Here is a 103,601-nt window from a genome sequence, read left to right as displayed (position 1 = left end):
TTGAGAAAAACTCACCTGAAATCTTGGCTAGAATTTGCCAAAAGGAATGTGTGAGAATCTGAAGTCAGCTGGAAGGTGGTTCTATGGTCTGATGAAACCAAAATTGAGCTTTTGGGCCATCAGACTAGATGCTATTTTTGGCATAAGCTAAACATGCTTCATGGGAGGGGTGGTGTGTTTTCACACCATCCCTCCCATGAAGTATGGAGGTGTCGGCATCATACTGTGAAGATGCTTCACTGCAGCAGGTTCTGGAAGGCTTGCGAAGGTAGTGGGTAAAATGTGTGCAGTGAAATACAGGGAAATCCTGGAGGAAAACCTGATGCAGTCTGCAAGAGAACTGCGAATTGGAAGAAGATTTGTTTTCCAGCAAGACAATGAACACAAGCATAAACCCAATGCTACACAGGAGGAATGGCTTAAAAACAACTAAGTTAATATTCTGGAGTGACCAAGTCAGAGTCTAGATATCAATTAAACTGAGAATTTGTGGCTGAACTTGAAAAGGGCTGTTCACTCATGATTCCCATGCAATCTGCCAGAGCTTGTGCAGTTTTGTAAAGAAGAATGGGGAAAAATTGCAGTGTCCAGATATGCAAAGCTGATAGAGACCTATCAAGGCTGTATTTGCTGCCAAAGGTGCATCTACTAAATACTGACTTGAAGAGGGTGAATACTTATGCAATCAATTATTTGGTTTTATATTTGTAGTTTAGATCACTTTGTAGAGACCTGTTTTCACTTTGACACAAAAGAGTCATTTTCTGTTGATCAGTGTTTAAAAAAAAACAAATTAAATTCACTGTGGCAGCTATACTCCATTAGGAGTTTGAAGAGATTTGGCATTGTCAACAAATACATTCAAAAACTTCTATAGAGGTACCGTGGAGAGCATTCTGACAGGCTGCATCACTGTCTGGTATGGAGGTGGGGGGGGGGGGGGCGGGGTGCTACTGCACAGGACCAAAAGAGGCTGCGGAGGGTTGTAAATCTAGTCAGCTCCATCTTGGGTACCAGCCTACAAAGTACCCAGGACATCTTCAGGGAGCGGTGTCTCAGAAAGGCAGCGTCCATTATTAAGGACCTCCAGCACCCAGGGCATGCCCTTTTCTCACTGTTACCATCAGGTAGGAGATACAGAAGCCTGAAGGCACACACTCAGTGATTCAGAAACAGCTTCTTCCCCTCTGCCATCTGATTCCTAACTGGACATTGAACCCTTGGACACTACCTCACTTTTTAAAAAAATACAGTATTTCTGACTTTTACATTTTTTTAATCTATTCAATATATGTATACTGTAATTGATTTACTTATTTTTTTCTCTTCTATATTATGTATTGCATTGAACTGCTGCTGCTAAGTTAACAAACTTCACGTCACATACCGGTGATAATAAACCCGATTCTGATTCTGATGTTGTAAAACTATAAAACATGAAAACTTCCACACAGGTGAATACTTGGTACCCAGACCTAGATATCTGTGTATATCATCACCAGAGTACATACAGTATATATTATAGCTACAAATGCATACTTGTAGCAATGAATACAAATCCCAGAGTGACTGATTCACCTCCTGACAACTTGCCGTGCACAAGTTGGGAGTATGATGGGATACACTTTACTTGCCACCATGAATTCAGCTCTAATAATATACTGGAAGTTTAATACTAGCAAAGATGAAAGACCTTGTTTGATTGGCAACCCCAAGCACTACTCTAAACATCCACCCTACACGGTGCAACCACAGTGAGCACCATTAACAAAATGCATTGCAGTTAACTACTTGCCGTCTCAGGCAGCATCTCCCAATCCCACAACAAGGACAGGGGAGTCGATGCATGGAACAATTAACACTGGCTGGTTTCCTTCCAAGGTTGCATACCATGCTGACTTAGGAACAGGTCAGCATTCTTTTCTGCTGCTTTATCGAAATCCTGGACAGTGCTTAACTGCACTGTGGCAGCCTTCAACAGAGATACTGCAGCGGTTCAAAGCAACAGATTGCTGTCATCCTCTCAATGGTAAGACACTTTGACCAAGTCAAGAATGCCTGAATTTCAAATAATGTGGCCAGGACCCTGTTAAGTATGTTTGTGACAACTATATATGTAACTAATATTTTAGGACATCAGGAAGTATGAGCAGGAGTAGATTCTTGGCCCCTTAGGCCTGCCCCTACCGTTCAATGGGATCATGGCTGATCAGCTTTAGGCCTCAAATCCACTCCTGTGGCAATTTCCTATAACCCAAACTGAGCCGAGAAGTTTGCAAATCTGACAATATTTTGAACACCATTATTTACCAGACATAAAAAATAACTAAGGCAGACTATGCTTATACCAAAGTTGGAAAGGTAATTTTGCTAGATTTCCACATTAGGTCATATCACTATTCAAGATCCATTTATACAGGAGATTTAGATTGTGATGCGCATTTTCCCCCAAGTTTCAAGCTCCCGTGAGATAATGCAGTAAACTATAAGCTAACAATTTTAATGATAACTTTATTTATAAACATGATATTTGCAATACAAAACATAATTATCAAAGGATGATGCAACATTGCCTTCTAATTAATACATTAAAAGTAACCAAAAATGTATACAGTTTCTATTTTTACAAATTCTTTAACATACTGAAAATGCTACAGTTTTGGCCGGAAAGCAACCAAAACACATATTCATACAAGATTATGAATTTTAGTAATGGAATCTTACTCTCCATTTCACATTAAAATATTTTTTGATAGTAGAGGATTTCTTCAATTGGGAGCCATGTCCAGAATTTACAGTTAACCACCAGGAATAAAAACTTTTCATTTCACACACTCTGTAAGACTATGGACAACAGCAATTCAATATCAAGTTTTCTACTTCCCATTCAAAAAACAAAACAAGGTCTAAGCAAAATTAACTATGGACACAATATAATCCTAAAAAGGATAAACAAATTAAAGCTACAAATTTGGACTAACAACTTAAAGCTCTAAGTTTGGACTGTTCTTCAACAAGTTTGTTTATGGAAAATATCATAGTTGAGGTGATTTTGAAAAATCTCATATCCTTTGTTAAACAGAGGGATGATGGTGATATCATGTAGGTATTGACTTGGATGAGCTCTCCGTGCAATGCTGTTTTTTTAAAATCTATGTATAATTAGCATTAAATACTTTGCATTGTTTTTTAATTCTTGATTATTACCTTCAAGTCAGATGATCAATGAAACTATTAGTATGCACTGTTCAAAAGAATATTTAGGGAATATTAAAAAATAGGACTTGTGAAGGTAATAACCCATGTAGAAATATTAAAACTGAACATCGCAAAATTAGACTAATACCTTGGAAAAGAATATCCCACACAATGGATGTTGATAATATTAATCTCTGTTGTACTCCATTTCCTTAACATCTAGAAAATCAGGGCACTGTTGGTTATTTATATTAATGTGGCAAAGAATTGAAATCTTTAAATGAATTTGCCTAACACTAAATGAATCTCAAAAAAATGATAGTAAAAACCTCAATAACCAGATTCATTGTACTTTAGAAACTCATGCGGAGCCCAACAATACACCGTAGGAACTTATAGTACAGCAATGTGATAGGGCTTTTGTGTTTGCAAATATGATTCTCAAAGATTAGGAAAGGCTAAATAGAAATAAGGCACTTCCATATAAAAAGGGATGTAGGCACTCACATTCCTTTTACAGTAAAACTCCAATAACCAAGCATTCCACGGTTCAGAAATCCCTATGTTTCAGCATCTGGCTCCCTCATTTTTCCAGAATTTGATCCAACAGCCTGGAGTGCAAGTGGGGACTGTGGTCCAAGCCAGGTTGGGAACACCAGGCACTATTACCTGTTTTCTTTAGACTCACAGGGTTCACAGAGAGACTTACTATGCTATTGTGTAACATGTAATAAAAGTGCATTGGGAAAGTAATGGGTGAAATATCCAATTGCCTGAAAAATCCAGAAGTCTGACACCAAAGGCCCAATGGTGCTAGATTATTGGAGTTTTACTCTAGTTCTTAAAACTCAAGTTGTTGCTCTAATTGTGGGAACTAATTAGAGCTAGGCCAAACATTTAACATTGATTATAATTGCTGATGACAGAGCCACAGCATAAGGCTGTACTGCAAAAGATAAAGTATGTTGCATTAACAAGCCTTTAATTTATAACTACAATGCAGCTATTCCACCTCCTATATGCTAATTTGATTCCAATCAAAGTGAACTTAAAACACCCTCCAGGAATTCCAATTCATTGTAAGCACTTGCTCCAGGAAAAAAAATCAAATCAGCCTGTTTATATTGATCGTATATTAAGCATCACAAGCAAAGACAAGGGAAAGACCATCAATTTGAAGATGATTTAGACTCACTCCTTTCCAACCGAGAAGCCAATAAATCATTAACATTTGGGTATAAAAAACAATTTTACACACTTTAGCACAAATCCGATAACAATATTAAAAACAATTATTTTCAATAAGGATGGCTCCTTTACAGAATGCTGCAAGAGTTGGAAATCTGAAACAAAAGCTAAAAGCTATGGAAATACTGGTCATGCAGCATCTGCAGGAAGAGAACCAGTATCAATAGACTGGATTGTGTTCAATCTGGTTTAGAACTTGCACTTGCTCTGAGGACTGCAAGGACATTTCTACGGTCAGGTGGGTCCAGTTAAGCTGAAGGCTTTGTTGCTATTGCCAGCCTGCAGAATAGACCAGTCCACGAGGGCACTCGTTGACACCCTTGAAGGACTTTTGACAGCTTACTGCACCCAAAAGTCTTTTCACTGATTATCAGTGATAGTTAAAAATAATCAAAGTAGATTTACTTCTTAATTTTCTTTCTTACATGTATTTTAAATGAAATTAAATTAAATCAATAACATTAAGAATAATTAAAATTAAAAAAATACAAACTAACTGTTTCCATCCATATCAGAGATTCAATTCAAATAAGTGAATCAATGCCAAATTCATTAACTGAATCTCACTTTGTTCCCAACTTCTCTTGTGTGCAACATGCAGGTAGAGAAGTCAGGAACTTAGTTAAGTATAAAAAATTATTTTACTGGCAGTTTTTTCCCCTAGAACTGCCAGTAAAAAGGTATTGCACCCCATTTTTTGAGGCAATGATCTGACCTCTATGTAAAATCATTACTTTTTCTTTCCCATCTACTGGATAGTTTCACTATTTTCTGTTTTTATTCTGGTGTCTTTGGCATGCCACATTTTGTTGTTCTCCAAGTCTCATGGCCTTTCCCTCTCCTCACTGATTACAAGCACATGAGGAAAAGTGGGAAATTATTTAGATTTTCACACTCCCATGGTGTTTGTCTGTTCAGGATCTAGAACCACTGAAATGAGAAGTCCTTCTACACAGTGTCACTGGGAAATGCATTGGAAAATCCAAAGTAGTATTTCAAAAGGAAATTGACAATGCATTTGAAGGAAAACATTTGGTAAGGATTCTCTTTGAAATAGTTAATATAGGCACAATTATTGTTTCCTTCAGTGGTGGCAAATTCCACAACTCTAGAATATTATATATTCCTCACTTCCTCATTTATGGGAACATAAATTAACATTCAAAATTCTCCATGTAAAATAAGGCAACAGTAAATTAAGTTATGTTTGTAATGTAATTACAGTTCAAATCACACTAGCAAAAACAGATCATTTTTAAGCATGGTACATGTAAGCTTTTACATTGGTTTCACTGGTGTGACAAATAAGGTTGTTTATAAAAACAGGTATTTTCTTTTAAAGATGAGCTCAGAAGTTTAGAAATTGTGTGTTTCGTCAAGGAGCACCCAGCAGCTTCAAGCCCTGTGCCACTTTGCCTTGGATACTTGACAGTTACATCACTACTGTTTTTGCACAAGCTTGAATGAAAACAACTCAATGAAATCTGGACCTTAGGAGCACTCTAAACCAAGCAAAAAATATTTAAACACATTTCAGTTCATTCTTAGCAGTGCTTCTGTGTTCTATAAGGAAGATGGGGGGGGGGGTGGATATGGACATGATGTAGGTAGGAAGGATTAATGTTCTTAAGTTTTTGATTTGCTTTTTAACTGGCTCGGCACAACATTGTGGGCCTGTGCTGTACTGTTCTGTTCTACATTTTGCTTCCCATTTATTGCCTTGTTCGGAAATCAGAAAGAGTAGTTTCTTTTCTTCAATACTTATGTTTCTGAATTTGGATCTCATTGGAATATACCAACAATGTTAAAATTCCAATCTTAGCATATAATCCAATTAGTGTTCAGAAATCAGAACACTATATATCATTAAAAATATCTCCATTAATGCCCCTACTCAGTAGAACATTCAGCAAAAATATTTGTCCTAATGGAAGCTTCCCAATGTATCAACAAAATTATACTGGCAGGTTAAAGACTTTGTAAATTTAAATACACACAACCACAAAGATATCTGTCTATAAGCTGAAAGGAACACAAACATCAACTGACTATAAAATTAATTTTTATGGTTAGTCATCAAAAACTGCCAATTCATTTACAACATACACTGATAATTAAAAATTATACACTAATACCAGATACAATAACACCAAACTTCATGAACATATATATTAACTATGGTTACAGTTGGAAGTAATTCAACTTGAAGCAACACAATTTATGCTATTTAATAATATTAGCATTTTTAAAATAAAAACTTTAAAAAACCTGTATTTCCTCAGCATTTACATTTAAGGTGAGATGCAAGTTGTATAAACTCCCAAAAAAGAGTTCTATGCATTCAATACCTAGAAAGGATGTGTCCGCTTGCATACTTTAAAGATCTTCAACTTGCAGAGTTTCCAAATACATTTGGCGCCAATTCCAGGTTAGCTGATGAAATCTCTGAAGGGGTTTGCTCTTCAGGTGTAAAGTTTGAGGAGTGAAAGGCAACATCGTGGCCTAGCTCCATCAGTCCACTCAATTCCAGGTTATGGATTTCCACATCAAATGCTGGTGAAATGCTCTGTGACACATTTTTCTCACAGAAAATATTATCCTAAATTAAGAAGATAAGTTAGAATCTAACATAAGTCCAAGGCAAATTTTACACCTATCCCGCAAATAAAATCATTACAAGCCCAAGCAATGCCAAGTCATTTAAATATTATCAATTTCATTTCATTTTTAATTTGTCATTGTACTCTTTTTTTTCCTTTTTTAAAATTTTATTTTTATTTGGATAAGGAATTCACAAGTATCACGTACTTCTTCCACAAGTATAACCTTTTCCATTTTTTTATATGTATAAAACTATAATTATTCATACATTCTTAAGTACACATTGAGATGATGTAAAAAGAAATTAGACACTTAAATAGATAATTATGTACAGTGGAAATTCTAATCTATTAGGCTAAGTAATGGTATTAGTTGTTAAGAAAAATTGTAATAATAGTGGATTAATAATAGTTTTCATATATCTCTTCTGGACCATTTCTTCTGGTCCAAAATGTTGTATGTAAGCCTATGTAACAACCATTGAAGGTGTTTATATCTTAACTTGTTCATGCTTGCTCCTGCCCCCAAACATAATTATCCAATCCCTATGTACTTATTTACTTACTTTTATCATTTTTTATCCCTTTCCCAAATCTTTTCCTTTACTTGTATTAATTCTCTATTTCCCAAAAAAAACAAAAACAGTAACCATTTGGACCAAGGGTGCTTACGTTAGCAATATTACTGTGTTGATGAGAAGAGCAGTATAAATCATTAGGAGAGTCATCTAAAGTCTGCTCGCATTGGGGTTATATATTCAGTCCATTTATTCCAGATTTGATAGAATTTTTCTTTTTGAATTCTCAGGGAGTAAGTCAACTTTTCCATTTTAAATATTTCCAAGATAATTTCGTGCCAATCTTCTAATGTAGGTGGTATTGGATTTAGCCACTTTCTAGTGATTGATTTCTTACTTGCCGCTAAAAGGGCCTGCAGCAACTTTATATCTTCCTTCCGTTCAAGAAACAATACATGCCCCAAATGGAACATCTCAAAGTTCAGAGGTATCTGGGTCTTAAGTACCTTAACTAAAGTTCTATGAATACCTTCCCAATATAAACTTAATTTAGGGCAATCCCAGAAAATAGGGAAATGATTTGCCTCCTTGGAGCCGCACCTTCTCCAACACGTCAAGTTTGCATCTTTATATTTTTCCTGATATGGGTTCTTGAAGTACCTTATAATATTTTTCCAACAATGTTCTCTCCAAGTCAAAGAATTATTCGAAGACTACTGAAAGCTGCATATTTTCCCCAAGCCTCCTCTGAAAGTACCAATCCCGCTTCTTTCTCCCACTTCTCTTTGTCATTGTACTCTTAAATATTATAGGGAATACAATCTCCAAATTTGTAAATACAAAACAAATCTAAGTGCTATCAGTTATTTTTGCAGTTGCAGAACAAGCTTGTAGATTTTTAAAGTGGATAATTTAAAACTGCTATCGCAAACATGAGGAAATCTGCAGATGCTGGAGTTTCAAGCAACACACATAAAAGTTGCTGGTGAACACAGCAGGCCAGGCAGCATCTCTAGGAAGAGGTACGTTTCGGGCCGAGACCCTTTGTCAGGACTAACTGAAAGAAGAGCTAGTAAGAGATTTGAAGGAGGGGAGGAGATCCAAAATGATAGGAGAAGACAGGAGGGGGCGGGATGGAGCCAAGAGCTAGACAGTTGATTTGCAAAACAGACATGAGAGGATCCTGGGACAGGAGGCCTAGGGAGAAAGAAAAGGGGGAGGGGGGAAGCCCAGAGGATGGGCAAGGGGTATAGTGAGAGGGACAGAGGGAGAAAAAGGAGAGAGAGAAAAAGAATGTGTGTATATAAATAAATAAATAACAGATGGGTTACAAGGAGGAGGTGGGGCATTAGCGGAAGTTTGAGCAGTCAAATGTTCATGCCATCAGGTTGGAGGCTACCCAGACGGAATATAAGGTGTTGTTCCTCCAACCTGAGTGTGGCTTCATCTTTACAGTAGAGGAGGCCGTGGATAGATATATCAGAATGGGAATGGGATGTGGAATTAAAATGTGAGGCCACCGGAAGATCCTGCTTTCTCTGGCGGACAGAGCGTAGGTGTTCAGCGAAACAATCTCCCAGTCTGCATCGGGTCTCGCCAATATATAGAAGGCTGCATCGGGAGCACCGGACGCAATTTATCACCCCAGCCGACTCACAGGTGAAGTGTCGCCTCACCTGGAAGGACTGTCTGGGGCCCTGAATGGTGGTAAGGGAGGAAGTGTAAGGACATGTGTAGCACTTGTTCTGCTTCCAAGGATAAGTGCCAGGAGGGAGATCAGTGGGGAGGGATGGGGGAGACGAATGGACAATGGATTCGCATAGGAAGCAATCCCTGTGGAAAGCGGTGGGGGGGGGGGAGGAGGGAAAGATGTGCTTAGTGGTGGGATCCCGTTGGAAGTGGTGGAAGTTATGGAGAATTATATTTTGGACCAGGAGGCTGGTGGGGTGGTAGGTGAGGACAAGGGGAACCCTTTTCCTAGTGGGGTGGCAGGAAGAGAATTCCACGTCCCATTCCCATTATGATATGTCTATCCATGGCCTCCTATACCTCCCCCCTTTCTTTCTCTCTAGGCCTGCTGTCCCACGATCCTCTCATATCGCTTTTGCCAATCACCTGTCCTGCTCTTGGCTCCATCCCTCCCCCTCCTGTCTTCTCCTATCATTTTGGATCTCCCGCTCCCCCTCCCACTTTCAAATCTCTTACTAGCTCGTCCTTCAGTTAGTCCTGACGAAGGGTCTCGGCCCGTAACATCGACTGTACCTCTTCCTAGAGATGCTGCCTGGCCTGCTGCGTTCATCAGCAACTTTTATGTCTGTTGCTTAATATTGATATGATGTTTTTCTCCAGTCATGTTAAAAGCTGCTCACTTGTTTAGATCAAATTAAGTTTTGATATTTCAACTAAAGGTTTTAAATTGTGGGCAAAATTGTTACTTCATGGATTTCACACAAGTACATCTGAACATCTTTTCACTGCTTTTTAATTTTCTATGATTTAGTTCCAAATTGGTGAAGTAAATCTGAAATCAAAAAATGTTGGAAACACTCAGTAGTTTAGTCAGAATTAATAAGGAATCAAAAACAGGCTTATCAATATTTGAGGTTACAAACCATTCATCCAAACTTTTAGAAAGATTTGATTAATCCTTGAAGTAAGTGCATAACAAGGGAACACACTTGTGGAAGGGGAGGGGAAAGCCTAGGGCAGGCAGTAGGGGAGAAGGATCTGTGACTTAATATTGACCTACCAAAACACTCATTTCTCTTTCCATAAATCCTTCAGCTGAGGGTTTCCAGAACCTTTTCCTTTCAGATTTTAAAAACGCGAACATGAGGAATTCTGCAGATGCTGGAAATTCAAGCAACACACATCAAAGTTGCTGGTGAACGCAGCAGGCCAGGCAGCATCTCTAGGAAGAGGTACAGTTGACGTTTCGGGCAGAGACCCTTCATCAGGCTCTCATTGACTGTACCTCCTCCTATAGATGCTTCCCGGCCTGCTCCTTTCAGATATCTGCTTTTCTGAAAGTTTGTGAATATGCAAATAAAAAACATTTTTCATTCTTTGTCTGTCATCTAAAGAATGGGTTTCTACAAATTGTGTCATTTACTTCATTTGCTGTTTATTTGTGAGGGATAGGAAAATGTACAGATGATTTTTAATCTTGGTACGCTGTAGTATGACAGAATGCCTCAGAGTCTGTGATCTGATAAACCTGTACAACCAGATGGTTCACAAACGTTCCATTTCTGCAATTGAATTCCCAGCATTGAGTATTGATGAAATATTGTATTAAAACCAGGCATAACAATATTAAAGCTGTAAGACTTTAAATCACAAATTAAAATTTCCGACAGACCTTTTACAAGGGGTATTCATTCTAAAAGTGGTGGAAACACTAAACAAATCTGGAGAACTGAAGCAGTGCCCAAATGTAAAAACTAGCAATAAAATTAGCACAAGATCAAGAAAGGGTGGTTTGAGCCATTAAAATACCCAGCAAAAAAATTGGATTTAAGGCATGTTTTTGAGTCCTAGATCAGCTTTGAGGTTACCTATACTGAATGTAGTTCAGTAAATGGGTAAGGATTTTACCGTGAAAATATCAATTTCTTCTGCCAAACAAATTATGCAAATATGAAATCAAACTTACTGTGATGTCTATGGTCTTTTGCATTGCATTTGTCTTGAACCAAGGAAAGACCTCAGCAAGTTCCTTTTTTTGCTTTTCAGTGAATTTGGGTTGGTTTCTCTGCATCAGTTTCAGCTTCTCTCTATCCTCCTTCAGAACTGTTTCAATGTCCCTGAAATGGAACAACGATAGTCATACTGGTTACACTGCATTTTGGGATAAACGAGTAATAAATGATTAAAAACAAGCACCATCAGCATAACTGTACTCAATTTATGTATCATAACAGTCTCTTAAGTTAACCATTACATATGGCTGGTATCAATAAATGAAAAAAAAAATCACTGAACAGTAACACTTCAATGTATGATGATTAATGTTCAGTTTATACACTCAGTGCCACTTTATTAGGTACAGGACTGGAAGCCAATATGGTCTTCTGCTGCTGTAGCCCATCCATTTCAAGATCTGATGTGTTGTGCATTCACAGATGCTCTTCTGCATACCACTATTGTAATGCATGATTATTTGCGTTTCTGTCGCCCCCTGTCAGCTTGAACCAGTCTGGCCATTCTCCTCTGACCTCTCTCACTAACAAGGCACTTTTGCCCACAGAACTGCAACTCACTGTGTGCGTGCGTGTGTGTGTGTGTGTGTGTGTGCGCGCGCGCGCGCTTTCACACCATTCTCTATAAACTCCAGAGACTGTTATGTGTGAAAATCCCAGCAGTTTCTGAGATACTCAAACGACCCTGTCTCCACCAACAATCACTCCATGGTCAAAGACATTTAGATCACATTTCTTCCCCCTTCTGATTTTTGGTCTGAACAACAAATGAACTTCTTGACCATGTCTGCATGCTTTTACGCATTGAGTTGCTGCCACTTGATTGGCTGATTAGGTATTTGCACATGCTGACCTGGTGTATATGGTTTACCTGTTAAAGTGGCCATTGAGAGTATATTTGCCATTTTAACATTTGTGCAACCTATATTTAACACAACAAGTCAATCCTTCACATAAAATAAAATAAGAAACAATTGCAGATGAACCTATTAACTATTCAAAATCTGAAAGCACACAAAAACACTCCAATATGATACTTTGGGGTAGCAATTCCCCATTAGTTTCCTAAATGTTTGAAGCATTTAGTGATAGAAATAATCTTATATGAAATTTCCACTTATCATATTCTCGTGGTTGGACGGTACCATATGAATAACTTTAACCCTTGCAATGGAAATTCTACCAGGAGTGAAAGAAGTATGTGCAGGAAATTATTACTGTTCCAGAAACCTGAATACGATGCTTACAATTATGTTTCACCATCAATTACAGATATCTAATACTTCTAGAATATGAAGACTATAATCATTTGTAGTTGTAATTGGATAAAGAATTTAAAACGTAAGCTAAAAGTCAAGATAATGCAGATGCTGGAATTCTGAAAAGAACAGTGGAGACAATGATAAGGTCAGGAGGCATTTGTGTGGAGAGCTAAGATTTCCCAATTAAATGCGAATGCTGTTTCTCTCTTCACAGATGCTGCCGGACCTCATGAGAATTTCCAACCATTTCTGTTTATGCACAGAATTCAGTGCAGATTCATATTGCTGTAGTACCTGGTATATGTGTGAAGCTGTTTAAAGAAAATCTTGTGTTCTGTAATGGAGCAAAATAAGTCCCAACATGCTTCACAAACAAAACAAAATATAAATAAAGCTGCAGTGAAGGAATATTTAGTCAAGGGTCTAGAAGCTTGATTAGAGGAGATGCAGTATGTTTCAAGTATATCTTTAAAATCAAAAGAGAAGTTTCAGAAGAACAATCCAGGGCACAAGGTCTTGGCAGATGAAAACATGGCCACCAGCAAGCAGGGTGCTGCAACTATGTTCAAAGCCAAGAACAGATTTAGGAAAGGACAGAGGAGCAGAGGGATTTGAAAACATGCATGAAAGCTAAAGTGGTGATGTTATTTAACTGAAGCCACATCAGGTCTTTAAGCACAGGGTGGTGAAATATTGAAAGTGGCTGCAAACTAGAAGATGGCACAGAGTTCTTGGTGGGGTGGGAGTGTGTTCTGTTCACAGGGAGTCAAGAGACGAGTAAAACTGAAAATATATTTTGATAAGCACATGGATAGGAAAGATTTAGAGTGACATGGATCAAATGTGAACATACAGGACCAGCTTAGATGGGCACCTTGGTTTTGCTTGACAAGTTGGGCCAAAGAGCCTGCTTTCATACTGTATTACTCTATGAGTCTAGGAAGGCTGCCAAGTTGACATAGGAAAAGTTCATTTGGAGGGAACCACAACATGGATGAGAGTTTCAGCAGCTGATGAACTGTGGTTGGAGCTGGATCAGGTGATATCAACCAGCTGGAAACAGGTGGTCTTACAAGGATCAAATTCCCAATCAAATTTACCCATTATCAAGAAACATTTCCATCTCACATACTAAGGATTGTGACATCAACTCTTAACTATTCATTTGGCAGAAATCAGAAAGTGCTCTGGTTTCCTCCCAATTGGTGGGTTAATTGGTCATTGTAAACTGTCCCATGATTAGGCTAGGATTAAATTGGGGAATTGCTGGGCGGCATGGCTCGAAGGGATAGAAAGGCTGACATTATCTCAATAAATAAAAAAAATCAGAAATGCTGTTGCAGTATGTGTAAGTCACCACAAAATAGATAGTAGAAGATAATTCCCTTGTTTCTAGGTTCAGAGGTCTATAAATTATTTAAGTGTTATTTTGCCTCTGTCTTATTTGATAATCACAGATTAGATTACAACCTTGCAATTAGATTATTACCTTGCAGATAAAATTGGACATCTTTTATTCTTCAAACAAAATTGCACACATGGATCAATTAAATTATTTAATCACTGCCAGGAATAGAAACACTGTAAGCATCCCCAGTGGATTAGTATTGCTGATGCAAACCTTGAACCTTAAGATCTTTAGTTGATGTCATGCAGGACAAGGACTGAAGCACCACAAATATGACCAGGACCTGGAGTACCATGAAATAATATTTTTTAAATGTTCAAGAATACTGTTAGGGAGTATTCTAGAGTTATGTGAATATAGCAGATATTAATTGAAGCATGAACCAGTTTTCAGTTATTATTGTAAATTGCAAACAGTAAATTAAGTTAAAAGTACTGGCTGGCCCACACATCAAGAGATATGGTTTGCAAAATGGTGACCATGAGACATAAGCATCAGCCATACATTAAGACAATTGGTTTGTGTTAATTGGCTTGCATCAATCCATCTGGAGGTTTAAGTAACTTGCACCATTGTGACTTGAATTAAACTAAGTTTGCAGACCATACTGATATTATCATGTCAATTAGTTTGTCCCAGCAAAAGTATTTCAACCTTCAGAGGTGTCTCCCACTGTAGATATGCAATTCAAAAGAAGCATGGTTTCAACCCAATACTTTGGGTTGACAATGTTATTGTAACTATTGAAATTGTATTTAATCATTTACTATTACCATAAGGGTATAAACCCAATGTTCTTTTGGGTTTGTCAGCCTCTACAAAGAAAGTCTCCAGAAGAATGCCTGCATATTTTGATGAATGAAGATTTCAATATCACCAGATTCTGTGTCTCTCTGGTGATTTTGATCACAGTCACTCCGTGTTAAGGAATTGGAGCTGGAACTGGATGAATTCCAGATCATTCAGGAGGCTGAAGGCACGATAGACAAGACAGAGAGAGAGGTAGGTACACCCGAAGTGCAGGGCACAGGAAACAGGGTGACAGTCAGGAAGGGGGAAGGGTTAAACAGCCAGTACAGAGTATCCCTGTGGCAAACCTCCTCAAAAACAGGTACACTGCTTTGGATACTGTTTGGGGACATGATCTAGCAGAGGAAAGTCACAGCGGTCAGGTCTTTGGCACTCAGTCTGGGTCTGTGACTCAGAAGGGATGGAGGGAGAAGAAGCGAACTGTGGTATTAGGGAATTCATTAGTTAGGGGAACAGAAAAGATGTTCTGTGGAAGAGAACAAGATTCCCAGATGGTGTGTTGCCTCCTGGGTGCCAGGATCCAGGACATCTTGGATAGAATCCTCAGTATTCTTAAATGGGAGAGTGAGCAGCTAGAGGTCATGGTCTATATATGTATAGATGACATATATAGGAAGAGTGTTGAGGTTCTGCAAAGTGACTTCAGGGAGTTAGGTGCTAAGTTAAAGGGTAGGATATTCAAGGTTGTGACCTAGGGATTGCAACCCCCTGCCCCCGCCCCCAATGCCATATGCTGGTGAGGCCAGAAATAGGAAGATCATACAGCTTAACATGTGGCTAAGGAGTTGGTATAGGAGGGAGGGCGTCAGAATTTTGGATCATTCCAGGGAAGGTGGAACCTGTACAGAAGGGATGGTTTGCACCTGAATTGGAATGGGAACAGTATCTTAGCAGGAAGACTTGCTAGTGCTGCACAGAGGGGTTTAAACTAGAGTTGCAGGGGGATGGGAACCAGAGTGCCAGAACAGATAGTGCAGGGGTTGTGGAGACAGATGCTGTTAAGTCCACAGACAAAAGCCAGGAATCAAAAGGTTGCACATGGTGAGCTGTGTATATTTCAATGCAAGAAGTATGGTAAAAAGGGCAGATGAGCTCAGGGCATGGATCAATACCTGGAATTATGATATTGTAACCATTACTGAGACTTGGTTGCAGGAAGGGCAGGATTGACAACTCAATATCATGGGGCTTCTTTGATTAAAGGAGGAGGGGTGGCGTTACTAGTCAGGGAAAATATGATGGCAGTGCTCAAACAGGACAGGCTGGAGGACTTGTGCAGTGGGACTTAGAGGAAAAATTTTGTAGAGAGACCGCAGACTGTTGCAAGAAACATAAGGTTGTTATAGAATGTGATTTTAACTTTTCACATATTGTCTGGGACTCCCATATTGTAAAAGGACTAGGTGGGATAGAGTTTGTCAAATATTTTCAGAAAAGTTTCCTTAATCAGTGCATAGAAGTCCCAAATGAGACAATGTGTGATACTTGATCTGCTACAAGGGAATCAAACAGGGCAGGTGACAGAAATTTGTGTAGAGGAACACTTTGCATCTAGTGATCATAATGCCATTAGTTTCAAAGTAAATATGGAAAAAGATGGGTCTGGCCTGCTAGTTGAGATTCTAAATTGGAGTAGGGCTGGATTTGATGGTATCAGAAAGGGTCTGGCTAGTGTAGATTGGGACAGGCTGTTTTCTGGCAAGGTGTACTTGGTAAGTGGGAGGCCTTCAAAAGTGAAATTTTGAGAGTACAACGTTTGTAAATGCCTGTCAGAATAAATGGTAAAGTTAACAGGTTTAGTGAATCTTGGTCTTCAGGAGATATTGAGGCCCAGCTTAAGAAAAAAAAAATGGAGGTGCATAGCAGTTATAAGCAGGTAGGAACAAATGAGGTATTTATGGAGTATAAGAAAGAGAACACCTAAGAAAGAAATCAACAGGGCTAAAAGGAGGCATTAAGTTGCTCTACCAGACAAGGTGAAGGAGAATCCCAAGGGATTTTACAGATATATTAAGACAGGGGTCCCCAACCTTTTTTGCACTGTGGACCGGTTTAATATTGACAATATTCTTGCGGACCGGCCGACCCGGGGGGCGGGGGGGGGGGAGTGTGTAGGGTTGCCAACGGACAAGAGTAGCAGTCAAATACGTTGTGTTTACCCAAAGACTACAATGACCATGAAGCCTTGCGCTGGCACCATTGCACATGCGTGTATCTGCCGATTTTTTTCTGCAAATCGTTTTTGGCGATTATGTTCGGGGGGGCGGGTGGTTTTAATCACGACTGGAATATAGGTGATAAGTGGCTAATACACTCAATTTCATTTCTAAAAGGGTTTATCTTAACGAATTAAATATTAAACACACAGCGCATATTTTCCTCGCATGAATATAGTGATAAGTCAATTATCAGGGGAGGACAGGGGAGCTTGAAGTAAGTGTTGAACAAACTTCCAGTAGAAGTGGCAGAAGCAGGTTCGATATTATCATTTAAAGAAAAATTGGATAGGTACCTGGACAGGAAAGGAATGGAGGGTTGTGGGCTGAGTGCAGGTCGGTGGGACTAGGTGAGAGTAGCGTTCGGCACGGACTAGAAGGGCCGAGGTGGCCTGTTTCCGTGCTGTAATTGTTATATGGTTATATAGATCACTTATAAGTCAATAGCATCATAATATTTTAAGTAACGTTTGGATATTAAACACACAGCACATATTTTCCCCATATGAACATATAAAATCATTGCAACACACCAATATCGCTGAAACAGTGGGAGCCCTGGGCTTGTTTCCCTGCAACAAGACGGTCCTATCGAGGGGTGATGGGAGACAGCGATACTCGAAGGGGGTTCCTCATGTCCAGTCTATTCCGCAATTTAATTTTCATTGCATTCATTGCAGAAAACTCTGCTTCACAGAGGTATGATGTTGGAAATAGAAGCAACGCTTTCAGTGCTTTCATGGCTAACTCAGGATATTTAGCCTTGACTTTGATCCAGAATGCCGGCAGAGATGTTATGTCAAACATACTTTTCAGCCCGCCGTCATTTGCAAGTTTAAGGAGTTGATCTCTTTCCCCCGCTGACACGTATGACGCGTGGGTAATGAGCTCGCGTGCGTTCAAGCTCAACAGTGCGTGACAGGAAATGAGGAAAAGTGCAGCTGACTCATATCGCCAAATCATATAGTTTCCTCACGGCCCGGTAGCACATGCTTTGCAGCCCGGCACCGGTCCGCAGCCCAGTGGTTGGGGACCGCTGTATTAAGAGCAAAAGGATCGCAAGGACAGGATGGTAGATCAGAATGTTAATCTATGTGTGGAGTGAAAAGAGATGGGGAGCTCTTAAATGGCTTTTTTCATCTGTATTTACTCGGGTCACAGACACAGAGTCTATAAAAGTGAGGCAAAACAGCAATAAGGTCATGAACCATATGAAAATGACAGAGGAGGAGGTGTTTGCTGTCTTCAGGCAAACTAGGGTGGATCAATCCCCAGGATGATCCCTTGGACCCTGTGGGAGGCAAGTGCAGAAATTGCAGGGGCCCTAGCAGTGATAATTATCATTAGTGACAGGATTAATACTGAAGGTTTGGAGGATAACTAATATTGTTCCACTGTTTAAGAAAGGCTCTAAAAATAAACCAGGAAATTACAGACCAGTGAAACTGACATCAGTAGTGGCAAAGTTATTGGAAGGTATTCTAAGGGACATTTTATAGAGTTTTTCGAGGAAGTTACCAGGAAATTAGAAGAATGTAAAGCAGTTGATGTTGTCTACATGGAATTCAGCAAGGCACTTGACAAGGTCTTGTGTGGGATGTTGGTCAAGAAGGTTCAGTCACTCGGCATTCAAGACGAGGTTGTAAATTGGACTAGACATTGACATTGTGGGAGAAGCCAGAGAGGGGTAGTATATGGTTGTCTCTCTGTCCAGAGGCCTGTGAATAGTGGAGTGTTGCAGGGATCACTGCTGAGTTTATTGTTGTTTTGTCATCCATATCAATGATATGGCTAAGAATGTGATTAAATGTACCTGCAAATTTGCAGATGACACCAGGACTGGAGGTATAGTGGACAGTGAGGAAGACTACCAGAGCTTGTAGCAGGATCTGGACCAGCTGAAAAAATTGGCAGATAGAATTTAAGGCAGACAAGTGCAAGGTGTTACACTTTGGTAGGACCAACCAGGCAGGATAGAACAAGGGGATCTGGGAATACAAGTCCATAATTCACTGAAAGTGGTGTCATAGGTAAATAGGGTTGTAAAGAAAGCTTTAGGCACATTGGTCTTCATAAATCAATGTATTGAGTAGAGGAGGTTGGATGTTTTGCTGAAGTTATATAAGACATTGGTGAAGCCTAATTAGGAGTATTATGTACATATTCAGTCACCTATTACAGGAAAGATGAAATAAGTTTGAAAGGAGTATAGAGAAAATTTATAAGGATGTTCCCGGGACCTCAGGACCTGAATTGTAAGGAGAGATTGAGTATATTAGGACTTTATTCCTTTGAACCCTAACAGTGATGAGGAACTCGTTGCTACCACCAGTCTTCCCTATTTTTCCATGGTTTCTGGATGGATTGCCAGGATCATGAAAAAATAGTAGATTAATACCATTCATAAGCCCGTAAGAAAGCACAAACCACTGCTTATACAGGTCAAAGTTGACCTGGGACTCTGGATGGCTGGTGTTTACAGGATTCCCTGTGAAGGCAGAGCAGTGTATATCGGTGAGACAGACAGCATGATGGATACCCGCATCCAGGAGCACAGGTGCATCCGTTTAGGTTACCTGGAGAAATCAGCAATAGCAGAACATTACATTTGCAATGGCCATAGGATTGACTTCACTAGCACAAATCTACTGGGTCACACCAATGGCTTATGGAACTATCTGATGAAGGAAGCCATTGAAATAAAACTGGAGGAAAATAATTTTAACAAAGACAAAGGTCTCACTCTAAATAAGATTTGGAATTCAACTGTAAACCAGGTGGGACAGTGGAAACCTGATTGGAAGAGGATTTACCAATCAGAAGAGACAAGACAACGGAGGTATATATACCACCAGACTAGAAATGCCTAGGCATCATCCCTGATATAAAGATAGCAAGAGCTTGTCACCAAAATATCAGTTAAAATCAATACCTGTACCTGTCTGGAAGCCCAAGAAGAGTTTATTTGACCAACATTTGCCCATGACTAGAGAAATGATTTACACTGCCAGTGCAGGGGGCGAATCAATGAGGACAAAGAGAAGTGAGCCTCAGGTTCTTGAGGGAGTACAAATTCCTGTAGATCTCTGGGTGTGTCCAAACAATGAGGGAACATTCTGGAGCTAGACACACTAAGTAGGGCAGGTGCTATCATAAATTCAGGAAAAGGAGAAATAACATGGACAAGACAGGGAGAGTGAGCATGTATGATCCATAGAGAGACAGCAGCCCCAAGCAGGGACAGGGGATGGTAAGATGATCGGGAATTATGTCAGGAAGTTCCAAGGATAGGGACCAATACAATCAAAAACTGTTAAAAGTAGTGCATCTGCCTGCAGAGGCAGCAGCAATTAAGACTCACCAGAAAGGGCAGCATTAGGAGCAGAAAGGGAAAGAGGGTACAAATCACAGGGCAAAGAGAGAAAAGGAACATGAGTCAACAGAAATTACAAGCGTGGAAGAAGATGCTACTGGAGCCAATTTAATAAGACCATCGAGATGTGAAGGACAATTGTAACCAGGTTAACACACTGAGGGACAAAATAGGCCAGCCTGCGCTTTTAACTTCAATTTATTGCTTGCAATTTACAGTAAGAACTGAAGACAGTTGTTGCTTGAATGAATACCTGCTATATTCACATAACTCCAGAATACTCCCTACTGTACCCTCCTCTTGGCCCCACCCCAATTCCTAACCTATCATAAACATACGTGCATCTACATCTATACTATCATTGCTAATTGCTGCATGTAATACCCTTCCTCACTTTTTCTTCCTAGTGAAGTCCAGCTAGTTCAGATCCAAATCAAGGAAAGCATCTGGTCTGGATGGAGTACCTAACCAAATACTGAAGACCTGTGCTGACCAACTGGCTGGTGCATTTATGGAAATCTACAATCTCTCACTCTGGCAGTGTGTGGTACCCACCTGCTTTAAGCAGGCTTCAATTGTACCAGTGCCCAAGAAGAGTGTGGTAACCCGTCAAAGTGACTATCACCTAGTGGCACTTATATCCACAGTGATGAAACATTTTGAGAGCCTGGAGTTGAAGCTTATCAACTCCTGTCTGAGTGGTGACTTGGATCCCCTCCAATTTGCCTACCAAAGCAAGAGGTCTACAGCAGTTGCCATTTCATTGACTCTTCACACAACTCTGGAACATCTGGACACAAAGATGCATTCATCAGGATGCTCTTTATCAACTACAGCTCAGCATTTAACACCATCATCCCCTCAAAACCAATCAGTAAACTCCAAGACCTGGGCCTCAATACCCTATTGTGCAATTGGATCCTGGATTTCCTCATTTGTAGACCCCAGACAGTTCAGATTGGCAATAACATCTCCTCCACAATCTCCATGAGCACAGGAGCACCGCAGGGATGTGTACTTAGCACCATGATCACCTTACACCTACTGTATGACCGGGTGGCTAAGTACAGCTCCAAAACCTTATACCCAGTTTGCTGATGACACCACTGTTGTGGGCTGTATCAAAGGTGGTAATGAATCAGCACACAGGAGGGAGACTGAAAATTTGGCCGAGTGGTGTAATAACAACAACCTCTCAATCTCAATAAGACCAAGGAACTAATTGCAGACTTCAGGAGAGGGAAGCCACAGGTCCATGAACCGGTAAGCGTCAGACAATTAGGTGGGGAGGTTCAGTACTTTAAATTTCTGGATGTCACTATCTCAGAGGACTTGTTCTGGACCCATCATATAAATATAATTGCGAAGAAAGCACGACGGCATCTTTGCTTCCTGAGGACACTGCGGAGATTCAGCATGTCATCAAAATCCATGGCAAATTCTATAGATGTGCATTAGAAGTGTGCTGAGTGGCTGTATTAGAGCCTGGTGGTAGAAGTGTGCTGAGTGGCTGTATTAGAGCCTGGTATTAGAAGTGTGCTGAGTGGCTGTATTAGAGCCTGGTATTAGAAGTGTGCTGCGTGGCTGTATTAGAGCCTGGCATTAGAAGTGTGCTGAGTGGCTGTATTAGAGCCTGGTACAGGAAGTGTGCTGAGTGGCTGTATTAGAGCCTGGTATTAGAAGTGTGCTGAGTGGCTGTATTAGAGCCTGGCATTAGAAGTGTGCTGAGTGGCTGTATTAGAGCCTGGTATTAGAAGTGTGCTGAGTGGCTGTATTAGAGCCTGGCATTAGAAGTGTGCTGAGTGGCTGTATTAGAGCCTGGTATTAGAAGTGTGCTGAGTGGCTATATTAGAGCCTGGCATTGGAAGTGTGCTGAGTGGCTGTATTAGAGCCTGGTATAGGAAGTGTGCTGAGTGGCTGTATTAGAGCCTGGCATTAGAAGTGTGCTGCGTGGCTGTATTAGAGCCTGGCATTAGAAGTGTGCTGAGTGGCTGTATTAGAGCCTGGTATTAGAAGTGTGCTGAGTGGCTGTATTAGAGCCGGGTATTAGAAGTGTGCTGAGTGGCTGTATTAGAGCCTGGCATTAGAAGTGTGCTGAGTGGCTGTATTAGAGCCTGGCATTGCAAGTGTGCTGAGTGGCTGTATTAGAGCCTGGTATTAGAAGTGTGCTGAGTGGCTGTATTAGAGCCTGGCATTGGAAGTGTGCTGAGTGGCTGTATCAGAGCCTGGTATAGGAAGTGTGCTGAGTGGCTGTATTAGAGCCTGGCATTGGAAGTGTGCTGAGTGGCTGTATTAGAGCCTGGTATAGGAAGTGTGCTGAGTGGCTGTATTAGAGCCTGGTATAGGAAGTGTGCTGAGTGGCTGTATTAGAGCCTGGCATTGGAAGTGTGCTGAGTGTCTGTATTAGAGCCTGGTATTAGAAGTGTGCTGAGTGGCTGTATTAGAGCCCGGCATTAGAAGTGTGCTGAGTGGCTGTATTAGAGCCTGGTATTAGAAGTGTGCTGAGTGGCTGTATTAGAGCCTGGTATTAGAAGTGTGCTGAGTGGCTGTATTAGAGCCTGGCATTAGAAGTGTGCTGAGTGGCTGTATTAGAGCCTGGTATGAGAAGTGTGCTGAGTGGCTGTATTAGAGCCTGGTATTAGAAGTGTGCTGAGTGGCTGTATTAGAGCCTGGTATTAGAAGTGTGCTGAGTGGCTGTATTAGAGCCTGGTATTAGAAGTGTGCTGAGTGGCTGTATTAGAGCCTGGCATTAGAAGTGTGCTGAGTGGCTGTATTAGAGCCTGGCATTAGAAGTGTGCTGAGTGGCTGTATTAGAGCCTGGCATTAGAAGTGTGCTGAGTGGCTGTATTAGAGCCTGGTATAGGAAGTGTGCTGAGTGGCTGTATTAGAGCCTGGCATTAGAAGTGTGCTGAGTGGCTGTATTAGAGCCTGGTATAGGAAGTGTGCTGAGTGGCTGTATTAGAGCCTGGGATTAGAAGTGTGCTGAGTGGCTGTATTAGAGCCTGGCATTAGAAGTGTGCTGAGTGGCTGTATTAGAGCCTGGCATTAGAAGTGTGCTGAGTGGCTGTATTAGAGCCTGGTATTAGAAGTCTGCTGAGTGGCTGTATTAGAGCCTGGCATTAGAAGTGTGCTGAGTGGCTGTATTAGAGCCTGGCATTAGAAGTGTGCTGAGTGGCTGTATTAGAGCCTGGTATAGGAAGTGTGCTGAGTGGCTGTATTAGAGCCTGGCATTAGAAGTGTGCTGAGTGGCTGTATTAGAGCCTGGCATTAGAAGTGTGCTGAGTGGCTGTATTAGAGCCTGGTATAGGAAGTGTGCTGAGTGGCTGTATTAGAGCCTGGCATTAGAAGTGTGCTGAGTGGCTGTATTAGAGCCTGGTATTAGAAGTGTGCTGAGTGGCCGTATTAGAGCCTGGTATTAGAAGTGTGCTGAGTGGCTGTATTAGAGCCTGGCATTAGAAGTGTGCTGAGTGGCTGTATTAGAGCCTGGTATTAGAAGTGTGCTGAGTGGCCGTATTAGAGCCTGGTATTAGAAGTGTGCTGAGTGGCTGTATTAGAGCCTGGCATTAGAAGTGTGCTGAGTGGCTGTATTAGAGCCTGGTATTAGAAGTGTGCTGAGTGGCTGTATTAGAGCCTGGCATTAGAAGTGTGCTGAGTGGCTGTATTAGAGCCTGGTATTAGAAGTGTGCTGAGTGGCTGTATTAGAGCCTGGCATTGGAAGTGTGCTGAGTGGCTGTATTAGAGCCTGGTATAGGAAGTGTGCTGAGTGGCTGTATTAGAGCCTGGCATGGGAAGTGTGCTGAGTGGCTGTATTGGAGCCTGGTATAGGAAGTGTGCTGAGTGGCTGTATTAGAGCCTGGCATTGGAAGTGTGCTGAGTGGCTGTATTGGAGCCTGGTATTAGAAGTGTGCTGAGTGGCTGTATTAGAGCCTGGTATTAGAAGTGTGCTGAGTGGCTGTATTGGAGCCTGGTATTAGAAGTGTGCTGAGTGGCTGTATTAGAGCCTGGCATTAGAAGTGTGCTGAGTGGCTGTATTAGAGCCTGGTATTAGAAGTGTGCTGAGTGGCTGTATTAGAGCCTGGTATTAGAAGTGTGCTGAGTGGCTGTATTAGAGCCTGGCATTAGAAGTGTGCTGAGTGGCTGTATTAGAGCCTGGTATAGGAAGTGTGCTGAGTGGCTGTATTAGAGCCTGGCATTGGAAGTGTGCTGAGTGGCTGTATTAGAGCCTGGTATAGGAAGTGTGCTGAGTGGCTGTATTAGAGCCTGGCATTGGAAGTGTGCTGAGTGGCTGTATTAGAGCCTGGTATAGGAAGTGTGCTGAGTGGCTGTATTAGAGCCTGGTATAGGAAGTGTGCTGAGTGGCTGTATTAGAGCCTGGTATTAGAAGTGTGCTGAGTGGCTGTATTAGAGCCTGGCATTAGAAGTGTGCTGAGTGGCTGTATTAGAGCCTGGTATAGGAAGTGTGCTGAGTGGCTGTATTAGAGCCTGGTATAGGAAGTGTGCTGAGTGGCTGTATTAGAGCCTGGTATTAGAAGTGTGCTGAGTGGCTGTATTAGAGCCTGGCATTAGAAGTGTGCTGAGTGGCTGTATTAGAGCCTGGCATTAGAAGTGTGCTGAGTGGCTGTATTAGAGCCTGGCATTAGAAGTGTGCTGAGTGGCTGTATTAGAGCCTGGTATTAGAAGTGTGCTGAGTGGCTGTATTAGGGCCTGGTATTAGAAGTGTGCTGAGTGGCTGTATTAGAGCCTGGCATTAGAAGTGTGCTGAGTGGTTGTATTAGAGCCTGGCATTAGAAGTGTGCTGAGTGGCTGTATTAGAGCCTGCATTAAAAGTGTGCTGAGTGGCTGTATTAGAGCCTGGTATTGGAAGTGTGCTGAGTGGCTGTATTAGAGCCTGGCATTAGAAGTGTGCTGAGTGGCTGTATTAGAGCCTGGTATTAGAAGTGTGCTGAGTGGCTGTATTAGAGCCTGGTATTGGAAGAGTGCTGAGTGGCTGTATTAGAACCTGGTATTGGAAGTGTGCTGAGTGGCTGTATTAGAGCCTGGTATTGGAAGAGTGCTGAGTGGCTGTATTAGAGCCTGGCATTAGAAGTGTGCTGAGTGGCTGTATTAGAGCCTGGTATTAGAAGTGTGCTGAGTGGCTGTATTAGAGCCTGGTATTAGAAGTGTGCTGAGTGGCTGTATTAGAGCCTGGTATTAGAAGTGTGCTGAGTGGCTGTATTAGAGCCTGGCATTAGAAGTGTGCTGAGTGGTTGTATTAGAGCCTGGCATTAGAAGTGTGCTGAGTGGCTGTATTAGAGCCTGCATTAAAAGTGTGCTGAGTGGCTGTATTAGAGCCTGGTATTGGAAGTGTGCTGAGTGGCTGTATTAGAGCCTGGCATTAGAAGTGTGCTGAGTGGCTGTATTAGAGCCTGGTATTAGAAGTGTGCTGAGTGGCTGTATTAGAGCCTGGCATTAGAAGTGTGCTGAGTGGCTGTATTAGAACCTGGTATTGGAAGTGTGCTGAGTGGCTGTATTAGAGCCTGGTATTGGAAGTGTGCTGAGTGGCTGTATTAGAGCCTGGCATTAGAAGTGTGCTGAGTGGCTGTATTAGAGCCTGGCATTAGAAGTGTGCTGAGTGGCTGTATTAGAGCCTGGCATTAGAAGTGTGCTGAGTGGCTGTATTAGAGCCTGGTATTAGAAGTGTGCTGAGTGGCTGTATTAGAGCCTGGTATAGGAAGTGTGCTGAGTGGCTGTATTAGAGCCTGGTATTAGAAGTGTGCTGAGTGGCTGTATTAGAGCCTGGTATTAGAAGTGTGCTGAGTGGCTGTATTAGAGCCTGGTATTAGAAGTGTGCTGAGTGGCTGTATTAGAGCCTGGTATTAGAAGTGTGCTGAGTGGCTGTATTAGAGCCTGGTATTAGAAGTGTGCTGAGTGGCTGTATTAGAGCCTGGCATTAGAAGTAAGTGTGCTGAGTGGCTGTATTAGAGCCTGGTATAGGAAGTGTGCTGAGTGGCTGTATTAGAGCCTGGTATAGGAAGTGTGCTGAGTGGCTGTATTAGAGCCTGGTATTGGAAGTGTGCTGAGTGGCTGTATTAGAGCCTGGTATTGGAAGTGTGCTGAGTGGCTGTATTAGAGCCTGGTATAGGAAGTGTGCTGAGTGGCTGTATTAGAGCCTGGTATAGGAAGTGTGCTGAGTGGCTGTATTAGAGCCTGGTATTAGAAGTGTGCTGAGTGGCTGTATTAGAGCCTGGTATTAGAAGTGTGCTGAGTGGCTGTATTAGAGCCTGGTATTCGAAGTGTGCTGAGTGGCTGTATTAGAGCCTGGTATAGGAAGTGTGCTGAGTGGCTGTATTAGAGCCTGGTATTAGAAGTGTGCTGAGTGGCTGTATTAGAGCCTGGCATTAGAAGTGTGCTGAGTGGCTGTATTAGAGCCTGGTATTAGAAGTGTGCTGAGTGGCTGTATTAGAGCCTGGATTAGAAGTGTGCTGAGTGGCTGTATTAGAGCCTGATTAGAAGTGTGCTGAGTGGCTGTATTAGAGCCTGGCATTAGAAGTGTGCTGAGTGGCTGTATTAGAGCCTGGCATTAGAAGTGTGCTGAGTGGCTGTATTAGAGCCTGGCATTAGAAGTGTGCTGAGTGGCTGTATTAGAGCCTGGTATTAGAAGTGTGCTGAGTGGCTGTATTAGAGCCTGGCATTAGAAGTGTGCTGAGTGGCTGTATTAGAGCCTGGCATTAGAAGTGTGCTGAGTGGCTGTATTAGAGCCTGCATTAAAGTGTGCTGAGTGGCTGTATTAGAGCCTGGCATTAGAAGTGTGCTGAGTGGCTGTATTAGAGCCTGGCATTAGAAGTGTGCTGAGTGGCTGTATTAGAGCTGGTATTAGAGCCTTTGAAGTGTGCTGAGTGGCTGTATTAGAGCCTGGTATTGGAAGTGTGCTGAGTGGCTGTATTAGAGCCTGGCATTAGAAGTGTGCTGAGTGGCTGTATTAGAGTCCTGGAGAAGTGTGCTGAGTGGCTGTATTAGAAGTGTGCTGAGTGGCTGTATTAGAGCCTGGATTAGAAGTGTGCTGAGTGGCTGTATTAGAGCCTGGTATTGGAAGAGTGCTGAGTGGCTGTATTAGAACCTGGTATTGGAAGTGTGCTGAGTGGCTGTATTAGAGCCTGGTATTGGAAGAGTGCTGAGTGGCTGTATTAGAGCCTGGCATTAGAAGTGTGCTGAGTGGCTGTATTAGAGCCTGGTATTAGAAGTGTGCTGAGTGGCTGTATTAGAGCCTGGTATTAGAAGTGTGCTGAGTGGCTGTATTAGAGCCTGGTATTAGAAGTGTGCTGAGTGGCTGTATTAGAGCCTGGTATTAGAAGTGTGCTGAGTGGCTGTATTAGAGCCTGGCATTAGAAGTGTGCTGAGTGGTTGTATTAGAGCCTGGCATTAGAAGTGTGCTGAGTGGCTGTATTAGAGCCTGGTAAAGTGTGCTGAGTGGCTGTATTAGAGCCTGGTATTGGAAGTGTGCGAGTGGCTGTATTAGAGCCTGGCATTAGAAGTGTGCTGAGTGGCTGTATTGGAGCCTGGTATTAGAAGTGTGCTGAGTGGCTGTATTAGAGCCTGGTATTAGAAGTGTGCTGAGTGGCTGTATTAGAGCCTGGTATTAGAAGTGTGCTGAGTGGCTGTATTAGAGCCTGGATTAGAAGTGTGCTGAGTGGCTGTATTAGAGCCTGGTATTAGAAGTGTGCTGAGTGGCTGTATTAGAGCCTGGCATTAGAAGTGTGCTGAGTGGCTGTATTAGAGCCTGGCATTAGAAGTGTGCTGAGTGGCTGTATTAGAGCCTGGCATTAGAAGTGTGCTGAGTGGCTGTATTAGAGCCTGGTATAGGAAGTGTGCTGAGTGGCTGTATTAGAGCCTGGCATTAGAAGTGTGCTGAGTGGCTGTATTAGAGCCTGGTATAGGAAGTGTGCTGAGTGGCTGTATTAGAGCCTGGGATTAGAAGTGTGCTGAGTGGCTGTATTAGAGCCTGGCATTAGAAGTGTGCTGAGTGGCTGTATTAGAGCCTGGCATTAGAAGTGTGCTGAGTGGCTGTATTAGAGCCTGGTATATAGAAGTCTGCTGAGTGGCTGTATTAGAGCCTGGCATTAGAAGTGTGCTGAGTGGCTGTATTAGAGCCTGGCATTAGAAGTGTGCTGAGTCGGCTGTATTAGTGGCTGGCTGTATTAGAGCCTGGATAGTGGCTGTATTAGAGCCTGGCATTAGAAGTGTGCTGAGTGGCTGTATTAGAGCCTGGTATAGGAAGTGTGCTGAGTGGCTGTATTAGAGCCTGGCATTAGAAGTGTGCTGAGTGGCTGTATTAGAGCCTGGCATTAGAAGTGTGCTGAGTGGCTGTATTAGAGCCTGGCATTGGAAGTGTGCTGAGTGGCTGTATTAGAGCCTGGTATTAGAAGTGTGCTGAGTGGCTGTATTAGAGCCTGGTATTAGAAGTGTGCTGAGTGGCTGTATTAGAGCCTGGTATTAGAAGTGTGCTGAGTGGCTGTATTAGAGCCTGGCATTAGAAGTGTGCTGAGTGGCTGTATTAGAGACTGGTATTAGAAGTGTGCTGAGTGGCCGTATTAGAGCCTGGTATTAGAAGTGTGCTGAGTGGCTGTATTAGAGCCTGGCATTAGAAGTGTGCTGAGTGGCTGTATTAGAGCCTGGTATTAGAAGTGTGCTGAGTGGCTGTATTAGAGCCTGGCATTAGAAGTGTGCTGAGTGGCTGTATTAGAGCCTGGTATTAGAAGTGTGCTGAGTGGCTGTATTAGAGCCTGGCATTGGAAGTGTGCTGAGTGGCTGTATTAGAGCCTGGTATAGGAAGTGTGCTGAGTGGCTGTATTAGAGCCTGGCATGGGAAGTGTGCTGAGTGGCTGTATTGGAGCCTGGTATAGGAAGTGTGCTGAGTGGCTGTATTAGAGCCTGGCATTGGAAGTGTGCTGAGTGGCTGTATTAGAGCCTGGTATTAGAAGTGTGCTGAGTGGCTGTATTAGAGCCTGGTATTAGAAGTGTGCTGAGTGGCTGTATTGGAGCCTGGTATTAGAAGTGTGCTGAGTGGCTGTATTAGAGCCTGGCATTAGAAGTGTGCTGAGTGGCTGTATTAGAGCCTGGTATTAGAAGTGTGCTGAGTGGCTGTATTAGAGCCTGGTATTAGAAGTGTGCTGAGTGGCTGTATTAGAGCCTGGCATTAGAAGTGTGCTGAGTGGCTGTATTAGAGCCTGGTATAGGAAGTGTGCTGAGTGGCTGTATTAGAGCCTGGCATTGGAAGTGTGCTGAGTGGCTGTATTAGAGCCTGGTATAGGAAGTGTGCTGAGTGGCTGTATTAGAGCCTGGCATTGGAAGTGTGCTGAGTGGCTGTATTAGAGCCTGGTATAGGAAGTGTGCTGAGTGGCTGTATTAGAGCCTGGTATAGGAAGTGTGCTGAGTGGCTGTATTAGAGCCTGGTATTAGAAGTGTGCTGAGTGGCTGTATTAGAGCCTGGCATTAGAAGTGTGCTGAGTGGCTGTATTAGAGCCTGGTATAGGAAGTGTGCTGAGTGGCTGTATTAGAGCCTGGTATAGGAAGTGTGCTGAGTGGCTGTATTAGAGGCTGGTATTAGAAGTGTGCTGAGTGGCTGTATTAGAGCCTGGCATTAGAAGTGTGCTGAGTGGCTGTATTAGAGCCTGGCATTAGAAGTGTGCTGAGTGGCTGTATTAGAGCCTGGCATTAGAAGTGTGCTGAGTGGCTGTATTAGAGCCTGGTATTAGAAGTGTGCTGAGTGGCTGTATTAGAGCCTGGTATTAGAAGTGTGCTGAGTGGCTGTATTAGAGCCTGGCATTAGAAGTGTGCTGAGTGGTTGTATTAGAGCCTGGCATTAGAAGTGTGCTGAGTGGCTGTATTAGAGCCTGCATTAAAAGTGTGCTGAGTGGCTGTATTAGAGCCTGGTATTGGAAGTGTGCTGAGTGGCTGTATTAGAGCCTGGCATTAGAAGTGTGCTGAGTGGCTGTATTAGAGCCTGGTATTAGAAGTGTGCTGAGTGGCTGTATTAGAGCCTGGTATTGGAAGAGTGCTGAGTGGCTGTATTAGAACCTGGTATTGGAAGTGTGCTGAGTGGCTGTATTAGAGCCTGGTATTGGAAGAGTGCTGAGTGGCTGTATTAGAGCCTGGCATTAGAAGTGTGCTGAGTGGCTGTATTAGAGCCTGGTATTAGAAGTGTGCTGAGTGGCTGTATTAGAGCCTGGTATTAGAAGTGTGCTGAGTGGCTGTATTAGAGCCTGGTATTAGAAGTGTGCTGAGTGGCTGTATTAGAGCCTGGCATTAGAAGTGTGCTGAGTGGTTGTATTAGAGCCTGGCATTAGAAGTGTGCTGAGTGGCTGTATTAGAGCCTGCATTAAAAGTGTGCTGAGTGGCTGTATTAGAGCCTGGTATTGGAAGTGTGCTGAGTGGCTGTATTAGAGCCTGGCATTAGAAGTGTGCTGAGTGGCTGTATTAGAGCCTGGTATTAGAAGTGTGCTGAGTGGCTGTATTAGAGCCTGGCATTAGAAGTGTGCTGAGTGGCTGTATTAGAACCTGGTATTGGAAGTGTGCTGAGTGGCTGTATTAGAGCCTGGTATTGGAAGAGTGCTGAGTGGCTGTATTAGAGCCTGGCATTAGAAGTGTGCTGAGTGGTTGTATTAGAGCCTGGCATTAGAAGTTTGCTGAGTGGCTGTATTAGAGCCTGGCATTAGAAGTGTGCTGAGTGGCTGTATTAGAGCCTGGTATTAGAAGTGTGCTGAGTGGCTGTATTAGAGCCTGGTATAGGAAGTGTGCTGAGTGGCTGTATTAGAGCCTGGTATTAGAAGTGTGCTGAGTGGCTGTATTAGAGCCTGGTATTAGAAGTGTGCTGAGTGGCTGTATTAGAGCCTGGTATTAGAAGTGTGCTGAGTGGCTGTATTAGAGCCTGGTATTAGAAGTGTGCTGAGTGGCTGTATTAGAGCCTGGTATTAGAAGTGTGCTGAGTGGCTGTATTAGAGCCTGGCATTAGAAGTGTGCTGAGTGGCTGTATTAGAGCCTGGTATAGGAAGTGTGCTGAGTGGCTGTATTAGAGCCTGGCATTGGAAGTGTGCTGAGTGGCTGTATTAGAGCCTGGTATAGGAAGTGTGCTGAGTGGCTGTATTAGAGCCTGGCATTGGAAGTGTGCTGAGTGGCTGTATTAGAGCCTGGTATAGGAAGTGTGCTGAGTGGCTGTATTAGAGCCTGGTATAGGAAGTGTGCTGAGTGGCTGTATTAGAGCCTGGTATAGGAAGTGTGCTGAGTGGCTGTATTAGAGCCTGGTATTAGAAGTGTGCTGAGTGGCTGTATTAGAGCCTGGCATTAGAAGTGTGCTGAGTGGCTGTATTAGAGCCTGGTATAGGAAGTGTGCTGAGTGGCTGTATTAGAGCCTGGTATAGGAAGTGTGCTGAGTGGCTGTATTAGAGCCTGGTATTAGAAGTGTGCTGAGTGGCTGTATTAGAGCCTGGCATTAGAAGTGTGCTGAGTGGCTGTATTAGAGCCTGGTATTAGAAGTGTGCTGAGTGGCTGTATTAGAGCCTGGCATTAGAAGTGTGCTGAGTGGCTGTATTAGAGCCTGGTATTAGAAGTGTGCTGAGTGGCTGTATTAGAGCCTGGCATTAGAAGTGTGCTGAGTGGTTGTATTAGAGCCTGGCATTAGAAGTGTGCTGAGTGGCTGTATTAGAGCCTGCATTAAAAGTGTGCTGAGTGGCTGTATTAGAGCCTGGTATTGGAAGTGTGCTGAGTGGCTGTATTAGAGCCTGGCATTAGAAGTGTGCTGAGTGGCTGTATTAGAGCCTGGTATTGGAAGTGTGCTGAGTGGTTGTATTAGAGCCTGGCATTAGAAGTGTGCTGAGTGGCTGTATTAGAGCCTGGCATTAGAAGTGTGCTGAGTGGCTGTATTAGAGCCTGGTATTAGAAGTGTGCTGAGTGGCTGTATTAGAGCCTGGTATTGGAAGAGTGCTGAGTGGCTGTATTAGAACCTGGTATTGGAAGTGTGCTGAGTGGCTGTATTAGAGCCTGGTATTGGAAGAGTGCTGAGTGGCTGTATTAGAGCCTGGCATTAGAAGTGTGCTGAGTGGCTGTATTAGAGCCTGGTATTAGAAGTGTGCTGAGTGGCTGTATTAGAGCCTGGTATTAGAAGTGTGCTGAGTGGCTGTATTAGAGCCTGGTATTAGAAGTGTGCTGAGTGGCTGTATTAGAGCCTGGCATTAGAAGTGTGCTGAGTGGTTGTATTAGAGCCTGGCATTAGAAGTGTGCTGAGTGGCTGTATTAGAGCCTGCATTAAAAGTGTGCTGAGTGGCTGTATTAGAGCCTGGTATTGGAAGTGTGCGAGTGGCTGTATTAGAGCCTGGCATTAGAAGTGTGCTGAGTGGCTGTATTGGAGCCTGGTATTAGAAGTGTGCTGAGTGGCTGTATTAGAGCCTGGTATTAGAAGTGTGCTGAGTGGCTGTATTAGAGCCTGGTATTAGAAGTGTGCTGAGTGGCTGTATTAGAGCCTGGCATTAGAAGTGTGCTGAGTGGCTGTATTAGAGCCTGGTATTAGAAGTGTGCTGAGTGGCTGTATTAGAACCTGGTATTGGAAGTGTGCTGAGTGGCTGTATTAGAGCCTGGTATTGGAAGAGTGCTGAGTGGCTGTATTAGAGCCTGGCATTAGAAGTGTGCTGAGTGGCTGTATTAGAGCCTGGCATTAGAAGTGTGCTGAGTGGCTGTATTAGAGCCTGGCATTAGAAGTGTGCTGAGTGGCTGTATTAGAACCTGGTATTGGAAGTGTGCTGAGTGGCTGTATTAGAGCCTGGTATTGGAAGAGTGCTGAGTGGCTGTATTAGAGCCTGGCATTAGAAGTGTGCTGAGTGGTTGTATTAGAGCCTGGTATTAGAAGTGTGCTGAGTGGCTGTATTAGAGCCTGGTATTGGAAGTGTGCTGAGTGGCTGTATTAGAGCCTGGCATTAGAAGTGTGCTGAGTGGCTGTATTAGAGCCTGGTATTAGAAGTGTGCTGAGTGGCTGTATTAGAGCCTGGTATTGGAAGAGTGCTGAGTGGCTGTATTAGAGCCTGGTATTAGAAGTGTGCTGAGTGGCTGTATTAGAGCCTGCATTAAAAGTGTGCTGAGTGGCTGTATTAGAGCCTGGTATTGGAAGTGTGCTGAGTGGCTGTATTAGAGCCTGGCATTAGAAGTGTGCTGAGTGGCTGTATTAGAGCCTGGTATTAGAAGTGTGCTGAGTGGCTGTATTAGAACCTGGTATTGGAAGTGTGCTGAGTGGCTGTATTAGAGCCTGGCATAGGAAAAGCAATGCCCCTGAGCAGAAAGTGCTACAAAAGGTAGTGGATTGGCCCTGTATATCACAGGTAAAACCCTCCCAGCTACTAAGCACATCTACACAAAACGTCGCCATAGAAAAGCAGCATCCTTCATCAAAGATCCTCACCACCCAGACCATGCTCTTTTCTCACATCTGCCATCAGGTAGAAAGTACAAGAGCCTCAGGCCTCGCATCGCCAGGTTCAAGAACAGTTACTGCTCCTCAACCATCACGATCTTGAACAAAAGGGAATAACTACACTCATTTAAGGAATCTTTTATCTGTTATTTATTGATATTTATCTGTAACCGCATTTGCACAGTTCGTTGTCTATTGTGTACAGTTATCATTCTATAGATTTGCCAAGTATGCCCACAGAAAAAGAATCTCAGGGTTGTATGTGGTAATATGTACGTACTCTGATAATACGTTTTACTTTGAAACTTTTAAAATAATCAAAATATTAACTAGCTATAAAGAGGAGGGATCTATTCATAATGCAGTCTTCAATCTCAGCAATTTTATGCTTAAAAATTACCCGCAAAGGCAACTTTGTAGCTAAAACAAGCAGCATTTCCGTTCAAGTGATACTCAGTATGATGGATTAATAACTGCTAAATTTATGTCGTCGATTAACAGTCGAATTTCAGATTATCACAACAGCAAATTTCAGCACTAAACATTACTGAGGCAACCCCAAAGTTTAAAATGTAGGATGCAGAAAACATGGATTAAATCAATGACAGATTTTAGGAATCAAGTGAAAACAACAGGAGCTCACAAGCACAGCTGCTGGCTGCATCAGGCACAGTGCAAACAGAATGGAGAGCTTCTGAAAACCCACGCAACAACATTTCCACTTGAACTTTTGGCACTTACCTTACTGGTAGTTGATAGGTCATCATTGTTCTCTCATCTGTATTTGCATTTTCTAGCCAGATTGGGTTTTGGTGCATATATTTATTACTCTGGCCTATCTTCTCATTCTCAGAGTCACTGCTTCCAAAATATTTGCTAGAGCTTAAGTAGCTACTCCCTAATAACAATAATAATAAAAAATAAAGAACATGTAATTAGCCCAAGTAACAATAAAGGATCAGAAAACAAAATCAATATAGACTACATTTTTATTCATTCACGGGATTTGGGATTTGTTGGAAAGACTAGAATTTTATGCACATACTAATTGACCGTAAGAAGGCAGCAGTTGTCCTTGTGGTGAAGGTGCTTTCACACTGTTGATGTGGTTGGAGATGTATTCTATTAATACGGTTTACTCCTTCCAGAGGAATAGATAATCTTACCTAAAGGGAAGTTTATTCCTGTTCATCACCCAATACCAAGTTATAGAACTTCCTTACACGTTCCAAAGTAAAAGAAGTTCACCAGTGACCTCGCCCAAGCTCCAAACAAAGAAACCCATAGCTCCTATTGATTTTTTGATGAAGGAGAGTTAGTTCTCATTATACTACTGGCTTGGTCAAAAAAATAGACTTTGTAGTAGATGGGGGTGAGGCTCTGACTTTCCAAATATAATCTTCTGTAAATATGCCTCTGTTAAATTAACTTCCATCATTTTACTGTGAATGTAGTTACATCCAAAAACAATTACAGTAGGTTCCAGTTAATTGGGAGACATTGAGAGCAATAAATATTGACCCAATTAAGTGGCTGCCCCAATTAGCTGAAGTTTCATGGAAATAGCTAAAAAGGGGAAACCACTGTTTAAACGAGTAATAATTTATGTGTTTAAGAATACAGAACAAATAAGAACATCATCTATACTACTGCAATACTATAAAACTGTAAACACGAGGAAAACTGCAGATGCTGGAATTTCAAGCAACACACAAAAGTTGCTGGTGAACGCAGCAGGCCAGGCAGCATCTCTAGGAAGAGGTACAGTCGACATTTCAGGCTGAGACCCTTCGTCAGGACTAACTGAAGGAAGAGCTAGTAAGAGATTTGAAAGTGGGAGGGGGAGGGGGAGATCTGAAATGATAGAGACAGGAGAGGGAGGGATGGAGCCAAGAGTTGGACAGTTGATTGACAAAAGGGATATGAGAGGATCATGGGACAGGAGGCCGAGGAAGAAAGAAATGGGGGAGGGGGGAAAACCCAAAGGATGGATAAGGGGTATAGTGAGGGGGACAGAGGGAGAAAAAGGAGAGAGAGAGAAAAAGAATGTGTGTATATAAATAAGTACTGGATGGGGTACGAGGGGGAGGTGGGGCTTTAGCGGAAGTTTGAGAAGTCAATGTTCATGACATCAGGTTGGAGGCTACCCAGACGGAATTATAAGGTGTTGTTCCTCCAACCTGAGTGTGACTTCATCTTTACAGTAGAGGAGGCCGTGGATAGACATACCAGAATGGGAATGGGACGTGGAATTCAAATACGTGGCCACTGGGAGATCCTGCTTTCTCTGGCGGACAGAGCGTAGGTGTTCAGCGAAACAATCTCCCAGTCTGCGTCTGGTCACGCCAATATATAGAAAGCCACATCGGGAGCACTGGACGCAGTATATCACCCCAGCCGACTCACAGGTGAAGTGTCGCCTCACCTGGAAGGACTGTCTGGGGCCCTGAATGGTAGCGAGGGAAGAAGTGTAAGGGCATGTGTAGCACTCATTCCACTTACAAGGATAAGTGCCAGGAGGGAGATCGGTGGGGAAGGATAGGGGGACGAATGGACAAGGGAATCGCGTAGGGAGCGATCCCTGTGGAAAGCAGAGAGATGTGGGGAGGGAAAGGTGTGCTTAGTGGTGGGATTCCATTGGAGGTGGTGGAAGTTACGGAGAATTATATGTTGGACCCGGAGGCTGGTGGGGTGCTAGGTGAGGACCAGGGGAACCTTATTCCTAGTGGGGTAGTGGGATGATCGAGTGAGAGCAGATGTACATGAAATGGGGGAGATGCGTTTGAGAGCAGAGTTGATGGTGGAGAAAGGGAAGCCCCTTTCTTTAATAAAGGATATCTTCTTCGTCCTGGAATGAAAAGCCTCATCCTGAGAGCAGATGTGGCAGAGACAGAGGAATTGCGAGAAGGTCCTCCAACCTGATGGCATGAACATTGACTTCTCTAACTTCTGTTAATGCCCCACCTCCCCCTCGTACCCCATCCGTTATTTATTTAAATACACACATTCTTTTTTCTCTCTCTCCTTTTTCTCCCTCTGTCCCCCTCACTATACCCCTTGCCCATCCTCTGGGCTTCCCCCCTCCCCCTTTTCTTTCTCCCTAGGCCTCCTGTCCCATGATCCTCTCATATCCCTTTTGCCAATCACCTGTCCAGCTCTTGGCTCCATCCCTCCCCCTCCTGTCTTCTCCTATCATTTTGGATCTCCCCCTCCCCCTCCCACCTTCAAATCTCTTACTAGCTCTTCTTTCAGTTAGTCCTGACGAAGGGTCTCGGCCCGAAACGTCTTCCTAGAGGTGCTGCCTGGCCTGCTGCATTCACCAGCAACTTTTATGTGTGTTACTATAAAACTGTATTAGTTCCTGATCAGTACTGGCAGAGGAATTGATTATAAATGAACAAAATCAGCGCAGACACCCAGTATAGATAATAGACTGTCTTCATGTGATGCTACTGATGATTGCATCCTCCAAATCTTCATTTTCATTGGAATATTCAAGATAATTTCAATACCTTTAAATTCTTTGAAGTTCCTACATTGTTGAAATAGTGAAATGATTTGATTTTCACTTCTGGCTGTTTTTGGCATCTCCAAGCCTAAATGCTTGAAACCACAGTGAACAAAACAGTTCTGAATGGTCTTACCATTTTTCACAAACTATCAGTGTTAAAAATCACTACTTTTTGAACACAAGCAAGCTTAACTGATGTCATTTTAAATCTGTTCACCCTAAGCATGGTGTAGTGTCTAACAGCCACACAAGTGCATGTTTGATGCTAGGTGCAAAATGTTCGGCAATAGTCCTCTGACCCAATTAAGCAGCACAGTGTCCCAAATAAATGAAGGGAATCCGGACAATTTCCTCGATTAGTTTATTTTCTTTAAGGGTTCTCCCAAATAAGGAGCTGTCCCGATTAACTGATGGTCTAATAAACAGGAATCCACAGTATTTAACTGCTTGAATACTATCAGACTCTGATTCTATTTGGATATTAGATGCATCAACAACTGCAAAACAAGTTTAAAATGCCAATTTCCACACAACGAACAAAAGCGTCACTTTTTATTCTCTTGCTTATGTGTCCTCAAATTAACCCAACATTGAACTTCTATCTTTGCTTCTATTAATTTGATTTGCAGGGTGACAATTAGACCTTAAGACAATTAGTCCATAAGGAGCAGAATTAGGCCATTAGGCCCGAAAAGTCTTCTCTCCATTCCATCATAGCCCATTTATTAGTCCTCTCAACCTCATGCTTCTGACTTCTCTCTGTAATCTTTGATGTCCTTACTAACGAAGAACCTCTTCTTTAAATATACCAAATGATTTGGTCTCTACAGTCATCTGGCAATGAATTCCAGAAGTTCACTACCCTCTGGCTAAAGAAATTTCTCCTCAGCTCTGTACTTAACAGATGTCCTTCTAATCTAAGGCTATGCCCTCTGGTCTTAAGACTTCCCCGCTATAGGAAACATCCTCTCCACATCCACTCTATCTAGGCCTTTCAAAATTCAGTAGGTTTCAATGAGATCCTTCCTCATTCTGCTAAACTCCTGAGAGCACAAGCTCACAGCCATCAAACACTCCTCAAATGTTAACCCGTTCATTCCTGGGATAATTCTTGTGAACCTCCTCTGGACCCTCTTCAATGCCAGTCTATCCTTTCTTAGATAAGGGACTCAAAACTGCTCACAATACTCCAAGTGTAGTCTGACCAATGCCTCATAAAAATTGGTGGGGATAGTGCGCCACAGAAGGACTTGCTTCTAGTTAGTGGCCATTCCCTAACCATTGGTAAAGCAAAATTGTACAACTGTGTGAACTATTATTTCCATGAAGTTACCTGTATCAGTTCCCGACATTCCACACCCATTGGATGGAGATCTGGAAGAGCCCGAGGCTGATGACCCCACACTCCCTGAGCCTGCAGATCTGGTGTCTGACTGTAGTAACAGGTCCAGAATGTCCGTAGAAGTGGAGTGAGCATCACTGTTCTGGACTTCAGCAGGGGATTCAGCCTTTAGAATAAAGAAACATAAGGGTTTAGACCACAGAAAGATAATGTATTATTAATTACAATTTCAAACTGTTGCATGAACAGTGAATTGTAAAAATGCAGCAAACACTTTGGATTTGGAATACAACAGTGAGCAATGATTAACGGGAAAACTTGGGTACAGTCAGGATAATGTGGGTCATTATAGACAGTCCAGGAGATAATATGATGGACGTCAAGTTAATGGTAAATGTGTTAAATTACTGCTTGGCAACTTTGTACAGTAAGGAAACAAAAGTACAAAGGGCACAAAAAAAAGGTATATACTACTGCATTTATATACAGTATAAGCATTTGTTAGTCTCGTGAGACCATGGACGCCACCAACGTTGTCCAAGGGAAGGGCACTAGGGCTGATACAGCTTGGCACCGGTGTCATCGCAGAGCAATGTGTGGTTAAGTGCCTTGCTCAAGGACAACACGCTGCCTCAGCTGAGGCTCGAACTAGCAACCTTCAGATCACTAGACCAATGCCTTAACCACTTGGCCACACGCCAACACCTACTGCAGCAACTGCATTTAATACAATTATAAAATGGTGGAGGTGCCTGCATCTCTAAATCTGCTTTAGACTGTAAAAGAAACAGGTGATGAGAATAGACGTAATACTGAATTACCCAACTTTAGCTTACTCTTTCTGTTGTTATTTTGATTCAGTTTTTCCACTTCTAACCATATGGTCTATTCTGCTAGCCATGTTCTACTATCTCGATAACAAAACATTTCACACACAAAGACAATGTACTTGTGACTGTCCACTTTAACCCATTTGGTCTCACCCTATCAAACATATTCCCTTGTTCTACACATAATGTTGCTGCCTTCTTTCTTACTGGCAACAATTCCCATTTCTGATGGTGGGCTCCAGAGTGGAAATGCTAATTGTTTCTCTTTTCACAGATGCTGTTTCACCTGCTGTGTGTTTTCAGCATTTCGAGTTTTATATAAAGAACTGCGAAGAGTCAGTTTTAAGCTTTCAACATACTGAATTGTTTTTAAGTTTCCATTCTAGAGGTACAAGATTCCAATCGTCAAGACAGCAAGAAAGAAAAGTTACTTATGAACTGTCAGATGCAGTTAAATTACTTAAATCTATTAGCATAGAAAGGTGCTTAAGTGGCTTGATTAACAGAAACTGAACAACAAGTTGGCATAACTTAGTTCACATACAGACACATTTTTGGTGAACTTCAGGCATGGCAGACAGTAGTTGTCTATTGAGACTTGAACGGTTATTGATTAGGTTCTGCACAAGAGAATATAAAACACATACAAATTGGATTTGGGTCTGTAATACGAGATGAAAGTAGGACATAGCTGTGTGGGTACAGCCTTGAGGACAAAAAACCAAGGTGGAAATTCCAGTGTAGTGTTGCACAAACAGGGGCACTGTCTTTTGGATAACATTTAAACTCGGTAGATAAAAATGTCAAATGATGATATTCTGATGATCACTGAGGTGAAAAAGTAATTCCACTTTTCCCTTCATAAATATTGCATAATTTGCTGAGCATTTCTAGCACTTCCTGTTTATAATTCAGATTCCCCGCATCTGCAGTTTTATTTGATGGTCAATATTCCCTTCCTTCCCCAGCATTACATTTCCCTTCAACAAACTGCAGAATCCTAGAAAACACTTTTGCTAACCCTACATACACAACAAAAATAAGTAAATGAACACAAAAATTAATTCCCCTGTTGTGTAAAAAAGTGCACTCCAATTTGGGTTTCATAAACTACTGAAGCTACAAGGATAAATCAACTAAATTATTTATATTGCAAATCTTTTTAAAACATGATAAATTTTACAACTTTGTCACATTTATTAATTTTCAGATGAAATGTCTTTTCTAATTCCTAATTTTCTCCGGATTAGACTAATTTATTGTCTTGCGCACCAGGGTGCAATAAATTTCCTTGTTCACATGAAGCTCAGTGTGACAGCAGTATACATGCTCAAGAGTTAACAGGGAAGATCCTGTGACCTACAGACCATGAGTCTTATGCCAGTGGTGGGCAAACTATTGGGTCTGATTCTTAGGGACAGCATCTACAAGCAACTGGAGAAGCATAGTTCTATTTTCTCCATGGGTAGTTGCCTTGGTATGGTGGAGAGGCTTGTGAGTTCCCGAGATCCCAAGAACGATGCCGCCTAGAGATCAGGGTCACCCATGGCAGTAAGGTCAAGGGGGAGGCTCCAGACAAACAGTGAACCAACCAAGAACTCAACGGTGGAGCTGCCAGAAGATGAAGACACATCATAATGGCAGTGAAGGTGGAGGAAGCCTGCAGCAGTGAAGGGTTTTGGATGCGCTGACACTGATCTGTCAAGGACTGTGTGGTGGCTGCCCATGTATCAGGCTCCCGCACGTTAAACAAAGTCACGCACAGATATTCTCTAATAAGGGTATAACCCCTTGGGAGAACATCATTCTTGATTCAAGCAATTGCACTATTGGGGATAGTCAGCATGGATTTGTGAGGGGCTGCTGTGCCTCACAAGCTTAGCTGACTTTATCGAGGAGGTCATAAAACAAATTGATGAAGGTTTGTCGTTCAGTCACTGAGTTGAGTCTGACTCTTCGTGACATCATGGACCATAGGGTTTTTATGGCAAGATACAGAAGTAGATTGCTAGGCCTTTCTTCCGCACAGATACTGCTGCTGCCCAGGTTGGGACCTGGCTGGGTTTGACCTCAGGAACATCTGCCTTGAAGTCCATTGCTGATGCCACTACACCAGCAGCCAACTGAATGATGCGGATTTTAGTTTGACAAGGTTTCTCATGGTAGGCTTATCCAGAAAATCATGAGGCATTGTGGAATAGGTTTATATTGCTCAGCACAACACTGAAGTGCCCGTACTGTGCTATGTTCTTAATAAACACAGCAATGAGCACAAAACAACAGAACACTGCGATATATAATAGAATATAAAAATATGAGGTGGTGTAAAAGGAAATGTTTAAGTGACAATAATGGAATAGCTGAGAAGGGTAAAATTAAGTCCAAGAAATGGCAGTACCACCAGGAAGGGACATGGACTGGTTCAATAGTTGGGGATGAAGAGCTTTGGACTGCATCACAGTTAGTTTGTAACTGGTGGTTGGGTACACACATACTCTGGCTCCTCCATACATGAAAGTGTGTCTGATGCAGGGAGGACTCAGGACGAAAATCACATACTTTGTGCAAATCCCACTACACCCACAATTTTCTCTCCGATTGATTTTTCAAAGAAATTGCATCACGCAAATCAATCCACTTCTAGGGATCAATACTTTTAATTTATAAGCAACACTTTCAGTACGCTGGATGAACTCAGCAGGTCGGGCAGCATCAGTTAGAATCGAAGAGTCAACGTTTCGGGCCAGAACCCTTCTTCAGGACTGAAGAAGGGTTCCGGCCCGAAACGTCGACTCATCGTTTCTGATGCTGCCCGACCTGCTGAGTTCATCCAGTGTACTGAAAGTGTTGTTTTGATAACAGCATCTGCAGATTATTTTATGTTTACTTTTAATTTATAAGATACTCACAAGTTCTGCTTCGTCCTTTGCAATGGCATCCATATTTGTAACATTGGCAGTGATGGCCATTCCTCCTCCATCCACTATTAACCCAGCGGCACCTACACTTCCAACTGCTTCGGAGGTTGTGGGCATCTCATCCAGTAGGTTTAGCTGCAAAGGTGAACTGGATCTAGAGTGGAATAATGGAGTGGGATTGTGTCCTGGTGGTCCTGGACAGGACGTCACTCCTCGAGGTTCTACTGTAGGCATCTTCTCACCTCTTGCTGGCTGATCATGATGTTGTGATGGAAACTGTGGCTGAGAATGGAATGAGTTCTGTGCAGACAAAAAGCCCGGCTGTGAAGGGAGCGGCGGCTGAAAAATTGGCTGGTGTATAGTCTCAGTTACGGGAGGCATCACATAATTAGGCCACACTACTGCCACCAATGGAGGCACTAAGGGTGCAGGAAATGGTGAAGGTTGAGGGTTGCAGTGAACAGCAGGAGCACTTTCAAAGTTGCCCAGACATGGGTCTGTAACAAAAGGCATGCCCCCAGGGGCTGGAAACATTGGTAGCTGGTAGGTCGGTATGACAGCGGTAATTGGTAATGGTGGACATATCGGCTGTAGAGGAGCAGATGGGGACCAAGGGGGACGTCGATGATTGGTGTTGAGACTTGCAGCACTGTCAGATGATCCCTGCTGTTTGCTGCGTTTCGATTCGGGTTTCCTATTCCTCCCACCTTTTTTGTGCACATGTTCTCCACGATTCCATGCAAGTTTAAATCCTCGAGAACCTACACAAGGGAACAGGTAAGACAGATGTAAGCATTTATTCCGAACCTTATTCTGGACGATTTTACACTGGAAAGCAGAGCGACTGAAGGGTGTCAAAGGGTATGGCATAAATACCAATGCCATAGCTCTGGAAATGAACTGTTTAAAAATGAGGCAATGGGATACAGGACACCAGGAAATTTTCTAAGGGACAATGAATAAAAGTTCTATTAAGGCAACTTTGGAATGGCTATCAGAACAGGCAAAGCTTGATGAGATTTTAAAAAAATCACTTACGGGATCTATTGGCATTTATCATCTATCTGCAATTGCTTCTGAATTAAAGTAATTAAAAGCCAATCAAATTTGGTAAACAGGAGTCATACCAAGGCCAGTTCAGGTAAGGAAATATGCTATCTCCTCCTGACGTACATAAGTGAATTATTAAGTACCAGTAATTGAGGCTACCGGTACTGAGACTAGGGGTCTTCCTTGTTTTAATTATTTGTATTTAAAATTTCCTTTCAACCATGAATATGTTCAAATCAGTGGCAAATAATTTCTCTTAACTCCAACATTATCAAGAATATCAAATCATCTGGTTTGATATCTTCAAACTGCAATCTCCAAAAAAAATCAGACACAGGTTTTAAGATAACACAGTGGCTGTTGTCATTTTTCTGCATTCAATAGTCACAAATGCCTTGATCCAACAAATATTACCATGTAAAACTGTGTCATAACTGTGTCCAATCAACACTCAAGTGGTAAACCAGCAGATGTTTAATTTCGAGGGAAATTTAAATGATGGTAACCAATGGATAAGTCCAATACTTCAGGTTAACGCAAACATGAGAAAATCTGCAGATGCTGGAAATTCAAGCCACACACACAAAATGCTGGTGGAACGCAGCAGGCCAGGCAGCATCAATAGGAAGAAGTACAACTGACGTTTCCGGCCGAGACCCTTCGTCAGGACTAACTGAAGGAAGAGTTAGTAAGAGATTTGTAAGTGGGAGGGGGAGGGGAGATCAGAAATGATAGGAGAAGACAGGAGGGGGAGGGAAGAAGTTAAGAGCTGGAAAGTTGATTGGCAAAAGGGATACAGAGCTGGAGAAGGGGAAGGATCATGGGACGGGAGGCCTAGGAAGAAAGAAAGGCGGAGGGGAGCCCAGAGAAAGATGGACAGCAGGCAAGGAATGATAGTGAGAGGGACAGAGAGAGAAAAAAAGAGGGGAAAAGAGGGGGCGATAATAAATAAGGGATGGGGTAAGAAGGGGAGGAGGGGCATTAACGGAACTTAGAGAAGTCAATATTCATGACATCAGGTTGAAGGTTATCCAGATGGAATATAAGGTGTTGTTCCTCCAACCTGAGTGTGGCTTCATCTTGACAGTAGAGGAGGCCATGGATTGACATATCAGAATGGGAATGGGACGTGGAATTAAAATGTGTGGCCACTGGGAGATCCTGCTTTCTCTGGCAGACAGAGCGTAGGTGTTCAGCGAAATGGTCTCCCAGTCTGCGTCGGGTCTCGCCTACATAGTACATAGGTCCCGCACCGGGAGCATCAGACACAGTACATCACCCCAGCCGACTCACAGGTGAGGTGTTGCCTCACCTGGAAGGACTGTCTGGGGCCCTGAATGGTGGTAAGGGAGGAAGTGTAAGGGCATGTGCAGCACTTGTTCCACTTACAAGGATAAGTGCCGGGAGGGAGATCAGTGGGAAGGGATGAGGGGACGAATGGACAAGGGAGTCACGTAGGGAGCGATCCCTGTGGAAAGTGGGGGGAGGGGGTAGAAAATATGTGCTTGGTGGTGGGATCCCGTTGGAGGTGGCAGAAGTTACAGAAAATTATATGTTGGACCCGGAGGCTGGTGGGGTGGTAGGTGAGGACAAGGGGAACCCTATTCCTAGTGGGGTGGAGGGAGGATGGGGCGAGAGCAAATGTACGTGAAATGGGAGTGATGCGTTTGAGAGCAGACTTGATGGTGGAGGAAGGGAAGCCCCTTTCTTTAAAAAAGGAAGCCATCTCCTTCGTCCTGGAATGAAAAGCCTCATCCTGAGAGCAAGTGCCACGGAGACGGTGGAACTGCGAGAAGGGGATGGTATTTTTGCAAGAGACAGGGTGGGAAGAGGAATAGTCCAGGTAGCTGTGGGAGTCCGTAAGCTTATAGTAGACATCAGTAGATAAGCTGTCTCCAGAGATAGAGACAGAAAGATCAAGAAATGGGAGGGAGGTGTTGGAAATGGACCAGGTAAATTTGAGGGCAGGGTGAAAGTCGGAGGCAAAGTTAATGAAGTCAATGAGCTCAGCATGTGTGCAGATTAACCAGGTTAACGAAAGCTTTCACACATGCAAGCGTTAACATTAATAGCACTGTTTCTATTTAGAGGATGTTTTCACCCTTCCACTTAAGAAAAAAAAGAGCAATGCAGGAGACCTGAGAATACAAATCAAATTTGCCTTACTAAATGTTAGAAATATTATTTAACACTGTTAAGTGTTATACAATTTCCATCCATTAATCCAAACTTCCATGATCTATGAGTACAAACATTTCTTTTCCCAAAACTTGATTTAAGTGGAAGATATCAAATTCTGTATATGGAATTTAATACAACATATAGCCAGTATTGCAACATTATACATTGGTTCTCAACAGCCATTCTCACAGATATAAAGCAATTCCACACTCTTAAAACAGGAATAAAAAGCAGCCACATTGGTAAAAATCTTACCACGATCCCCTGAAAATCCTTTACGATGATTTTGCAAAGAGGGTTTGCAAGAAGCTTCAACAGGTTTTAGTTTATTCAGCTCCATGAATTTACTCAAAAATATCTGTTCTTCCTTTTGAGTATGAGCAGCTAAAACTTCTTTGGTGAGGCCAAGTTTTTTGTATGGCTCCTTTTCTGGGTTCACAGAAGATGCAGTGGTGACCAGCGCAGGTGATGTCATGTTCTCTGCTGGATCAGCAATACCAAGTCCATCCTCCAATAGGATCTCTGTCAGGATTTTAATTTTAAAACTGCAGTGTAAGAGAGCTTTTATTTTGTATTAAAATACATGTATCAAATACAACTGCTAGAATAACTGTCCTAATTGAAAAGTGTTTGGGTTGATCATGCTGGCTAGGCATGATCTTTTCAATCTGACTGTACCCAAGTCATTGTAGCTTTTGCTAGAAATAGCAAGTAGCAAAGCAAAAGAGGGAGAGAGATACATCTATTGCTAATGCATTAATCAGATCTATGTTGAAGAGCCTGTAGAATTATACTATTCAAAAAATACCATTTAGAAAGGTACAAAACTCGGGATTGAAAATTAATGTCACAACATACATTTGTATATAAATTACCTAAAGGACATCACTAGGCAATGAGCAACATGTGGAATTGAAGACTGATCAGTGTCTCAACGCTGGCCTCTATTGTCCATTTGACTGGAAACTGGACCTCAAGCATGTACTGATTTATCCGGCTGGATCGAAAAGCATTACTGGCTGTGCTGACGAGTTCAAAGAGTTCTGGACAACTTCCACGCATTGTTGCATTGTGACTTTTAACCCTGCCTCAGTGCTAAAACAATGCTATGATGTCTGTATGACTGCAACAAAAATAACCAATCCCTCCTCCTCCTTTACAATCTAGCTGCAGACCTTGCCATAGTTGATGCTATTATGCTTATCCAACAGATCTCTGCTGTTGTCCAGCTCCATCGGACTGGATTCACCTGGTTTCCAAATGACCATAATCACTAGTTTCATGAATAATGACTCCTCCTATTTATATGCAAGCGCCTCTGGAATTCCTAAAGGATCGATCCTTGGCTACTTATTTCTCATCTACATGCTGCTCCTTGACCATCTTATAAAGAAATGTTTTGTTATGACTGTTCAACTGACATCCAACAGTATAGGAGAATAAATTTCTTCATAAACTGCTACATAGTTACTAGCTCTATACCTCTACCTGGCAATGCTAAAAAGTATCAACAAACGGTTTGCAAATCAGCCATCCTATTTTAACCACAGCCAAATTGAGATTTGGACCCAAATATCCAATAAGTATCTAACACCTCCAGTTTCTACATATGCAATTGCCTTTGTTCCTCTCTGCTTTCAAGACTGCTACTGAAATCTTCATCAATGCTTTTGTTCTCTGGAAAATGCACTGCTGGCCAACTGAAGTTCAACTGTTCATTCACAGTCTCTCAGCCTGATGATCAGCACTGCATTCTGGCTGATTTCACCTTTCTTTACTCTCAGTCTTTCCCATTTCTGTAATCTCTTCTGTCCCTAATACTCTTCGACGTTCCTTTAATTATGGTGCTTTACTCATCCCACATTTTCATTGCTTAATATCTGGTGATCGTGTGTTCAGTTGCCAAGACCGTACCACTAGAAATCACACTCTAAAGCTCTCTCTACCTCCATACTCATTTCCTACTTTTGACACACTCCTCAAAGTTGACTATTTCAGACATCCCACCCTGCAAAAAGTCTCTATTTCCTGAGGAGACCGAGGTCCTTTAACGTCTGTCGGATGATGCTGAGGATGTTCTACGAGTCTGTGGTGGCCAGTGCTATCATGTTTGCTGTTGTGTGCTGGGGCAGCAGGCTGAGGGTAGCAGACACCAACAGAATCAACAAACTCATTTGTAAGGCCATTGATGTTGTGGGAATGGAACTGGACTCTCTGACAGTGGTGTCTGAAAAGAATTTGCTGTCCAAGTTGGATGCCATCTTGGACAATGTCTCTCATTCACTACATAATGTACTGGTTGGGCACAAGAGTACATTCAGCCAGAGACTCATTCCACCGAGATGCAACACAGAGCGTCATAGGAAGTCATTCCTGCCTGTGGCCATCAAACTTTACAACTCCTCCCTTGGAGGGTCAGACACCCTGAGCCAATTGGCTGGTCCTGGACTTATTTCCATCTGGCATAATTTACATATTATTATTTAATTATTTATGGTTTTTATATTGCTATATTTATACTCTATTCTTGGTTGGTGCAACTGTAACGAAACCCAATTTCCCTCCGGATCAGTAAAGTACGTCTATCCATCTATCTAAAAACTCACTTCAGGGAGGTAGCACCATCAATTGTAGGAGACTCCCAGAACTCCCGGGAGCGGTGGGATGTCTGCAATAGAGTAGCTCCTTAGCAGCTGGCCAGCTAGTTTAAATAACGTTAGCTACACTAATGAATGAATGACACCTGTTAAACTCACCTCAACATGTCCTTTACAGTCTTAACCCACCACGGGCAACAGAAAAGTCACTGTTGCAAACAGTGCAGCGAGCAACAGTCATTATTTTGACCCCTATTAGGCAGGAGTACACTTTAGCGTAGTCTGGGGTGACGTACGTTTTATATTTTCTCCTTTTGGAACACTCTGCCATGGCGCGCTCTCTCTCTCTCTCTCTCTCTCGTGATCGTTCTCGCTCTCCCTCTCACACGCTCTCTCTCTCGCGGTCGCTCTCGCTCTCTCTCTCGTGGTCGCGCTCACTCTCAAAAAAAATTGGTTTCCGTGATATTGTATATAACTTGCAGGCATCAGGGAGCCACTATTAATATGCCGGAGACTCCCAGAACTTCTGGGAGAGGTGGGATGTCTGCTATTTGACCAACCTTCCCATCACCAGCTCTAACATACCATTATGTGATCTACTATTAATAATTTGTGAATCCTGAGATATTCTGATGCATGTTTGCTTTGTCAAGGGTGCTAGAAAAATGGAATTTAGGGTTGTTGAGGCCAGAACAAGTATCACTTCATGTCACTAGAAGTCAAACTTTATCTCCTTTCATTCTCAGAAGGCCTTTGTCTAATCAGGCCATTATCTAACTTTACATGAATGCTTCTAGTACATATAATAATCACCCAATTATCTTGCACCTCCTATTGCAGTACCTTGCTTTTTGTCTCCCACATGAACAATGGTGCTGCTGCAACTTCCTTGGCTAACGACACTTGCGGCCTTCCTTGGCAAGGTGAGTGGTGCTAGAGGTGTGCCAACAACCGCTCCAGAAGGTATTTCTTTCGTGGGCTTGTATTGAGCTGCAGGGGAAGTAATGCTGCAGGTCAAATACTCACGTTTATACTTTGCTTTTTACTGATTACTTAGTGAAACAAATTCTGAATTTTGATTATGATAGACTCTGCTGCTCAATGAGAGTTAGTAAACAATGGTGTGCTGGGTAAATATGCATTGATGGATATAAAAAAACACTGGAAATAGACCACATTCACAGAGGAAAAATTCACAGTTAATATTTCAGGTGGATGATAGGAAATCAGAACTGAAACACTAATTCTGTTTCTCTCTTCACAGATGCTGGCTGATTTTCTGTGTTTCCAACATCTCGTTTTGATTCTATTTTTCCAGCATCTGCATTTACATTCATAATTATTGGCAAATAAACCACTGAAATATTAAGGCACATCAGCCTTGCTAAAGAAACATTACAGTGAAACAAATGCTGTGCAAATTCCACAGATTGCTAAGTCTTTTTCAACAAATAAAAGGCATCTCAAAGTCAGTCTTGGTAAATACCGTACCACGTAAAATACCTTCAGAGTCATCCACTTTGTCAACTTTTTGTTTGTCATCATCTGACGGTGATGAAGAATCACATTTCCTTTTCATAGAGTACAGAATATTGTAGCTATCCAAATATCTGCAAACACCGAAGAAACAAAAATCAACTCAGTAACAGAAAAGAGAGACCTTCATTTCCATCTCAACTTTAAAGTAATATTCTTCTATATTTATAAAAAAAAACAAGACAGAAGTGTAAATGTTTTTATATATACTAACACTGAGGAATGATGCACTCTCGTTTGCCTCGAAACACTATAGGTACTACCTTTATTCAAACTTCTGAACACATCTTCACAGTTGATGCTTCAGCGCAACTCTGAAGGAGCGCAGCACTTTGGATAAGGCAAAAAACACTCAATGCAAGGTATGCCATGGCACTTTCCCCTCCTCCCTTTGTCAAAGATCTGGGATTTTCCATATCTAAATATATGCCACTGTATAACTTTCATACATGCAAAAGGTTTTCTATGTTAGAACATAGAATAGTACAGCACAGTACAGGCCCTTCGGCCCACAATGTTGTGCCGACCCTCAAACCCTGCCTCCCATAAAGCCCCCACCTTAAATTCCTCCATATACCTGTCTAATAGTCTCTTAAACTTCACTAGTGTATCTGCCTCCACCACTGACTCAGGCAGTGCATTCCACACACCAGCCACTCTCTGAGTGAAAAACCTTCCTCTAATATCCCCCTTGAACTTCCCACCCCTCACCTTAAAGCCATGTCCTCTTGTATCGAGCAGTGGTGCCCTGGGGAAGAGGCACTGGCTATCCACTCTATCTATTCCTCTTATTATCTTGTACACCTCTATCATGTCTCTTCTCATCCTCCTTCTCTCCAAAGAGTAAAGCCCTAGCTCCCTTAATCTTTGATCATAATGCATACTCTCTAAACCAGGCAGCATCCCAGTAAATCTCCTCTGTACCCTTTCCAATGCTTCCCCATCCTTTCTATAGTGAGGCGACCAGAACTGGACACAGTACTGTAAGTGTGGCCTAACCAGAGTTTAATAGAGCTACATCATTCCCCCAGGACTCTTAAACTCTATCCTTCGACTTATGAAAGCTAACACCCCATAAGCTTTCTTAACTACCCTATCCACCTGTGAGACAACTTTTAGGGATCTGTGGACATGTACCCCCAGATCCCTCTGCTCCTCCACACTACGAAGTATCCTGCCATTTACTTTGTACTCTGCCTTGGAGTTTGTCCTTCCAAAGCGTACCACCTCACACTTCTCCGGGTTGAACTCCATCTGCCACTTCTCAGCCCACTTCTGCATCCTATCAATGTCCCTCTGCAATCTTTGACAATCCTCTACGCTATCTACAACACCGCCAACATTTGTGTCATCTGCAAACTTGCCAACCCACCCTTCTACCCCTACATCCAGGTCGTTAATAAAAATCACGAAAAGTAGATGCCCCAGAACAGATCCTTGTGGGACACCACTAGTCTCAATCCTCCAACCCTCCACCACCACCCTCTGCCTTCTGCAGGCAAACCAATTCGGAATCCACCTGGCCAAACTTCCCTGGATCCCATGCCTTCTGACTTTCTGAATAAGCCTACCATGTGGAACCTTTTCAAATGCCTTACTAAAATCCATATAGATCACATCCACTGCACTACCCTCATCTATATGCCTGGTCACCTCCTCAAAGAACTCTATCAGGCTTGTTAGACACGATCTGCCTTTCACAAAGCCATGCTGACTGTCCCTGATCAGACCATGATTCTCTAAATGCCCACAGATCCTATCTCTAAGAATCTTTTCCAACAGCTTTCCCACCACAGACGTAAGGCTCATTGGTCTATAATTACCCGGACTATCCCTACTACCTTTTTTGAAAAAGGGGACAACATTCCCCTCCCTCCAATCCTCCGGTACCATTCCCGTGGACAACGAGGACATAAGGATCCTAGCTAAAGGCTCAGCAATCTCTTCCCTCGCCTCGTGGAGCAGCCTGGGGAATATTCTGTCAGGCCCCGGGGATTTACCCGTCCTAATGTATTTTAACAACTCCAACACCTCCTCTCCCTTAATATCAACATGCTCCAGAACATTAACCTCACTCATATTATCCTCACCATCATCAAGTTCCCTCTCATTGGTGAATACCGAAGAGAAGTATTCATTGAGGACCTCGCTCACTTCCACAGCCTCCAGGCACATCTTCCCACCTTTATCTCCAATCGGTCCTACCTTCACTCCTGTCATCCTTTCTTTCTTCACATAATTGAAGAATGCCTTGGGGTTTTCTTTTACCCTACTCGCCAAGGCCTTCCCGTGCCCCCTTCTTGCTCTTCTCAGCCCCGTCTTAAGCTCCTTTCTTGCTTCCCTATATTCCTCAATAGACCCATCTGATCCTTGCTTCCTAAACCTCATGTATGCTGCCTTCTTCCACCTGACTAGATTTTCCACCTCACTTGTCACCCATGGTTCCTTCACCCTACCATTCTTTATCTTCCTCACCGGGACAAATTTATCCCTAACATCCTGCAAAAGATCTCTAAACATCGACCACATGTCCTTAGCACATTTCCCTGCAAAAACATCATCCCAATTCACACCCGCAAGTTCTATCCTTATAGCCTCATAATTTTCCCTTCCCCAATTAAAAATTTTCCTGTCCTCTCTGATTCTATCCTTTTCCATGATAATGCTAAAGGCCAGGGAGCAGTGGTCACTGTCCCCCAGATGCTCACCCACTGAGAGATCTGTGACCTGACCCGGTTCATTACCCAGTACTAGATCTAGTATGGCATTCCCCCTAGTCGGCCTGTCCACATACTGTGACAGGAATGTTTGCCTATAAGACACCAACAATGAGTTGTATTGTGCTCAATAAGTACATTACAACCTTTACTTCACATACTGGAATATTTAAGAAGCTGGTTAAAACTTAACCTTGGACTGTGATTATGTGCTCATCCCGCTAGTTGATATTGTTGTCACTGAGCTCAGGATTTCTTCTGGAGCTGGGTCCTTTAGCAACTCATTAAGAAAGGTGGAATCTGCTTCAAGGAGTTGCAAGGATCTTTGTGCCTCTTTCTTACTAGACCAATAATGCAAGTTGTCACTTTGCAATTGGTTATAAAATCCAGGCCTGTGGTTTTTATAAATACACTTGTTTAGGTTCAGAACATCACTCACCTCATAACACTATCCAGACAATTGATCCGTTGATAGCAATACCCAGAATGCTCCTTACATCTTGGTTCATCAAAGAGCATGTTTTTTCCAGCACTATTTATTGAAGCACCCTTAGATGGGCTCATTTTAAAATCTTTGGTATGGCTGCTCAACTCTTTTTGCATTCCTGCAAAATAAAGACTTATACAGTTAGCACAAGGTGCTTACAACATAAAGCCTCCAATCTTTTAGAAATGGGACAAAATTCCAAATGGACTACTTTCAGAAAAAAATGCTCACTTAGAAAGTAAAATAAAAGAAGTAGACTCAGTTTCTCAGTTGAAGAAGATTAACTGCTTTGGGTTATAGAAGAACTTGCATTCAATGAATTTGAAAATATGACTAGGAAACCGGTATTGTGTTTTGGCTCCTGCGACTCTCGTTTCATTAAACTAACTGTTCTTCTTGAGCAAGTCTGAACTTACAAGATCATTTAACTATTAAATAATCTTGTAGAGGATCAAACTGTTCAACTATAAAATATAAACAATCTAAAAACAGAGGCAAAATACTGCAATGAGCAGAAATCAAGAAATACTTTGCCTGTTGCTTTTCCTTCAACTAAAACAAAAGTCAGATAATATTATCTTTTAAACTCTCTTTTAAATACTTCAGTCCAAACAGGCGAGCCTGTAATAATCAAACAGTTCTTTCATCCTATTCCACATGTACGTTACTTCTCAGTCAAAATCAAAAATGGCTGCAGTTGAATATTTAAGTAGTACATATATTCAGCAAAATTGTGGTCCCAAAGTACTTAGATTTATTATTATTCACATGTCAGGAAATTTGTTGTTTTATGACAGCAAGATATACAAGTTACTACAAGTTACATAAATAAATATAGTGAAAAAGACAAATAATGAGGTAGTGTTACTTCATGGTAAATAGCAGCTTTTCTACATTTATTTTTGTATCGTTGGTTTCTATGTAACCAGAAATCAATGCACACTCACAGAATAATGTAGCTCTACATTAACTGGTAATGAAACAAGGACAGCTGCAATAGAAAATATTATGCTTGGACTTGAGGTGTTTTTCAATCAGAATTAGCTTAATCCAATTATGTATGGCCAGATAATGAATGAAAAATAATTAGGGCTTTTACCAGTTTTGTTTCTGCGCTTTGATTCACTTTTTGGTTTCTCAATCAAATCTCTTTGCCCTTGGATTCTGCCCAGGTGTTCATCTTTACAAATTTTCTGAACTGTTATCTGAAAAAAAAAGAAACAAAGGACAAAGCTTAATAATTTTTTCCAAAGTTATTTTATAGAAGACATGAAGCTTTCTTTAAAAAAACAAAACTAGATAGACCACAAAAGAAAGGACATTTAAAACTTACTATGTACTAGACTACAAGTGTGAAACACTAACTAGGGCAAGGATTGATTAACTGCTGAAAGCAAAAGATTATTAACTTCAGAGGTCCAAATTCTATATGAGAGGTATCAACCTTGTGTCAGTGGTATCATGGGTGTCTAGGAGCCAGATGGCTGTGAAACCAGTTGGCATCCTATAATCCATACTGACACTTCCATATATTACTAAGGGACAGACTGACAGTCAGAAGGCATCTTTCCATGAGTATTTAACCTGAGACTCGGTCTTACCTATAAAATAGATTCTCATACACTTCTCAAGGAACATAGGGGTCTTGGACAGTTTTATATTCAGTCAAAATCACTAACGTGGATTATCCGTGTATGTATCTCACTGCCATTTATGTGTTTCTGTACTTTCCCAGGAATATACTAACGGTCACATGTTAAAAAGTACTTAACTATCTTCAATGCCTTTGGGATTTCTGGAGATCACAAAAATTTCCTATATAACTTAATCCTTTAGTGAATAACTATGTCTTATAATTGGATATCTTGTCCAATTTTAGAGTTTTAGAAGCAATATTCATTTAATTGAATATCAGTCTGATTGTCTTAAGTGTAATATTTTCAGGCTTTGATGAATAATGTAACCAACCAATTAACTGCTAATTGCAAGTATTAATAATTATTATCAGTAAACAAATACTTTAATTCTCTTAACAACAACAGAAAATACAGGTGACCCCTGCCACAGCAGTTCTGGTAATTGAAATTCAGATTTAAAAGAGTTCATAAATCATTATCAAAAAACCTGGGACATGGAATACATATTCACTCTTGTGAATGTTATGTGCAGTAAAAGTGAATAAATATACACAAAATTTATTTTCAACCAAGATACATCCATGCATGTGCAGCTTGCAAATTATGCAAAATTGTGATATGGAGCACTTTCTAGGGATGCAAATCCTTCTATAATGTGGGGTCACCTGTACTGTTTAATATTTCTTATTAAATCACTTTAATTTTACAACTGTTGTAAAACAGATTAGCATTGAAAAAGCATAACACAAAACAAGTTATTTTAGCAATTTACTTGTAACTTCTTTGTTGGATCTATGACAGAGAAGTTACCCTGATCTATAATAACCAGAAAACTCAAGTCTGAGCTAAGTTAGCTCCAATCGGATGGCAACTCTAATCTTCCATTTGGTTTCAATGGTTCCGGGCTATTTGATTTTGTGCAATAGCTGGTGGGATTAGACAAAGTGAAATTGCTGTACAGTACTGTTATTCAATGGCTTCTGCTGGACAATGCTGGGTGTGGAACTGAGGCAAAACTGGGTTCAGCACCAATTATCCCAACATGCTGCAAGTTCAAGTGAAGTACCCAAGGGCTTAAAAGAACACATGAACAGTATCTGAGCCAGAGTTATCAGCAGGCAATAGGAAGAATTGTGAGCCATATTTCCTCATTTGTCCACATAAACTCAATCATTTGTCATAAAGCAGGCAACTTTTATTTTTTTTTAAAAAGAGATACACTGTGGAACAGGCCCTTCTAGCCCAAAGAAACACACCTTCCAGCAACTTATCTATTTAACACTAGCCAAATCATAGGACAATTTATAATGACCAATTAACCTACTAACCAGTACATATTTGGACTGCGGCAGGAAACCAATGTGGTTACAGGGAGAATGTACAAACTCATTACAGATGGGGCTGGAATTGAACTCATATGCCCCGAGCTGTGATAGTGTCATGCTAACTGCTATGTTACTGTGGCGTCTTTAATGGATTAAAGTTCAGAATTCAATTAAGGGAATTCCGAACCCACCCTAGTCTCATTAAACAACTTAATTTCCATTCAAATTTATAGATTTCTAAACATGATGCTTTAATTGATTATTGTCTATTCGATGCCTTTTTTGTTTGATAATCAACTTATTTGTTAGCATAATTTAGTTTGTGGAAGAGATAACTTACAGGTTTGTCCCAGTGGTTCTCTTCATTGATGTTGCCATTAGCATCCATGGAAGAAGCTACACTGATGATCTGTGTGTGAGATCCATTACTGCCCAAACATCCATACCCACTGGAACCATTGTTGTAAACCGGCTAAAATGAGAGAGGATAAATAGTCTTAATAGAACCCATTGAAATGGACACAAACTGCATTTAGATTGGAATGTACAATGTGAATTAGTTTTACCTGTAGCAAGAGCTGCTGAATTTGCTCAGTGATGGTTTGTATTTCAGGACTGAGTGTCTTCACTTCACTAGACTCCGGAACAGCAAATACATCTTCATTCAAAGGACCCCTTCATATCAAAAGTTAAGGGAAGATACCATTCAATGAGTCTTTGTATCTGCCAATATCTAATACATTCGATTTTGCAGGTGTACAATTCTGAACATTACTCATTACTGCACATCATTTGACTGATAAACATTCATAATAAGAGAACTGATTTGGTTATTTTAATACTAGGTCAGTAACTCTGGTCTAAGCACCTGGATTCACAAGGCATTATTATGAAGAAATTTTGGTATTTATTATTACCTATATTAATAAGGAGAACAATTCTTCAAAAAATAGTCATTTTAGGTTGAATAATTTCCTTCAATATTACTTGTACTCTTTGTCCTTCACAACCACATCTTTTAATTTTTAACAACCTTGACCAAAATTCTGAATTTATTTACCCTTATTTATTTGTTTGTGTGTTTATTCTTTTGTTTAATTATTCAAGGATATAGTGTGGTAACAGACCCATCTGGCCCAATGAGCCCGCACCATCCAATTACACCCATGTGACCAATTAACCTACTAATCCGTACATCTTTAGAATGTGGGAGGAAACCACAGCACCCTGAGAAAACCTATGTAATCATGGGGTGAACATACAAACTCATTTACAACATAAAAAAATCATGGCGTCACATCAATAGTTAATTGACATATTTGCCAATCTGTAACAAACTCATGTCCAAATTGATCAATCATGAACATTTTCTATAAATAAACCAAAACTACTTACGTTCGTACTTTGTGTCTTCCGATTATGAAAGATACTTTTCTGCTCCAGGGATTTACGAAACTTGACCAACTGGTGTCAATTGTGATATATTCACCATTTTGTGTGCAGAAGCGAACTGGCGAATGCTCAAAAGGTTGTCCTGCCTGTCTCAGTACTGAGTAAACAAAATAGTGAATGTACTTCAACTGAAATCAAAATTAAACAATAACAAATATCCATCGTGCTCTCTTTAGGAAACATAACTAACATGGATATCAGATTTCTGGCAGTGATCCTCACTTAGGTGAGGAAAATGATGCTTGGCAATTTTTGTTTTAAAAGTTACAACACCTGTAAACTTACTCTTTTTATGAATGGCCACCATCAAGGGTTGATCATCAGGGTGCAAATGCATCAGTACGGGCATTCCAATGAGATCCTGAGGCAAATAACCCAAGAGAGGGACAGCCCTGTGAAAGCAAATGGAATTAGCTGCGCAATGCTCATTTTCAATAACATGCAAATGAGGCATAAAGTTGAATATAAGTAGACAAAAAAAAACTAAAATCAAACTAAGTGATATCATTGCTCAAAAACTCAGTAAATCAAGTTTTTAAAAACCAAAGAAAATCTGCAGAAGCTGGAAATCCAAGCAACACACACAAAATCTGGAGAAACTCAGCAAGCCAGGCAGCATCTATGGAAAAGAGTACAATTAATGCTTCCTGCTGAAGGGTCTCTGCCTTAAACATTGAACGTACTCTTTTCCATAGATACTGTCTGGCCTGCTGAGTTCCTCCAGCATATTGTGTGTATTAACTCAAGTTTTTAATACCAGTTTAGATATACATCATTTGACCAGTAGAGGGCAAATAACATAACAAACACAAGAAAATCTGCAGATGCTGGAAATCGAAAGCAACACACATAAAATGCTGGAGGAACTCAGCAGGCCAGGCAGCATCTATGGAAAAGAGTAAATAGTTCGACATTTCGGGCCAAGACCCTTCATCAAGACGTACAAACCAAGCTTTTGAAACGATTCTGGTAACACACAGTGGAAAGTAATATTATTTGGAAATTAATTTTACATAGTTTAGGAGGGAGGGAGTGTCGACCCAGACCATGAGAGGCCTGCACTGGGCATTTTCATGCTTTACAAGGCGCAGATTGGAAGTCTGTGTGGGGCGCCACTCCTCACAGAGACACTAGAGCAATGTGTGGCTAAGTGCCTTGCTCAAGGACACAAACACGCTGCCACAGCTGAGGCTTGAACTAGCGACCTTCAGATCACTAGACGAACACCTTAACCACTTTGCCACGTGCCCAACTACATAGTTTAAATGCATTTTATAAGATTAAAAAACACAACATCTTTTTTTAAACTTTCTTCTGTTCATGTAAATACCCTTGGTTCTCTACATACCTCTCTTCAATATCCTGGAACATGCAGCTAGGTGTGTGAGTGGTTGTAAAAACCCTCTTATCATGGGGAATTCGTGGTGCTAATAAAATAGACATAAAAGACAGATGTTACAATTTAAACAATTGCCAACCAAATTCTTTCCCTTGAGCCCATCCTGGGTTAACAGTCTTTAATTAGAGTGCAAATGGCACCTAATGGCATCTATGAAATTAAAAAGTTCAAGCATAATGTCCAGTCCACTGGCTAAAGTTTATTATCATTAGTAATAATATTATTATCATACACATGGTAAAAATGTAATGAAAATCAGCTTTTTGCAGCAGCAGCATAGTATATTAGAAGGGCTAACATAAAGTTAACAAACTTTACTGTATGTAAGATAAACTATACACAATGTACACGCGCAAATTAAACAAAACAAACATCATGCCACCAGTCTGAGAACATCCAGGAACACACCACTGCATGTAAGAGGGGTAGTAAAAAATCATCTTGTAAGGGAGAATTCCCAGAAGTCCTACACTCATGGCATTATCAACCACTGATGAGGTGTTTGTGCTTTTCTGATTTTCTGTACATTAATAATCATCTATTGCTTTTAACTGAAACTAAGTATCATGAATGCTGTGAAGCATTTTAGTTAGAATAATGTCCACATAATTCTAACTGATAATTAACACCTATTCACTATATACAGTTCAAAATATTAAATTATATTTAAAAACATTATAATTTTGTTATAGCCTGGTCCCTGGCTCTAGTCTAAAGATGAGAAAACAGCAAGAAAAATGCCCTGAAGTTTTTTAGGACTTCACTCAGTTGTACAACTTCTCATCTGATCCTATCCTCTCCACTCACTATAAATGTACATTTGTCCCTTTCTCTTCTAAGTACTCAAGAATTGCCACCAGCAACTGGTGGAAGAGCTTACAGGGAGTAAAGATAACGGCAAACCAGTAATACTCATAGTAGAACCTCAGGTACAAACAATATGTGCAAAAAATTGCCCAGAGGCAGGGTCTGCGACAGTCCTGCTTCAGAGCACTCTGCTGAGAGGCTCAATGGAGAACCAACCAAAAGCTAACAGTTACCTACAAGTGCTGGGTGAATTGACTGTCCTGCCCTGCCAGGAAATCTCTGTTCACTGAAATGGCAGATGAATGAACTTAACGAATACTTTGCATCAGTCTTCATTGTGGAAGACTCTAGCAGTGTGCCAGAGGGAACAAGACAGAGTGCCATTGCTATTACAAAGAAAAAAGTGCTAGGCAATCTCAAAGATATTACTTGGACCAGATCGACTACATCCAAGATTCCCGAGAGTGATTGTGAGAGAGATTGCTAAAGAGATAGCAGATACATTGGTCATGATCATTCAAGAATCACTTTGATTTTGGCATGATCCCGAAGGACTGGAAGATTGCAAACCTCACTCCACTTTTAAGAAGGGAGGAGGGCAAAAGAAAGGAAATTATAGGCCAGTTAGCCTAACCTCAGTGGTTGGAGAAGTGTCGGAGTCTATTACTAAGGATGAGATTTTGAGCTAGTTGGAGACCAATGATAAAATAAGCCAAAGTCAGCATAGTTTCTGTAAAGGGAAATCTTTCTGAGCAATCTTTTACCAGTTCTTTGAGGAAGTAACAAGCAGGGTGAACAAAGGAGAGGTAGTGGATGTCACTTCGTTGAATTTTCAGAAGGCACTGAATAAGGTGCCACACAGCAGCCTGCTTAGCAAGATAAAATCCTATGGCATTAGAAGAAAGATACTGGCGTGGATAGAGGAATGGCTGACAGCCAGGAGGCAGTCAGTGGGAATAAGGGGGATCTTATCTGGTTGGCTGCCAGTGACTGTTGGTGTTCCTCAGGGGTCAGTATTGGGGCCATTACTTTTCACATTGTCTGTCAATGATTTGGATAATGGAATTGATGGCTTTGTGGAAAAATTTGTGGATGATATGAAGATAGGTGGAGGAGTAGGTAGTGATGAGGAAGCAATGCGATTGCAGCTGGACTTAGACAAACTGGAAGAATAAGCAAAAAAGTAGTAGATGGAATACAGTGTTGGGAAATGTATGATAATGCATTTTAGTAAAGTAACAAAAATGTGGACTATTATCTAAATGGGGAGCAGGTTCAAACATCAGAGGTGCAAAGGGACTTAAGAGTCGTCATACAAGACTCTGTCACACTGACGGGGCATTGGGAGCAAGGGTGGACCCAAATGCAAGACACATCTTGTGAGATTACTTAGATTTAGTTTATTGTTCAATACCAGGAGAGCAAGGCAGGAGCAGGAATAGCGAACTGGACAAGGACTGAGGACTACGATTAGGCTGGGACCAAGGGTCTGGGCTAGGACTCGGAATCGGCTCCCAGAACTAGAGGAGACATGAAGAGGCTAGGGTATGGACTCCAAGCTCAAGACTGGGCAAGGACCCAGTAGCTGGGTCTTGCCTCGGGCTCGGACCCCAGAACCAGGCATGGACATGACATGGGCTAGGGAGAGGAGGAACACGGGAACACAGAGCCTCGGTCTCGGGAGAGCAGGTACATGGAACCATGGACACATACACAGAACACAGAGTTGGGACCCCTCCTTGGGTACAGGACATAGGGCTGGGACTCACACACAGAACAGAGAGCCGGGACCCCTCCTTGGGTACAGGACATAGGGCCGGGACTCATGACCCTGTGCGGGGCAACGGCAAGACGGCCTGACTTACCCCACGGAGGCAAGGACAAGACAAGACAGAATATGACCCCCCGCGGGGCAACGGCAAGACGGCCTGACCTACCCCACGGAGGCGAGGCAGGAGAAGACATGACTCCCCGCAGGGCAATGGCAAGACGGCCTGACTTACCCCATGGAAGCGAGGACAGGACAAGACACGACTCCCCGCAGGGCAACGGCAAGATGGCCAGACTTACCCCCATGGAGGCGAGGACCAGACAAGACAAAACATGACCCCCCGCGGAGCAACAGCAAGACGGCCTGACTTACCCCACGGAGGCGAGGACAAGACAAGACCAACACAAATGAACACCAGACAGTACCTATCTAGCTCCGGTGATGGAACTAGACCGAAGTGCAGGCGGGGGCTGCAGACGAGAGGGGCAGAGAAGGGACTCAGACAAGGGGGTAGGACAGGAATCACAGACCGCCAGGGCCAGGACTTGACTCAGAACTGGGAAGCTGCCAGGGCCTGGACTTGACGGTGCTTGAATGCCGCCAGGGAAAGGACTTGACTTGGTGCTTGAATGCCGCCAGGGAAAGGACTTGACTTGGTGCTTGAATGCCGTCAGGGACAGGACTTGATTTGGTGCTTGAATGCTGCCAGGGAAAGGACTTGACTTGGTGCTAGAATGCTGCCGGAGCCAGGACTTGACTTGGTGCTAGAATGGTGCTAGAATGCCGCCGGAGCCAGGACTTGACTTGGAGCTTAAATGCCGTCAGGGCCAGTACTCGACTCGGTACTTGAATGCCGCCGGAGCCAGGACTTGACTTGGAGCCTCTGGGTAGTGGCGAGCTCTCAACTCGGCCCGGGAACAGTAGACAGTGGTTCTTGATTCCCTCCGGCGGGTTAACTGATGGACCCACTTCGGTGAGGAAACCTTGCGGGCTTGCTTTGGCGAGGTAACTGGACAGGGTTGCTCCAGTGAGGAAGGGCGAATTACCGGCACTCGCTTCAGCAGAGACTAGGCTTGCTCCGGCCAGATGACATCGGCACACCGTACCTTAGATGACTTTGCAGACGCTCCCGCACCGAATGGCTGAAAGCCGGAGACTATAAACTACCGGTTCAGCCGAGTGTTAACTGCCTCTAATCACCAAAGTCCAGGGACATGGGGAAACAGGGAATCAATGGTCCGGATCGTAACATAAACAAGCTAAATTTAAAGGGACACCGATCCGGACCATGACAGACTCCCAGAGGTTAATTTACAGGTTGAGTCAGTAGGCAAATGCAATGGTGGCATTTATTTCAAGGGGAATAGAATATAAAAGCAAGGAGATAATGCTGAGGCTTTATTAGTCAGTCTGCACTTCCAATATTGTTAACAGTTTTGGGCCCCATAACTGCGATCATGTTTGCTGTTGTGTGCTGGGGCAGCAGGCTGAGGGTAGCAGACACCAACAGAATCAACAAACTCATTCGTAAGGCCAGTGATGTTGTGGGGATGGAACTGGACTCTCTCACGGTGGTGTCTGAAAAGAGGATGCGGTCCAAGTTGCATGCCATCTTGGACAACGTCTCCCATCCACTACATAATGTACTGGTTGGGCACAGGAGTACATTCAGCCAGAGACTCATTCCACCGAGATGCAACACAGAGCGTCATAGGAAGTCATTCCTGCCTGTGGCCATCAAACTTTACAACTCCTCCCTTGGAGGGTCAGACACCCTGAGCCAATAGGCTGGTCCTGGACTTATTTTCTAGCATAATTTACATATTACTATTTAACTATTTATGGTTTTATTACTATTTAATTATTTATGGTGCAACTGTAAAGAAAACCAATTTCCCCCGGGATCAATAAAGTATGACTATGACTATAACTCAGAAGGATGTGTTGTCATTGGAGAGTCCAGAGGAGGTTCACGAGGACAATTCTGGGAATGAGGAGCATTTTGCAGCTTTGGGTCTGTACTCACTGGAATTTAGAAGAATGCAGGAGGTGGGGGGTCCCATTGAAATCTATTGAATGTTAAAAGGACTAGGTAGGATGGATGTGGAGAGGATGTTTCCTATGGCAGGGGTATCCAGAACTAGAGGGCACAGCCTCAAAATTGACGGTTGACCTTTTAGAACAGAGGTAAGAAGGAATTTTTTTGGCCAGAGAGTAGTGAATCTACTCTGCCACAGACTGCAGTGGAAGCCAAGTCCGTGGGTATATTTAAGGGAGAAGTTGATCATTTCCTGATCAGTCAGGGCATCAAAGGATATGGTGAGAAGGCAGGTGTATGGGGTTGAGGAGGGTCCAGGATCAGCCATGATGGAATGACACAGCAGACTCGATGGGCTGAATGGCCTAATTCTGCTCCTATCTCTTATGGTCATGGAGCAAAGAAGAGGCCACAATCAGCACACTAAATCTTTGTTCTCCCCAGGAATAGGGGGGCATGAATATTCTGTGGATAATGATATTGTGGATACCACGAAGGCTCTTTCCCATGTACCCAAGACAACACAATAAATAAATGTCTTCTAATGTTTTAAAATTAAGACAAAGTAGTAAATATATAAAACATTTAAATACCCAGAGAGTGATATATTAACTAACGAAATTATGGTGTAACCGTGCAAACAAATACTTCTCTCTCTCAGTAGAGCGATAGTATTGGTCATTATGTTTGAACAAAAGCAGACTGCCTCCTCAATTTATGCCTATATTTAGCAATATCCCTCCAAAAATACTAAGGAGTGGGTGCTTTACCTCACGAGGACACATATTGACAAACAGAGAATCTGTGGTTAATACGGATCGAGTGTATTATGCAGGGTCTAGAATCTATCCTTTGTGGCATGGTAGTCGGGGGAGAGAGCAACTCTAGCAACACAAAGGACCCAAATATGGATGGGGCCTGTCCTATTGTAAAAGCTCTGATGATTTACAGGGCATGAGCAAAACAGTCACTTCTCCAGAAGATGATATCTCTGCACCGTGGTTAAAGTTTAGGGTGCTGACACTGTAGGTCAAAATATCTAGACAGTCCAGACAGTTGCCAGTCAAGACTACAGTCAGTATTCCTTGGCCCAGAACTTTCTGAAGCCCAAAATGATATGCATTGTTCTCCACTGACAGACTTGCTTTCTCTGTATACCTTACTTGGCCTTCTCATTATTTCCAGCATTCTGTGTTTCTTCAGAGTTACAGCATGCTGTGCTTCTCAAGTGCGTTTATTACACTTCCAGCATTGTTTTGATTTCAGTTTTCTTTCATTTCATTTTCACACCCCATGTAGGAGATAATCTGTGCCGAACACGTTTCTGGCACTACATCATTAATGACATGGAGCATGGAGAATGGCTAATAAAGCAGCCATGATCGAATGTTGGAGCAGTGTCGATGGGCCGAATGGTCTTATGGAAATCAGCAGCTTTCCACTAGCCACACTAATCCCACAGGTGTGCAGGAGTATGAAAACAAACAAGATGACACATTCTGATTTTTAAAACTGATTTTCAATGTTCATTTTGTGCCAGCGTTTTGCTTCTGCATTGTGGCAAACTTGGAATTGGTGGTGATCAGTAAGATCAAAGACTTGGAACTGTTGCCACATGTAAAACGGCCTCCAGTGAGTACTGCACTCTGACAAGTTGTTTGCAGACAGCTGGCCAGCTGGAGGCTGTCTAGGTTGCCTTAATACAAAGGCTAAGTTTTATAATAATGACCTGACCTGTCTTCTCGTTTTCTAGACAACCAGTGAGAACTAACTGATTGAAACCAAACAGAACATGTTACAAGATATAATAGCAAGTAACCCCACCTCAAAGATGACATTGGGAGGTGCGGAAAAGAATGCAATGAGTGTTTTCTTTGCCTGATAATTATGCCTATCTGTTAAGATTCTCACCTTCATATCCTGAGTGCACCCTTTCAGCAAGTAACAGACAGCACAGTTGGTCGTCGTCATCTTCAGATGCTCGTACCCTTGTGAGATAAGGCGTTACACGAAAAGGATAGTAATGAGTGCTATGATCTCGCTGTTGGTTCCCACTGTGAAACAGACAGCAACAGTAAGTCCAGAGCCAGTACCAAAACACATCAAAACAAGTAACTTATTTCAGCTCTGTACAATTGAAACTGCATTTACACAACATGACATATGGTAGCAAACACTGTTTTACTGCACTCTGGTTATCTACCAGGCTCTTTCTGCTGTGTTGTAAGTTTTGCATTGGATGAACAAGAAGCAACAACCTACAATGTAATGTTCCTTTTATGGGGAATATGAAGCAAATCAACCCACATTCAAAAGGTCAAAGTTTAAAGTAAAGTACATATATATCACTATATATAATTCTAAGATTTATTTGCTTGAGGGCATTCACAGTAAATACAAGAAACACAATAAAATCAATGAATACTGCAGGATGGACAGACAACCAATGTGCAAAAGGTAACAAACTGTGCAACTTAAAAAAAGAAAACTAAGAAATAGTAATAATAAATAAGCGATAAATATTGAGAACATGAGATGAGGAGTCATTGAAAGGAGTCCATAGGGTGTGGGAACAGTTCAGTGATGGGGTGAGTGATGTTATCCTGTCAGGTTCAAGAACATGATGCTTGAGGGGTAGTAACTGTTCCTGAACCTGGTGGTGCGAGTCCTGAGGTTCCTGCACCTGCTTCCTGATGGCAGGAGCAAGAGGAGAGCGTGGCCTGGATGGTGGGGGTCCTTGATTATGGATGTTGCTTTTCTGCAACAATGTTCTGAATAGATGTGCTCAGCGGTGGGTAGGGCTTTACCCATGATGTTCTGGGCTGTATCCATTACTTTTTGTTGGCTTTTCCATTCAAGAGCATTGGTATTTCCATATAAGGCCATGATGCAACCAGTCAATGTACTCTCCACTTCACATCTATAGAAGTTTGTCAGAGCTTTAGAATGCATGCAGAACCTTCACAAACTTCTATAAAAGTAGAGGTGCTGCTGTGCTTTCTTCGTAATGGCACTACATGCTGGACCTGGACAGATTTTCTGAAGCTATAACAACGAGGAATTTGAAAGTTGCAGACTCTATCCATCAATGATCCCCCGATGAGGACTGTCTCATGGACCTCCGGATTCCTCATTCCTCTTCAAGTCAATCAGCACCTAACGATGACCATTATGTTTGCACCTGACTGGGACTCTAGCAAGGTAATTTGCAAATTTCACACTGTTCTTCAGGACCACAAACATCAGTACGATCTAATCTCCCCCATTCAACCCACTAACATCATCGATTGAGGACCTGTTCGGGCCCCAACTCAGTGTCTGCTTGACAATCTGACAGTCACCAACACTTCCCACCTCCATCGGTTACTGATCACCCAATCTTGAGCCTAGCTCTCTGATGACTGACCCCCGATGTAATTCATACTCACTCTCTGATCAGACTCTCTTTGCCAACTGGCTGCTCGCTCCCAATGCACCCCTGTCTCTCCCTCTCAGACATTCTGCAGCATATGATAGTAAAATAATGCCAGCTCAGTAGTACCCATGACCTTTAACTTCTGATACTAATAACACACGAATCCGTGCGTTCCTTGAAACATTCAATGTTGTGCATTTTGATGACCACACAGTGGATCATTAGAAGCAAAGCACAACTTTCAGCCTATTATCTTTAACAGACTGTAGCAATAAAATTTGCATGGATGCAGACATTACAACGAGTAAATTGCGAATTGAAAACTTGGCATCATGTCAGGGCTCCCCTGATCCAGATATCAATCATCCATAAACAGTGGATATATTCTGGGTCAAGAACCAGATCACTGAAAAACAGGACAAAAAGCCAAGTATTTGCCAGCTTGCAGCTATGACACTGAACCACTACATATCATTAACTTCCAGGGATCGTATCTCTTATATTCTGCCCAATAATTCTACTTCAACCAATGTCACTAAGGCAGAGATTATCTGGTTGTCAGTCCTTTGTAGTCAGTTATTCACAAATTTCCTGCTCTGTTTTCTGTATCCAAGAGCACTCAAAATTCATAAATATTTTTAGGGCTGACCATCCTTTAATTTCAGCGCCAGCTATTCAGGATATGTGCTTTAGTTTTACATAAGCAATTTCAGAATTGCACAACAGTATTACTAATTAAGGTGTGTACACACGTAAGCAGTTCAGAGCTGTAATTAGCATTTAGTTAACCTTTAACTTCAGGCTTGTTATGTAACATGTATCAAGTCCTTCCTACTTCTTGCATACTGTTAACCTATTTTCACTGATAATGTTTTATATTTTGCAGATATTTTCCAGTATTGTACAGGAAGGAAACAAATCCACAGACTCACAATGTCAGTAGCAACCATAATGCTACTGTAAACTAACTCTGCCTGCATACGGTCTGTATCCCTCTATTTCCTGCCTGTTCTTGTGTCTGTGTAAATGCCTCTTAAATGTTACTACTGTATCTGCTTCTACCACTTCCCCAGTTGCATGTCCCAAGCATCAGCCACTCTGTATAAAAGAAGCTGTTATGAAAATCTCCTTTAAAAAGTTTCCCTTTTCCTATGCCTTCTACTATTTGACAATTCCATTCAGAAAAACTCTATCTACCCGATCTATGCCTCTCGTGAATTTTATATACTTCTATTATCGCCTCTCAGCCTTTGACACACCAGAAATAAAGCAAATCCACGTTTACCCATTCCTTCTTAAAGCTAGTACCTTTCAATCCAGCCAACATCCTGGCGAACTTTTCTGCACCCTCTCCAAGACCTCCAATTCTTCCCTACAGTGTGGTGAGCAGAACAGCACAAAATGCTCCAAATGCAGCCAAACTGAAGTTTTGTACAGCTGCAACATAACCTGCCAAATTTATTTTCAAGTCTTTGTTGATAAAGACAAGTATGCTAAACATACTCAATACCACCCTATCCACTTGTACTGCCACTTTCAGGAAGCTCTAGACTTACACACCTAACATCCTTCTGAACATCAATGTCCTACCATTTACTGAATATTTTGCTCTTGCAACTGACCTCAGAAACTGCATCACCTCAGATTTTTCCAGATTAAAATCAATTGCCATGATCTTATAGAACTGGTATTTTCACTTATTTACACAAATGTACTATATTATTCAAATATCTTTCATTGCCATATGTTCTACTGGACAGGAATGCATAAAGAACAATTACTAATGCTAGTACCATATATAAAAGCTACAAATATGATTCAATTTATAATCATATCCCCTACACTGCTTCAGAATAATTACTAATAACTTCTAAAATCCTCACACTTTGATTACCACCAAGTTTGCAGTCTAAAACAAGACTCCTGTTCTATAATTAATAACAGGGCATCCTAACCACCTGAAGCTATATAGAGTTACAGTCTCATTGAATAGTCTTTTCTCATTATTTAAACAGAGACTGGTTAGAAACAAGCTATACATGCTAGAAATTCTAATGCATACAAATGGATGCAGTGCACACCGGAACGGTTCAGGGAACTGTCTCCTGCACAAATGCTAGTTGCACCCAAGAACGTTAAGTACAACGTACTTTGGTAAACAGCCTGGAAGTGGAAATGGAGGCAGGGTTCAAAGTTTAAGAACAGGAAGGTTAGTGCAGTGATGGAGGAGAATGACCAGGTCTGTGAATCACACTGAGCATCAGATACACATCAGGTATGGGAGGTAGAAGACTGATGCTTCTGTTGTCGAGCTCCAGGATAAAGTGCTCTGAAGGACTGACAAGGACTTAGAGCAAGGTGGGATCCGAGGGTAGGGAGGACTGAAGGAAAGGGAGCATTACAGAGTTGTGGCTTGGGCAAAGGATAGCTGTGGTGGTGGAGGTTGGAGGCTGCGCAGTTCAGACATAGCAAGAGCTATATGATGAAAGGCAAGGAGGGAACTGATTCAACAGGGATGCCAACTCTACATACCTCTGTGAAGCTACAGGTGTCCCAGGACTGGCCTATCCTGGACAATGTGGTGCAGCTTCTCTTAAAAGTGCTCCAAGGGACCAGTGAATTGGGAATTACATCAGCCTTCCATCACTGGCATGGAAATCACAAAGGATTGAAAGTGAATCATTCCAAGAACTGGAAACTACCCAGTTATTTTGTTCTTGTATTTCACTCTGTGACTAAATGATTTCCAATGATACAGTGCCGGAACATCAGAATTATGTGACCTATTTTCTGTGTCACTATTTTTACCTATTTAAAAAAATCTTGCACAATTTGGCTCTCTTTGAGTCTTTCCAAAGTCTGCAGAGCTACAGTAATTTTCATAAATTTTTGGGCATCCCTGATTCAACTTTTTCTCCCCCCAAAAGGTTTCTCACAGATTACCACACTAATCACATCAATGCTCTCGAGTGCAGAACTTACTGCCATTCTACCTTCCTTCACACACAAGTCTTCTATTTTTTAATTCATTCATCTCCAGTCTGTCTTACACTCACCTAATCCGGCAGAAGAAAGACTTCTCCTGCATACAGCCTGAAGGCAATGAACCTGAAAGAAAGCAACAGCAATATGTTAGGGAACTGCAACTGAACTGACAGAAAGAAAACAAAAATCTCACTATTATGCAGTTACAATGAAACTGAATTGATTCACAACCTATGAAATGAATCTGAGGGGAGTATATGGTGAAATACAGGCACTTTGATAATAAATTTACTTTGAACTCTGAACTCTACATTAATTGCTGCAGTCTTTTGTGAAGACTTAAAAGAAGCACATGAATGTAAGTTCAAATCTGACACTGTCATAGTTGGGTAACAATTTTTTCCAACCGGTGTGATAATCTTTGCTGTGTATTTTGTGATTGAACCAAGTCTGCCAAGTTTAGAAATAACACATGGCTCATTATCTCCAAATAAGAAGGAAGACACCACCATTCTCTGGCTGAATCAGGAGGGAAGCGAGATACCATGCCAGTGAGTGCTAAGGTCTTAACCCGAGAATTCCCCTTGTAGATCTCTGTTGCCTTATCATCTTTTCAAATCTATTTACTATCTCACTGACTTTTTAAAAGATAACATCTTGGAACAATTACTTATTTTGAAGACGTTCTACAACAAAGTTTAGAAATATTAAAATGGTGTGTGTGTGTGTCTCATGTCTCAGACCATGAATATTAATGTATTAATGACATGTCTCAGGATCTCCACAACACCAAGAGCCGATTACAATTGGGGCAAGACCGTGCTTTCAAGCCTGAGCACAATGTGTAAAATTAACAACAAAAAGAATAGCATCCAGGCCTTTTCCACTCTCAGTATGAAGTTTAGGACTTGGGACTTAAGGATCCTTCTGGACAGCTACAACAGTCTCACTGTCTGGTGCCTAATTCTCATATTGCACCTTATCCAGAGTGGCACAGTCAATGACCAGCTCCAAATAAGAACAATGCCTTCTGGAAGGACAAACTAGAAGAGAAATACAGTCTTCTTGGAGTGGCTTTCACCATCAAAACAGTTATTTTAGCATCAAAGTTATTCTCCATGTGGGACAAATAATCAGCTCATGCCCTCCGTCTCACTTTACCGCAGAAGCAGCATACTATCAGTCCAAATGCCCCAATCCTGAAAACTACAGATGAGGCCAAGGAGTATTTCTTCTCTGAGACTGAGGAAACCCTGGCTTATTTATCATTTATACTAAATAGACAGCTCATCTCAGCTATCCCCCATAGTGTTCAGTTATGGTCACTGCCCAAACAGACATATCGCAGCATCAAATAAAGAGACAGACTTATTCAGGCCTGAAGCATACACATTACTAAACTGGTGTTAATGAATCATGCTAGCCTGATTTAATTATATGATGCTAATCTATGTGTTTGAAATTTAGGTTAATGTGGTATCTATTTTTGAAATAAAAAGTACACTATTTTGGGTATACATCATTCATGCCAAGATTAATAATATAGAAAAAAATGATTAGGATTATTGTTATTCAGCACTAAACAGACCTTTTAGCATGCAGACTCCCTCTTGACTATTAAGCAACCATTTATGCTAATCCTATTTAATTCTCCCCATGCTCCCATCTACTTCTTGCATTCTCGTATCTTGCCATCAAGGGCAGCGGACTATATCCAATTAAACTATCATCAGCATGTTTTGCCGATGGCAGAGGAAACCAGAGCACCCAGAGGAAACCCATGTGATCAGAGGAAGAACATGCAAATGGCACGAACACAATACTTGAGGTCAGGATTGATCCTGGGTTGCTGATGCAGTGAGGAAGTGGCTCTACCGCACTGCCTGAGGGATTATTCTAGGATTTAGAAATCTAAGCCATGAAAATTTAGGACATAGTCGCTGCTAAAGTAGACAAAAGCAGCCTACATGCCTGCGTCAGCACTGCACTTGAGACAAGGGTTCAAAATGATCAAGCAAGACAATAGATTAGAAGAAGCCTTTCTCTCCCCATGACATGGCTATATAGAGCAGACAATCTAATGCTGTTGAAGCAATCTTTTTCTAAATAAAAAACTGGATAGTCTTTTAGAAATTACAATATAGGCTAGAAGAGTAAAGGAAATACATAGATTCACTTCCTGCCCAACAAAGCCACGTTCCATACAATTTTCTCTTGCTTCCTGTTCATCTCACCCTTGTAAGTAAAATGGTTTCCCCCCCAATACGCTTAGCTTGTATTCTCTTAAATACACATTTGTTGTTCTCCTCAACTGTGTGATGGAGCAGTCTATTTCACAATCTCGCTACTTCCAGTGTAAGGTTTTTAAACATTGACAATCATCCCAGGAGGATTGCATCCTTCTTTAGATTGCTGTCCCATTTGAAGCTTTGCTTAGTATCTTGGTTTTTGATATGGTTATCACCTGCCTGCCATATCTCATTAAATGTAAGAAAATATTCAAAAAGCATTTTAGGTGCAATCTACTGTCTGTCAACACATTTTCAATTTTTGAAGTACATATGTTTAAAATCTGTGGTACAGATCCTGTCCTCTGCATTAGCATTTATTGTCCTCCTAAATCCAATGCAATACGCACATACCTGCTTCCTCTCAAAATTCTCAAAACCGTTATCCACCATTATATTGGACTATGACAGGACTGTCATTGCTAGTGATTTCAATATTCAGATTAAATGTGAACCCTGAATTCATGAGCTTACTAGCCAGCCTAGATCTTACCCAAGGTGTCACTAAGCCCATCCATGAATTGGAAATACATTTGATTTAGTAATGACAAATGGGTTAAATATTGTTAATGTCTCTCTCTGTCTGATACCACTATCTCTGATCATTTATGTGTACTTTCTGATGCCCTTCTGCCCTTTGATGCCCTTCTGCCCTTTGATGCCCAAGACTACAAAATAAATTTCAGTTAAAGTACTGTTTCTTGTTGCCGCAACACAACTTAAAATTCTCTGAACTGGCTAGTTTATCTGCTCAGTAAATGGGCAGCACAGTAGTATAATGGTAAGTACAACAACGTCCTACGGATCTAGCGACCCGGTTCAATTTCCATCACTGCCTGTAATGAGTTTGCACGTTCTCCCTGTAACTGCATGAGTTTCCTCCAGGTGCTCCGGTTTCCTGCCACAGTCCAAAGATGTACCGGTTGGCAGGTTAATTGGTCGTGTAAAACCGTCCCGTGATTTGACTACGGTTAAGTCAGGGGTTACTAGGTGTCATGGCTCAAAGGGCCAGAAGGGCTCATTCCAGCAACACACATCAAAGTTGCTGGTGAACGCAGCAGGCCAGGCAGTATCTCTAGGAAGAGGTATAGTCGACGTTTCAGGCCGAGACCCTTCATCAGGACTAACTGAAGGAAGAGTTAGTAAGAGATTTGAAAGTGGGAGGGGGAGGGGGGAGATCCAAAATGATAGGAGAAGACAGGAGGGGGAGGGATGGAGCCAAGAGCTGGACAGGTGATTGGCAAAGGGGATATGAGAGGATCATGGGACAGGAGGCCCAGGGAGAAAGACAAAGGGGGGGGAACCCAGAGGATGGGCAAGGGGTATAGTCAGAGGGACAGAGGGAGAAAAAGGAGAGGGAGAGAAAGAATGTGTGTATAAAAATAAATAACGGATGGGGTACGAGGGGGAGGTGGGGCATTAGCGGAAGTTAGAGAAGTCAATGTTCATGCCATCAGGTTGGAGGACCTTATCGCAATTCCTCCGTTTCCTATTCCACACTGTTTGTCAATAAAAAATAAATGGTTAATTCTTTCAACAATAACTTGACAAATATATTAAACACAGTGGCCCCACTTAAGACCTAGAAAGAAATCACTGAGTAAAAAGTCACCATTGTTAAATAATTTTGTCCACAGACTCACGAGATCATGCAGAGCACCTGACAGAAAATGGAGGAAAACTGGGTGAGCAGTCCACCATAATATTTTCAAGGAAAAAACTAGCCTCCTTTAACGTTGATATACGCTGTGCAAGAAGAGCCCTTTTCCCCGCAAGATTATTACGGAGAATATCAGTGAATCAATATTGTTCTCAAATAGAAACCAACTGTTGAACCCTGCCCAAATGTATATTGTCCTCAGCCAAGCATCTGCTACAAAATAAGAGGAATTCACAACATTGTTTTCAACAAAGTTACTTCCATTAGGAAGAGTATTGCTGCAGGTTCTGGCAACCTCTGTAGCCAACATTGTAAAATGACAGCAACCACATCAGAATTTACAGGTACAGTGGATTCCGGTTAATTGGGACACAAGGGGTCCAGTCAATTTTGGCCTAATTAAGCAGCTGCCTCAATTAGCTGAAGGTAGAGTTAAAAAGGTATAAAAAGACATACTACCACCTAACTGAGTAACAAGTTATATATTTAAATGAAATATACAACAAATTAGAACTCTATCAATACTACTACAGCACTATAAAACTATTTCTTCATAATAGCTACTGAAGGAGGAATTCATCCACTGTACACAATCATATTCTTTTTTTGAATATAAATGAACCAAATCAGTGCAGACACCTAGTGCAGATAATGGACTGCCTTCATATAAAGCTATCAATGATTGCATCCTCCAAATCTTTATTTTCATTGTAATATTCAAGATGATCATTTATTCCTTCAAATTGTTCGTAGTTCCTAACTCGAAGTAGTGAAGTTGTTTCATTTTCACTCCTGGCTGTTTCTGGTAACTCCAAGCCTGAATACTTGAAACCACAGTGAGCAAAACTGTTCTGAATGGTCTTACTGTTTATTTCTCGGCAACTGTTGGTGACAAAAATCACTGAGTTTGAACACAAGCGCACACAACAGATGCTATACAAATGTTATTTGTTCTAAGCATGGTGTAGTGCCTAATAGACATACTGACTCCAGTTAGAAGCAGTTTGGCAACAGTCTCCTGTCCTAAATAAGCAGTATTTTGTCCTAAATAAACAAACAGAATTCTGGCATATTTCTTGATTAATTTTCATTCTTTAAGGTTTTCCCAAATAAGCAGCTGCTTGATTAACTATTGGCCCAATTAGCTGGAATCCACTGCATTTCCAATTCAGAACTCTCTAAGATTGTAACAAAGAGTAAACTGTCTACTTGTTGTCTCAAACCTATTACTACCACAATTTTTAAGGACTGTTTTAATAGTGTTTTCAATTATGTTGGGAAATAATTAACACATCCCTTAAAACTCAAGTTTTTTCCAGATGCTTTCAAAATTGTGCCAAACCCCTACTTAAAAAGCCAAATCTTTATAGGGGGGTACTAGCTAACTACAGGCCTACTTTCTTGAGAAAGCCATTTTCAACCAACTCAACAACTTTTCAAATGAGAACAATATTCTAGAAAAGTTTCAATCAGCAGAGACGTCCGTTAACAAAATTGTCAGTGAACTTAAGCTCAGCCAGCAGAGTCTCATTCCAATTCTTCCAGATCTAAGAGCTGCCTTTGACACAACGGACCACAACGTACTCCTAGATCACCAGGAGAATTGGTTTGGCCTCTCTAGTAGTCCCCTTTATTGGTTTCATTCATATATTTTAGAGGGAAATTTTTTGTCTATCTTGGAGACCAATTTTCTAACGGATATGATGTAACTTTTGGTACCTCTCAGGGAAGCTATCTTGGTCCCCTACTCTTCTCCTTATATATGCCTCCCTTGAGAAACATCATTAAAGAGTGTAAACTTGATTTCGACAGTTATGCAGCTGATACACAACTGTATATCTCAGTTGAGCTTGGTGATGATAACACCCTATCTTCTCTGACCTGGTATGGGTGCAATAAACAAATGGATGAGGAATAATTTTCTAATCTTGAATGAAGATAAAACTGAAATACTTCTGGTTAGTTGCAAAGGCAAAAGAGATAAACTTCTTGATAAACTTGGGAAATAGGTTTCCCTTGTAAAACCAGAAGTAGCAAGACTGGATGTTACCTTTGACTCAGATTTGAATTCTAAAGTGACCAGAGCAGCATTTCTACATTTAAGAAATACTGCAAAGGTACATCCATTTCAGTAATGTAATGATGCTGAAAAATGAACTCACACCTTTACATCCAGTAGACTAGATAACTGCAATTCACTTTTTACTGGCCTTCCAAAGCAATCTATTGATAATCTTCAACTCATTCAGAATGCCACGGCTAGACTTTTAACTAAAACCAGGATAAGGGAACATATCAATCCTGTCCGAGCTACTTAGCAATGGTTTCCTTTATCTTTTAGAATTGATTTTAAAGTTTTCTTACTTGTTTTTAAAGGTCTTAATGATCTGGAACTGGAGTACATCACAGAATCATGTTTGTTTTATAATCATGCTTGAGCTCTCAGGTTTTCTTTTACCAGTCTCTTAAATTTAAACAATCTCCCCTCAAAAGATAATTGGGAGGTCAACTTCCTTGAACTATGGTCCTAAAACGTAAAATTCAATACCTAAACTATAAGAGATGAAACCTTAGTTGACACTTTTAAACACCAGTTCAAAACCTACTTATTTACCCTTGCTTTTAACTAACATATTTTTGTCTTTTATTCTCATGTTTGCACTTTATCCCATTATAACGCACTTTGAACTGCATCCTCTGTATAAAAAAGTTCAATAAATAAGTTAAAATTATTATTCAGAATGTCTGAATTCTCAAGTAAAGGTAGTAAATTAGAATTCCCCAATGAATTTATATTATTCCCACTAGGAGATGCCCTTCCTAACCTTCCTCTCAATATGCACAATTTCAAAATAAATATAAAAACAATTTACCAATTACATGCCTATTCTATAAAATCATTAATGTCTTTTTGTAATCAGGCAATAGGTCACAGCAGTTCCTGATGTTTTAATTTTTGCTGCAAGGGCTGTGGGGATGAGAAAACTGAATGAGAGAGAAAGAAAAGGTTGTCCGTAGCCAACCAGGATAGAATTGTGAAGATGGATAATTAATTTTCAGTTTTATTCAATTATTTTTATGAATTAGAAAGGAACTGTGCAGAGGTGCATACTGTATATAAAAATTACCTCAGCGGAATCAACACAAAGACATAATTCAGAGTTTGAGTTGTCCACACAAAAGGACATGAATGACATATATTTTACTCAGCTTCCTAGATTTGGAAAGTTGACAGCAAAATTAGATTAGGCAACCAGATAACTGTACTGAGCTCTGTGAGCAAAACAACTACTGGAAGAAAGCAGACATCAATGGCACCATTACATAACAGTATCTGAAAAGCTGTTTAAGGATCTATTAATATGATGCACACTCACCAGCTGTGCACATGTTCCACATAGGAAGCTGAGATGGCTTTGTGGAGCTGTAGAAAACTCCAACATCTTGTGGAGCAAGCAGTTCTGTGAATTTCATGCTTTTGAAGACTTCTTTGTTACAATTCAAAATAGAGGCAGCTTGGTCAGAGATGTATACAATCTGGCCCGTGATTAAGGAAACAGTTACAGCAAAGATATCCTGAAAAACACGCCCAATGCAGCAAATGAAAAAAAAAATCAAAACTATGTTCAATACTCAAATACATACACAGCTAGGTAAATTTATTATATAGAAACTAGGCTGATTTATAAACAAACTGAAGTAGTGTATAAGCTGTACTGTTGGACCCAATGTACTTTTACAATTAGTGGAACAATTTTCCTCAGAAGTAACACTGTTCTGCACTTCAACACTAATGTGATTTCAACACCTTGTCCACATACATCTCCCATGCATATTTCCACTGGCTACTAATACAAAATTTGAATCAAAAGGTTCTTGACTGCTCCAGATTTATCAGCACTACGTAACAATTAATTACAGCACGGAAACAGGCCATCTCGCCCCTTCCAGCCCGTGCCAAACTCTTACTCTCACCTAGTCCCACTGACCTGCACTCAGCCCATAACCCTCCATTCCTTTCCTGTCCATATATCTATCCAATTTAACTTTAAATGACAACATCGAACCTGCCTCAACCACTTCTGCTGGAAGCTCATTCCACATAGCTACCCCCTCTGAGCAAAGAAGTTCCCCCTCATGTTACCCCAAAATTTTTGCCCTTTAACTCTCAACTCATGTCCTCTTATTTGAATCTCCCCCACTCTCAATGGAAAAAGCCTATCCACGTCAACTCTATCTATCCCCCTCATAATTTTAAATACCTCTATCAAGTCCCCCCTCAACCTTCTACGCTCCAAAGAATAAAGACCCTTTCTCTGTAATTTAGGAGATGAAACCCAGGCAATATTTTAGTAAATCTCCTCTGTACTCTCTCAATTTTATTGACATTTTTCCTATAATTCGGTGACCAGAACTGTACACAATACTGCAAATTTGGCCTCACCAATGCCTTATACAATTTCAACATTACATCCCAACTCCTATACTCAATGCACTGATTTATAAAGGCCAGCATACCAAAAGCTTTCTTCACCACCCTATCCACATGAGATTCCACCTTCAGGGAACTATGCACTATTATTCCTAGATCCCTCTGTTCTACTGCATTCTTCAATGCCCTACCATTTACCATGTATGTCCTATTTTGATTAGTCCTACCAAAATATAGCATCTCACATTTTTCAGCATTAAACTCCATCTGCCATCTTTCAGCCCACTCTTCTAACTGGCCTAAACCTCTCTGCAAGCTTTGAAAACCCACTTCATTATCCACAACGCCACCTATCTTAGTATCACCTGCATACTTACTAATCCAATTTACTACCCCATCATCCACTAAAATCTGGGCAGAGACTAAGGAACCAATGCATTGTTTGAGGTATCAGTTTTGGGTGAGAGATTGAACAGGCACCTTGTTTGCTCTCACAGGTTAATGTAGAAAATCACAAAGCATTACTTTAGAGAAAATAATAGTTGTCCAGTGTTCTGATCAGTGTTTCTGAAATATCTTCATCATGCTACTGTTTGTAGAAATCTGTTTCGCTGTGTTTCCCACATTCGTAATAGCACTTACAGTTCAAAGCTTCTTCCAGATCTCATGAAAGGGATGTGAAAACTATTCTATAAAAACAAGCCTTTAATTTTAAATCAGGTAACTTGTTACTTTACCATTCATCTTTGTTTGCATCCTTCAAAATAATAGCTAATTCTGAACAAACTCAAAATGGCTTAGTTTTCTTAATAGATAACTACTGATGAGATTTGCATTTGACTCATAATTTGTATGAAATACTTCCTGTACAAAGCTACCACAAAGATTAGATACCAGGCATTTATTTTTTTTTACAACTTACAGCATTCTTTGAGGTGTATTCAGAAATGGTATTCTCTACTTCATCGACTGTGAAGGAGTTCATGCTCAAGCTATTTGATTCAGTATCAGTGTTCATTAGGACCCTGTAGTATTCTTCATTTGCTGCAGAAGGAATTGACAAAGTGACATTCACCAATTATTTAAACATTACCAATATTATGCAATTCTTAGAAAAACTCTCCAGCTAAAACTCGAGATGCTGAAAAACAAGTAGTCTCTTGCCTTCTGATTAAACATTCACTGACCTCTAACTCTAAAGCAAACAAAAGGTTAGATATCGAAAGAATCCAACCAAATTACAAGAGTTAAATTAAATCTGGAAAAATTAGTAAATTTCTCTAACAAAATAAAAAGTGTTAAGCGAGTGGGGACTACTGCGAATTGAACTGCAAGTTGGAAGCACATACATGGTAACAAACGTTTTAAAAAAACGCACATCTGAAATTGAAACAAAAAACAAAAAATATTGGAAATACGAGGGGTGATTGATAAGTTCGTGGCCTAAGGTAGAAAGAGTCAATTATAGAAATCCTAGCACATTTATTTTTCAACATAGTCCCCTCCTACATTTACACAGTTAGTCCAGCAGTTGTGGAGCATACGGATCTTGGACCTCCAGTAAGTGCCCATAGCATGGGTGATTGATAAGTTTGTGGCCTAAGGTAGAAGGAGAAGACTCATACAGCTCTCGTTACGTGCACATGCAGTTCAACTCTGAGTGATTATGCAGTAAGTTTTAAGTTAATAACTCATCTCCTTCTGCCTTAGGCCATGAACTTATCAATCACCCCTGCTGTGAGCACTTTCTGGAGGTCCACGATAGCTGGACTAAGTGTGTAAATGTAGGAGGGGACTATGCTGAAAAATAAATGTGCTAGGTTTTCTAATATTGACTCCTTCTACCTTAGGCCAAGAGCTTATCAATCACCGTTTGTACTCGGATGAGGCAGCATCTGAATGAGAAACATAGCAAACATTTCAGGTCAAAGATCCTTCAGAACAGGGGAAAAGAGAAAACTGGTTTCTTTCTAAGTGTAGAGAGGGCGAGAGCTGATTAGGACAGAGGGATTATCTCTGCTAAGCTGAAGGAAGGGTTGTCCTCATTTCATAGTTTTCTTGTTTCTTTGCTCAGTTCTTTCTCTCACTGTTCCCTTCTTAGTCCACTGACAAGGTGCTCATTTATTTCAAGTGTTCTTATGACTTTGTTAATCTTCCCGGATTGGATACATATAGAAATGCCTTTCTCATTCCCATATCTGAAAATGCTATTCTCTTTTGATGCAGTAGAAGCCTACCTTGCACCTGCTTTACGCAATCCAATGCATACTTCAAGGTAGAAAGTGTCCTGGATTTTCCTTTAGTCATCTTTTCAGATGGCAAGTGCCTTTTTAAGACTGTCAGTGCTTTTATCAACTCTTTCTGTGTCTTTGCTTTGGCAGATTGGTCACTACTGCAATCCAAAAATATAAACACTGCTTTAATTTCATTTTCAAAGCTTCTTATCATCACAAACTGGAATCAAGTGCATTTTATAAATGAAAATGAGCATTCTGAAGCTAAGAACTTGGCCTTTCACCAGTTTTTTTTTCTTCGAGGTAGCCATTTCATTACCTTATTTGGATCATTAAATTTAATTTAAACAGCAGAATTAAAAGTTTTCAGAACTTTTTATTATTAGGAGCACTCTTTTACACAGGAAAATAGTTGACAAACTTCATAAATGCTCGGAGTTCACTTAGATTAAATGAGGCACAGAGACCTGCAATATTCCACTTTGATCTCCTGTATCAATAGCTCAAATGGAGGTTGTAAAACCATAATCGAGGAATGAAGACATTCACAGGAAGACTGAATGAGGGAAAAACTAACTAGAAATTGAACTGCCAGTATCAACTTAACATTGTTTTTGGTACATTTGTGAATAACTTGCATGCAATTTTTAGAGAAGAAACTAACCCACTTTAGTGATGTAACACTTTGAAGAGAACAAAAGTTGCTTCAAAATATTAAAAGTTTTCTGGTCTGGAGAGCAGTGTGGACAGGGGCTGGAATATGCAACACCCACCTGCATCCACTTGTTGAAGGATTGTCTGGTTCTGAACTAGCACTAATGAGGCTGAATCCATTTGAACTGCAGTGAAGGGAGAGGCTCTGAGAATTGGCGCTGCATAAAAAGAGAAAATGGTTTTAATTTTATTTGTAGTCAATAATTATCTCTAACATACATGTCCGGAGGAAAAAACAAAACATTAAAACATTACTTTGCATGATTTATATTGAACATTACTAATACAAAGATCATGCACACAAGGTTTAATTCCCATACAGAGGGGGTATACAGGCTGCCTGAAGAAAATTTATACAAGATGAACCCAGCTGGAATGAGGGCAATTTGGAGTATGGAGTCAGAGAAAGCCCAGGGATAGAAGCCAGCAATATTCTTGCAGTGCTTGAAGCAGCATTCCTGCTCCTCTGTGCTCCAAAGAAATAATTACAGCATTTACAATGTTTCAATCTTCTTCTGATGCAGTGCTGGATTTCAATGAGCAACGCAGCAGTCAGCATTAATATTTCACTGTGGTCCAAGCTCCAGCAGAGAATTATGGCTTTTAAGGTATGCCTATGAAATCGCCTGCAGGTAATATGTGGCAGAGTAGAAGCAGGACGCCGGGTACACCACAATCACCTGTCCTCTGGGATGGTAATTGGTCTGTTAGTACCATGAATTAACAGGATGAAAATTGCCTTTAATGCTCCATAATTTGCCCTTAATGTTCCATAATTCATACTGAAGTAAGAATGGGAGCAAAGCCAAGCATATATTGGCATTAACACTAATACGTGCCTACATTTAACCTAGGAGTTTGGCCCCCATTTTCTATCCTACAAACAAAAGGGCAGGCAACACATGGACCTAGCACAATCTCATTAGAGCTATCTAAACAAATGTTTCCCAACGGATACAGAAACACAAAATAACTATAAATGCAAGGGGCTTTTGCTTAATAGATTACGTTTATTCAGGAAAACTAAGAGCAAATCACAGACAGCAATGAAACAAACAAGTTCTGAGAGAAACAAACATAAAATCCAACTGAAAACAAGTGAAAACAACCACAAAATCTTTTCGCTCCACAGAGTCCAACAGCCAGGTCAATAATTTGATAAAGCTTATCCCTGAATTTAAAGTCCATCCTCACTCTTTTGGAGTTGAAGGAAATGCCTATTTTGTAAGAACTTTATTCTGCACACTTACAGTGAGAGGATCAGAATGACTCTGGGAATTCATGGCTTTGCTTTTAGGGAGCTAAGATTTTCATCACCTCCCTCAATTTTTTTGCACATAGTTTACTTGTATATTTTGCCATTTCTAACTTCATTCCCTCCACTCATTCAGAAGATCCTTCTAGATATTATACCCATAAATCCCATGGCAGTAATCCAAATTATGGGAGAGGAATGACAAAATTTTCCTAGTTAGGTAAGTTTCTATTAATTATTTGGAAAATAACCCAAAGAGGTATCACATTCAGCACTAAAACTATAGATTTATCTGGGAACTACGTCTACATATGCTAATCGTTAGGAAGGATCCAGATTACATTACATCGGTCAGTAGTATTCTAACTGTTTTGTCAAGCTGCCAAATTATTCCCAAACATCAGGAGAGGAATTTGGAATAAGTAAACCAGATTTTATATAATACTGACAACAATACTGTACCAGTTTCTGAGTGCTTGGCAACTGCTACACAACATTGTTGCAATGAGTACACACCCTTGTGACCAGCCTCAATCACAGAATGCACATGTGAGCACTATTATATAACCATGATTACGTCCTTTTGACTGCCTTCTGACTGTTCCAGTCAATGTGAGGAGATAAAGAAACACACAGTACATGGTAATTTCAATTTAATAAGCAAGCTAAAATCAATTAAGATTTTGCAAACCAGAATAAAATATTACATTTTCTGGTGAAAAAAGTAAGAAGATGATTGCTGTATTTATGCAAGACCTGTAAAATCCATTGCACCCCAAAAACTTCTGCTTAAATACAGGGAGAGCCAGTGAATCACCACATCACAATGAAGAAGTCATGTACCACTTAGTCATTTAACAATTGGTTCTTGTTTCAGAACGAACCACTGTATAAGTCTTAAGAAAAAGGCTGCATTTTGTTTCAGGATATTTGTATGTAGTTAGAATTTTTAAAAAAATGAATGACAGCCACTTAGACCAGGAAAGTCTCAGTTTCAGTCAAGATCTATACCCAAATCCAAACACAGCACTTTGGGAAGCTCATTGATAGGCCAAGGTTAGGGAAAGAGAGGTCAATCAGGTCTGCACTTCTAATCTACCTTCACTGACTAATGCTTGCAGAGATGTTGTCAGAGGCTTGATTGTGATTTTTGTCCTACAAAAAGTTATTTTGTCAACAGTATCAACTGCAGATATTTGGCTGTAGTGCTCTTTCGGGATAAGAACAAGGAAAATGCAACTAATCAAATAAATCCAATGATAAATAAACAAACAAGAAAAATAGAAGCAAAATCTCCTGAAACATGCCAGTCTAAAAATAAAAATAAAGAATTCTTAATAATTTCCAAAAACTGTCATTATTGGAGCAACCACCTTTTAAGATTGAAATAAATGTATCAAGCAAATGGGAAACTGCCAAACCTCAATAATGTACATCCATATTACTAAACACACAAGTAGAAATTACTTGGAACCAACCTGTCAGTAGTTTTATTTTTTTCAAATGAGAGAGGCATGAAAGGAAGCCTCTTATTTCGCGTATATACTTCAGCAAATCTTCGTTTTCTTTTCTTTGTATTAGTACTTTAGAAATTACACAGCAAGTATCAGAAGAATGTCATAATTTATAATGTTATACATAACAAAACAATGTTTAATTGTAATTTTTAGCCACAGCATAATCATAAATTTATACCAATTGAAACAAGGCTAAACAATTATTTATATTTTATTTCTCCAAGCTATGAATTTGGATATTTCAAATGACAATTCAGTTCAATTTATCTCTAAATGCAACAAGCACAACACTGTTAAAATTTCACTGCTAATCAGCAGCAGCGGAAAATACCATTGAAAATTCAGCTCCAAAGAAATAATTATTTTTTTTATTATTTAGAGATTCAATGCGGAACAAGCCCTTCCGTCCCACTGAGCCACGTTGCCCAGCAACTTATTAACTTTAACCCTAACTTCATCACAGGACAATGTACAATGACCAATGAACCTACTAACCGACATGTCTTTGGACTGTGGGAGCAAACCCACGTGCACACGGAAAAGATTGTGCAAACTTGCTTACAGAGGACGTCGGAATTGAACCCTGAGCTCTTGACGCCCTGAGCTATAATAGTATTGTGCTAACCACTATGCCACATCTGTCCAAAACACTTGAAAAAAAATTGCTTAAGTGATGAAAAAAAAAGTCCCTGGTAATCAATACGTCAGCACCAAAATCAAGAACTAAATGTCCATAAATAGCCAAACAGCACAAGGGCAACATAAATCCACGGATGGGTTAGGGTTTTTTTTTGGAAAGCATGCCATAAAGCATTTCTCTTCTTCTTCCTTGGCCTCCCTGTGTTACACACCGGTAAACTGGTGGGCTACTTATGGCTCCTATTCCAATAAACGCTGCTATGAAACTTGCCACTAGGAAGTACATAAGATCACTTGAGGTGGCTGAATCTCAACAGCTTTCACTGACCATGGGAAAATGCATGATGTCCATTCAACACAAATCAAAAGCTCATCAACAGTCCGCACGTTCCACCTGGGGAGAAGCTGGCACAGTTACACCAAACTACTCTTGCAGAGTTCACTACACATTTTATTAGAGGTGATATAAGTAATTACAATATTACACTATCAAATATTCAATCAGCATCATATTGAATACGGTAATATTCACTACAGAACGTACAGCCAAAAGTGAAGCAGCGTCCACTATTACATTTGTGAGTGATGACATTAATTTCATTATCAACTGGTTTTGACAAATACACTGCATTCATGATGAAGGATGTAGATAATCACGAAGACACACAACATGACAACCCAACATGTGAATATGCAAAAAAAGTGCACCCAAAAGCAAAATAAAAAGCTAGAAGAATTTCCAAGAGAGACATGAATCAGTGTTCAATCATGAATCACTCAGCTATGATTCCAATACCAGTTTGTACTGATACCTAGTACATTGTGCCAAAATGAGTTTGCTGAACCCAATTGCTGAACAGCAAGAACTGCATTATGGTCTATGCATAATAATGTAGTCAATAGAAGACAATCGTTTGTCAACAGTTTTAAGTCAACTCCTGTGCAGTTGATGTTCGAGAATGAAAGAACAAAAGTAAGACTAGACGGTTCTACCTGATACTTTAAAACTTTACCACAACTTTTTATTGCAGTACTCATGCGAGATTCATAGGAAAAATCATAAAGCTTACTTTAAATTGATAGAACAAGTTGTACAACAAACCTAAACTGATAAAAACAACTGCTATTACAGTCATTTGTTCAGAGATCAAAAGATTCAAACAAAATCTTGTGAATTTTTGGTTAAAGCGACTTGTCAAGCCACATTTTTTGAAATATATTCTGCATATTTCCAAAGTTAAGTTCTCAGTTTCATAAGTCCAGTATAAACTGGTTTTATTAAAAAAATAGTTTATGCAAATGAACTGTCATGTAGACAAGATGTATAACACAACCAACTTCCCCACATTTGGTAGCCCAGCACTTAAAAAATTGGAACAGCAAAAATAATTTCAATCACTTTAAGTACAATTATGCACATCATCCTACCTTTTGCTGCTCGGTAATGACTCCAAGAGCAAAGCAGAATCCTTCTCATTATGGCTTGCACTACTGCTCGAACTCTCTGAAAACTCATTGCCATTTGAATCAGTCCCACTTGAGCCACTGCTTTTCATCTCCACATCATCATGCATCTGCTGCACTTCTTGATCCTGCGTTTGATCCTGAATATTGTCACCACTTGAATGCAGCACTAATTCTGCCTCTGGGTAAGTAGCCATTCTCCAAATGCAGTCTAAAAGGAAGAAGCATGGGAGTCCATAACCAAGGCATTCACCAGAAATATCACATTCAATGTCTTTTTTTGATAACAGTACAACTGTTCCTGCTTGTGAACAATAAATCTATTCTTGCCAAAAGTTATATCCATGTTTCTTCAACTGTAGAAGTAAAATAACCAAAGATTACTTAAGGGACAGATGATAACTGAAGAAATGTTGACTGCAAAATTTGGCTCCACTGTTCCAGATGTTTGGGTTTATGGAGCCAAAATAGTTTCACAGTAGCAAGCAAAGCAAGTGGCCCATTTGTAGCATGAGTCATGCTGGTTGCTACATGGGGATGTATGGCAAGATTCAGCATTTGGCAGAACTTGGATTATTTTACAGAATAATTAAGTATTTTTAAGGCTTGTGACAATTGATCTACAGAATGCTGGCTGGGTAATGCATAGGTTATAGGTTTCTTCTTCCAGCACTTTGGCAAATTTGAAATCTACAGGGAATGTGTCACAGAAGGAAGGTATGATTTGACATCAAGCTTCAGCAGAACTCAAATGTTCACAGACAAAGTTTGATAACTAGCTAGTTCCTTTGCTGAAGGAAAATATGCAGCTTACCAAATGGCAAATGTTTGCTTCATGTCATAGACTGGTTTGCATTGGCATGTCTATAATTAAGTTTCTTATAACTTCATCTTAAAATGACTATTGTTGTCAGATCAATTTTGCCAAACCACTCAATTTTACTTTAGAATTACGTACCCATACCTCCCTAGTAACCAAAGACAGAATAGCTAACACTGCTATAAACCAAAATCAATCAATATATAATGGTGTCAAGACTTCAGTGCTGTCACACTATAGCAGTTGAAAAGATAAAAGGGATGTTTATGACATTTTGGAAGTCCAACCTTGTGAGAGTCAATGATTTAATAAATGTCACAGTCGGTATCATCTCTTTACAGACAGAGGCTATCCTGCTGTGTATTTTACCTTTTTAAACTATATAAACCTGAGATCTTTTGTTAGAATACTGCCAACCTGTAACATTGCAATTTGGGTCTAACAGCTTCCTCACTGTCACATGACAGCAGCAGTTGCCTTGTTTAAACCCTGTATAATACACCTCACATAAAAAGTCATTCGATACTAAGCAGCATTAATTTCTAACCAAGGCAATGTTAGATTCTGCTAGGAAGTGCTAACGTGATGATATACTGCATTACTGATTTGGCACAATTTCTTACAGTAATTCATCACATTCCAAAAAAAGTCCGGAACAAAGACCTAGCAATCCTATTCCATTTTGACAATAATTTTAAGCGATGTCCAATCCCAATACCAAATTCCAACGTGGACAGAATATAACTACCATTACATGATCCAGCAGAATGAGATTTATAACAGCTGCAGTTAAATTGACAAGAAGTGCAATAAAAGAGTGCATACAATTATATGGCTATTTTTCTGGATTAGGTGATAATCAAAAGAGATTATCTGTTTCTGTTAAATTTAATTATAATTCTAATTCAAGGATTTCTAGAAAATGATATCTAAACATAAACTGATTCGATTTTTAGAATATTTCTTCATAATAAATTAACATAATGCGCAATTTATTTCAACATGAACTGAACCTAATGGTAGCTACAAGGAGAAATAAAGAAGGCAAGAATACAGGAAGGCTTTTTATGTTGGAATGCCAATTACAGCCTGTACAAACAACAACAACATCAGATTCTCATATAGTGCACTAATCAGTGATTTATCTGCTATTTTTGATTGCAAGTTAATAGGAGGCTTTGTCCTGCTTTGAAATGACTGCAGCAGCAACCATAGATTTCTCATGATATAGAAGGGGGAAAAATTAAATTAAATTTAAATTTAATTCTCGGTTTCTTTGCACTACCTTAATTCCCATTTTTTCTATTTTCTACTTATGATTTATCATTTATAATTTAAAATTTTAATATTTACTAATTTTAACTATTTTTATTATTTACAATATTTAATATTTGTAATCCGGGGAGTGTGAAGTGCAGAATCAAATATCGCTGTGATGATTGTATGTTCTAGTACCAAATGTTTGGTGACAATAAAGCATAAAGTATTAAAAAAATTTGCAAAAGCGCAGTCCATTGACTTTATACCAGCTCTGCTTGTAAATCCTATCAGTGCCTTTTATATGGCCTTTCCCCTTAGCACCACAAATTACTTTCACTCAAATGTCTATCTCAAATATCAAATTCTGTGTTTATTACTCTTACAGGCAGCCAAATCCATATCACAACTATATCTGGTTAAAAAGGTTTATTAAAACATTCCCATCAATATAAATATACACCTCTGGTTTACGGACAATCCATTAATGCATTCGGTTTCCCTCATCCTCTCAGAATCTATCAAATAATCTTCTATTAAATCTCTTCTCAGCATTCTATGTGCAGAGGAGAACACCAAATTTTCAGTCTAACTTTGTGATCTAAAATACTTTATTCCTTCAGCCTTTTCAACCAAGTCTTCTTTGCACTCTCTCAAATCTATCCATGAAAGCGATCATCAGGAAGCAATACAACACCTGCGGCTTAATTAGTATGCTAAAGGTTCAGAATTACATTTTTGCTTTTGTTCTCATTGCCTCTACGTACAAGTCTAGAAAGCCACAAACTATACAAAGCAGGTCTTCCACATATTCTGCCATCCATAAAGATTTGTGCACTCAATGTCTTTTTCCCTTTAGAAATGTGCCATACACTCTACATGGGCTGTTTTCACCCTTTTTGTCAATATGAATCTCTTTCCACTTCATCTGCCATTTGGCTGCCCAATCTGCCAACCTATGTCCTCTTAAGATCTTCCACCATCATCATTGTTGATTACACCTTCTAGTGTCATCTGCAAAGTTTGAAAGGTTAGTATGTTAAAATAAAAGCTAATCTTGTTAGCACTTGAGGTCACAGGCACACCATTGCAAATGTTCACGATAGTGTTCTGCTTTCTGTTCTTCAGGCAATTTCTCAAATTACCATTGGTCTTTTTAACTCATAGACCATCTATCTTCCGATCAGCCTTTGTGTGGGGCCCCTTGGAGAGGAAGAATGCTTCTAGATGTAGGAAGGAGGACAGGACACTGTCTCTGAAAAACTGCCAGGATGAAGGATGTAAGAAAGTCTTAGCAAAGCTACCACAGAAAAAGCCTGACAGGAGGTGGCTATCACTGAAACCCTGCTGGCCAGTGCAGTGAATGCTCCTCTGTCCATTCCACTCCTCAGTGAGACTGAGGCTAATGGATTCTCCTGATACTTTTGTTTTGCAGTCTGTGCCTGTTGTAGGCTTCAGATCTCAATGCTGCTCTTTCTCTGGTAGACTGATGGACTGCTGAACAGAGGGGTGCACAACGATGAAACCTCCACCACTGCTGGGGTTGTACCAAAGGAATCCTCAGTTTGATGCAAGTAATGGAAATTCATTTTTAGACAATCAACACGAGGAATCTGAAAGTGACTTGACACTTGTGGTACCAATGCTCAGAAGCTAAGGAAAGGCTGCTAACTATTGTCTGGAGCCAGGGAAGTAGAGGGTTGCCTTTGTTGTCCAGGACTTATCCCTCCAAAAAGCACTAGCCACAGAAAAAGTCTGCAGGAACTGAGCAAGTCAGGCAGCATCTATGGAAGGAAAGAAATGGTCAATATTTTGGGTAAAGACCATTTGTCTGGACTCAGTCTGAAGCACTCCATATGTCCTGCCTGACCAGCTTTGTTCCTCCAGAGCTTTCTGTGTTGTTCCAGATTCCAGCATCTACAGTCTCTCTTGTCTCCAAGGAAAATGTCTAGGAGTCCAGTTTCCCTAAGGATAACTGTGTGTGGCATGCTTCCCAGAAAAATGGCATTCTGCATTGCCAAAACTCTCTGATGATCCACAAACATTTACACATTTATGAAGTGGTAACTCCTTCTGTTGAGGAAAAGTTCCAAGTTAGAAATGAGAACTTTTATGGGCACACCAATTGCTGGCATATCTCTGTGCCTGACTGTTTATCACTGAAATCAAAATTGCTGAAGTAATTCCTTAGGTGGTGCAGTATATAGGTGACCTCTCTAATGCTGCATTAAGTAGCAAATAGGGAGGGAAGAAAGATCTGGGGTGGCACCTGGAAGGATCCTGTAGTGAAGAATTTGAGAGTTAAAGTCACCTTGATCTTCATAGAGTGGGCAGTCCATGCATGACAGCATGGGCACAGTTCTTTCTGCAGCATTTCACATAGCTCAGGTGACAAACAACTCGGAGCCTACAAGTACAGTGTACATCCAAGTAACATGATGAAGTAGTGCCTCTGCATGAGGTCACATCACAAATATGCATGTATTTGTCTCATGCAGTGTCTGACCCACCCTGCTTAGCCAGTAAAGCTCCAACATTGCATCCAGTAACAGACTATTAACAATGGTCTCACCATTGAGTCACCCATTTAATCAGTAGGTCTCATCAACTAAATGCTCTGATTTAGCGCAATTCACGGACTTTGCAAAGCCTTTGGACAGCCCACAGTTCTGAAGCGATTGAAAAAAAGCAACGCAATAACGCAGGAGGTTCTAGTTATTTTGGGACTTTTGAACAATGGTTACAGGTTGTACCTTCGAAACTCCAACAAGGTTAGAAATGGACAATGCACAAATGGTGGCCTCATACACGATACCAAAAAAAAGTCACACACCATAGCATGACCAGCTCATGACGATTTTCACGATGTACACTTTCTCCCCCAAAAGATCTCCAAAGGAGTGTAACCTAACTTTTATATCAGTGATACAATTTCTAACCAACGATAAAGTCGGCAACTGCTCAGTTATGTAACTGATATATCGCATAGGTACTTTGATCCATTTTTTTATTTGCCAACAAACCACCGAAACTTAAATTTCGGTGCTATTGGTAAAAACTCTCGCGCAGCCAAGTGAATATAGCAGAGCGTAAGGCGTGTCCTGATGAAGGGGTCTCGGCTCGAAACGCCGACGTTTTCCATAGGTATTGTCTGGCCTGCTGTGTTCCTTCAGCATTTCGTGTGTGGCGCATAAGGTTAGGTGAGATTTTAGGCGCAGAAGAAGCGTAGTGAGATTAGCTGAACAGGCGAACACGTGAATAACGGGCCGAATGGTACTCTCCCCGCTATTGGATTCTTCGAAATCGCCAAACCCCGGCTTGCCCGTTCAGAAGATTCGTTCCAAATATTACACTTACACGTTTTTATTTACACAATTCTTATACTGTATTGGCTCTGGGCTGTTAACGCATCAACGACACGACAATCACCGGCTATCAGTTGGCAGCTTCACAATAAAGTTAATGAGTAGGTTAAAGAAAACGACACTATCCTAATTACGATTTTAGATTTAAACTGCACGAGCTCACTCTCCTCCCCCCCCCAAAAAAAGCAGGGTAAAGACATTAAAACCAGTAGACTAAAATCACAGTCTTGTCTTCCGACGTCGGCTCAATTGTCGATATATAGTTAAATGAAAACTTCGGAAATGAAACCGATCGAAACGAGTCAGCGCAGCTCTTCCTTTGTGACGGGACCACAAGAGGAGACAGGTCGCTCGAACTTACCTCGGTGCCTACTTCACGGTGAAAACAACGACACCACTGCATGACCAGTTAACCTTATCTCTGTAAACACATTTTTCACGACACGCATCAAACACGTTTCCCAGGCACTAGATGGATTACGTAACTGATCTTCAGAACACCGGATTCCCATCTACGTATTAAAACCGCAACTGACAGCCCAAATCATTCTAACTACTGTACAATACATTCAATCGTTAGATTAAAAACATGAGACCTATGCAATATAATAATCAGGTGCACCGTAACCTACCTATAGGTACAGAAAAAAATGGTAATCTAATTCCTCCCCTTTGGGGGGGTCGTTAAAGAAAGTCACGGAAAAGCGAAACAAACAGAAATATTCATGCAGTACGAAATACGCTCCGCTGCCGACCACTATCAGCTTTTCCTGGTAAATTAAAGCGATCGCGATCGCCCTACAGACTCCGGTAAGATCCCCGCCGCTGCACGCATCGGAGAACGTGACAGCTGGACCCAGCCTCTTCCTGATTGGCTCACAGCTTCCAAGCCGAGCCGCCACTCTATTATCACATCAGGGACTGTACACGCCGGCGCGTCGCCATTGGTTGCAGCACCTGTCCATCAGTCAATCAATGCACACAACCCTCACGTGGAATCCAATGTGTTCCAGTCGAGCTGCGCAGTGCCTGAAACCCCAATCGCTTCGGGACGCCTGTCGTGTGGCTGTTGCTGTGGTGAAAGATAATATGCAGACAAAACAGTGGCCTTGAAATTGTTCCCAAATTTAATGTGTTTGTTTTGTTTGTGATATCCTGAGGGCTACGAATCTCGTTATATTGATTCATCTTTGAGCAACAAATTGTAAAATAATAATCATACAAAGCCCTTCTTGCCCACTGTGTCTGTGTTCCCTGAAAATTTATCCAATGTAATTCTTCATCTCAGATTTTAGTCCTTAGCATTGTAGGCTACTGTAAATGAAGTGTGCATCCAAATATATCGTTAAATGGGCAGGGAACTTCTGTGAGTGCCATCCCTTCCAGAGGCCTTACCGGAGTTTGTGTGAGAAATGGCTTTCCCGACTTCATCCAGGGTAGGAGGAAGGCGAATGGTGTCAATAACATGTTTCTGGGGGATCTGATCAAACACGAATTGATCTACAGTTCCCAACATGTTGAGTAGGCTACCAAAGTGTTTTCTCCATCTTTCATTGATGTTACTCCTAGCCCTGTGTAGGCTTTTACTATCAGCGGATAAGAGGAGTATGTGATTCAGTTTGCGCAGTCCACAGACCGCATCAATGGCCTTGCAGAACACCTTCCAGTTTTTTGTGTCAGCGTAGCAATGAACTTCTCCCACTTTTCTCTCCCACCATGTATCCTGCATTCTTCACTGTGCACTCTTTGCTTGTCTGTGGAGGTGCTTAAACTGATCGCATTTGGAAATACAGGGCAAGTCATTCTGTCATGCAATAAATGCTTTCTGCTTTTGGGATGGAATTCCTAACGAGCTCTTTAAGTCAGCAGGCCCACTAGCACTCACAGAAATTCTTCCTCATCTCTGTTCTAAAGGGACATCCTTGTATTTGGAGGCTGTAACCTCTGGTCCTAGACTCCCCACTATAGGAAACACTCCTCTCCACATCGACTCCATCTAGGCCTATCAATATTTGATAGGTTTCAATGAGATCCCTCCCCCCCATTCATCTAAGCTCCAGTGTGTACGGGACCAGAGCCACCAAACACGCTTTCATTCTGGGATAATTTTTGTGAACCTTCTCTTGACCCTCTCCAATGCTAGCTCATACTTCTTAGACGAGGGGCCCATAACTGCTCACTATATTCCAAGTATGATCTGACAATGCTTTATGACATGTATTACATCCTTGCAATTATATTCTAGTTCTCTTGAAAGGAATGATAATATTGCACTTGGTTACCTTACCAATGATGCAACCTGTAAGTTAACCTTTAGGGAATCCTGCATGAGGACTCCCAAATCCCTTTATACCTCTAATTTTTGAATTTGCTCCCCATTTAGAAAACAGTCTGTGCTTTCATTCCTTCTAGCCAAGTGTATGACCATACAATTCCATCTGCCACTTCTTTGCCCATTCTAATCTATCCAAGTCCTTCTGCAGACACCCTGATTCCTCAACACTACCTACCCTTCCATCTATTTTGTATCGTACACAAACTTGGCCACAAAGCCATCAATTCCATCCTTCAAATTATTGATATATAACTCGAAAAGGAGTGGTCCTAACACCGACCGTTGCAGATCACCTCTAGTCATTGGCAGCCAACTCGAAGAGGCTCCCTCTGTCCCCGCTCTTCGCCTGTTTCCATTCAGCCTATTTTCTCTCCATGCTGGTATCTTTCCTGTAATACCATGGGCTCTTCTTTAGCAGCCTCATGTGCGGCACCTTATTAAAGGTTTCTGAAAATCCAAGAAAACAACATCCACTGACTCTTCTTTGTCTATCCTGTCTGTTATTTCCTCAAAGAATTCCAACAGATTTGTCAGGCAAGATTTCTCCTAAAGGAAACCATGCTGACCTCAGCCTATTTTATCATCAATTTCAATTACTTCATTCTTAGTAATGGATTCCAACATATTCCCAACTACTGAAGTCAGGCTAACTGGCCCATAATTTCATGTCTTTTGCCTCCCTCCCTTCTTATAGAGTCGAGTGACATTTGCAGTTTTCCAGTCCTCTGGAACTATTCCGGAATCCAGTGAATTTTGGGCTGACTACTATTGCCTCCACAGTCCCTTCAGCTATTTCTTTCAGAAGCCTCTGGTTCAGGTGTCTTGTCTACCTTCAAACCTTTCAGCTTCCTAAGCACATTCTCCTTAGTAATAATGACTACACTCACCTCTGCCCTTTGACACTCTCCAATTTCTGGCATACTGCTGGTGTCTTCTACAGTGAAGACTGATGCAAAATACTTAATTGAGTCTGTCAGCCATTTCTTTGTTCCCCATTACTACCTCTCCAGCATCTTTTTCCAGTGGTCTGGTATCCACTCTCACCTCTCTTTTACTCTTATATATCTGTACAAAACACTTCAGGTATCCTCAAGTAGATTATTGGCTAGCTTGCACTCATATTTTGTCTTTTCTCTCCTTATTGTTTTTTTTCAGTTGCCTTTGTTGGTTTTTAAAGGCATTCCAGTCGTCTGGCTTCCCACTAATATTTGCGATATTATATGCCCTCTCTTTTGCTTTTATGTTCTTTGACTTCATTTATCAGTCATCATTGCCTCATACTTCTTCTTTAGGATGAATTTATCCTGTGCCTTCTAAATTGCTTTCAGAAACTCTAGTTATTGCTGCTCTGCCATCATCACTGTCAGTGTCCCCTTCCAATTAGCATTGGCGAACTCCTCACTAATGTCTCAGTAATACTCTTTACTCCACTGTAATACTGAAACATCTGATTTTACCTTCTCCTTCTCAAAATGTAGGGTGAATTTTATCATATGATAATCACTGTCCCCTAAAGGTTCCTTCACCTTAAGCTCCCCAATCAAATCAGGTTCATTACATAGCACCCAGTCCAGAATTGCCTTTTCCCTATTGGTCTCAACCACAAGCTGCTCTAAAAAGCTATCTTGAAGGCATTCTTCAAGTTCCTTCTTTTGGGATCTGGCACCAACATGATTTTCCCAATCTGCCTCCATATTGAAATCACCCATGACCATTGCAACATTGCACTTCTTGCATGCCTTTTTGTAAATCTCCAATTGTAATTTATACCCTCCATCCTGGATACTCTTTAGAGGCCTGTATATAACTCCAATCAGGGTTTTTTTTCCACCCTTGGAGTTTCTTAACTGTACCCACAAGGATTCTACATCTTCTGAACCTATGTCCCTTCTTTCTAAGAATTTGATTTCATGCACTTTGCTCACCTACCTGTCCTTCCAATACAATGTGTATCCTTGGATGTTGAGCTCCTAATTGTGACCTTCTTTCAACCAGTACTCGGTGATGCCCACAATGTCATGCCTGCTAATTTTTAAGTATGCTACATGATCATCTACCTTATTCTGTATCACATCTTGCATTCAAATATAACACTGTCAATTTTGTATTCATCACTGTTTTCAATTTTGTTAAATTATTATTTTCTAAACATTTTGTGTTTGTCTTTATTCTGGAGACTCCTGTAACATCTCCCGCATTCTCCTTCCCTTCTGCATTATACTCACTTTTCCAAGTTGTTGAACTCATAGCCTATTATTTCATTTGAAGCCTATCAACAGCCTTAGTTAGGTGATTCCCCAAGACCCTTGGCCCAGCGAAGTTAATGTAGAGCAGCTGCCTCCTTCCCTAATACTGGTGCCAATATCCCACAAATTCAAATACTCTTCTCTCACGCCAGTATTTGAGGCATACACTTAGTACCCTGATCCTATTAATCCTTTGCCAATTTGCAATTGGCTCAGGTAACATTCCGGAGATTGTTATCATTCCTGTGAGGGTTGGCATTTCTCCTGGTTACACCAGTTTCCTCTCACATCCTAAAGGTTATAGGTTAATTATGTATTGCAACTTATGAATGTAACTTATGTGCTTGGTAGGAGAGCTAGGATGGATCTGATGGGCACATGCGAGAGAACCCGAAGTGAAGGAGATAAGTAGTAGAAAGGGAATGCACTGAGAGTTTCATTGACTGGAGAGGCTAAATGTCCGACAATATCATAAGAAAATATGAGAACCATGAATAATGTGAAATATGTTTTTTTCACCATTTACCTTAAATCCCTCTAGTTATTTATCTTTCTGCCAATTGAAATAGGTCCCTCCTAATCATCCTATTTATGTCGCATATTATGCGACACATCTTAAATAAATGTTCCCTCAGTCTAAAAATACAACTCAGTTCAGCCAACAGAACCAAATAAAGTTCTGTAGTCTGGCAACATTCCCATAGGTCTCCTGTAAGTACTCTATAATACCAAACAGAATGGCAGGATTCTGAGTGTGGCCTAAATAGTAATTTATACTTTTAGAGCACTACTTCCCTGCTCCATTTTTCTTTTCTGTATCCAATAATGTATCACATACTTTCAAGGAATTCTAATGAATAATCATCACCATGAAACATTGACTCAGCTTGTCTATCTGCAGACATTCCCTGGCTTACACAGTATCTTCAGCATTTCCTTTTTGAATTAAAGTATCACACTTGTCTTCTTCACTAATATATTTAATTCTCCTATGACCAGTGGCATTCAGCTTAACGTCTCTTTGCTCGTCACTCTTCTTCATATTCTGCTACATTGTCAATTCTCTTGCCACATTTACATTCTCTAAATGCATGTCTCACACTTTCCACGTTGAAAAAATATGCCACTTTGTTGTCCTGCTGAATATTGCACTGATTTCTTCCTATAGTTTACTATTTTCTTCATTAGTATCCATTAATCCTTGTAACATTTTTCAAAAAAAATTAATCATGGGATTGAAAAACATTGGTAAATACTGCAAGAGACAAGGGACTGTGGAGTCAGACCTGGAAGGTATTTGTCTTAGAGCAAACAGCCTTCCATTGGGGAGGACATACAAAAACTCAAAACATACACCAACAGATTCAAGGGCAGTTTCAATCCTGCTGTCGTAACCCCCCATGACTGGACCTCTTCCACGTTAAAGATTAACTCTCAACCTTACAATCTGCCCTGTCATGGTCCTTGCATCTTATCTTCTACCTGCACCGCAAGTTCTCTGTAAGTATAACACTACACTCACCATTGCTATTGCTTTGCTTTTAGTACTACCTCAATATACTTATGTTTTGAAATGATCTGTATAGATGACTTGCAAAACACAAAGTATTTCATGGTTTATCGGTACATAAGACAATAATAAACAATTTACCAATTAACAGTCTCTATAAACATACCTTTATGTTTTTGCTTCTGAAACTCAGCTAATTTTGATTCAACTGTGATTTTATCTCAGATCCTCAGATATTAATTTCTCAAAGAATTCAATAAGTTAATGAGATATGATCTTCTCTTAATAAATCTTTCTAAATTATGACTTAAGCAATCCTTACGAGTTTTTTCTTTTTTGAACAATTGTGCTATTTTAGCATTCTTTCTACGTTATAGCACCTTTACTGCAGCCAGAAAGATAAAAAATGATGAGCAACAATATGCATATATTTTCTTAACACATTGAAGGAGACCATTTGGCAGTCAGGAAAATTCCATCAATGCAATTCTCCCACTTATTTCCCTACGACTCATTCTATCCATTTGCCCATCAACTCCTCCCTAATTTTCCTACAACCACTTACACCAGGGATAATTTACAGTGCCCAACTAATCCACCAACCAGCACATCTTTAAGATGTGGGAGGAAGCCAGAACACTCAGAGGAAAACTGTGTGGTCATAGGGAGAACATACAAACTCCTCACAGACACCAGTTGAGGTAGGATCAAAAATACAAGAGATTCTGCAGAATGCTGGAAATCCAGAGCAAAGCACACAAAATGCTGGAGGAACTCAGCAAACCAGGGAGCATCTGTGGACATGAATAAACAGTCAATGTTTTGGGCCAAGGCCCTTCATCAGGACTGGAAAGGAAGGGGGAAGGCACCAGAATAAGAAAGTAGGAGAGGGGAAGGACAGCAAGCTAGAAGGTAATAGGTGAAGCTAGGTGGGCAGCGAATGGGGTTGATGTAAGAAGCTGGCAGGTGATAGATGGAAAAGGTAAAGGGCTGGAGAAGAAGGAATCTAATAGATGAGAAGAGAAGGTTATAGGAGAAAGGGAAGGAGGAGGAACACTAGGTGGAGGTGATAGGCAGGTGAGAAGAGGAGAGGTATGAGGAGGCCAGAATGAGGTATTGAAGAAGTAGGAAGAGGGAGATGGAAAATTAATGGAAGTTGGAGAAATTGATGTTCATGCCATCTGGGTAGAGGCTATCCAAATGGAATACGAGGTGTTGCTTCTCCAGCCTGAGAGTGGCTTCACCTATTACCTTCTAGCTTGTACTAAGTAAACACAAACTGTTTATTCATTTCTATAGATGCTGCCTGACTTAATGAGTTCCTCCAGCATTTTGTGAGGTCAGGATCAAACTGTGTCTCTCCAGCTGTGAGGCATTAGATTTACTTGCCTCACCATCACACCTCTTCAGTGTTTTCCCTTATTTCTCTTAAGTATTTGAAATATATTTCATTCAAACACAGTAAATTATTAAAGATGTCAAATCCCTTAATCATTGCTCCATATGTTTATCTCATCTCATTCAATATTTCCTATTTCTTTTCTCTAACTACAATATCCATATTGATCCAACTGTTCTGTGAAGACAGAAACAAAACCTTCATTGAGAACTGTACCCATAATTTGTAGTTCCACACATTCACAATAATATTGGTCTCCAACAGGACCTTCTCTTTCCTTGGTTATTCTCTTGATTTTTATATTTTTAGAAAAACACACTCTTTCTGATTGTACTTACTGATATTTTCTCAAGCACTCACTTTGGCTATTTTTTATTTCAGTTACTAATGTTGCTGTAAATTTTTATGCTTCTCCCAGCATTCTCTAACAGCGAGTCCTCAGCATCTGACATAAACTTCCTATTTCAAATTTCAAGAATCCGCAAATTTTATTTTTCATTTCTCTTTTTTCTAAGCAGGAACATAACTGCTCTGAGCTTTCACTATCTTGTTGAATGTCTAACTTTGATTTTGACACTGATCAGTCATTAAAAAGCAGTTTTGCAGTACATTTCTGTAGAAAGACATCTTGGCTTGGCTTGTTCCCAACTGGGAACTTTTACTCCTGGCCCATCTTTGTCTTTTTCCTTAGTTATAGCAATCTAACTGAATCACCACCAAAATAGGGTCCCACTTATGTTCCTTTAACTTGTCCAATTTTGTCTTATAGATCTGTAATAATGTGGAAACATGTGAGGTGCATTTCAATCCAGAGGAAGAACATCTGCAGTAATTGTCTGCATTTTGAGAAATTATTTGAAATTGTTTCAATTGGAATCTGAGGTGAAGACATTATGGATATCAGGAGATTGAAGGCTACCTGGACACTTGATTTTGGTGTAGTCAAGTCATTTAAGTTAACCAGCAATAACATTCTGGTTATTAGTCATACAAGCATACTGATTAGCAGAATGAATAGGCCTTGCAACCCTTCATACTGCTCTGCCACTCAATAATTTCAGAGTTAATCTGACTGTAACCCTACCTCTACAATCTTGCATATCCATAGTAAGCTTTCAAATCCTAATTTATCAAAGATCTACCTGTCTCTGGTATAACAACGTTAACTAACTCTGGTCCTACCAGCCTTCGAAGAAGAAAGTTCTAAGTACTGTACCTGATCCTATGATAAAAAGGTTTTGCCTCTTTTCTGCAACCCCTTACTTTCAAACATTCACACACAAGCAGATCAATTTGTCAAGACTCTGTGGGAGTAGCAGTAGAGCAAGGGTTAAAACAGCATCCAGGTGAGGGTGACAGTGTGTAGTCAAACCCACACAAGGGAGATCTTTGAAGTGAGACTGTCACAGTGAACCCTGCCCACTGCAGATGGATAGGCAGGGGTGACTGTGGCAGTATGCATTCAATCCAGACAAGTGAGGCCTCTGTCGTGAGACTTTTCTTGAAAGGTCTTTGTAAAATATGGTGCCCCTTTACACAATAGAGGGTGTTGGAGACAGATGAGATTGGAATAATAGAAGGATATGAAATACACCCAACACTGAAGAGACAATTGCTTTAATAACTACAGAATATCATCGGTTGTCAGTTTGAAATTTCGATTTATTTTTAGAACCTTTGGTGTGAATAGAGATTGATTTTTCAAGTAAGAAATTCAAAAATATTTACCAAGTGGTCAATATCCATATCTGATAAGAGAATTCTGTATAAAAATAGTAGTTTTCTGTCCTGGCTTGAGAACTGTGTGGGTAACAGGGTCCATGTTGTTCTCCTTGTGCACCAATAGAATAAACAGTGTGTGAGTCATAAGAGTGCGTGTATTCTGGGTCTGGTAATCTTAGTTATTTTATTTTATTATTGGAAATGACGAGCCCTCAGGTTATTATGAATTAACACATTTCTTTTATTTTGAATTCCAGTGGATACAAGATTCAAATATTCAACCTTTCCTCATAAGGCAAACTGTTCAACCCAGCCACAGTATCAGTTTGGTAAAACTCCTCTAAACTGCTTCCAGTTTAGTTACATCCTTCCTTAAATGAGCACAGTACTGCACACAGTACAAAGATGGTAAGTGTCCTATATAAGTGAAGCATAACCACTTGTCAGAGAGAGAAAGGTGCAGCAGTGAGTTAGCAGTTAAACAAGGCCCGTGTGCAGTGCTGGATTCAATTTGGTCTTTGCCGCTATCCAACAGGTGCAAGATACCTGGCATCTCTCTGAATGAGGAGACAGTCGACAGCAAACTTATTGAAGCATATGATACAGGAGGCAAACAAAATGTTCTGTTCACACGCACAATAAAGGCACCTACACTGATGCTAAGCCTTAAGCTAATAAAGGTGTGAGGGAGGAACAGCATGGTTGGTGGGCAGAGAGATTAATAGTAAGAGAAATTTCAAGGGTAGCCTAGGGTAGCAAATATGGGTAAAATAAGCAGTGTGGGTCAGGAAGGAGTTGGAGATTAACATAGGTAAAAGGCACTGGTAATTAGGATAGCACCAAGGAGAAATAGGAAAATGTTAAAGTAAAAGGCAAAGGGGTAGAAATTCAATCTTATTGACTTCTACCAACTGTACCATCTGGTAGGGCCTGATGCTAGACTCTACTCCAAAATTCAGTTCCAATGAATGCGTGTTTCATTAAACTGACTCCCAGAATTAAGTGATTGTCCTGTGAGGAGGCACTATGTTGTCTCAGCCTATCCTTCCTAGGGTTTAGAAGGAAGAGTTGACCTTTCAAATTACTTGCAATTTTTATAGGCCTTGAGAGGAACATTAATCAGGATATGATGCTTAGAATTAAGAGGTCATTGTCAAGGCTTTGGTCACTTAAGACTGAGATGGGTCGAAATTTCTCTGATCAAAATCATTGCACATCTTTTCAGTTTTCTGATTCGCAGGCCTATGATTGTCAGTACTTGAGAAGACTTGGATAAGAACCTGAATGATGGAGCTAAAGGAAAAGCTTGACAGGGAGCCTGGGGTTTCCATAGGCCTGATAGAGGGTTGGATAGTGGAGTCCAGCTACAAACATGCATGTGACCTTGACCACCTCCTGTGTAGCTTTGGAAATGGTGTCCTGCCTACCTTTAACTGTGATGATCAAGGTCTCGGATTCCATTGTGGTAACTGCAGAACCCACCTGTAATACTTGTGTGCTGCATTGAAAGTTCTAAGTCTTGCAATCTAGTCCACCAGTAGGAGACGAACAAGTAAGAGGGAATGAAGGCACACAATCAATTTCGCACTGTCATCTACAACTTCAGATGCCACTTATAAATAGAGATTAGTTTAGATGTGCGATCTGCGGGCAGAGAGAGAGAGAGAGAGAGAGAGTTGTGAGAGAGGCAAGGCAGGAGAAAAGAATAGCGAAGTTGCCAGTTTACTGAAGGGTAATGCCAAATGTAAGTTCTGCTGGAGACACCTTGTATGAGGATGTCAATTACGTTATCCACAGTAAAAAGCTGCTGTTTGTCTTGACAACCCTGTCATCAAAGCAGACCACCAGAAATCGTTGTCAACATGCCTGTTGCCAGAATACGAAGCACTGGGGTCTGTACTGTGAACAGTGTGTGATTTCACATTACAAGGCACTGAGGGCATGTAACCCTTTAGTTTTAGTACATGTGAAAGCTGACATTCAACACTCTCATACTGATATGCAACAGCAGGTAGCTGCTAAGCGGCGTTTGATCGGGTTATTATGGTGAAGTTCCATATATTCGACCAGTGGACACCCAAGAGAGGTGTAGACCAGGTGGACCCAAGTGCAGAGGAGACCAAAGACGAGGCTGGGGTTGAACAAGGAATCGTTACTTGTTGATTGGTTACTGGAGAGAGCACAGGCTAGGTAAACTTAAGCCTGAGCAAAGACAGAAAAAAAGAGGGCAAAGACAGAGGGAACTTAAACAGATAAACAAAACAAGGCATAGGTGCACTGTAACTAAAACAAAATACAGGTGAAAATAACAAACTAATAATCAGGTGAGGAGGAGTGCCAGAGCCTGAGGGTCTCTGGTGCCACGGTGATCAGACCATAGCATGACACTGATGTGTGCGTTCCTGAGCAGAAATGGTCTCTTGCTAACAGACCGTCTCCCCATTGCACATTCGTCAGCTTGCAGGGTGAATTCTGTGTGCCCCCCGCTCATTCTTCTTGGGTTACATTGCACTCATAGGTGAATACCTACTAATGGACCCATGGCTGGTTTGTGCAGAAGCTATGGAATAAAATCAAAACATCAGTTCCCAGAGAAGCACTCTTAGCAATCCTGAAAAAAGAAACAACTATGGGAAGCACCAAACACTTGCAAAATCCCAGCAGGAGTAAATAAACTAAACCCGCAAGCACTGGATGATCCTTCAAAGTAGGAAACATTCATTCCTGCTGCTTAGGACCCGTTCAACTGCAAGGGATTTATAATTGACCCCAAGCAATATGGCAACGCTGGCATCAATTGGACTGATGTCACCATCCGCCTAGTTGCACATCTAAAAAGGCCTTTGTGAATATGATGTGATTTGCCACACACATTTTACAACTGATTCAGCACAAATGGTGCTCAATAACAGGACATCATAGCATCAAATTTTGCAATCTTTTATTCAATGATTCTGATTCAATGAGATATTTACATATA

At 41.1% G+C, this 103,601-nt stretch overlaps 1 protein-coding gene across 5 annotated transcripts; it reads right to left on the bottom strand.

Moving 5' to 3' along the window:
* Positions 1 to 2,543: 2,543 nt before the first annotated feature.
* On the bottom strand, positions 2,544 to 92,224 carry per2 (period circadian clock 2). Of its 5 annotated transcripts, none has more exons than XM_063045923.1 (24): positions 92,042 to 92,224; positions 85,932 to 86,178; positions 83,826 to 83,930; positions 81,152 to 81,250; positions 80,382 to 80,536; positions 79,067 to 79,188; positions 77,090 to 77,288; positions 69,836 to 69,887; positions 65,276 to 65,418; positions 58,698 to 58,776; positions 57,635 to 57,741; positions 57,293 to 57,446; positions 56,464 to 56,572; positions 56,238 to 56,369; positions 54,035 to 54,140; positions 52,888 to 53,053; positions 49,687 to 49,805; positions 49,039 to 49,185; positions 45,854 to 46,120; positions 42,359 to 43,128; positions 38,611 to 38,785; positions 34,508 to 34,664; positions 11,220 to 11,370; positions 2,544 to 7,045 (listed from the first exon to the last, which is right to left on the bottom strand). In XM_063045923.1, exons 2-24 carry the CDS (start codon positions 86,162 to 86,164, stop codon positions 6,833 to 6,835), a joined length of 3,960 nt encoding a protein of 1,319 aa, XP_062901993.1. In that variant the 5' UTR covers positions 86,165 to 86,178; positions 92,042 to 92,224; the 3' UTR covers positions 2,544 to 6,832. The 5 variants fall into 5 exon arrangements, with proteins under 5 accessions (XP_062901993.1, XP_062901994.1, XP_062901995.1 ...); XM_063045924.1 differs by having other exon boundaries at positions 49,699 to 49,805; XM_063045926.1 differs by lacking the exon at positions 2,544 to 7,045 and adding an exon at positions 10,361 to 10,414.
* Positions 92,225 to 103,601: the final 11,377 nt, after the last annotated feature.

The sequence above is a fragment of the Mobula hypostoma genome, chromosome 4, assembly GCF_963921235.1.
Source record: "Mobula hypostoma chromosome 4, sMobHyp1.1, whole genome shotgun sequence".
In the NCBI taxonomy this organism is placed as follows: domain Eukaryota; kingdom Metazoa; phylum Chordata; class Chondrichthyes; order Myliobatiformes; family Myliobatidae; genus Mobula; species Mobula hypostoma.
The sequence above is the reverse complement of the archived record's forward strand: the minus strand, read 5'-3'. Positions and strand labels throughout refer to the sequence as shown.

What these genes read in the sequence shown, in the direction of transcription:
- per2 (XM_063045923.1), bottom strand. Translation starts at nt 86,164, where the DNA reads ATGGCTACTTACCCAGAGGCAGAATTAGTGCTGCATTCAAGTGGTGAC. An exon ending in TCTTTCTTCTGCCGGATTAG is followed by an intron (nt 65,419 to 69,835) that starts GTGAGTGTAAGA and finishes TCTGTTTCACAG; the next exon opens with TGGGAACCAACAGCGAGATC. An exon ending in AAAGCGCAGAAACAAAACTG is followed by an intron (nt 53,054 to 54,034) that starts GTAAAAGCCCTA and finishes TTTATTTTGCAG; the next exon opens with GAATGCAAAAAGAGTTGAGC.